At 34.1% G+C, this 121,896-nt stretch overlaps 1 protein-coding gene across 3 annotated transcripts; it reads right to left on the bottom strand.

Annotated features, from left to right (window-relative positions):
• Window positions 1–6,622: 6,622 nt before the first annotated feature.
• On the bottom strand, window positions 6,623–70,414 carry RNF32 (ring finger protein 32). Of its 3 annotated transcripts, none has more exons than XM_003771790.3 (9): window positions 70,315–70,414; window positions 59,317–59,420; window positions 58,389–58,647; window positions 48,246–48,388; window positions 41,613–41,645; window positions 40,928–41,052; window positions 40,464–40,572; window positions 9,285–9,452; window positions 6,623–6,927 (listed from the first exon to the last, which is right to left on the bottom strand). In XM_003771790.3, exons 2-9 carry the CDS (start codon window positions 59,335–59,337, stop codon window positions 6,685–6,687), a joined length of 1,101 nt encoding a protein of 366 aa, XP_003771838.1. In that variant the 5' UTR covers window positions 59,338–59,420; window positions 70,315–70,414; the 3' UTR covers window positions 6,623–6,684. The 3 variants fall into 3 exon arrangements, with proteins under 3 accessions (XP_003771838.1, XP_012406627.1, XP_012406626.1); XM_012551173.2 differs by having other exon boundaries at window positions 70,181–70,369; XM_012551172.2 differs by having other exon boundaries at window positions 70,121–70,362.
• Between the last annotated feature and the right edge of the window lie 51,482 nt (window positions 70,415–121,896).

The following is a 121,896-nucleotide window of genomic DNA, read 5'->3' as shown; positions in this document are numbered from 1 at the left end:
CAGCCACTTTTGATTTAAAAAATAAAGGCCTTCTACTGAAGTTTTTATAGAAAAAAATCCAGACAGACAAATCCCCAAAAGGATAAGGCATGAAGGGACTGGAATCTTTAGAATACCCATATTGATGAGATCAGGAATCCATCAAAACAAGCATGTAATTAGGTCAAGACCAGCAGGGTATAATATTGCCTCTAAAATTTGTATACCTTTAAAAAGTGTCTTTTTAAGATTTGGCTTATGCCTATAATGAATCCTGCCTAAAGACTATGAATTATGGCAGACATAATTTAGGAAGTGAGTTTTTTTTTTCCTTTTGCTAAAGGATCCACTTCTTTATATTGCTCACAACCTAACAACACAATTTAAGTATTAAAATATATTTGTTGAATGAATGAGTAAATGAATTAAGACATTCACTGCAGGATTTCTTATAATTTTCTTAACAGGTGAGAGGCATTGAGGAAATGGACAGACAGCATTTGACAATTAGAAGTACAATAATGATTTGTTTACAATGAGACTTTTAAAATCATTCAATCTTAACACCATAGCAACTTTCGACTTTAGTTGTCACAATCAAGGCTGCACTTTGGGGTTTTCTAGGGGCAGCATTTTGGGGCAGTTAGGTGGCCCTGTGGATAAGATAGCAGAACTTGTGAGTTCAAATTCTGCCCCATGCATTAGCTGTGTGATCAAGTCACTTAGCCCTTTTTGCCTCAAGTATCTTCATTTGTAAAAATAGCTGACAAACCACTTCAGAATCTTTGTCAAGAAAACTTCAAATAGGGTAATCTTTGTCAAGAAAACTTCAAATAGGGTCAACAAAGAATCGACAAGTGAAATGACTCAACAATAACTTTAGATTTTAGAAGAAAATGAATTGATCAGTTTTGGATTTAAAAAATCAATTTAGGTTTTTAAAAAAGTCTGCATTATTTGACATATTTCAAGAATCCATAATTTATTTGATGTGTATATTGCTTTACTAACCTCTTCCTCCATATGCATCATAATTTCTTTTGTCACTTTGTAACCACAAAGAGCACATTCAAACCTTGTCTGACAAATATCTAAGCTTTTCAGCTTTGTAGTGCCTCCTTGTCAGAATCTTAAGAGCCTATGGTTCATCTTGGCTCCATGATGAAACATCAAGATAAATCTATCTAGACAAAAATAGGTTAATCATATTTCTACCAATTGGTGGGCTGCTATGTGAGTACACATTCAAATAAAGATATCATTAATACCAGAAGTCCAATAAAGAAATTTCCCAGAGAGAAGGAAGGTTAAAAAAAATGGGGAATGGTTTGGATACTGACGATAAATTTGATCTAATTTGTGTGTTAAAGCAAAGAACACTGATCCTTGTTCAGAAAATCTGGGTTCAAGTTGTACTTTCCCCACTTACTATCTATGTGATTGTGGGAAAGTCAGTTTTTCCTTTTGGCCCCCATTTTTCTCATCTGAAAAATGACAAAATACTTATGCTACATTTTTCAGATATTGAAGGGGTGAAAACACTTGGTACGCTTTTTACCAATCATGATCACCATTATTTGGTGCCATCTACCAGACAATTATTTGTAGCCAGAATTTTGCTCCTGATATTTTTTGATGTTCACTCTCAAAAAAATTCTGTATTTTACTTTTTTGCCAATTTGATTTACATATTTGTAAGCTTCTGCTATTTTTGGCCACTGGTTTATAAACTGCTCTATGATGACCCCACACATTTCCATCCTGGTCAGCGTCTTTTTGCTATATGGAGGTGTTCCCTCTGGTGGCAAAAGAAGGTAATCGCAGACTATATAATATATATAGAATAAAAGTTATTTCCAGAAGTGTTCTGCTGTTAGTAGAGAGTGAAAACTTCCCACATTATGTAAGAGAGTCTGGATTTTTGGGGATTTCTCTTGAGAGTGAAAAAATTGTTTTTACCTGGAAAAGTGAGATAAACCAGAAAATACAGAGATCTCCAAAATGTATTTTTAATCCCACTTTCTCTCTAACCTAAAACAATTAGATTAGATCACTGTATAGTAATATTTTATTTAAAATATTTTCCATATATATGTTCATGAAAAGAGTTAGCATGGTATCACTCAGGATGGAGAATTGGGCTCCAAAGTCATAAAGCCCCGAGTTCAAATTCTGCCTCTTCAGGCTAACTATATGACCTTGGTCAAGTCACTTGATCTCTCTATATATCAGGAAACTTCCCAAGACTTATATACTAAGTCAGAAATACATTTATGGAGATGGAATCTCCAACAGGGGATTCCTTAGATTGACTAATCCTTTATTTGAACAGTCCCATATTTCTGACTTTACTACCTTCTAGAGTCATTAAAAAAATTATCCATTTACACCCAGATTTTCCATAATGTATTTCCTTGCAGAAAGCATGTTAAGCTTATTTTAATGTCCTAATCTATTCCTAGGCATAGATACATGTCATAGGCTCCTTTGATACTTGAGATTTGACTTTTTAAAAAGTATGTTATTTATTTGAAAACATTTAACTGTCAGTCATAAAACATGTATCTCAGAACTAGAAGAGATTTTTTTAAGAAACCATCTAGAAACCTTAATGCATGAATGCTCAACATTCTTGGTGAATTTAGCCTTTGCTGAAGCCTTTCCATCAACCATAACTTCATGTATTTATGTGTGTGTTTACCTATCTGTCCATTTTGAGTCTTCTGTCCTGGAAGTGTTGTGCTTACTCATGGGTGATCCCATTATTGGCACAGAACCTTTGACCTGCTCCATTTCTAGCCTGGGTGACTAGCCCTTCCATAGGCAATTCAGTTGCTGTTTTCCTCCCAGGGAACCACCATATTAATGCCAGACTTTGTGGGGATATCTGATTGGCATTAACACAATTAATACCTTACAACTCGAATTTAAGCAGTTTATAACTTTAGTCCCCTCAGCAGCAGGGACTGCAAGGTGTACCACCACACTGTGCTTCCTTCACATCAGCTAGCACCATTAGAGAGTTTTTATATTAAGTCAAATCTACTTTCACCCATTAGACCTGGTTTTGTTTTTTGGAGCTACATAGAATAAGTTCAATCCATCTTTCACATAACCCTTTGAATATTTGAATGCAGTCTTCCAAGTCCCTGATACCATCAAGTTTCATTTTTTTTCCCTCCAAGCTTTTAATCTACACTATAGGCTTAGTTTATTTATTAAGACATGATTTAAAGGTTTTCTTATTAATGTAGTTGTTTTTCTTTTGCTCCAGATTGTCCTTGAACATGAAACTTGAATGTCCTATTCTTAAATATGACCTAACTCAAAATACAAAGGAAAAAAAAAACATTCCTTTGTTCTAGATACTGGATTCCCTCCCTCCCTCCCCAACATTCTTAGTGACTCATCCCCATAAGGTTGGTTCTTTTTGTGCCTTGTCCTTATTCCTGTGTAAAGCTCCAGGTTATTCTCTGAAAAAAAAACAAAAAAAAATACAAACCTTACATATGGTTCAATGGTACAGCATACAAAATGGGGATCCACTATGGAACAGTTCATTTCCTCCAGTGCAGAAACTGTGCAGGATATAAGAGATTAAAAGGTGCATCTGCACAAAATGCAAAAATTCTAAAATTCATTATGTTCTTCCACTTTAACCCTCTACCCCAAAAGGTAAAGACCCTTTATGGGCCCACAGAGCAGGCAAACCTTCATTGACCAGTACTTTATCATGAAGGCTTGGCAAAGCCCAGACCTCTTGTTCCACTTTGAAATAGTTTTGGATGTTTAGCTTCAGGTTCTTTTGGTTGGTGGGCTTCTCCAAAGAGCATGTAGTTAGAAAACTCGATTCGGGAGCTCACAGATCTTGAATTCAGGGATTTCTTATGTGGCAGCTCCCAAGATTCATCATCCACTTCTTAAATGATTGATGCTCATGAGAAAAAAAAACAAAGGCAGAAGGCCTAGGAACTCATGTTTGCCTGGATAAGCATGCTGTCTTCCGCTGCCAGGCCCTACTCTAAATTATCTTCAGTGCTGGTGAAGGGAGAGGAGTACCCTCCCTTGCCCTTGCCATACCCCAATCTGAGGAAGAGCCAAGAGTCCATTTCTCTGGAGCCAATCTTGAGGCAACTGCAGTCCCCAGAGACCAACCAGAACTCCCCATGCCATCTCAGAAAGGGGCTAATGCATTTGTCTAGCTTCATAGGAAGTGTCTTCTTCCAACAAAGGTCAGTATCTCATAAATTCATTGGAGATTCTCCTACTAATCAACACATCATAATTCTATTAATATGAGCCAATTGAATCAGTTTTTAGGAGGGGAATTAGTAACATTACTATTATAATCAATCAAAATCCCAGTTTTTTTCCCCTTAACTGCTAAGATTAAGAACTGATATTGATATAGTATCTAGGTTATGAAGTCTGAGCCTGATCCAACCTGAATTGGTTTAAGTGGTTCTCAGAGGGATTCAGAGAAAAAGAGATGGAAGAGCAGGGTTTGTTAATCTTCACAACTTTTTTGGAAGTTACTTCTTTGGCCTTAGCTAGTACAATAATTGATTTTTTTTCTTCCCTAAGCAGTGAAGAGGCTATCCCTGGGTCCCTGAGTCTCTGTGTTAGGTCTACTCTTTTTATCTCTTGAGTAATCTCATGTATTCCCATGGATTCTATTACCATTTGTATGCAAATGATTCTCAAATGTATTTGTTAAGTTCTAAATTCAGTGGGTGGCTAGATCTCTAACTGGATCACTCCATAATCATCCCAAACTCCCTTTATCCTAAACATAATTCATGATGTACTCTTCCCTATCCCTGAACCACTCTCCTCTCTCCCTGTTGGTTCCTGCTGCAAACTTATTTCTGTCAAGAGCATTATCGTTTTAACCAATAGTGTTCTTTTATAACCTTAGTCACCTTCAATTCTTTTGTCTCAAACCCTACTACCTAATCAGTTGCCAGTGCTTATTCTACCACAGCTTTGCTCACATGATGAATGAATCCCCCTGCTCACAGGCTACCTCTCTTTTTGTATCACTGAGACTATTGTACTAATTAGATTTTTGGTTTTCAGTCCACCTATCTGCCAAAATAAGATTTCCTTTCATTGTTTCATTTCCCTGCTTCAGAAGGTTCAAGGACCATGGTGCCTGTATGATAAAATACAAAATCAGCTTGACATTTAAAACTTACAATCTGCCTTCAGTCTACTTTTCCAGGCTAATTTCATACCACTTTCCTTAACATCCTTCGGTTTCAGGCAAACTGGCCTGTTTTCTCAAGATTATCATCAGTTCCTGCTTCTTGGATTCAGTAATAAGAGTGCCAGCCTGGAGTCAGGAAGATCTGAGTTCAAATTTGGCCATAGACACTTCCTCTGTGTCCCTGGGCAAGTCAGTCTTGTTTGCCTCAATTTCCTTATCTGTAAAATGAGCTAGAGAAGGAAATCTTTGTTAAAGAAACCCCAAAAAGGGTCATGGAGAGTTGGAAACCAAAAATAACATTAGGAACGTTATAAATTTTTATTTCTGAAGAAGCAAATTTCTTACCACATAAATGGCAGCCAAATTTGTGGAAGTAGAAGTGATATCCAGCTGTCATCTGCTGTGGCTCAGTCATATTATTATATCTCTACCAGGCAAGTTGTTTCTATTCTGCTTCTGTTCTAAAGGTTTGGTGGGGGCTCTGGCCTTGAGGTCGGGTTCCTACATAGGCATGCTGGAGTTACCAAGGGCGAATTGCCCCCAGCAGTTATTGTGCAGCACATAAATTCTTGAGTTCTCACAGAATGTCCTTGGCTTCCAGTTGCTCATGCCTTCTTTACAGAATTCTCTTTGACCCCAAAGAATGTTTGGGAGGGGAATTAAAAACTCCTCAGATTGGGAGGAGCTTGTCTTTTGATAATTGCCACAACAAAACAAATGACAGAGGATTTTTTTCTCTAGGTTGTCATCTGGACTCAACCAGCTTCCTTAAATATACTGAGACCCTTAGGATTCTGTCCTGAGGTAAACTCTCTCCAAGATCAGGACTTTCAGTATGGAAGTCCTGGGACATGGATGCTCGTCCACCACAGGTTTTGGTCTGCTAAAAAGCAAAACATCCTGCTGGAGCCCTGTTTGATCCAAAACGTATTTTCCTTTCTCTCTTTATTTCTTTAGAACCAATCAATCAGAAAGAGGAAAAGGAAAAAAATTGAGTTTGTTTGTATCCTGTTGTTTCAATCACATTGGATTCCAAATGACCCCACTTGGGGTTTTCTTGGCAAAGATGCTGGAGTGGTTTGCCATTTTCTCCTTTAATTCATTTTACTGATGAGGAAACTAAGGCAAACTTGATAAAGTGACTTGCTCAGGATCACACATCTAGTGAGTATCTGAGGCAGGATTTGATCTGAGATTGTGATGGAAAGCCATCTTGTTGCCTCTGTAACAACTATCTGAAATCTAATTTCTGAAAGGATGTGAAAGGTTGCTGACAGTTTAATGACTGGAAATTTCCATTGTCTAACTACTGAACTGAGACTAAAATTGATTTGAATTTCTAAAACAATGAATGCAGCCTTTATTTCTCTGATGATGAACAGTGACTACAGCTCAATCTTAAAATCTCTGGTCATTCTTTTAAAATCAAGACAATTTTTTTTCCTCAAAATTATGTAACTTTATTCTTGAGAACCACCATGGAATTTTATGTAAATTTAACATTGAAGGATTCTTTTTTGATAATAGGAGCGGCAGAGGGGACAAGTATATATTTCTCCCAAGGCAAAATCCTCCAAAGCCAGAAGACAAGTATGATGAAACATGTGTGAACAAGACAAGAGAACAGTCTCCCGGGAATGTTGAGTATAAATTTTTTCTAAGGGTGGATATTGAAGATGATTGCTCAAAGAGAGGGGTGTAAGGCAAATGGAACAGTCAAATATCTCTTGATGAAATGCCTGCAACACAAGAAAGTTTTTAAAAGATTGTTATTTGGGCAAAGATTTAAATAGTAGTGAAATATATCAAGAAATATCCTACCTGATAAGATCCATAAAGCATACTTCTCCAATATACATTATTACATCCTTAACAGTTTACAAAATACTGTTCTCACAACAAAACTCTGAGGGTTAATATATAGTGATGATTACAACTGGAAATTTCCATTGGCTAGCTACTCCTTTTTTGAAGTAAGTGATCCATGCTTAAATTTGAATACAACTTTTAAGAGAACTGAGACTAATATCTGTGGGCATATCTAAAAAGATGAATACTACCTAACAGCAATGGACAATTTGTATGATACACACTTAAGCAAAATCTCTGGCCATTCTTTTAAAATCAAAATAAAGTTTTTTTTTGTTTTGTTTTGTTTTTCAAAATGATGTATATAATTTTGAGTGTGTGAGTATGATAATGATCAAAATGTGGTTGTAAGGGTGTAAAACTGATCACAGGCTCATGGAAGAAATCTTAAGAGTCCATCTCGTCCAACCTCCATCATTTTACAGATGAGGAAAACTGAGGATCAGAATGTTAAAGTCATGGTGATTCCAGGCCTATTGTTAATACTCTATTGCTACGTGGGTCAGTAGATCAAATGTTGTTGATTGATCTCAAGGACTTGGGATCAAATCCTGACATAAACACTTATCTGTATGATAAACATTTAGCCTCTCTTTCCTCAATTTCCCCATTTGTAACATGAAGATAAATAGTAACTGTCTCCCAGAATTGTTGAGGATCAAATGAGATATTTGACAAGTGCTATAAATGCAAACTATTGTATCTACAACAATAATAAGAAAAATAGACTTAATTGTGCTATCTGTTTTTTTTTTTTTAATGGGAGGCATAAATAATCTACCACAGAGTTGTGACAAGTTGCTATGAAAAAGCTGATTGGTTCATACATTCAGAAGATGGAAATCCAGAGACAGAGTTGAGGGAGGAGAGTATTCCATAAGCAATGGGGATAGGTCAAAGTGCTGGGGAGTTAGGAGGTGGAATTTCTTGTTCCAGGAAGAGTAAGGAGGCCAGTACCATGGGGTGAAGATGATCTGTGGGGCAGGAGACGTGAGAAAAGTATAGCCATTGGGGCTGGGGCTGGCACAAGTAGGAAGGACCTGCTAGTCCAAGGACATTTGTCCTTTGGATGTGTTGGGTGGGTATTCTGCTTCTAAGATGGTGGGACTCCTATGGGGTTGGATGGATCATTCCCAACCTTTCTGAGGATGGGAGATTTGAGGACTTGTTTGGGTGTGAGTAATCACAGTTAGGAAAGCAGCTTGAGGGAGGGACAATAGATTTATCTTAGGAGCACAGATTGTTTCTATACTTTTTCTCTCATTTGCATAGATAACAGGAGAAACAATTAAAAACAAAAACTAAAACATCCTAGAGTTGTCTAGATATTTGGTAAATGGCTATTGCTTTGTGGTAGCATAGTCTGCAGAGATGAATATTTGGAAAATGTACTAAATAATCACCATGAGTTAATATGGAGTCTCTCACCAGGAAGAACTATTAAAGGAAAAAAAAATATCCAAGCCAAAAAGGCATGAGGTCCCACAGGGAAGATTTCTGATCGTTCCTTAGAACTTAAGGTTCCTGATCTTTCTGAACAAGCACAGCAGAATCTCAGCTGAGAAATGAAGGTTATTCTAGAGGCACCTAAGGTGAGGGATCAAGAAAGTGGGTGGAACCTGGAGTGTGAAAGTTAGAGAAAGCTACCTGAAGTAGTGGGGCTGGCCTGGAAATGTAATATGATAGATAGTTCCATTTTCTCCTTGAACTTTTTAATGGCAGCCTGAAACCATTTTCCTTAAAATCTGGGAAAAGCTTGCTTACATTTCTTTGTGTAAGTTTATATTGTCTTTACAAAATTGTCCATAGGCATAATTGCTAATTTAGATTTTAGGCTAGAATGCCATTGAAGTTAAAAGAAGGTAAAAAGAGATTTTACAATAAGGTTAAGGGATTTGCCAGATGTTATATAGCTAATAAGTATCTGAGGCCAGATTTGAACTCAAAAGAGACAAATTTTCCCAACTTCAGACCCCGTACTCTATCCACAGAGCCACCTAGTAGCCTATAGCTTCCTGCAGAATTTTTATAACAGGAAGCCCATTTGGGAAAGGAGTTAGTAGAAGGTAAGGAGTACAAATATGAATGGCTTACCACCCTGCCTCACAACTATTAGAGAAAGCATATCTTCTTCTCCCCTACAAAACCATGTTACTTTCTAACTGGTGTTTGTATAGTTAGGCATTTACTTCAATAGAACAAAAGACCAGTAACTTTCCAAACCAACCTGCATTTGTATTTTCTCCCAGTCATCTTCTGTAATTTCCTGATAACACCTTTTTTCAAACTGCTGAAGAATGCTTCTGTTTGTAGCTATGCAGTAATCAATTTCTGAAAAGAGCCCTTCTATGTTTATATCATATGAAGACACTATTCTGTTGCTGATTTCTGTGAACTAGGAAAGGAGGAAATCTTTATTAATTTTGAAATTTCTGATTAGTTTAAAGCAAACACAATGTTGAATTTGGTTTTGGTCAAGAATCAAACAATTTTGTAAGCTTGGTTGTTCTAATGGCTGTGGGACTTTTTAGATAAGTCATTTATTAAGTGTTTATATTATGTACCAGGCAATGTGCCAATAAGCACTGGGGATACAAATATAATAACAACAATAAAAATTTCATCAAAGAAAATGACAATTTATAAGACAAAACTAAAGCGGTTCTAGGGGTAAATTTATAGTTCTAAATGCTTTCATCAACAATAGAGAAAAATAAATCAATGAATTGTATGCAATTAAAAAAGAAACTTCAACAACAAAAAATTTCCTAACAAGATAATAAACCAGTAGAAATGCTTAAAGTCAAAGAAGAGCATTAATAAAACAAAGCAAAAAAGACCATTAAATTGATCAGTAAACATAAAAGCTTCTTTTTCTTTTGAAGGGGGAAATGAAATAGATTAAGATTAAGAGTTAGAAAATCTGCTTTTAGAAAGTGAGAGAAAAATAAAATTGTTCATATAAAAAATTAAAAAGGAGTACAGTTGAAGAGGAAACAAAGGAAATTATTAGAAATTGTTTTGGTCATTTATATATTAACAAAACTGAATTGAACTGAACTTAAAAGAGTCAAAAATATGAAATAGCTAGATTAGCAAAGGAAAAAATATACTATTTAAATACTCCAATATCATAAAAAGAAAATGAACAAGTCATGAGTGAATTCTAAAAGAAAAAAACTCTAGGACCATATGGATTCATAGTGAAATATATCAAATATTTGAAGAGTAATTAATTCTACTGATAGTAAACTATACTAATAAGAGAAAGCATTTATTAATTCTCTTGCTTGATACAAACATGGTTTTCATATATAAACTAGGGAGAAAAAGCAGAGCAAGAAGATTATAGATCTCCCAGGAATATGGATACAGACATTTTAAATAAAATATGAGCAACTAGGTTATGGCAATATATTACAAAAATAATATTGGCTTGTGTTTATACCAATATTTCAGGACTGGTTCAATATAAAGAAGACTAACAATGTAATTAATTATGTTAATAAATCATAAAACTAATACGATATCAATAGATGCTGAAAAAGCTTTTGGCAAAATCCAAATTATTCTACATTTCTATTATAACCTCTAGAGGAAGGTCACAAATAAACCTTTCTTTAATGCAGTACATAGCATTTTATTTAAATCCAAGAGATTTAATGGAGAAATGCTCCATGGAGTATTTGGACTTTGGAGAAATGAATCTTCCAATAAGATCAGGGATAAAGCAAAGATGCCTGTTATCACTATTCTATTTTAACATAGTGCTAGAATGGCCAGTGATAACTGAAAGAAAATACATTGAAAGGACAGGCATAAGCAAAGAGGAAACAAAATTATTAATATGAGAACCATAATCACCTAAAACTGAAAATACTGCACTCATTGGTGTACACAATGAATGCTGTGAAGTGATTACTTATATTTGAATTGGATATATGTAATACATCCAATTCACTATGTAATATATCCAATCAATATGTAATATTGAATTGAATATATGTAAAATATAGCAACTAATTCTAGCCCAATGCTAACATGCATTGCAAATATGAACAATGCAAACACTGTGGGATTCATTATTTGCCCTAATTGGGATCTACCTGTATAACATTTCTCAGCCTAAAGAAATCAAAGAAAAAGGAAAAAGATCTATAATGTACAAAAATATTTATAGCAACTCTGCTCAGTAGCCCAAATGTAGAAACTAAGGGAGTGTCTTCCTGTTGGGAAACACAAAATACAAACTGTAGTATATGAATGCAATACAATATTATTGTGCCATTAAGAAATAATGAAATGCAAAATATGAGAGCAAACTGAGAAAACTTCTATGATGCAGTGTGAAGTAAAAACCAGAATTAATGGTAACATTATACAGAAAAATCAATTTTGAGAGACTTTAGAATTGGTATGAATGCAATCATAAATTATGTGTCCAAAAGAATGATAATGAAATATTCCATTCACTTCCTGCCAGAGAGGAAATAAAATGCAGAAAGGAAAATACATTTTCAGACATGGCTAATGTGGGAATTTATTTTTCAGGACTATGCAACTATATATTTAAGGATTTGTTTTTTATTTGCTTAATGGGGGAAGGATAGTGAGAGGGACAGATGAATGATATAAATACTTGTTACTTAAAAAGGAAATGAAATCAAAGTGTTCTTTCTTCCTTTCTTTCCTTTTCTCTTTTTTTCCTCCCTTTCTCCCTTCTTCTCTCCCTCCCTTTCTCTTCCTTCCTATATTCCCTCTTTGTTCCTTCCTTCTTCCTCTCTTCCAGGGTCACACAATAAGTGTCTGAGCTGGATTTGAACTCAGCAATTCTTGATTCTAGGCCAACACTGTGCCACCAGCAGCCTCCAAATAGGAGATGAGGTCATCAGGAGCATTAGGAGAAAGGGTACCATGAGAATCTAGAGAGAAGAAAAGATTTGGAACAAACACTGTGATGAATGGGAGAGCTTAGTGATGAAAGAGTAGGATTGTCTTCCTTCAGAGAGGGTCTAGTTGAGATTACACATTTGTAGTAAATTAGTTGATAGTTTTATGACTTCCAAATCTATTGAATTTTCCATAAATTCCTTAAATAGTGAAGGAAGGAGATGGTGGGAGTAGAGGGTTGGGGTTTGGCCAAGCTTGATCAACAATGTGACAAGGGAGAGCAAAACAGTCTAGATTGCACTGATGTGCTGAGAGGATAGCCAGAGTTTGCACAGGGAGTTGGGAAAGTCCTGAGGGATGAAGAAGGGAACTGGGATCGTAGGGGAAAAGAGTGTGTGTGTGGAGGATGATGGTGATGGCACAAGACAAAAAGATGGAATCCTAAATCATTTTGGTCAGATAAAAAAATCTTGGAGATGTCGAACATAGAATTTGAGGCAATGGCAAGATCAAAGGGTATCACTGTTCCTATGCGAAGTTGAGATGGTCACAGACATTGAGTGGCCTGAAGTTAGGATGTTTGACTGAACATCAGCAAAGGGATGGAAGTCTCCTACTGTAAGGACAGAACGTGGAGAGGAGGGGAGACTTGAATAAGTTCCTGGGCTCACTGAGGAAGGGAGGAAGAATGCTCTGGCAGTTGGTCAGTAACTATCACTGGAATCTGCCTTGGGTGATATGTTTGGATGGCACAAGTATCCAGAGAGGAGGCTTTGCTAAGGAATGGCAGTTTTACAAATGAGGAAATGGAGGATCAGAGAAATTAAATGAATTGTTCATAGTCACATAACTTGACTCTACATTGTGCTGCTTGTACATTGCCTCTTAGCAGATACCTGTTTTAAGATCTGTCTAGTAATTTTATTGCAAAATTAAACTTTCTAAATCTTTACTGGTGAATCACTATAAAGTGTGATGTATCGATGTAATGAGATACTACAGGGACAGGCTAAGTGATCACCATCACTTCTTTATGATCTCATCAGTTTGAGTGTTCCTCCCTTCCACAGATACAGCTACATAACTTCCCGTCTTTGTCCAAACATTCACCCAACTTGCTGAAGACCTTCCTCTAGGTGTTTTAATATTTCATAGATAACATTAACATCTAGTTCGGTTTCTCTAATAATGTACCAATTGAGTGATTGGTGGACAGATGACATGTATCCACAGTTAACTTAATGCTTATAGACGATGTAAAATTATGTGCTGCTTCTTTGCTACTTTTTTGGGTTATTGCTCAGGACTGAGGATCATTTAGAATTTTTATCTGTTTCAGGAGCTGACATGGGCAAATTGAAAATAACAGGAATATAAAGATTTTTAGAAAGATGTAAAATTGTGTTAGACAAAATAAAATGTGCAGAACTGTACATGTACTGACTGACTACATAAAAGGAAAAATGAAGCTCATCTGGGTAGACAAAAAATGATAAAGGAATAGAGAGGGAATAACTAATAAAATGTTTTGGATTTACCCATATAAAATTAATTTTTAAGTTTAAAAAGTTATAATTAGTTTGGTTCTTTAAAAATAAGTGCATAATAAATTAATATTTTTAAAGTTCCCTAAGAGGGAGGAAAAATACAGATAAATATAATAAATTTTTTTCCAATTCAGTTATCCATTATAATGATCTATGTTATGTCCTTGCATCTTGAATTTCCAGTAAAGCAGTTCTCCAAGGGGCTTTTAAAATCTCATCATTCTAGTAGGCATAATGTTAGAGAGAATTAACTAAGAAAGAGGAATTTTGAGAGGCAGTGTGTTGCAACCAGAAAATTGAGGTTCCAGTTGGTCTTTGTTATTTACCAGACCATAGTTAACATCACTAAATTTCAGTTTCCTTAATTGTTAAATGGCAGATACCTGTGACTGTGAATCTCCATTCAGATTACAAATGTAAAGAACTTTGTAACTCTAAAGTTTAGGATTTTATTAGGAATCAATGTGAAATAAACATCTTGGGTTTTGGTGCCAAATGATGTCTTTGGAGGAGGGGAGTTTTATACATGTCTTCTTTCTTTTTTTTTAAATCAAAGTTAAAAAAGCAAGAAAAAGGACTAGAATTTTTCTCAGAATCCTTAAATAGAAAGGAATAGCAATAGTAACAGTTACATGGATAGTGAGAAAAAAACCAAACCAACAGCTCTGTGATGTCTTAAGTTTGCTCAGAAATTATTAAATACAGTATTTAATTTTTTATGTTAAATTTTTTGTTTATATTTTTATGACTCATATTTCCCATTATCTTCTTATTCTTTCCTAGAGGCTATCTAATTTAACCATCTTATTTTATGAATGTCTCAGAATTCCATCCTTTATTTCAAGGTGGGGAAAAACCCACAAACCCGTTTAGCAAAAGCAGTTTACAAGGCTGACATTATAGACGGTGTTCAGTCCCCCACAATTCCCCACTTCTATAAAGAAGGGAGAAGGGGTGCATTCCTATATCTCTTACTTTGTGGTCAAGCTTCATCATTATAACTTCCTAACATTCAGTTTTAATTATTTTGTTATTGTTTTTTCATTTACATTGTTGTTGTCACTGTGTATATTGTTTTCCTGGTTTTCATTTTGCAAAGTCTTCCTGTACTTCTCTGTATTCATCATATCTTATCAAGAATATGACATTGTATTCATGTACCACAATTTATTAGCCATTCCCCAGTCTAAGGTTATCCACTTTGCTTTCTGATTCTTTGTTTTATACCATATAGAAGTATGGTGTATACGGGGATCTCTCTCTTTATCACTACACTCTTTGAGGTATGTTCCTAGCAATAGGATCTGCCCAACATGTTAAAAAGGCATCTTTCCCATGTATGTTTTAGGAGACATTTTTGATTCAAAAAAGACTTGGAAAAGCATATCAATCTCTTAAGTATTGTTTGAAGACTTACTCTTTGGAATATATAGAGTATTTGGAAGAACACAATACCTTAGCTTGGTGGCAGCATACCTAAAATTGCGGGGACAGCTTTTTAAGAGAAGTCAACATAGCTATGTAAGAAATAAAATTTTAAGAACTAGGTTTATGAAGTAACAATATTGTCACAAATTATTATGAAAATTTTAGAAAAGGAGATATCAGCATGGATTTGACAAAAGAGGTCCATCTTGAACTACCTCCTCCTTTGTCTAACTTCCTCTACCCGATGATTGTGTGGCATGTACCAAGTTCCCTTAAAACTGTGGCCCCCTTCCTCAGAAGGCACTCCATCCTTACTCAGTTTTGTCTCATTAAATTTATTCCATTGTTTTAGTTTAGAAATTTCTTTTGGGATTACAATTATGCCATATAATGTATTGGATACTTTTCTCAGTTTTGTGTCCTCTGCAAATGTGATAAGCACAGATGTGCCTTTTTTCTGTTATTAATAAAATGTTGAAAAGAAAAAGTCTAAGCCCAAATTGCTGGATCACTCTGCTTCAGATATTACTCCAGGCTAATTTTGCCCTGAATTCTATGCATGACTTCAGACAAACCACTTCAACTCTTTGAAGTGATCTGAACTAGGGGATCATTAAGATGCCTTCTAACTCTTAGGTTCCTGCCCTTATTTCTCCTTTCTGCCAGCCAAGTACCTACACATCCTTCAGAGCTCTGTTCAAATACTACCTCTTTTATGAAGATTTTCAAGACAGGAAGCACTCATACCCGAGTTAACAAGTATTTATTCTTTATTATGCACCAGGTCCTATGCTAAGTTATAGTTGTTTGTCCTTCATTCTCGAAGAGGATCACAGCATCAGGGAGGTAATGCCATGACATGCAAGTGAGTTGGGTTTAAGTGAGGGAAGGCTGTGCAGAGCCACCTGACTCACTTTCCCCTCCAGAGTCAACTGGGTCCAGTGGCAAGATCAGGGTGACTGGAGATGGCCCTGGATGCAATGGAAAACATTGGTCTTTTTTTCACAGGGCTAAGTGCTGAGTGTTTGGTGGATAAAAAGCCAAAATAATCCTTGCCCTTAAGGCAATTACATGGGAGAGACAACAGGTAAATAACTAGATGAAAGGTGATGTAAGGGGAAAGTACCAATGGGCTAATTTTTATTGTTGTTTTTTGGGAAAGGTCTCTCAGAAGACAAGATTTGAGCAGAAGGGAAGCTAAGAAATAGAGGTAAAGGGTAGAGTATTCTAAGTGTGGGAGGAAACCAATGGAAAGACAGAAAAGAGATATGTCATATTTAAGGAAAGTGTTGCTGAAAAGTTAAGAAGGGGTCAGGTTATGAAGAGCATTAACTTTATATTTGGTTTTGGGGATCAAGGAGCAGTTACCAGAACTCATTGGGAAAAAGCTGAAAGATAAGACTGAAATGGGGGGAGATTTGAGGCAGAGACCCCAATGAGAAGACTACTGCACTAAAATAGGCAAGAGGAATTGAGAGGCTGAATTAAGGTGATGCCTGTGTGAATAAAGAGAAGTGAATGTAAATAAGCATATTATGATGGCAAAAAAGACAAGATTTGGCAACTAATTGGCTATGTGGGATGATTACAAATGAGAGGTTAATGATGAGGATTATGGTGTAATCCTTAACTGTAAGGAGGAAAGTCAGAAAGCAAGAGGATTTGGTGGAAAGACAACAAGCTCTGTTTGGGATATGTGGAATTTAAGATGTTTATAGAGTATCCAGAACCAGATATTTATTTAAAAGACATGATTGAGAGAGAGATGGTGACTGGACATGTAAATCTGGGAATCATCTAATATGAAGAGTAATTGAACCCAAAGAAGGTAGGACGGAGGAAAGTAGGTGGCTTAGTATAGGACTCTAGAGTATACCCCACAATTAGTTGATTATGAATGAATTGTAGGAAGAACTAGCAAAGAAGTGAGACAGAGAAGTCAGAGAAACAGGAGGAGAAAGAACCAGCAAGAGCAGTGTCTAAAGTGCCTCCAGGAGGAAGAAGAGCAAAGAGCTGAGGAGGAGTATGGAGAAAGGACCACAGAACTTTTGTGGCATCCTGTATCTGGTATAGTTACTGTGTCCCGTCTTTGGCTCGTCTCCCCAAGCAGACAGTAAATAAGCAACTAAAGAGCTAGTCAGGTTTTCTGCACCACTCTACCCCCTTCAGAATTAGCATTACGCTTCACACATAGTAGGTGGTCAATAATTATTGATTTGATTTGAAGAGGGAACTGATTTAAATTGCAGAATAGTTCCTAGATATATAGTTGTAAGATTTTGGAAGATATCAAGATGAGGTCTGAATTTTCTTTTTTAATGTTTTAAAGAATAGGGTAGAATATGATAAAGTCCAAACAATCAAGATTTCAAGCAATCTAAAGGGTATTCAAAGACACATAGTGGATCTAAGTCAGTGTAGCATATTATTGACGATGACTTGTATGTAACTAAGGGCATAAAAATATCACATCTGATCAGAAAAATAATGTGGGCTAGTCATTTAGTAAAAATAAGATTTAATAAATAAGCAGCTGGAATACCATTGGTATCCATAGAAAGTTAGAAGTCTTAAAAGGAAATCTATAGAAAGCCTTTACTGAGGGCAGGGATTAATTTTATCTTTGTGGATACACATGTTTATTGAACCAATTGAAAAAATATATAACTAAATTATTTAAGCACATCTTCTAAGGAGAACTTATAGGTAGCAATGGACAATAATTACATAGGATAAGATGACATGAATGAAATTGAAAATTGCACCATTTGGGAAAAATAATCCTCAAGGATGAGATCATAGATTCAATGAAGTATTTAAAGAACAAGGTAAAAAGCTTTATTTTCATGATTCTCAAGGTCACTTCCAGAACTATGATTAAATGATAACATAATCTATTAAGTGGCTAAGTAACATTTTATAGTATATTACCTCTTTTACAAATTTTTACCACACATTACCTAAAATGTATAATATTTCCACTTGAAAAGTGAATTAACTTGTAAAGGATCAAATAATAATAAAGCCAGTATTTATTTATATAGTGTTTTAAGATTTTCAAAGCACTATATATCTGTTATCTCACTGGTCCTCACAAGGACATTTGGAGATGCTATTATCATACCCAGTTTATAGTTGAGGAAACTCTTTGACATGCCTAGGATCTCACAGCAAATCTCTGAGGATTTAAATTGAGGTGTTCTAGATTCCAGGTCCAGTGTTTTTGCCTAGTCCCTCTCTCACTCCAAGTTCTGTCTCAGTATATATTTATTTCTTCCTCATTAAGTGCACGATTTTAGGCATTATTGGGCGTCGGGAGGAATGTGGAATGTGTATGTGGTGGGGGTTTCTGGGGGGGAAGGGAAGAGTGCCCAGAGGAATCAGTCTGTCAAATCCTGTTGTTTAATTTTTTCCTTTTATTATTTCACTAAATAATTGTATTTAGATTATTTCTGGTAATTTGAGAAGCAGAATCACTTAAAAAATTCTACTTGATTTAGTAAAGAGTAATGCTTAAAATAATTTGATTCAACAGAAACATCTTAAAAGAAAGTAAGTTTAAAAAAAGAAAGTACTTGCTTTAAGTATGTGTTTTTCTTTGTGTACATTTGTGTATATATCTGAAATATATGATTTAGTTAAGCAATTAAGACATTGGACTATTAATATATGAAACAATTATCAATCATTTACAACTAACAGACCAGATACACATTAAAAAAAAAAAATTATCCTAACAAAAGCACCCAGGTGAACTTTGTCTACCAAGAAGACCTTTTAAAGTGATCCATCTTAATGTCAGCAAATTGCTTACTAATGTGTTGACTTATGGAAACTCTCAAACGTAAAATGAAAAGGCTGGAATTTAGAGCATATCAATGAATCAGTTGATAAGCTTTTACTGGTTTAATATCCTCCTAATCTTGCTGCTTGGAGCCACTTCAAGTTAGCAACAGAATGTTTGCCATCTCCCTGTGATAAAGGAAGTCAAAGGACTAAACAAACTTCAAGACCATTACTCTGTTTGGTGAGATTTAAATGAAAATTGTCGAAGAAATCACATGTGGGCCTTGTGGGGAAGAAAGGGGGAACCTAAAGTCAACCATAGCATCTTACAAATTACTCACCTAACTTCTTAAACAATGGTCAGCATTTTTAGCTAAGGTGGAGATAATGTAATGCATTTGAAAAGATTTAATTGCAGCAATAAAAGACCATACCTCAATCAAATGACAAATGCAAGCAAGGTTTCTAGATAAGGATCAAAGAAATTCAAGGACCAAACACACTACATTCTAGGCAACACTTAGAGCTTTTAGTACACATTGGTGATAGATATTAGTATAACATGGTTTCAGTGACCTTTCCAAACTGCTTTGATCTAAATTAGTAAGAACTTGAATGAATTAGTGTAGGAGAGACTACTGTATCAGACAACTTACTACTCTAGCAAGCATATTTCTGACTGGAATTCTATTAAGCATATTAAATCTCAACATGTGACCTCTGTGTTGCTACAATTTATTATTCATTCATATTCAAAATATCATTAGTGTTATTTTGCCACAAGATTTCAATATATTCTACAGGAATCAGCACTCTACTTTTTTGAATTGTATCACGAGTAGGTTTTGTTAAGACTATAATAGTGACATTTAAGAGCACAGCCAATTTTATACCACTAATTATGAAAAATGATTTTTTCACTATTATTCATATACTTCAAGGAGGTAAAAGGTCCCATATATATACCAAAATATTCATAGTCCCTTTAGTTGGTATCAGAAGATTGGAAACAAAGTGGGTGACCATTAATTAGGGCTGAAAAACTATGGTTTATTAACAGAATGGAATATTGTGTTAAAAGAAAGATAAAGATGAATTCAGAGAAACATTGGTAATACTTGAGTGGCTTGATGCAAAGTGAAGCAAGCAGAACCAGGAGAACAATAAATAATGATTATAATAACTTAAAGAAAAATAATACTAAAGGGCATTTTAAATGAGATTAGTTGCAATGATTAGGTCCCAGAGAATAGACAGAAAACATACATCTTTTCCTTTAATATTTCTTTCTATTAGAAAAAAAAAAAAATGACAGGTTTCCTTTACTGTTTTTTTCTGGTTGTAAGAAAAACTTTAATGAAGGAAGAATATATAAGGAAATCACTATGGTTGTAAAAGCCATCAGTAAAATAGAAGAACAAGAACAAAAACAAAACAACTCTCACTATCCAGGTCATTTCTATTTGTGGAAATATGATACATATATGAAAACTAAAAGTGAGGAAAAACTTAAAAGTACAGATAGGGATGAAATTAAGCCTTAGGAAGCTACATTTTGAACTAATCCACAGAACACACACAAACCTTTTGATCAAATCTTGAAACTTTAAACAGTTAAGGACTATTTCCTAAATGATTTAATATGCTTAAAAGGCTAATTCTCTGTCATTCATTACCTATCTCTTGGAATCACAAAATTTGAGAATTTCACTTGTTGGGAGATATGACCAAAGGGATTCTTCAGCAGGTTCAATTGGATAGCCCTCAGGGTCTATTCTAGTTCTTAATGAGTCTATGATAATCTCCTTGAAGGCAGGGACTATTTTACTTTTTTTTATGTTATCCCAGGGGTCCATCTTCAGTCATCCTGATCTCTATCTTGCCACTGGACTCAAATAGCTCTGGAGGAGAGAGTAAAATTGATGACTTTGCACACCTTTCCTTCTCTCAAGATCAATATAACATTGTCAAAGAAATCCCATGTGGGCCGTGTGGGGAAGAGAGGGGGAACCTTATGTCATGGGCAATGAGAATGAAGGACAAATTGTTAATATTTTGACTTTTCCCTGAAGTTCTGTTGGGCACATGACAAATGTTTTGCATTTCTTTTCTGTTTTCCATTTTTCTTATTCTCTTTTTAAAAATTAAATAAATTACATAAAAGAAGGGGGGGTGGGAAGAGAATGAATGACAAAGAAAAAACAATTGGATCCCAGTGCTTAGCATAGTGTTTGGCAAATATCAGGCTCTTAATAAATGCTTGTTAATGGAGTTAGTCCAATTGCATCAATTCACCTATAGTTCACTGAAGTCCTAGGGGGAAACACCCCAATGTTAAAGTAGTCAGGTTAGTGTTTGAATCTAGGTTCTTTGATTTCAGTTATAATGTTCTTTTTACTTTAAGATTCTGTCTTGGGACACTTAGATGGCGCAGTGGATAGAGCACCAACCCTGCAGTCAGGAGGCCTGGAGTTTCAACTCTGGCCTCAGATACTTAACACTTGCCAGCTGTCTGGGCAAGCCACCAACCCCAACTGCTTCACCAAATAAAAATGAATAGAAAGATTCAACCTCATTTACCTTTCCTTATGTGAGGGACCATATTTGATGTAAACTCCTATTATGTTGTTTTACTTGGATAACTATTAAGCTAACTATTGAAAAGCTCTAAAAACTCTCTAACGATTAGGTAATTTTAGTTGGGGAATGTAGTGGTGAATACATACTGTCAAAAGGCAAAATTGGAATGGGCAGGCCAATAAAGGAAAAAAAAAACCTGTTATATTTGGAATGTTAGTAATCACTCCATCACAATTGAAACAAATTAAAACTCTACAGCATGATGTTATTTTCCTTTTAGCTTTCAGCCTAGTTTTTAAAAGTGAATGGGCCATTGGGTAAGTAATTTCCTAAACCTAATTTTAATCTCAGGGGCTGTGCTCTATGCTTTACGTTCTAATTTTATACTTATATTTAGTGCAAATATTCATTTCAGAAAACCTTTTTGAAATGTATACTTTAAACTGAAATGAGCAACTGTATTCTGAGTTGGAATTGACTTTGTATATTTAATTCAACAAAAATTTATTAAGGTTTATTATAGGCAAGATGTGCTAAAGAGTGAGAGTAGAGGGTAAGGAATCCAGAAAAAGTAGGATCTCTTCCCCTTAGGAGTTAACAATGTAACTGAGGAGATGAGGGAGGTAAACTTAAAACTATAATGTAAAACAATCATCATCATTAATATCATAATTCACATAATACCTAATATATTCCAGGTACTATGTAAAGTACTTTACAAATATAATCTTATTTGATTTTCATAATATTGCTGGCAGGTAGGTGCTATTATACCCTTTTAGCAGTTGAGGAAACTGAGGCAAATAGGTTATTTAAAATTAAATTATTTAGTACAGTTGATTTTTAATACTTTTTCACTAGCCCTTCCTTTAATATAGTTTTTATTGCATTATGGTCATTGAAGGAAGTGTATAATTTTTTTCTGCATTTGTGTATGAGGTTTTAAAGTTTTTATAAAGGTACCATGTGCAGCTAGTATGGATTTTTTCCCATTTCTATTCAATAATTGCCAGCATAACTAATTTTTCTGAAATTCCATTCAGGCTCCTAACTTCTATCTTGTTTATTTTTGGTTAGATTTCTTTAGGACTGCCTCATGGTAGTAAATTGAGTTCTCCCACTATTGTAGTTTTACTATTTATTTTTTCTCATAATTTATTTAGTTTTTATGCAGATTTTTAGAAGTTGTTTCAAGTATGTTTTTCTTTTTTTTATAAGGCTTTTTATTTTCAAAACACATGCACAGATAGTTTTCAACATTAACCCTTGCAAAACCTTGTATTCCAATTTTTTTCTCCCTTCCTTTCCCCACCACCTTCTCTAGATGGCAAGTAATCTATGTTAAACATGTGCAATTCTTCTATACTTATTTCCACAATTATCATGCTGCACAAGAAAAATCAGATAAAAAAGGAAAAAAAATGAGAAATAAAACAAAATGCAAGCAAACAACAACAACAACAAATATTGAAAATACTATGTTGTGATCCACCTTCAATCTTCTGGGTAAGATGCCTCTCTCCATCACAAGCCCATTGGAACTGGCCTGAATCACCTTTCTGATAAAGAGAGCCACAACTGCCAGAATTGATCATCATACATCATATAATCTTGCTTTTGCTGTGTAGAATATTCTGGTTCTGCTCAGTCAGCATCAGTTCATTTAAGTCTCTCCAGGCCTCTCTGACATCATCCTGCTGGTCATTTCTTATAGAACAATAATACTCCATAGCATTCATATACAATAACTTATTTAGTCATTCTACAATTGATGGTTATCCACTCATATTCTAGTTCCTTGCCATTACCTTTTCCCTTTTTTATGATCTCAATAAAGACTTCAACTGTATTTCTTGTGAATAACATTTGATTAGAGCTTTCTTTAAGCTTTCTTTCTGTAATTCTGTAAATTCTTTCTGTAAATCTCTTCTGTTTATGGGTGAATTAATCCCATTCACATTCATAATTTTAATAGTTCCCATGCACTAGTATTTATTTTCCTCCATCCTATTTTCTTTCTTTTGTACTGTTTACTCCCTATTTATTTCAAGTTGTTACCATTGCTTTTCTCTTCCCCTCCAAACACCCCTCTTTTTAATTTCTTCACTATCCTTTCTACAAGTTTAAGATTTATTTTGCTTATATTTAATCATTTCCTGAAACTATCCTCCCTTTTATTGTCCCTTTTTCTCTCTTCTTATTCCTATCTCTTTGTTAAAATATTTTATGAAATTAAACTATAAGTGTATAGAGATACCTTTTTCTGGTCAATTTAGATGAAAGTAAAGTTCAAAGGAATCTTTGAAAAATGTTTTAAAAATGTTCTCGGGCAGCTAGGGGGCACAATGGATATAGCACTAGCCCTGAAGTCAGGAGGACCTGAGTTCAAATCTGGCCTCAGACAATTAATACTTCCTAATTGTGTGACCCTGTGCAAGTCACTTAATCCCAATTGTCTCACCAATTAAAAAAAAAAGTTCTCCCTACTCTTTCATTTTACATATAGTTACTTGCCATCAATAACTATAGTCCAATCCAATCATGTATGTTAACGAGTTTCTCCACCTTTTGTCTCATTCTTCCCTGACATAACTTTTTCCTTTCCCCTTCATTTCCTCTTTTATATATTTGTTGGTAGAGTCAATCAATGGATACAACCATTTTGGAAAGCAACTTGGAATCATACACAAAGTATTATTAAATAATAGATGTTCCTTTGAGTCAACTACACCACTGCCATGCCTAGAGCTCTCCTTCTCCCCAAAAGATGAAAGGAATAGAAAAAAGTACTAGATTTATAATAATATCTATAGCAATTATTTTTATGGCGACAAAATCTGGAAACTAAAGGGATGACCATCTTCTGAAGAATGGCTGAATAAATTGTGGTATATGAATGTCATAGACTAGTACTATAATATAAAAATGAGGAATAGATGATTTTCAAAAAGACATGGACTTAAGTAAATCGATTCAGAGTGAAGTAAACAGAAGAAACAAGAAAAATTAATACCAGAATCTCATTATTTTTTTTCAAAAAAAGGAATTTTGAAGACATATTGATGAAGAATGCAATAAAGAGCTAGAGCAATTTGTACAATAACAATATAAAGACAAATAACTTTGAAGGCTCTAAGAACTATGATGAATACAACCCACAATTATAAAGGACCGATGATAAAACATACTGCTTTCTGACAAAGAGTTGATTGATTGAGGATGCAGAAGGTAACATACATTTCTAGATACAATCAATGAAGAAATTTCAATTTGGTTGGAGAGTAGGAGAGAGTGAAAAAAGATTTCTGTTAATTTCTTTAATAGAGAGACAGAGGATGATATGGATATTGGATGTTGCATGTACTATTCTATGATGTCACCATATTATTAATTCTGCTTATCCCTTTCCACCTCCTCTTTAGGAATTCTCTCTCCTCCATCTTCCTCCCATCTCCCACCACAGAACATAAACTCTCAAGAGCAGAGATTGTCTTTCTTACTTCCTTGTATTATATTTGTGTGTCCTCTTAGCTCAATGCTTGACAGACTTTACCTGTCTGTCTACATTAGGAAGCCAAGCAGGACAGGGATATATGTATTTGAAATCATTTGTAAGCACAGAATAGAAATGTTCTATTATTATTATCTATTATTATTAGCAGGTGGAGAAATTAAGAGAAATTATGAAGGAATTTTTTTACTCAATAGATGTGGCTGATGAGAGAGAAGTTCAAAATAATTTTGAAATTATGGACTTGGGTAACTGGGGAGGATAATGCAGAAGGGCAGATTTTGAAGATAAGTTTAGCTAAATCCTATTTTGGGGCATATTGAGCTTTAATACCAAGGAGATCTTCATGTTGACATGTCAGGATTATCTTGATTATCAGATTTTTAAAAATTGCTGGAGTCTTAAATAAAAAAATCTATGTGTATCCATGTACATCTATATCTATAGATATCTAAAAGAAAACAGTTAATTTAAGCATGCTATTCATAGTGATCCTCACATAGATTTAGTTTGGTATCAGTGTTAAAATACTATAGCTTTCCTTAGAATAATTATCTTCTAAGTATTTTATAAACTTATAATCTAAAATATGATTTTAAACTAAATTAGAAAATTTAAGACTTTTATAGAAGTTCACATTTTTGAGTGATGACTAATTTCTTTATAGATCTAATCATAATACCTGATCATCCTTGCTATAAGGCAGCTAGTGGCAGCATGGGGCCTGGAGTCCAGAAGATCTCACTTGGTCCCAGACACTAGTTCTGTGACCTTGGGCAAGCTACTTTTTGTCTCACTTTCCTCATCAGCAAGATGGAAATAATCATAGCATTTACTTCCCCAGGGATCTTGTGAGGATCAAATAAGGTAATTGATTATAAAGTTCTTAGCACTATGCAATAAGCACAGTGCTATATGTAAATTATTATTTATAGCTGTTATGGTTTTTCTTATTATCATTAACTTATTCATTTTTGTTATTAAGTTGATCTAGTTTTAAAATATCGCTTGATATTTATTCTACTCCCTCTCAAGACTAAATTGAAGTAACTTTGTCTTTAAATCAAAAACACAAGAAAATATATCATCACAACATGAAAGTTTATTATCAAACATATTTGTTACTGGTTATTTTGAACAGGAATTAAGATACCCTTTTGTCTTGTCAACAAAGACAATATAAAATAACCTTTCTTTTTTCCCCTAAAAACTAGCCCTTTTAATTATACTGCAATCAAAACCATTAGGTAAGTCTTACACAATAGAGCTAGATCCTGATTATTATGAATAATCTGAAATGGTTGCTCACATTAGAATTCAAAGTATTTGAAGTTATTATTATGTAAAATATCATAATTGGAAATACCTCATGGAAATATGCAGTGCCAGTTGGAATAATGCAACCATTTTTCAGCAAATTTATCATTTGTACTAATCAAGACTTGCCTGTATTTTCGAGGTTTATTTAATAGGAAGTTTGAGCCAATGATAGCTTTCATAACTTTCTATTTAACTGAACCTGCTTCCTATTCTATATTTTGTATAATATTAAACATGAGTTATTTATTAGGCACAAAATGAATAGTACTACTGTACACACTCAAGGAGTACAAAGTAAAGATTAAAATGGCTCTCTGCTCTTAAAAGGTTATCTGACTAATGGGGGATGAAAACTACCACAAATATAGATCAAGAGTAGGTCAGAAATGTTATCCTGAGTGTGAAAATTGTGTTAATTGTTAATGATTAGAACTTCTGGAGGCAGTGGTCCTAAATTACAATTTAAAAGAAATGGGGGCTTGTTTGATGGATGGGAGAAAGAACATATTTTGTGAATATGGTTACAGCAAAGGCTTCAAGATATGGAAACTGACCACTTAAGCGTATTTATTAAAGCCTACTATGTACAAAGAATTGTGCTAGACACTGGGGAAACAAAGACAAAATTAAAAAAAAAATCCATCTCTGCTTAAGAAGCTCACTTTTCCTGTTGCTTATAACATGCAAACAAGTAAATATAAAGTATGCACAAAGTAAAAGCAATTTCTAGAAAAAGCTGGATAGGTTTTGAAGGAGCCAGGGAAATGAGGTGGCCATAGGGATTTTCTTTTGGTGTCAATGTTCACAATGTTTTTGAGGAGGGATTTAGGTGGGAAGTCTCTAAGAAGATAAGTAGTTCATTTATAAGATTACAGAAAAAACAAAAATGAAAGGGGCAACATCTTAGAGAATATTGCAGCTAGAACTTCTCAACTTTATCCCGAGGTTTTATTACTTATGGTGCGTGTCAATATGCAATCATAATGTCATGAGACTTTTGAGAGAACCAGGTTTATTACAAGAGAAATGAATAGGAAACGAAATGAACCCAAAGGGTTCCCAATCTTTACAAAAGTTTACATTTTTATAATATCAGGACAAAAAGGGGAGGGGATATCATGAAAGGTTGTGACATGAGAGGGAGACTGGGGCCACAAAGTTGTTGGGGAAAAAAAAGGAGACCCTATCTCTGGGGAGGAGCATGGTGAAGGCAAAAATCGTATTCTTTTCTCTGAAGAACTGCTAGACTAGGAAGATAGAGGGTCTGTTTATCTGCAAAGGACCCCAGCTGCATAAGCATTATCCTGGCCTGGCACAGACTGGCTGGCGCCTGGCCTTGCCTCCCAAGGACACCCTAGGAGTCCAGTGTGGGGTGCAACAACAAATTATGTCAGCTCAGAGGGATCTTTGTCCTTGACGTTCAGAGCCTCCCAATAAGACAGGTTCAGGGGAGTAGTGGAAAGTGCCAGTACTATGGAGGAGAGAGGACCCGGGTTTGAATCCTAGCTGGAACACTTCTTACTTGTGCAACCTCAAGTCGGTCTATAAAATGAGTAGCTTGGATTCCAGAACTCAAAGTCCTTCGCATCTCAAATTCCTTTGCTGGGAAGCTCAGTGAGATGGGAAATACCCACCATCATTTGAGTTTCATTTTTGCCATATTGGATTTAAGGGGACAGTTTGATAAGGAATTTCTAAATGCTGTGCCAGTTATCATGATTATCATGAGGAAGTATCTGTTTCTTCCATTTATTCCATAAACACAGGCACAATCTGTGCTTAAATAATGGCTCTATTGACACCTACTGGGCTTCAAGGGTCTTGCAATTTACTTTTAGCCAGAGGAGCAAGTTGGGATTTTTGGTCTTAAAGAAACAATAAGACTCATAGAATTATGTCTTAGCATATATTATTTGTCAAAAGAACTTTAAATCCTCAGTCATTATGTAATAATATAAACTTCAGAATGGCCTTTCAGAGAAATGTAGTTTTAAGGAAGACCCATTAATGTGCGTTACCTTTCTGCCACCTACCAGGTTTTCTAATGATATGTCTTCTTAATGGTACATATGGTCACTAAGGCGACTTCATCTTGGGCAGATCACTTAACCTCTCCAGACCTGAGTTTTGTCACCTGTAATGAGATCTCTTCCAGTCCTAAATCTATGATTCAATGTTTATTAACTTTGAAAAATCACACAGGACAGTCAATCTCCTTAAAAAAAATAAGTTTACAGCTGAGGCCTTTGGGTTACTTTTACTATATTGCCTGTATTGAATGTAAATAAATGTATTAAGAAAAAGCATTTGAACGTCCTCTTTTCACTGAAGGAAAAAAAGGGCAAGGGTTACCTTAAATTCAAATTGTGCCTTCACAACTAATCTTTTTTTTTTTTTTTAAATCCATACTGAAGTGTACATTCTCACTATGGGTCATATCACTGCAACTCAGAGGTTATGTAGCTTAGTCCCTTCCTTTATAGATAAGGAAAATGAGAGGGCTTGAGATGTTGAATAACTCAAGAGGCAGCTAGAGCTGAGGGCTCAGTGAAAGGAGTTCTGTGGGACCCTGGGCAAGGTTTTCATCGCTTCCTGCCTCGGTTTCTTCATCTGTAAAATAGATTTTCTTTACATCCTGTCACCCATCCCCTTCTATTTCTGTTTCCATTTGCAGCTTCTGTTATTGAGTCAGATTTTTGATCAAAAATTAGAATTGGGATTTCATAGAAACTTTCTCCAGATGCAAGATGATATCTGCTCTTCTTGGGGTGTTGGGAAGTTTTGTCATAAAGCTTTTCTCTAACAAAGGTTCAGACTTCGGGGCAGGCCTCTCTCTGTGACTCCAGCTTAAAAAGTCTAATAATGCCTCTTCTCTCAAAAGGAATTGTAAAGTGAAAAACATTCTAAAATATACTTATGTTTTACACTTCAAAACAAATGGTTTGGGTGGGCTGGCTGCCACTCAACTTCAAATTGTTCATGAGACTGATATTGTGAAATGTTATGGGGGAAAAAAGAGAGGAAAAAAACCCTAATTTTTATATATTTTAAAATTATTTTTCCAGACACTGATATTATAAAACATGGCATGGGGAAAAGTAGAGAGAGAATAAAATAAATATAAAAATACTTGGTTGTGACATTAAATGATTTGAATTCCTTGATTTTAACATTAGTACATTTCTTATAACCACCAAGAGATTTGGGGTGAATTATGTTTGAATATAAACTGATCAATCAGTTGCTATAGGTATACCAATGTTTACTTGTTTCTTGGAGTCTTTTGGAAGTCAGTTGATATGTGCAGTATATGAAGAAGTATATTGATATAAAATGAAATTATAAAAAAGCTGAAACTAGCTAAGGGAAGATTTTTTTTAATTACTAATTTTTTCTTTGTATTTATTTATAGAATGTGACATATTTGTAAAATTTTAGACCATTTCAAGAAGCACACTACAACTGTGCTGTGGATTGCAGCCACAACTGAAAATCAAATTGTTATGTATGAATATATCATATTCAGCACATGAGTTTTATTATATTGAGAAATTAAGATTTCATAAAACTGATGAGGTCCTGAATGGTATTTTGGACAGAGAGAAACTAAATAATTCCTGAGGCAAGCAGGGAGAAGGCACTTGATATAGATCAGTTTAGGTCCATGATCCTACTCTCTGGGAAGGTGTTCAGTTTGAAATCCAAATTATGTCAAACCCCTGAGGCCACCCTTTTTAGAGGTGTTGAGCAGTTTCATCTTGCCATTCCCTGTCAGAAATCCAAGCCATGTCTCTGAGGTTAAATTTTTCCTAGAAAATCTACTGATGGGCCATCCCATGACTGTTATCCTCCTTTGGGTCAATCCATCATGGCACTCTGCCCCATGGTGTCTTTCTCCTTACCACCTCCCATGTCACTTATATATTTCCCCTGACTCCACTATGCTTCCCAACTCCACTTCTCTTCCTTACAACTAACTCTTTTAAGGTGCTATGCTTTTGGGAGAACCCCTTTCTATGCTTTCCCAACTCTATTTCATATTTACCATTCCTGCTATCTATTGTATTCCTTTCATTTTGTCTAACCTCTCTCCTAAGTAAATCTACTTTTTGCCAAAGAGAATGGCCATTGTGAATTTTTCACATGACTGGAACCCAAGTTTTGGTGCCTGCCATAATCTGGTGTCTGCATCAACTACATCATGTTGGTCCTCAAACTATATATACTGTAGTTGTAAAATGACAATTACATTAAAAGCCTTTGCAAAAGAAAGCCATCAGGTACAAGGCTTTGAAATCCTATTAAAATGTATAATTACAACTGGATATATCAGTGAAAGTATTGTTCTCTATTACTACTTGTAAAATATAATAAATATGTAATTATCTTATTTGAATTTGTTTTAAGCTGGTGTATACACATATGTACATATACATATGTGTATATCTATGTATATACACACTATATAAATATAAATATTATAAATTTATGTATTCATGAGATAGATAGGAAGAGTAAGGGAGAAGAGAGTAGCAAACTACATACATGTCAGAAAAGCTTTAGGCAGCAGACATGGCCACTAAGACAGCTGATAGTTCCTGAAGCACAGAAACCACATAAATTCTAAAGGCTCTTTTAACTTAGAGATTCTAATGAACCTATGTGGAAAACCAAGGCAATTAGAAATATTTTATTTATATCACATGTAAATAAATATAATAAAACTTAATAGACTTAAATTGACTGCAGAAAACCCAATGTAAATGACAGGAAATATTTAAAAATGCAGTTGATTATTTTCAAATATAGCAAATCAAATGAGGCTAACACAAAGTGTTGCTTAGTACAAAACTTAAATTGTGGGTTGTGACTCTATATGGGGTCTCATAACTGAGAGTTGCAAAATTATGATTTATTGTCAGTAAATGTTTGATTTGTATTCCTATTTTACATATCTGTAGTACCTGGATTCATGTAAAAATTCCTTGGGTGAAAAGTTACCAATAGGAAAAGTTTAAGAAGCTCTGGTTTAGAAGAGGCATTTAAGAATGTGCTTTAGCAAATACATAGAAGTTATTTATTCAGAGGTGTTTCAGAAATAACGTGTTCTCTTAAGCCATTAAATATTCTTCCATTTGGGATATTATTTTACCATCCAGAAAATCTTGTCATTTTTGATCCCAAGAAGTTGGGAAAGATAACACATTTATGAAAATATGTACATATTTACAAAATAAATAAATACAATGTAAACAATCAGGAACAATCATATACAGGGTTTATGTCCTCTTTCCCCCCTCATTCTTTCCTGCTTCTCCTTTTGTATCTTTTCCTATTAGAATGTAAGCACCTGTGAGGGTAAGGAATGTTTCATTTGCTTATATCTGTATTCCCACACTTAGCACCAAAACTGGCTCCTAGTGGAGCTTTAAAAAGGTGCTCTGCCTCTTTCTCCCCTTAAAGGAAATCAGGGATTATAAGATACAGAGATGAGAAGGCACTGAAATCCAGACTAGAGGGAAAGTTTATACAAAGGCTTGAAGGATCCTGTTAAAATAGCCACATGAGCAAAATCAGGTTGTACAGCTTCCACAGAAATACTTCATACTTTTTATGAAGTTTGCATCGGACCAAATCATGATCAAAAAAATCCAATGAGAAATGACAGAAACTTACATCTTCCATTTCAGAACTACAAAAACGTTAGCCAGAAGCCCAAGAGCAGTTGGGAAGGGGCTCCTCCAACAAAGATAATCTAAAAATAATTTTTAAAATTCCAAACAAAATGTAGAGTGAAATAGTTTTTGAAACTTTATAAAAAATTAAATCTATACTGTGATTAAAAAAATTAAGTCTACAAAGAGTTAATCACAATTCTTAAACTTTTCAATTCATAATGTCTATTGCAGAGTAAACATTTTATACAATGATAGTGTTTTAAAAATATATATATTATTTGATTCTCAAAATAACCCAATTAAATAGAGATAACATATTCTTATTTCCATTTTCCATTTTTAGATAAGAAAACTGAGCAAATCACTCAGCCAATCTATGCTTTGAAATCACAGAGTTAGTAGTAGAGCCAAGACTAGAAGTCATACTCTTTGATTCTTAGTTTTCATATGCAAATAGAACATTATATGTAAGTTTTAACCTAAGTATCTTATTTTAAGAAGTTGCTATTAGATAACTTAATGCTCATTACTAAATGTAGCATAGATAAAATGTGGATTTAGACTCAGAAAGTAAAACTATTTTGAAAAAAGTAATAAATATATTTAAAAGCAAGAATAATGAATGAAATATATTTCTAATGTGAGAGTCAGCATAAGTAGAACTTTCTGAGGGTGGTTCAGAGGACAAGAGTGAATAACACAAGAGCATTTATCAAGAAACTCTAGAGAATATAAATATAGAAGTATGAAAAACTCTAGTCTCTTTAGTGGACAGTCATTTCTTGAAAACAGAATAAACTAACATGGATAGAGATTAACTACTTCCAGGGAAAAGTAAAAGATATTGTTAAGAAAGTGACAAATTATCCAAGAGAATTACAGATGTCTGGAGGAGTCAGTGTACAGCTATAGAGAGAGCATTATGGGTCATGCTGAAGCTGTTGTCTTTGGTAGGTGCTCCATAAAATTTCTTTTTATCAGAAAAATAAACTGAAAAGATTTGAGAACTAAAAATAGCATTTGAGATATAGTATGTTACTTTCTTTTCAATCAGGGAAGACTTAGAGATAATGAGAAAAACACCCAGTTGCTTTTTGTTTAGGGATATTAATGTGTATATTTGAAAACTGATTAGGAATGAACTACTTCTAGATACAGGCCATCTTCAAAATATGAACCCCTGATTCTGGATATGGAACTAGAGATGGATATAGATAAGAAGTTTAGGGGCATAATTAACCATATCAATAACAAAATTAACAGAAACCATATGATAATCTCAATAGATGCAGAAAAAGCTTTTGACAAAATGTGGCACCCATTCCTATTTGAAACACTAGAAAGTATAGGAATAGAGGAATTTTTCCTTAAAATGATAAGTAGCATTTATTTAAAACCATCAACAAGCATGATTTGTAATGGAGAGAAACTGGATGCATTCCTATTAAGTAGAACAAGGATGCCCATTATTATTTTTCAATTTGTACTATTTTTCAATATTGTACTAAGAAATGTTGGCTTCAGCAACAATTAAAAAAAATTAAAAGGAATTAGAATAGGCAATGAGGAGATAAAACTATCACTGTTTGCAGATTATATGTTAAATTTAGAGAATCCTAGAAAATCATCCAAAAACTTACTTGAAACAACAGCTTTAGCAAAGTTGCAGTATATAAAAGAAACTGACACAAATCATCATTTCTATTTATTACTGACAAAGCCCAGCAGCAAGAGATAAAAAGAGAAATTCCATTTAAAATAATTGTAGACAAACTAAAATATTTGGGTGTCTACTTGCCAAAACAAATCCAGGAATTATATGAACACAATTACAAAACACTTACCACACAAATAGTCAGATCTAAACAATTGGAAAAATATCAATTGCTCATGGATAAGCCAAGTTAATATAATAAAAATAACAATTTACCTAAATTGGTCTATTTTTCAGTGCCATATCAATCAAATTGCCAAAAATTATTTTATAAAGCTAGAAAAAATCATAACAAAATTCATCTGGAAAACAAAAGCTATATGAAGGGAATTAATAAAATTACAAAGGATGGTGGCCTAGCAGTAGGACACCTAAAACTATATTATAAGCAGCAGTCATTAAAACCATTTGGTATTAAGAAAAAGAGTAGTGGATTAGTGGAATAGATTAGATACACATGACACAATAATCAATGACTAGTAATCTAGTATTTGATAAACCCTCAAACTCCAGCTTCTGTGATAGAAACTCACTCTTTCACAAAAATTGTTAGGAAACGTAGAAAATAATGTCAGAAATTCATCAGAGATCTACATCTCACACCCCAAAATAAGATCAAAATGGGTACATGATTTAGGTTGTAAAGGGTGATACTATAAAGCAGATTAGGAGAACAAGGGATAGTTTACCTATCAGATCAGATTACAAAGAGAGGAATTTATGACTAAAGAAGGACTCTAGAGAACCTTACAAAATGCAAAATGGATAACTTTGATTACATGAAATTAAAAAAGTTTTTGCACAAACAAAACCAACACAAACAAAATTAAAAGGGGAAGTACAAAGCTGGGAAAAAAAGTTTTTACATCCAGTGTTTCTGATAAAGGCCTTACTTCTAAAATGTTTAAAGAACTGTATTAAATTTATAAGAATACAAATTATTCCCCAATTGAGAAATAGTCAAAGATTATGTACAATTTTCAGATGATGAAGTTCAAGTCATTTAGTGTCATATGAAAAAATGCTCTAAATCATTATTGATTAGAAAAATGCAAATTAAAACAACTCTCAGATTGGCTAAGATGACAGGAAAAGATGATAAATGTTGGAGCAGATGTGTGAAAACTGGATGCAGTTTGGTGGAGTTGTGAACTGATTCTACAATTCTGGAGAGCAATTTGAAATTAAGACTATAAAGGACTATAAAACTGTGCATACTCTTTGACCCATTACTGGGTCTGTGTTCCAAAGAAATCATAAAGGAGGAAAAAGGACCCATGTGTGCAAAAATGTTTGTAGCTGCTCTTTTTGTGGTAACAAAGAATTGGAAAAGGAGTGGATGCCCATCAGTTGGGAATGGCTGAATAAGTTATGATATATGAAGGTAATGGAATATTATTCTATAAAAACAACAAAGGGGTTGATTTTAGAAAGATCTGGAGAGGTTTATATGAACTGATGCTGAGTGAAACAAGTAGAACCAGTAATACATAATACATAATAATAGCAAGTATGTGCAATGATCAACTAAGAAAGACTTGGTGTTTCTCAGCAGTTCAGTGATCCAAGGCAATCCCACTAAACTTTGGATAGAAAATGGCATTTACATCCAAAGACAGAACTATGGAGAATGAATATAAATCAACATATGCTATGTTCACTTTTTTCTTCTTTTTTTTCTTATAGTCTTTCCCTTTTGTTCTGATTTTTATCTCCTAACATGATTCATAAGGAAATGTGTATTAAATTAATGTATATATAAAAATGTTTAGGCTCACTTTCCATGTACTCTTTATGCATCTTGTAGGTACATCTTCTTATATACTGTCTCCCTAATAGAAATGTGAACTCTCTGAGGGCAGGAACTGTTTTTGCACCATAACAATTAATATAATGCATGGCATACAATAAGCAACATTACATGAGTTGATTATTGCTTGAATATTTGACTTTCAGTACATCTCTTCACTACTTGTGTCATCTTGGGAAAGACACTCAACCTTTTAAGTCTCATTTCCTCAAATATGAAAAGATGGGCTTTTGACTAAATGACCAACACTTTCTGGCTCTAAGGCTTATGAACTTATGACTTAGTCTAACTCCCTCATCTCACAAACTAGGAAACTGTTTTAGAAAGAAAACTTGTTCAAATATTCACAGATGTAACAACAACATTGAGATAATCCTGGGAGAAGGAACTGGGTTCAAATTATGCTCTGCTGCTGGGAGGCCTCAGGCAAGGCATTTGGCTTCTTGGGATCTCCTTGTTAAGCTTCAATGACTTGCCAGCTCTAAATCTAAGGTCCCTTGTACCAGTGCTTCCCTTTTGCTAATTTCCTTCTCCTTTCCCAGAGTCCTGGAGCTTTCCTGGGGCTGATGTGCCTGTTAAGCAGTCACAATGACACTTTTAGAGGCTACTAAAAACCAGTTTTATGTTCCTGGTGTGAGGAGATAAACTATCCCTGTCTTTCGGGATGCCTAAAGCGAAGCCTTTAGGGGCTCCTGAGATCTTAATAGTTAGTTATGGCCTAAACCCGTAGAATTTACTCTTTGACAGAAACTCTTATCATAATCTAGAGGCTATTGTTAATTAGAGGTCCTATTCCTTATGGCAAGACCAAGTGGGACCAGTTTCCCACATTGTTCCTGCTTCGCATAGACTGGCAAAAAAGCCAATAAAAGGGTCTTCATTCTCCTGGGAACACACAAAACAAAGCTCCTTAGGGCCAATATGGAGGACACTGATTTCCTTATATCACTTAACCTGTAAAGCTTTTTTACTTGCAAAACCATAAAGCTGTTTGCAGTGAAGTAATTTGTGTCAGCTGAATTAAGGGGCTAAAGATCAGAATATTATAAGCAAATGTGTCTCTCCCAGTGGTTCTTACAATCTGACATTGTTTGTTACAGGGAGAGCAAAGGGCCCATCGGTCATGCTATCTGAGTAATTAATGTTACAAGTCTGATCACTTGACCTCATTCTGTGTCTTCACCCTCACCATGCTTTTCCCTACCTCCCCTTTTGGTGGATTTGAGCTTTTACTCACATCCCCATATCTATATCTTCGTAGTACAGAACTCAAACTATCGGTCATTACTTGGGCTAAGTGTGCCTCTAAAGCCCACTTGGTTCTAAATTAGACCCAAACCAACTTATTTGCCTCAGGGATTCAAAAGTATTTTTATCACTTCCCTATATGCTAATTTCACTATTAAGCATTTTGAGAATGTAGATTCTTGATTATAATTGAACTATAATATGATCATAGTAGACTAGGATTTTGATTATGTTCTGTACCTAACAAATACTTATGACACTTGGAAAGATTACTGATTACATGATCAAGATGAGCATTAGAGGCAAAAGAAAATGTGAAAATTTATCATTCATTTTGGTTATCTGTATACACATTTTATGTTTTCTAGCAATGTTAAGTTTCTTGAGGGCAGAGAACATGTAATGAAATATCCACTTCAGTGCCTAGCACAATGTTTTACACAAATGTGTGTTGAACTGAATTCACCTTAAAATCATTTAAATCTGACTTTGGATTTTCTTTGTGCAGATAATATTGTTCTTCTGCAAAATTTCATGTATCTTGTACAAATCATAGTTCATGTTTGCCTACCTTGAATTAAATGTCTGGTTGTGTATGACATATGACATATCTCAGGAAACAAATAACAGAGAAAGTGCAGTAAACAAAATTATTATACAATCATTCTAGAATGGAATTATGGAAATAAAGTGTGTAAAATCACTGAAGGAGCATTGCCTCAGGAAAACTGAAATCTGGGAAAAACCTTAGTTTTTAAAAAGGCCAAGGTCTCCCACTAAACATGGGGACCATCTCCACTCATCCTGATGTGTATCTTACCACTGGACCCTGATGGCTTTTTGAGAGAGAGACTAGTGACTCTTTGCAGAGCCTTTCCTTACTGAAATCCAACTCTGTTGCAAGTCATGACATCACTATCTTATGTTATTGTCCTCTCGAAGAACAAAGGACAAACAACAATAACAACAATCTATTCTCTTTGATTCTGATATACTCCTATTAAAATATGTTCCAAGGAGGTCATTGATAAAAAAACCAAAATACTTAGGGCCATTTGCCACAGCAAAAAAATATAAACAAGCAAATGGTTAAACAGATTGTGGTACGTGAATGTAAAGGAATATTACTATGCTATAAGAAAAAAAAAGATGAATAGAGAAAAGCATGGACTTGTATTAACTGATGTAGAATGAAGTAGGTAGAGCCAAGAAAACTGTGCACATTAACTATAACAACTAACAATCACAAAACTGTTGAAAACAAAAGCCGCAAAATTACAAAAATGAGCTTGGCCCCAAAGAAAAGGTATAAAAAGATCCCTCTCCCTACTCCTATCCAGAGGTGGGAGGATGGTCTAGGGGTGTGGAATATTGAATATATTGTCAAATTTTCTCGTTATATTTATTGATTTCACGAATTTTTTTCTCTTCTTACTCTTTAAAAAAATCCTTTTTGATATGGGATAATTTTCCGAGATGGTGCTGAAAGAGGTGCAGATTGAAACAAAAGACATCAATAAAATTTATTTCAAAAAAAGAATCAATTACCAAGACTAAAGAAAAAACCATTATATCAGGATAAACTATAAAGATTATTTAAGTAATGAATGCTGAAGTCAAACCTATAAAATTATTAAGGATATGATTAGGATGAACATAGGCTTGTTCATCAAATCATGGAATTAATTTCATTTTATGATGCCTACGAGATTAAATTTAAGACAAATAAAATAAATATTTTATATAATGGGAAACATTTATGGAACAATTTATTCTAAAAAGTTTTAAAAGCTGAAAAACTGAGTAGATTCAAAAAAGTTTAGATAGATAAATAAATGAGGGATATCACCCCAAATTTTTGAAATTGGTATCATGGAGGGCAGCTATTCAATTCCTTCATGCTATTTATTGTAAGAAACCAACATTATATACTCAAATAAACAATATGTTAATTATTATAGAAAAAGTAGGAGACATTTAATGTATTATTAGATTAAACTAGTCTAAATATAATAATAATTTAAGATAGAGAATAAGAACTAATTTTTTTTAAAAAGGTGAGAATGAAAATTATTTACTTGAGAAAACTAGATGGCACAGTGCAGAGACAGCTGGACAAAAGTCATGAAGACTTGAGTTCAAATTTGACCTCAGATACTTATTAACTGTGTGATGTGGGCAATGGCTATAACACAACTTAAGCTTGCCTCAGTTTTCTCATTTGTAAAATGGAGATAATAGTAATATCCAGTTCACTGGGCAAACAGTGAGGATCAGATGAGATATTTCTAAAGTAATCAGCATAGTGCCTGGCATATAGTAGACACTTAATGCATATCACATGGAAGTTGCTCTTTCTTTAATTCATTTTTATTAGGCTTATTTTTTTGTGTTTTCTTTCCCAGCATGTCTTACATGGAAATGTATTTTGTTTTGTTATACATGTATAATTTTAATAATGTATAACATTGCTTTTACATGTAATTTGGAAGCATGAAATATTAAAACAGAAAAAAATAAGTGATTTACGTTTTTTTTTCTTTCCTAATGTATTACTGTTGAATCAATTGCATATTAATGAGATCAAGAGCTACTAATACTGTATCCTATACATTTTCACCCTCAGTATTTGCTGTTCATGATGATGATGGTAAGAATCATGATTCTCTGCTTTCTCTTTCCATTTTTACCATATGACATACAAAACCCAGATCACTTATTTTTCCCCTAAAAGAATCTTGGTTGCCTAAAGAAATCATTGTGATGGAGCTGGAAATTTTCAGGGAAAATTCAGTTCAAAAGCCATTTATACAAAATAGTGTTCTAGGGATAGGCAAGCTAACCTGTATGTCTCCCTCAAGTCGTTTGTTGATACACAAAGCTAAATGAGACATAGGTTCTCAAGTAACCTATGATTTCATAGAGAAGATAAGAAATGCACAGTGGTAACTACAGCACAAAACAGGACATGATAACCATGATGTGTGCACTGAGGGTTGAGACTGCCTTAAGAGAAAGGAAGTACAGAAGATGTACAATGTCTCGATGTAGGCACTAGAGTAAGAAGAGACATAAGCAAAGGAGAGAGAGAAGCCATGGTTAGTTAGAAATATAAATGGAGGATGGGAAGCAGCCAAGGGAAGAGAGGAATAGTGTTCCATAATACTCAACTGCTGCAGAATATTGGAAGAATAGAATAAACTTAGGTTCTTTCAATACAGAATTATTGATTTAACTAGTTTAGATGAAATTGATCAATCAATTCAAACAACTAATTTCAATTTACTGAATCAACTGTAATTTATTTAAGTTGTCTTAGATATAATCTTATTTTAAGTGTTAAGAAAAATTTTAATGAAATGTCTTCTGAAAGGCTGTTATGAAAATGTAAAAAAATTAATTTTAATTAAACTTAATTTGCTTAACAATCATATAGCATCTTTCGGTGGGGCAAGGAGTGAAGTAAATATAAAGTATTTAAATCCAGAAACTTGAAGAGTCATTATTTTAATGTGCAATGAACTGGAAAATATTATAAAGAAAATGGGTAGGCTTTTAAGACTCAATGGTATGTAGCAGAAATGGAAACAAGTCAATAGGAAATATCTTTAATTTTGACCCTAATAACAACTTAATGAAGAAACCCAATAGGTTCTTCCACATTAGTTTGTTTTTCTGAAGAGAAAATAACTGGAAAACTTGCCTAAATTGAACAGAATTAAAAAAAAAATTAAACCTGGAATGAGATATGACTAATAATCTGAGTGTTTTATATAGGTTAAAAGACTCTATGGTACGGCATACGGTATGGCAATCCAGTATGGTACAGTTAATAATTCTAAAGATAAATCCCTAAGAGCACATAGAAACTATATTTAGAAAATTCATATCTACCTTTTCTTCAAAGAATTTCCTTCTTAATTTGGCATCTTTGGGAGGTATGGTTTGCCTCAATTTTCTGTACCACTTTCGAACAATATATCCTCTCCAATAGGCCTGTATCCTAAGAACATAGATCTTTGATTAAAGAAAGGTCCTATTACAGCATATACCTAAGTCATGAACCAGTGCAGGATAATACCGACTACAAACCCTTCTCATATTATATGAGCTTTCTGAGTAGATATAGAAGAAAAATTCATCCCCCTGTGGCCCAGGAGTGAGGCTTTCTCTGAAACATACAATCGCTTTTTCACCTCATGTTCCAAAGTCTTTCCAGATTGTTCAGACTATGCACATGTTTTAAAATTATTTCTAATTACAAAGATTTGATGTTTCATATTTGGATTTATGACAGATTTATTTTTAATTGGCTATGGGAATGATTCATGTTATTATTAATCTGAAATAGTTTCTACCTTGTTGCACATTTTATTTTAAAAAGCCGAGCTCCATCATGTATCACTCTCGTCTGATACTGCTTCTTTCTGCACAGAGGGCAAGTTTTTTTACCTGTGAACTGTTCGAAAGCCTGGAGACATGCCTGAGGAAAAAGTTCATTTAAGATTTTGTGAGTAATTACTTATAAACAACACGTTTACTTCTAATGTAATTACAGTGTTCTTTTCTCCCATAATTATGAGAATGTCTAATTTAGATTATGATGTGAAAAAGTTTCATCAGATATTAACACCTTCTTCATAAATCCTGTTCCAAAAATCGTATTTTACAGGAATAAACATGAAGACATCAAAAACTTCTGAAAATCAACTGCTGTAAAGGTATATTGTTGTGTGTAAGACTAACATGAAGTTAAATCATGTGAATTAAGCTATCATTCACTTTGATGTATGTTATTAATAACAATCTGTTATACAAACATTTGTGGTTCTTTTGTCACATAAAATTCAACATTTTAAAAACAGGATGAATTGTATTGTAGCCTTAAGTCATGTTTCCAACTATAAATGGTGATTAAGGATAAAATAAATGGCTTTTTTTTTTGGAAGACTTTAAATTGAGTAAGGCTAGGCTAGATTCTTTGAGTTACAGGAATGATATATTGCATACTTTATTGTAAGAGTTAAAACAGGATTTACTTACTTTGTGAAATACATGGGAACATGAAAGCAGCACCTGTTGTTCACAGGAAAACAAAAAATTGTTTGAAGTTTAAATTAGTTTAAAAGAGATGCACCACAAACATATTAATTAAAAGAAAGATTCTGAATGCACAAAGGTTAACAATGTTGTTGCTTCTTTTGGGGAAAAAGAATCTCTGCTTTCATAAGCATAAGAACTATAATGCTAAAAATATATAGAACAAAAGAGGAAAAGAAATAATCTGTGACAATTTAGTACCTCAAAATTGAATGTGTACATATGAAATCAGGATGAATAAGTTAAATTTGCTATCACTCACTAGTTTTAAACGGACTCATTCGGAATGTTTTTATCTGAAAGTAAAGCAATTAAGGAGTAAGTATATTTCCCAGACAGATAATAAGAGTGATTATATTGTGTGTAAAGGGTAGTGGTAGGAATAGGAATAGGGATGTGGGGGATGGTGAGGGAAGGAAGCAAAGACATGTTAAGTAAATACTTTTTTGGGGATGCTTTGTTCCACCAAATGACAGTCAAATTTAAGAAGCAATATATCATGAAGACATATGAATGACTATTTTTTTTCAGAAAAAAATGCAAAGAAAGTATGCTCACAAGCTACATGAAAACTTCACCTTTCTCTGACCCAAATTCCCACCAAATGGTGGCTATCTGTGCCATGACAAAAGATAAGAGCATTAGACCAAAAAAAAAAAAAAAAAAAAAAAAAAAAGGCAGTTGGTTATTAGTGGAAGAACTGGCAAAGGGGTGAAACTAGAACAACGAGTATGCACTATTGAGCTGGCAAACACAAAAGGATTAGTGGCTAACAGCCAGCTGAAGGGAAAGCTTTCAGATTCAGTGGCTTTTTTACCCCCTTCAGGGAAGAAAGTTAAGGAAACATGTGGGACACACACACACACACAAAAAAAAGCCAAAGGCATTTCCCTTTTTTTTTTTTTTTTTTTTGTGCGGAATCTGAAGTAACCTTTAATGAGCACATTCTTTAACACTCCCTGGTTTAGGCTTAAACCTCAGCATAGCCAGACAGACTAAATTTAGGAGCTGTCCTGTTTTCACAAGAATTAGCCTACCTGCCTTTGTGCAATTTACACTTTTCCTTAAAAAAGAAAAAGATGTGGAAAAATATAGCTCAGAATGTTCTAAGGTCCATTGAAATAATTTCTCCCTGTATGCACCCCACCAAAAGTTTGAAATGAATGAATTCATTCCTTTCTAAATAATTACCATTTAATCTAATAATGATCGTACATGTAGGCAATTACTCACTCATCCTTTATTAAAAGAATTTTTTAAAGTATTTCATCAACAGAAGCTCGAAGATATATTTTAATACACTTAGAATTCAATATATATATATATATATATATATATATATATATATATATCTAAGAACATGATAAAACATTGTGAGACCTTTATTAATACCTGCTACAGGGCAAATGTTCTCTCAGATAACTATAATAAATCAGTAAGTGGCAGTTAATGTGCCACACACACAAAAAAAAGTTGTAGCAACAGGATGCTAATGAGAAGTAAATTCTAATCTGCCTGTGCCATAACTTCTTGGGTGGCCTTAAGTGCATTACTTGAACTGTTTCCTCATCTGTAAAATGGGACTAACATTTCTCCATCTCATACACATGTATGGGGTTCATTTAATACCTTATTTGTCATGTGGGTGTGTCCAAAATTGAAAAAGAAACTAGATGTGCTAGATAAATGAGCCACATGCAATGATAACATTTAAGGAAATAAACATGTGTATATATACATATATATGTGTGTGTATGTATATATAAATGTACACATATACACACAAACATATATATACATATTTATGTATATATATATACACACACACATACATAAACATATATGCTTTCTCAATTCACTTACTGCTTATCAGACACTTCACCGTATACCTTCACCCTCTCCTCAGGATTTTCATGATGGTGGTCTATTTTCCCACCTATATGAACACTCCTCAGTATCTTTTGCTGGTTCATCAACCACTTCATGCCCCTTAATTATGGGTTTTCCCTAAGATTCTCTCCCAGGCTCTCTTCTTTTCTCTTTCTACACACTTTTTATTAATAATCTCACAAACTCCCATCCTTTTTACCTTTATACAGATGACTCCTGAATTTCAGAGCCAGGTGGAGTCTCTCCCAAGTTTCATTCCTGTATCACCAGTTGCCCATTGGAGATTTCCAACTGGATGTCTTGGAGACACCTCAGACTCAACATGTCTAAAACTGACCTTTTTATTCTTTCATCTAAACCCTTTCTCCTTTCAAACTTACCCATTTCAGGAGAAGATACTAATATTTTTCCAGTCTCCTACATTTGTGACCTCAGCATCACCTTGAATTTTTTCACTCTCCTACATCAGACATATCCAATCAGTTGGTGAGTCTTTATTGTTTCTCCTTTTATAATACCTCTCTCATCTTATTCCTTTATGCTGTTCACACAGCTACTACTTTAATTCAGGCCTTTATCACCTCTCAACTAGATCACTGCAATAGCATCCTCCTAATTGGGACTCCCTGTCTCAAGTCTTTCCCCACTTTTGTCCATCTCACACTGCCACTGGAGTTATTTTCCTTAAGCACAAATCTGATCATGTGACTCCCTTTCTCAACCAACTCCAGTGGCTTCCTATTGCCTCTAGAATACCATATAAACTTTTCAGTTCAGCTTTTAAAATCCTTTACAAGCTGTCCCTAACCTAGCTTTTCATTATAAAGACTTCCCCTTGTGCATTCTGAAGGCAGCTAAATTGGCCTTCTCTTTGTTCCTTATACAGCACCCTCTAAATCTCATCTTAGTGCCTGTTTTGGTCTACCCAACATTCTGGGAATGTTCTCCCTCCTTACTTTTGTGTCACAGACTTTCTCCTTCAAAATGAAGCTCAAGTACTTTCTTTTTCTTGGAGTCTTTCTTGATTCCCTATTACTAGTACTCTCCTTCCCCAAATACCTTGTATTTAGTTACTTAGTGTCTGTTTGTATTTAACTTTATCTTTCTACTGTATTTTTATATGTTCTTGTCTCCCTCTTAAAACTCCTTCTAAATAGAGATTGTTTCACTCTTTGTACTTGTATCACCAACACTTAGCACTGTGCCTGACACATAGTATATCCCTACTACGCTTGTTATTTGATTGAAACTGTAGAGAATGAAAAAAAATGAACAAACAAAATTCCATTCTTATACTGTCCTGGACACTTCTGCCCCATCCTCAATCAAGTCTTCCTTTCTTTTAAAGAACCAGACAGGTCAAATAATTAAGAAGTTCTTCCCCTATCTCATAGGAGAGCTGAATTAATTCTTGTCACTATAGCATGACTTATTCCAAAATTAGGTTTAGTATTCTAGTCCTAAAGGGTAATTTTTAAAATTTACCTTCCAAAGTATCTAACTTCTGAGCAACCAAGATCTGGTTTGGGCTTAAAAAATTTCATAAATAATAATAATTTGAAAACAACATGAAAATTTGAACCTGAAAAAATTCAATAGTTAATGATTGTGGACATATTCGTTAATTTAAATTCTTCTATGGCTCTCCCTACCATATATGAGAATTTGTATAAATAAGTGAAGTTTGAGGTTTAGGTAGCTACAGATTCTAGGCTTCCTTCTGACCCTGAAAATCTGTAAAAGAACACTTACTAAATACTTAATACCAGTCACTGTGCTAAACATTGAGAATGTAAGAAAGGCAAAACCAATTTCTCCCCTCAAGGAGCATTTATTCAAAGTAGAAAGAAAGCTTGTAAATACAAGATATATACAGTGCAAATGTTAGGTAATGTGAGAGAGGAAGAAATTAACACTTTATAGAAAGAAGGTGGGATAGAAACTGAGTCAAGAAGGTCAAGAAAACTAAGAAGCACCGAGGAGAGAGAGCAAAGCATTCCAAATGTGGGGGTCAGCCAGGGAGAAACCTCTGAGGAAAGAAATGGATGGCTAGGTTTGAGGGAACTGTAATTAGGGCAGTGTACACAAAATAATATTGTATGAAACAAGAAACACTCAGATCTGAATTTTTCATCATCCCCAAATGTCATCTGATCCAACATTACCTTGATAAGAATCCCATCTACCTCCCAAGAAGTAATTATTTGATAATGATAAAGTAATGATTTGATAATGTCACATGGAGGGAGAATCTGCTACCTTCCAAGGCAGGCCATTCCACTTTCAGAGAATTCTGATCACTATGAAGCTTTTCTTCCACATAGTGGAGATCTGCTTTTCTCAACCACCATCCTTTGTACCACTTCTCTGTTTTCTTTCCAAATCTAGAATCATAAGGCCAAAGATTCAGAAATGGAACATTTAGGGCCATTCAGAGGAAGTGAACCCAGTCCAGTTGGTTAATTAATTCACTAAATTAGCATGGAGCCTAAGGTTATAGTGTTTATGGGAGAATTCAGAGAAGTCTAAAATAGAGCCCTATTTCTCAGGATTAAATTGGATAAGGAATAAAATATGTAAAAAGTACACTACAAGGAAGTACATAATATCTATAATCACATTAGTATATCTATATCTATCACATATCTTATTGCAGTGATGGAAACAGTTTCTATTTAAAATTCAGAGAGATCATTAAATATATTTTCTTCTTGTCTGACCATGATTCATCAAGTTATTATTTTCTTTAAAAATTGAATCCCTTAAAACTGGGACTAATGCATTGTTGGTGTAGTTGTGAAATGATCCAACTATTCCAGAGAAAAATTTGGAACTATACCCACTGTGCATACTCTTTGATCCAGCAGTGTCTCTGTATCCCAGAAATGTGTAAAATGCTTGTAGTAGCCCTTTTTGGTAGGCAAGGAACTGGAAATTTTATCTCAATAGATTTTATCTCAATCTATAGCAAGGGAACTAGAACTAAGTTAATATCAAATATCATGAAGGACTGGGGATATTTAAGAGAAGACATGACATCTGTCCATAATTATGAGGGGAATAGCTAAATAAATTATGATATATGAATGTTATAGAATATCATTGTTCTATAAGAAATGAGCTGATTTCAGAAAAGCCTAGAAAGACTTACATGTACTAATGTCAATTAAATTGAGCAGAACCAAGAGAGCAATGTACATAGTAACAAGATTACGTGATGATCAACTATAAAGGACTTGCTTCATTTCAACAATGAGGTGATCCAAGACAATCCCATTAGATTTGGGATAGAAACTGCCATCCACATCCAGAGAGAGAACAATGTAGACTGAATGTGGATCCAAGTATAGTATATTCACCTTTTTGTTGTTGTTTGCTTGTTTCTTTTCTTTGTGCTTTTTCCACTTCTGGTTTAGATTTTTCTTGTGCAGTATGAATAATATGGAAAAATGTTTACAAGAACTGAACATGTTTAGCCTTGCTGTCTTGGAGAGGGGAGAGGGAGGGAAAGAGGAGAAAAATTTGGAATACAAGGTTTTGCAGAGGTGAATGTTAAAAACTATCTTTGCATGTATTTGGAAAAATAAAATATTAAAAAATAGGATGCCTTATGAGTAAATTCCATTAGATTATCAGCTTCTTGGGGGCATCTGTCTCATTCACCTATGAATCTCCTAAAGTACCTTACAGAGGAAGTAGGAAGTCAATTAAGTGTTTGTTGAATCCATTTCAGCTCTGGCTTGACAATACATTGTTTAACATTCTATTTCAGTAAATACATTTGGTTACTTTAATTGTTGAAGCCCCACAGAAACTTCAAGATCTCTTCAGAGGACAAACCCTAGGGAAGTCATGGACTCATCCTTCTGAATTAGGAAAGTGAACATTCAACAAGTCTTTCTCATCCTGCAAAATGTCTTTCAGCTTAATTTGGCCAATAACTGAAGTAAGGACAGACCCAGTTGGGAGCTAGAGTTCAAAATTCAACAGAAAATTGTTCTAGGTGAAAGAATCATGAATAAGGGGATAAACACCTAGTACCTGCTATAGAAGAGGTGACTACTATGAAAGACTCAAGTGATATGGCTTGGTAGAATTTACTTTGGGCTAGCCAGGAGAGAAATGGGGCCAAACAAGAGATGAAGCTGCTTCAAGGACCAGAGATTTTAAAAGACCAAAGTAACACCGAAGGCCACAATCCAGGGAAAGGTAGCTTTGGGGCCCCAAAATGGAAGAATTCTATTAATTGTAGGAAGGAAAGAATAGGAATACTTCCTGGCTAACTTAGCAGTCAGGTTGAAATATTCCAGAGAATTGAGGAACAATTCCCCAAAGATAAAATCTATGGCCAGGGAACTAGAAACAAGTTATTATCAAATATTATGAAGGACTAGGGATATTTAAGAGAAAATATGACACCTGTCCATAATTACGAAGCTATGCCAAAGGAAATTAGGTAGAAGGGAATATTGATGAGGAAGAGAAGTGAACTATAAGAACCCGTGTAACTTGGACAACCATTAATTTTTTCATCTGTTACTTGGCTATCTCCTCCCTTGTCTCCTAACATTGACGTATAATGTAGTGAAGAACCATGAGTATATGAATTAAATAACTTAAAGATGAAAAGTAGACTATATTAATTTTGGTAGAGAGATAGCTAAATTCACATGCACTTTATATTACTTGAGACTGAAGCTCAAATTCTTCTCTACATATTGGACATGGATGCATAGAATCCCCTTGTTTTATGGACCTTTCCTTTACTTTTGCCCATTCTTCAACTGAGAGAGGGGATGGAGGAGGTTCAATCAAACCCAGCTTCTGTGCTAAAGTTAAAAGAAAAACACAAAATCTCAATTTAAATTATGTTTTAGAACACTGAACTTACATATAATAATTGTTAATTCTCTAAAACAGTCATATTTATCTTATAATTACTTGTATGTTCTTATTTCACATTTATACTATTGGCCTTTTTCTCTAAGGAATGAGAAAGTAATATCATAGAAAGAAGAATATTAATTCTTATATTTTTATTGTAGGATAGTCAGTTAACCAACTAATTTAGTGAGTTCACACTATTTGCCTAGTACTAGAGGAGGCATCAATAAAGAAAGGAAATAAGTATAAGACAGCTGCTGTCATCAGGGGACTATCTGGAAAGCTAAGATTTAAAGAAGAAAACATTCTTTCATTCTTCATTAAACAGTTCATCTTTTCATTGTTAAGACTTAGGGGTGGGAAACAAAAAAAATAAAAATAGGTACCAATGTGAAAAAATCATTCATGGCATGAATTTTCCAATAAAAACAACCTAAACTGATCTCTAGATCTTTGGATATATAAACATACTATTTTTATGCCATCATTGGTTGCACCCAAATTATGGCACATTAAGAAGAACTTTGATATCCTTTGCCAAAAAAGAAACAAAGTTACATTATTTTATTATGGCTCTTTTCCCCATGATTAAAAATTATCCAAAATAAAATTTTGCAAATTCATTAATACATAAATATCCTCTATTAAAGCCATATTCTAAGGTTTCCTTAGAGGTTAGAGGTTAACCTGACTTAGAGGTTAACCTGAAATCTCAAGACTACTCCCAGTGGAGCAGTAACACGTTGTATCTGTCTTTCAAGAATCAGCCTATTTGAGAGGAGAGATGCTGGTTTTTTTTTTTTCCTTTTTCTCCTTAACTGTAATATAGATTTCTACGCAATTTTATACTCAGGAAATTAGTCATTATGTTATGAATTGTTTTGGCTCTAGTAACTCATGAAGATCATCTCCCGAGGAAATAATTATAATGATGAAATCAGTCTTTGAAATATCAAAATATGGTTAATATTCTAAAAAGCTTGCTACTGAAAGCATTCCTTCAGTGATCCAATCCCTTTAGATTCCTTTTTATAAAGAGTCTCTTTCTAAATTAAAAAAATCTGAATTCTCATATATCCAGTTAGCTTGAAGTGGAATTATGCCTCTATAAATATATTCACTAAAATATTAACAAAAATTAAAATTCTCTGGTTTGTGAATTGAATTTAAGAATAATCTTTCTCATCAATTTATTAATTCTTGTTCCTGTTTCTGTCTAGGTTAACACTTAAGAGACATAGATGAATTTGCTGGTTGGTAAAGAGCTTTGCATAGGAAAAGTTTTATGAAGACTATCTACTTGCAGTTGAACTCTTGATTCAGCCACGTCAGTTATATAAGACAAGGAAGCAAAAAAAAAAAAAGGCTTCAATACTAAAATAGAAGTTATAAATTCTAAGCATTTGAAGCACAAAAAAGACTCTAGCATTTATTCAAAAATTATTTATTCTTAGTTGGGCATACAATTCTAGGAGGAGGGTCTTTTAAAAAAAAAATCCTGTATCACTGCAGGATACAGATATAGTGTGAAACCTATAGACAGAAGTATTCTGATAGCCATAGGAAGTAACTAATAGCAGCAAAGATGGAGAAAGAAAAATTGTAAAAAGAAAACATGAATTTAAAAATCATATTAGTCTTGGTCATTACTTCAGCTGCCTTTGAGGACATAATTGTACCTTTCAGCATAACAGAGTAATGGATGTTTATAGTAAATATGCTAAAAAAGGTTAATATCTTTAGAATACTATGCTTAAGAAATTAAGACAATGTATAATAAGGTTTCTATTCAAAATTTAAAAAATCATGTGCATGAACTCCTGATTGTCTGGAAGATGTAGCTTTTAAAGACAACATTTTCTGAGAGTTCTATCCAGTCTTTTAAAATGTCCTAGAAATGAAGATTTAAAATTATTTAAAGCTGACCATAGATAATGCATACCTATAGATACTGATGTTAGTGGATTGTTTGAGTAGGGGAGAACTAAAATGCAGTAAAAACTAAAGCTTATTGGATGTTCATAGTAAGTCTGGAAACAATATTGTTGAGTCCAATCCAGGTAAGAAAAAGGGAGTGAGTTCAACCTATTCTTATCAATATTAATGATAAAGTTCTAGAGTAGACCTTGTGTTTCTAGTCTGAATGACATAATGAAATTGAATCTAATAACAACAACAACAAAGATTAAGATTTATGTTTAACTCATTATATCATAATGGATATCTCTTTAATAAGATTACCATACTGATCCAAATGGAGGCTATTTAGCCTAAAATGAAAGGAAACAATGAAGTCACATGCACTGAAAAATAATAAAATATTATACTAAAAACAAGACTAATGTATTTCAAAATAGAAATAAACTAAGTTTTTGCCGCACAAAAATGTTAGGCAACTTGGTAACTTAAAAGTAAAATTTAGAAAACCAGGTAAATACTGAAGTTTTTGAGAAGACTAATGGGTCACTTCTTACATGGTTGTTCCTCCCCCATTCCTCATCCCTCTTCCTTCACTCTTCCCTAAATTGCAAAGAATGGAACACCACTCTTCCTGGCTCCCCCATATTTCTCTACCGTGCCTTTGAGCTCCACTGACCTTTGCATCTACAATCAGCTTGGGTGTGGAGGAAAAGGGCCGATGGGACAAAATACAAACTCCTTGGAGAGATTCTTTTCCATGGCTCACTTCCCACCAGCCTCTCCTAGCATCTCCTCCAGCTTGAGGATGTTTGAGGAAGGAGGGGAAAGTTGATGAAGCTTTATAGTGAGATTTCTATCTTGAAAATACATAGACACTTGTGCTCAGACTTTACAAGCGGAAGAGATCTATACTAAGCATAATTATAGGCTGCATTCGAGTTTTATAAAAACAGATTTGGGGCAGGAAGAGGTGGGAGGAAAAACCATTCAAATCAATATGCTACTTTTCCTACTTTCTTAATAGTCTTGATCATTATGAAAATTAATTATTATTTTATGCTGTAAATTCAGGCACATAGGCCTAAATAGGAAATCCCAGAAACTTGGTTTCTTTAAAAAGTCACTGGTTTGAATTTTCTTCATAAAGGTGGGAGTGAATGATAAATAGTTGTATGACCTCAAGATTAATATAAAGGGTGTCCCAAAAACCCTGGTACAACTCTAAGATTTAATGGCTTAGAACAGAACCAAGACTTTTGGGACATACTCTGTTCCAAAATATGATTAGTTGAACCCTATTGAATCAAAGACCAATAGTTCCATCTTGTACATAATTTTTTTTTATCTCTGAGAAAATCTTCATGATTGACATCAGTTTCCTTTGACTTGAGAGCAACATTTAAAACATCTCATTCTAAATAATATAGCAGGCCATGAGGCAACCTTTAATTAATCTTTTTATTCAATAACTAAGTGAATATTTATTCAACTACTTTTTATAGGGGAGGCATTCTTTACTTATGTTTATTTTAAAGATATGATGGAATAGTCCTTGCCATTTTGAGAATTGTGCTATAGTATTTTGGGTGGACCATACAGTTTTCATTACCAGACTAAGATGATGACACCTTAGGCTACATTTTTTTCTGTCTGACTTTTAATTGCAGTCTATATATAAGTAACATTAACAATTGAATCTTTAAACTCATAAAGTTGGTTTAGTACTATATAATATCTCTACAAAAATGTTCTATAGCATGATGCTCGCTAGTCTTTTTTTCTTTTAATTTTTAAAATCAATTTTATCTCATTTTGAAATGTTAATTGTCACCTCCATCAGAAATAAACAGGGCTCATTCAACTATATTTCCTTATTGGAATATTTTGCCTTTTCAATTAATGTTAGTTCAGAAATTAAAATAGTTTGACTTTTGCCTAGCTTCCATCCTGTTGCTTGTGCATCCAGTATGATCCAGACTAGAGTGTGATGGTTTAACTTGCTAGTATAAAGTGATGGTCTCAGCCTTTACTGAAAGGAGTAGAATGTAACTTTTCCTTTCATAATATTGGTAGTAATTAGAAGAACCAAAATTCAGGTTCAAATTCAAATTTAGTTTCTTGATTCCAAATACTGACTTTTCTATATGTCATCTCTAGGGCACTTTTGAACTTGAATATTTTGAGACCTGAATGCAAGTCTCATTTATTTATAATTTATTATCAAATCTCTGTTAAAAGGCCCATTGACCAGCAGATTGAGATCAAGAAGTCAGCTTGACTCTCCATTCTAGTACAATGTGTTCTACTGCCTCCTTCCATCTTCTAAATATACACACACAATATCCTGGAAAACTCTCTTATAGCTTATGTATTTTTAGCTGGGTACAGTGAGCATTGAATGGGCTTCTGAAATCTGAATGCTTCCTACATAACTGGGGAGCTATCCCATGCCTGTAATGTGGCACTAACATAGCAAAGGATATTTAATTCCAAATGAAGGCTTCTAACCTTTTTTTTTTTTTTTTTTTTGTCACTGTACTTGTTATTTTTCCCCTTATGGGGTCATATAAAAGTTGGACATGAATGAACTACTGAATACTCTATTCAATATTAAAGGAAATAAATTCCAGAATTTTATCATGCAAATATTCATAAAACAGGTTTCAATGGCATGATAGTTATTCATCAAACGTTCTATACATTTCTGCACAAAAAGACCCCTGGCTTAAAATGTCTATTTGTTCCCTAAGACTGCAATCTAAAGCTTATTGTCATTATATCATCATCTAATTATTGCCTGGTTCTTATCTACATTTTGTGTGAGGCTTTCTAGTAACTTCAAACTTCCCCTTTTCTTTTACAATCTTTCCTTTTCACTTCTACATTTTCGCCTTTGTGAAAGCAATTGAGTTTTTACAGCTATTGCCAGCCAATGAGATTGTTCTTTTCCTTCAATCTAGTGAACCAACTGATGACATTGTAAACTCTGGATGTTGAGCTGTTCTCAGTGTTTTCATTATTCTTCATGGCTTTAACCTTATTTCATATTACAACCCAAGTAAATACATCCTGCATCCCAGGTATCTGGCTTCTTCATTGCTCTTCCAACTTGGTTGAATAATAGGTTATTTCACATGCCTACAATATTCTCTTTCCTCATCTTTGCCTCTTAAATTCCTCTAATTCAAGACCTCAGCTCATGGGCCATAATTTCCTGTGGGAAATATTGTCCAATCTTCCTAGTTGTTAATGTTCTCCCTTTCTTACATATTGTATTTACTTGTTTACATAGTGTAGCTCTGGATAAAATAAAAATTCTCTGAAGAACTGTTTTTCAAGTCTGTCTTTGTATTTCAATTATCTAACACTACTTGGCTTAGAAAAACTGCTTAATTTGGCCTGTTGAATTGACTCGTATTTATAACCTCATTCTTACTACTTTGTAAAAAGAATCTTTCATCAAAAGATTTATCTATCAGATGTCTTTTGAAATCATTTCATAAATAACGTAACATCTAGGCAACCTGTATCTTTTTTTCCCTTGGATTTTTCCTCTACCTTGTACTTCTCTCTAAAGTTCATTTTGCCTTCAAGGCCCAGTTTACTTTCAAAATCTTCTATGAGGCCTTTCCTAATTACTTAAAGTAACTTTAGTTTTTTTGTGACTCTATTTGGAGTTTTTTTTGGCAAAGATACTGAGTGCCAAGTATCTTTGAGTTTATTTTGACTATACAGCTCATTTTACATATCAGGAAACTGAGGCAAACAAGGTTAAGTGACTTGCCCAGGATCACTCAGCTAAGAAGTGTCTGTGAGGCCAGATTTGAATTCAACAAAATGTGTCTTCCTGAATCCAGGCCCGGTGCTCCCACCCACTGTATCACTTAGCTGCCCTATGTCAAGTAGCATCTTTTATTTATGTCATCTACCCAATACTTAAACGGTATTTCTTGGATTGTTGTACTCTTGGTAAATTCATATTATTATTTAACTTCTTATGTATGTCTATATTGCCTTTCTAACTAGAATGTAGATTTCCTGAATGGCAAGACCTACTTCTTTATATCTTCCTCCACCTTTGGAGAAAGTGACTCAAAGATATTTTCTTCAAAGTAATGAATGAAATACATATTTAAATAAATGAATTAGTTTTCAATGTAATCAGTCAATAAATATAGTAATCACTTCTGAAAAACTAATGTAAATTTTATATTCTTCTAAGTCTGACATTTACTAAGAAAATGCATGAAAATTTTGTACTTAATCTCATAAATTGTGTATTGCACAAAGTTGTATTTGACTCATTTGCCTGATAGTTCCAATTCTGTAGTTTATATCTAAGAAAAAGAGAATGATTCCACCTAGATCTAATCTAAGATTATTTTAGTATATGAAGTAAGTATCTTGTGATCAATACTCCAATGTTTTTCAGAATCATTCCTTGATCAATATACAATTAATTAAACTCTATTTATAAAATACATATTTGTAGAATTTTGAAGCTTTTGTGGTTAATTTTTGTGAAGTTTAGGGAAAAGATTTTATTTTTCTATGAAGCTGTTCTACTTAGCTAAAATCAGACACAATTTTGATTTTGTGCTTCTAAAAGGACTTCTTTGAAAGTGTGTTGACACTGTTTCTCTGATTATTCCAATGAATATTTATACTTAGGAAAGTGCTATATTAAATATATATATTTATATATATACATACAGACTTTGTATATTTTCTATAGCTTTGTATGGATTTAAATATGCACATATACAGATATATGTTTGAAAGTTCAACCAATATAACTATGCAAAGGAAAAGTTCACCAGAGATAAACTGTTCACTCAAAATTCTGAGGCATTTTATTTAATAACTGGGTTAACTATTAATTTTGAAACATAGCTAACCAGGTCTTGTATGACTCATAATTTGTGAACCTGGTTAACTAGAAGGATAGAATTGCTCTCAACAGAAAAGGGGAAACTTGTAGTGGGGGGGCAGGTTTAAAAGAGATTATGAATTCCATTTTGGAAATTTACAGAAAATCTTGGCAGTGGGGTGGGGATGGAAGTGAAAAGGCTAGAGCATAAGACAGACAGAGACTGAGAATGAGAAAGACAGAGACAGAGAGACAGAACCAATAACAGATACACAGAGGCAGAGGCAAATACAACATAAAAGCTGTGACAATCCTTAAAGATTTTAAAATTTATATAAACTGATTATTTTAAAACCAATGTCTGTAAAATTGAGTTTTATTTGTGCAGCAGTTTTAAGTAGAGCTAATTCCTCTTTAAAAAGACTCCAATAAAAATCTGACCATAAACTGGATCATAGATTTAGAGAATAGATCAACCTTCTAAATTTATAGCCAAGAAAATTGAACTTGAGATAGGTTAGGTGCCTTCTCCAAAGTCATATAGGTAAATGAACGAGTGATGGTCATAGGATTTTAACTTAGATTCTCTGATTCCAAAGTTAAATGTTTTTTTTTTTTTTATGCTATACCATGCTAACCCTGCCACTGTGATTTGATGCATTATAAAAGACTATCTTTATTTATTTATTTATTTTTACAAAAAAAGATGTTATAGTTCTCCTTTGACTTAAAGTTTCTATTAAATTTCAAATGTATTTTGATTTTAAAAATTAATTTATATAATTCAGCAGTGTGTAGCAAAATTTGAAAAGATCAGTGACTTTTTCAGAGCATATTTTCCCTCCTATTCACAGACCACATTTCCATGCCTCAATGACTTATAATACAATCAACAAAATTTATCACTTCTTTGCCAATCTTTTGATTAGGAGCCTTTCTGAACTCTCTGTAGCCTGTATGGTTCATATCTTGGGAGACAGAGAAGTCACTGATCAATAGGTCTGAACTCAAGCTAGTATTTCCCTGGGTATGCTAGAGTCACCTGTAGTCTGTGTCAAAGACTTTGGAATTGAATTGAAATAAGTATATGTTTTATATTATTTGTAAAAACAAAGATGGATCTTTCTTGCAGATAAGTAAAAAAAAACTTTTAAAAGGATTTAACTTAAAATTTACCTATAAATTTATCTCTGGTCTGCGGATCAGGAGATTCTCTTTTTTCCCCAAAGAAAATTCAAGAAAAGCCACTGTAATCGCAAGTTCAATGTTACTACTACAAATACTATTATTTTTAATAAGAGTACATTTTCTGAGAATGTTCTTGCAAGAAATATCTTTCTATGTTTCCACATCTCTGTCTTTTATGTTATTGTTGTATGTTTCTTTCTTCTGTTCAATTAGTTGTCCAAGTACAGGTGTTAATTTTTTATGGCTTTTGCCCCAGGATCCACCTGAGAACAAACCTTTTAAGTCTAAGTATGGGTAAATGTTATTGAAGTACAGATCTTTTTATGTCTAAGGTATGAGCTATCTTTTGCTAAAAAAAAAATTAAAGAAAAATTACATAATCCATTGTTATCTTCACTGTATTAAACTGAATTTTCTTTATAATCTTTCAGGGCTATTTAACATCATTATCACACAACTCACAGTCAGACTTCTATATTTTTCATATATGCCAAATATTACACTGTTAGACAATATATTTAAGTGACTTTGAAATGTATTTTCTGCTAAAATGAAACTTTTTTAAAAGAAATATCAAGACTGGCTGGGATCTGTAGAAGCCTTCTCTAGTTCCTTCCCTGTAGAATTATACATATTAGCCTCATACTGGCAACTATCAAGTTTAAGACATCCCAGAAAAATGTCTCTCTTACTTTGTAGCTGTTCCCACACTGTGTCACAAAGGATCAGCACATGGGCAGAGTATGCTGATATGCTTCACTGTTGCAATTCCCTGTGTGGAAAGACTGGGGAGCTGGCTATCAGGAGAGTTGGGATGGTCCATAACTACAATGTGGTGGAGAGGTTCAGGAGCACATAGAGATGTTTTGTAGCTGGTCTCAGGCTATTAGATGGCCAACACAGGGCAGCCTCTGATTGAATCTGTAGAAGACCTGGAGGCACCTTCCAAAGACCTTTATCATCAGTCTCTGGCTATTCTCTTGGTAGTACTTTGTTTTTGGTTTGACTCCTTTGCTCAATGTGTTTATTGAGGGACAATGCTATAAGTCTGAGATTAGCATCTGGCCCATGATTATGAACCTCAGTTCTTTGCCTGCCTTAGTGGGTTTGCCTAGTATTTTTTTAATTTTAGGTGAAAATAGTAGGAAGTTATGACTTTCTGAATTTCAAAAGGTCAGGAGAGAGAGAGAGCCACTTGATGTATAAACAACCAGGTTTCTGGAACTCTGGGAATCCAGGAGTACAAGCTAAGTTTTGTATCCAGTCCAGCATCAATGCCTTAAGAAAAAGGAATGACCTTGGGATCTTTCTATTTGGAATATAAAGCTGGAGGGACTAATACTTTGTAGAAACTGTGTTCAGTTTCAACCTATTCTTCCTAGAGATTGTAGTGGTATATTTATTTAGAATGCTCCTGAGATCTTAGTACTTTTGTTCTTGTTCTATCTTTAAAGTAGAAGTCCCTTTATAAATGAAACTAGTCACTGGAATCCAACAATGGGGAATACAACGAGTAGGAGCTTGAGCCGGCAGAACTCTGAGGGAAAGACATAGCTTGAATTCCCAAATATGCTTTCTCAGACCTGTTGGGATATATGTCACCAAGATTCTTCTGGAAGCAGGCTCCAAAGTTTCTTCTATATGGTGAATTGAATCAGCTGAATCCTTTCTTCTTATTACTTATGTAATTCTTAAAATTAGATTTTTTCCCTTATAACCTAAATGCTTCCTACAATTTATAAATAGAATATGATCAATAACAGTATAGAGCAAGCTTTATATAAAAGTATTCTAGGCTTCTAACTGGGATGTGAGCAAAGACAACTTATGCTAATGGATCCATAGATGGTAGGGAATTCTGTTGAAATAATTTATTAACTTTGATGTATACATATTTCTAATTGCATGTTATACTATACAAAGAATTAGATTAATTGGCACAAAAAACCCACACCAGCCCATCTTACCTAGAGTGAGTGGGGGAGGATGTGGATCAAGAACATATTCTTTCTCTGGCTCTTCTCCTCTAGGGATTTGTATAGTTCTCTTTTTCAGTCCAGTATCCACTATTGCATTTTTATTTTTGTTTGGATATTTGTATCCACTATCCTTATTCTGTTTCTTTATATTATAAAAATCTATCACTGAAAGAGGTTGGATTTGAAGATCATGTAAAATGTGATCTTGTAAAGCAACTGCAGTAATAGCTAAATTTTTAGGACGGTCCTAAAGAAATCGGAAAAACATGAAGAAAAATTCATATACATACTATACATAAATGATCAATTAACAGAAAATTAAGGTTTTGCCTGTCACTTTTGACAGTACTTGGTAAGTTTTAGGTCATTAGTTAAAATTAAAAATAAATGTACTAAATTGAAGAATGTTTGACCTGCTGTTACCTTAACTTTTAAAGTCATTACTTGGCTTCAGAATTTATATCAACTCAATAGTAGTAATTTTTCACTTAATTGCTAAAGCCATAATTATAATATGCAATAAACTCATTATGAATTATAAAACTTTTACATGCCTAAACATATGTTGCTGCACTATAATTAAATTAGCCCTTGGGCCAATCTTGCCTTCTAGTACACCAAAAAGAAATGTACATGTAAGTATGCACTATTAATTTTTGGTAAATTAAATAGGTTTCCTACAAAGACTAAAACTACCATCTAGCTAAGAGGCACCTGAAGCAAATGCTGGAGTAGTGGTTGCCCCCAGCACCCATGCCACACCCATGGACTGCTTAGCTACTTTCCATCCTGCTAACATCTTCTAGCTGGTATCTGGTGGACCAGATCTTTCCTTTTTTTTCCTGCCTATATAAATTAAAATACAAAATTACAAGCAATCTTACTATAGTTTTTTTTTTTTAAATAAAGGCTGTACCTTAGAATAATTTCTTATCATGTTGAATCAGAAGTTATCTTCTCTTTTCTAAAACACAATGTTGCTTCCTTGTAACAATAGTCATCACTTTATTCCTTAAATTCCTATACAGAAAAACATAATTATATTATTTACATCAAACTGATTAAAATAAAGTCTTATAGAAAACAGAAATTTGATTCTAAGTTTGCATTTCTGAAGAAAGCTGCATTAAGTTTTAAATAGATGTTTCAAATGAATCAACAAATACTTGTTGAATGCTTTACTAAATACTCTTAAAATACAAAAGAAATATAAGTTATGAACTTTGCTTTTAAGTAGCTTACAATATGACTTTAGGTGTAGAAGGATTTCATAAAAGGAAAAAATCAGAGAGTTCCAAAACTGAAGAGTTCAAAGAAAACTTCATGGAGGGCATGGGCTTAAAACTAAAACAACTACTCAGAGCTCTAGGTAACTCTCTAAGATCCTAAGCTATTGCAAAGGTGCCAGCTTGCACTGATGGCAGGAGCTTCCTCATCCAGGAGTTGCTTGCATCAATGAAATGGATGGGCCAGGCATAATCCTCCTCAGACTTGAATAAGGAAAGAGTACAAAGGGGGTAGGGTGGGGACTGTGAGGTGGGAGATAAGGTAGACAGAGTTAAGGCATAGAGGGTCTTAGGAAGTTAGTTAGAAGAGTTGGAAAGAATCAGAGGCAGCTACATGGCACAGTGAATTGAGTACTAAGCCTGGAGGCCGAAGGAGCTCAGTTTAAATCTGTCCTCAGACACCTGCTGTGTGATTCAGGAAAAGTCATTTAACTTTTTGCCTCAGTTTCTTCATCTATAAAGTAAGGATAATAGCAGCAGCTCCTTCCCTGGGCTGTTGTGAAGATCAAATGAGATAATATTTGTAAAAAACACAACAACACAGTGGCTGGTCCATATTAACTACTATACTAAATTGATGCTGTAGGCAACAGAGAAATACTATAGGTTCTTGAACATGCACTATCATGATAATGATATTTTAGAAAGTCTGACAATAGATTTCAGCATGGCTTATATATGAGAAGGAATGAGAGGCAGAAAAGAGATCTTGCCACTTGTAATAATCTAATTGTCAGATGATGAAACCTGAACTACAGCTGCTACAACAGCAGTTTGACACAAAAATTTCTTCATAAAAATCATAAATCTAATCTGAGACAATTATAAAATAGTTAGCTATTTTTAGTGTTATTTAAAAATTAGCTATTTCCAGTATATAAAACTATTATACGTGTGTGTGTGTGTGTGTGTGTGTGTGTGTGTGTGTGTGTGTACACAGTGATTTACTGTCAAATAAATAACTTCATAGGGCTTAGGGAAAGGATAGATATGCAGGTAATAGAAATATTGGAATCAAAATTCAATACAAGGTCTCTAAGGGTATAGGAGACTGAAGAATAGTAGTTGGTTTGCTGTTGAAGTGAACCAAAATGACATCACTATGTTGGGATCAAGGTACTCTGTCTTGACTATGGCTGATTGTTCCAAAGGCTCTAATAGGTTGGGCATAAATAGTTCGTATGAACATTTGTAGTGGAAATGTCTCTAAATTTGTGCATCTCCTGTTTCTTTCGAGCTACTGCAGCTCTGCTTTGCTTATAGAGCACAGGACCTGCTTTGATGTGGGCACACCATGCTGGACCATCCTGCCCTGTGGCTCCCATTTCTTATCATTGATTCTAAAGTTCAGAGAGACCTTGAAAATGTCCTTGCATTGCTTCTTCTCACTTCCACGTGAAGCTGGCCTTGTGTGAGTTCTCTGTGAAGTCTTTTGGGCAAATACACTTTTGGCCTTTGAACAACATGCCCAGTCCAGTGAGCTGCTCTCTGCTGTAGAGTTTGAATGCCAGGCAGTTCAGCTCAAAAAAGGACCTTATTGTCTTAGTATTTTTTCTTGACAGTTAATCTTAGAATCTTCCTAAGATAGTTCAAAAGGAAGTGATGCAGGTTCTTGGCATGAGCCTGTATAATGTCTAGGTTTCAGAGGTTAGCACAATGGCTCTGCAGACCTTCAGTTTGGTAGGCAGCCTAATATCTCCTCTCATACTTTTCTCTGGAGCTTCCCACACACGGGGCTAGCTCTGGAAATGCATGCATCATCTATGTGTATATCACTGGAAAGTAGACTGCCATAGTAAAGGAACTTATGCACAGCATTCAAAATTTCTCCACCTGCTGAAACCAATGGTTCCATGTCTGGATAATGAGGTGTTGGCTGGTAAAGAACTTTTATTTTCTTATTGTTAATTGTTAGGTCAAAATTGGCACAAAGTATAATAACTTCCACAAAATTACTACTTCAGTGTTTCATGATGGCACAGAGGTTTCCCATGGTTCTTTAAAATGACACCAATGGAGAATACATTCTACAGTACCAGAAAGGTTCAAATACAATTCTAGGGATAAGAATGGGTCTACTTTTTTAAATGGCAGGGGGCTACTAAGAATCACATAATTCTTAGACCATCTACATAAATTTAATGATTGGTACTTCTATTTTGAGTTTTATCCAACAATCAATGAATTGATAAGCTGCTAAAAGAATTGTAGCTCATTTATATTAACATTTTCACCATATATCAAGTAAGAAGACATAAAGTAGTCGCTACTAAATGTGAAGACATTTTTTTCTCAGACAGAAAATTAAGGAGTTAGTGTAGTTGGTTATATCATGGACCTAAATGTAATCTGAAATATAAGAACATTAATCTGGAATTGGAAGGGATCTTGGAGGCCATCAATTCTAACTGCCTTAATTTTACAGATGAGGAAATTGAGGCCCAGAGAAATTAAATGATTTGACCAGAGCCACAACACCAATAAATGTCAGAGGTGGGATATGAACTTTGTCTTTCTGACTCCAGGGCCATCTCTTTGTCCACTATTTTACATTATCTTTTTTCACGGGGCATCTGATGATTTCACCTGGAAATTCACACAATGAATATAAGCAAATAGATTACTATTAGTATAATTTATTATTATGGATGAATATCTGTTATAGAAGATGAGGCAGCAGAAAAAATTAAGAACTTTATATAGCTAGGTAATTTCAATATGATGATGAGTAAAAGGAAGAAAGAAAAATACATTGTAATATGTTTTTGCATAAATAAATGAGAGGTTGAAGCTTTCTAGATTATTCAGAAGCCCTACGTTCCTGAACACCATGAATACTTCAACACGTGTCAAAAGACACTAAAAATAATAAGGATCAAATGATAATAAAAAATGAAATTGACTATAAAAGGAGACCATCAAGGCAATGTGTAATTGGTTAAAAAAAGGTGTACTGGTACATAAAGGAGCAAGAGGGAGGAGTAACAAAGAGATAGTGCTAAAAGCTGTATCAGACTAGAGAAAGGCTTGATTACTTTTGGGGAACACAGTCATGAATCACTAACTATAAAGTGTGGAAAGATTGTGATCTGCAGTGATGGAAGGTACCCACATAGGTGAAGTCACATTTTCATTCAAGAACTGAAGTATTAGAAAAAGGAAATATCTTGACAATGATTATAGTTAGGTTTGCACTCTCTATTACTATAAATTCCCAAAAGTTAAATTCACACAAAGTATATGTATCACATGAAGAAGCACACACTAAAATTCATGTCAATTTTATGATCCTTTTCCAGACACATTTCATTTGTCAACCTTTATTCCCTTCCTGGCCCTGCTTTTCTACTGGGGCTCAGCTGTTTTTTCATCCTTCTCCATGCTTGAGGCCTTCTCACCCTGGAACATTTTTTTGCTATGCTGGCCCATTTCTCCAATTACTGAATTCTTTCTTTTGGGGGAGAGGCCCAGTCTAGCTTTCTGAACTTTAACACCATGCCTTACATGGCTATCTTTCCATTCCCTCCCCACCCCTTTTTCATCTTCTTTCTGGGTGCTATCTTTCCGGATAACCTCAATTGAGGGCAGGGGCTTTCTTTCTTCTTCTTCTTCTTCCTTTTTTTTTTTTTTTTTTTTTTTTTTTGGTTTTGTTTGTATTTGTTTTTGTATCTTCAGTGCTTAGCCCAGTGCCTGGTACATAGTGAGTATTTAATAAATATTCATTGCTTTGCCTTACTAGGACAAATTTTACTTAAATGTACCAAATCTGAATATGAAAATACAATTATCCACTTCTATACCCAGTTAGTTATTCCCAATAATCACTGCAGGTAATAGTTGCCATTGTGTTTTGATTTCTTTTTTTAAATAATAATTTTTTATTTTTCCATCTACATGCGTAGGCAGTTTTCAACATTCACTTTGCAAGATCTTGGGTTCCAAATTTTACTCCCTCTCCCTCTCTCTCCCCTGTCCTAGACAGCAAGCAATTCAATATAGGTTAAACATGGGCAATTCTTCTAAACATATTTCCAGATTTGTCATGCTGTGCAAGAAAAAGCAGAACAAAAGGGAAAAAAACCATGAGAAAGAAAAAACAAGCAAGCAAGCAAACAAGCAAATAACAAACAACAAAAGGAGAAAATCCTATGCTTTGATCCACAATCAACGTCCATGATATTCTTTTTGGATGTGGATAGTTTTTTCCATCACAAGTCTATTGGAATTGGCTTGAATCACCACATTGGTGAAAAAAGCCATATCCATCACAGTTGATCATCATATAATCTTGATGATGTATACAATTATTCTTTTGGTTCTTTTCACTTCACTCAGCATCAATTCATTTAAGTCTTTTCAGGCTTTTCTAAAATCAGTCTGCTTATCATTTCTTACAGAATAAAAATATTCCATAACATTCATATACCATAACTTATTCAGCCATTCTCCAACTGATGGGCATCCACTCAATTTCTAGTTTCTTGCCATTACAAAAAGGGCTGCCACAAACATTTTTGCACATGTGGGTCCTTTTCCTTCCTTTAAGATCTCTTTGGGATATAAGCCCAGTAGAAACACTGCTGGGTCAAAGGGTATGCAGAGTTTTATAGCCCTTTAGGCATAGTTCCAAATTGCTCTCCAGAATGGTTGGATCAGTTCACAACTCATCAAGAGTGCATTAGTGTCCTAGTTTTCTCACACCTCCTCCAACATTTAGTTGTTGGGTTTTTTTTTAATCATACTATGCAATCTGATGAATGTGAGGTGGCTTTTCAGACTTGTTTTAATTTGCATTTCTCTAGTCAATTGTGATTTAGTGTATTTTTCTTCCTTCCTTCCTTCCTTCCTTCCTTCCTTCCTTCCCTTCCTCCCTCCCTTCTTTCCTTCCTTTTCGTTTCCTTCCTTCCTTCCATGAGGTAATTGGGGTGAAGTGACTTGCCCAGGGTCACATAGCTAGGAAAGTGTCATGTGTCTGAGGTCATATTTGAACTCAGGTTTTCCTGAGTCCAGGGCTGATGTTTTAACCATTGTGGAACTTAGCTGCCCCAGAGCGTTTTTCATATGACTTTAGCTTTGGTTTCTTTGTTTGAAAATTGCCTGTTCCAGTACTGGTGGCTTCCAAACCTCTCACCTAGAGATCAAAACACACATTGACCTGGAAAACAGATCCAGGAGAAAAAATTTAAAATTTATTGGTCTACCTGAAAAAATATAATTATAAAAAAAGAGCCTGGACATCATCTTTCAAGAAATTATCAAGGAAAATTATTCTGATATTCTAGAAGCAGAGGGTAAAATAGAAATTGAAAGAATCTACTGATCACCTCCTGAAAGAGATTTGCAAATGAAAACTCCCAGGAATACTATATTCAAGGAGAAAATAATACAAAAAGAAAAAATTCAAGTATAAAAAGGAAAAAAAAATCAAGTATATAAATAGGAGTCACAGTCAGGGTAACACAAGATTTAACAGCTTCTACATTAAAGGACCAGAGAGCTTGAAATATGATATTTTGGAGAGCAATGGAAATTACAACCAAGAATCACCTACCCATAAAAACTGAGAATAATCCTTTATCCTCTGTAGGTAATCATTCAATGAAACAGAGAATTTTCAAACATTTGTGATGAAAAGACCAGAGCTGAATGGAAATTTTGATTATTAAATACAAGACTCTGGAGAAGAAGCATAAGAAGGTAATCAGAAAAGTGATATAAGAAGCATAAGGAGGTAATCTGGAAAGTGATATCATAATAAAGTTTATCTGTTTACATTCCTACATGGGAGGATGATACTTATAACTCATTAGAACTTTCTCATTATTATAGTAGTTAGGAGTAGTATATATAGACAGAGCGCACAGGTATGGGTTGAATATGAAGCATGGATATCTTTTTTTTTAATGACAAAATTAAGGGATGAGAAAGGAATATATTGGGAGAAAGGGAAAGGGAGAAGTAGAATGGTAAAAATTATCTGCCATAAAAAAAGAAGCAAGAAAAAGTTTTTACAATGGAGGGAAAGAAGGGGTGGAGAGGGTCAGTGAATGAATCTTACTCTCATCAAAACTGGCTCAAATAGGAAATAACATACATACTCAATAAGGGTATAGAAATCTATCTTAACCTGGCAGGGAAATAGGAGGGAAATGACATATAGGAAGTGGGGGGGGGAGGTAATAAAATAGAGAGCATATTGGGGGAGGGAAGGACAGCAAACACTTTTTAAGAAGGTACAGGGTAAAAGGAGAGAGAGAATAAATATTAGGAAATAGTTAGCAATAGTAATTGTATAAAGAATTTCAAAGCAAGTTTCTCTGACAAGGCCTCACTTCTCAAACATAGAGGGAACTGAGTCAAATTTATAAAAAATAAGAGCCATACCCCAAATGATAAATGATCAAAAGATATGATCTGTGCCCAAAGGGCTATAAATTTATGCATATTCTTTGACCTAATACTACCACTACTTGGCATAAATACCAAGAGACTTGGGGGAAAAATAGGAAAATGACCTATACGTACAAAAAAATGTTCATACGAGCAGGGCCAGGAGAGATCATTATATACTTCAACAACAATACTATATGATGACCAATTCTGATGGATCTGGCCATCCTCAGCAATGAGATGAACCAAATCAGTTCCAAGGGAGCAGTAATGAACTGAAGCAGCTATGCCCAGTGAAAGAACTCTGGGAGATGACTAAGAACCATTACATTGAATTCCCAGTCTCTATATTTTTGCCTGCCAGCATTTTGGATTTCCTTCACAGGCTAATTGTACAATATTTCAGAGTCCGATATAAAATAAATGGTTTGATCATGTATATTTATTGTGTATCTAATTTATACTTTAATATATTTAACATCTCCTGGTCATCCTGCCATCTAAGGGAGGGGTTCGGGGGAAGGAGGGGAAAAATTGCCAGAAAGGAGTCCCCAAAACTCCCTACCCTTGCACCAAATCCACAGGGATTCAGGGGAGCTCCATTTGACTCCCTGAACCCCGAACCTGCCACTAGACCTCATTTAACTCCCTGACCACCAGAAACCCTAATTTCATTTGGGGACCCCATATTTAAACCTCATCAAAGTCACCCAGAATTATAAGTGTTTCAATGGCATTTTTGTCTTAGGAAGATTACGAAGATCACCTGGCAGAATAAAATACCAACCCTTATTGCAGAGAGCACAACATCATTGGGCTGGCCACATTGTTTGAATACGAAACATATGTCAACAAAATTATTTTATGGAGCACTCACACAGGGCAAGTGCTCATAAGCTCAGAAAAAGCAATATAAGGACACTTTCAAGATCTTATAGACCTTTAGAATCGGTTGTATGACACGGGAGACACTGGCACAGGACCACCCCTAATGGCATGCTCTCATCAGAGAAAGCTGTGTGTGCTCTATGAGCAAAACAGAAGACCAAAGGAAACATGAGGTACACAAAAATAGAGAAGTCACCCCAAATGTTCATAGGGATTACTTGTATCTGACCTGTGGCAGAACGTTATGAGCTCATAATGGTCTGATCAGCCACAGTCTTGACTCTAACATAGTGATGTCATTTTGGTCTTAAGAGTATGAAGGACAAGTAGCATGATGAGAATAGATTGTTATAGCAAAAACAGCAATTTTTTTTTGGGGGGGTGCAATTTTGCTCTTATTATCTAAATCTCATTCTCCTGTTCGAAACCACATAGGGCCTAGCTAAAATTCAAATTATCTGCAATTTTTCCATTTGCAGATTGGAATTCTCTATCACTTTCCCTGACTCAAGGGCTTGGATGATACACGTCTATAAACATTATTTGGCATGCTCAGGCTAAAGTTTAGTTTCATTGCAAACTTCGATAGAAAGCCTTTTTCTTTTATCCTCTACAACTTTCCAGAATTTTGTGAAATGTACAGCTTCTAAATCTGTCTTCTTTTCTGTTTAGGAAATCAATATGAATATTAATCATCATTTTTAAGCCTCTCCATGGGCAAGGAGAGCAACTGTTCATCTAGTGCCTTCTAATTCTCAGGCATACTCAGGAGACTTTGGAATTATCTACAAGATTTTGACTTCTTCCATTTCTTGAATTTGAACTTATTTTCCAAAAGCTGCTTCTTTATTGATGTGTTTTACTCAACTTCATCAAATCAAATATTTAGAGCTGGAATTGACCTTAACTGTCCATTTAGATTAAATTCATTTTTACAAATGATGGAACATGTCAGGTTAAATGGCCTGCCATGCAGAAAATGATGGTGGGATTTGAACTCAGGTCTTCTGACTTTTAATCTACTGTTGTTTTCCTTGTACTGTGTATAGTTTTTCTTTTCTTTCCCCCTCTAAACAGCTGCTTGTTCATAAGCTATAATTATATCCATCTTTTTTGCTTATGTTTAACTAAAAAATTACATTTTTATTTCCTTTATGTTATACTGTAGATACTTAAATGCTCATTTAGTTGACTTGATAGTTATTGATCAACTTCAATCTGTTGAGAATTTTGAGCCTTCCTTCTAATTAACTGCTACTTCTTCATGTCTTTGGGTTTTATTTTAATGTTTTATTACAAACACTAAAAACTAATATATTGACTAAATTTGTTTAGGTGGCACAACTGATAGAGCAACTCCAGTCACTTATTAGGAGTTATTAGACACTTATTAGATGTGTGACCCTCGGCAAATCACTTTACCCTGTCTGTCTCAGTTTCTTCATCTATAAATGAGGTGGAGAAAGAAATGGCAAACATTCCAAAGTCTTTGTCAAGAAAACTTCAAATGGAGTTTTGAAGAGTTGGATATGACTGAAACAAAATGTACAACAAAAATATCCATATAGCAACTGTTTGCATTTAAATTAATTTCAATGCATAAAGCATAACTCAGTTTTTCTGGTTTCATTTATAGTAAGTGTCAATATTAATGTGGTTTAAGTTTTCTAGTTCATAAATTCATTGGTCACTAGACAAAGATTTTAGCATTTATACTTGGTCTAAGAAATGTCTATTATATAATGAATGAATGAAAAATATTTAAATACCTATTTTAGGTATTTAGGGATACAAATAGAGTAGTGACATAGTTCTCTGCCCTCAAGGAGCTTATATCCTCTTTCCTGGCTACAATATAGATAGAAGAATGGTAGGTAAGATAAGATGATTTTGGTTTGGGGAATCATAGGGATTACTGAATGGAATCATAGCACATTTGAATATCCTGCCCTCTCCAGTAGCAGTGGTAGTATTGCTTTGATTACTGTTTCCAGAGAAAGATAAGATTGTGAATTTCTGTGGTTGAAGAATTTACTTGCTATTGACAAGGTTTATTGTAAGAAGCTAGACTGATTTTCAGACTCCAGAGAGACTACCCTCAGAACTTTACAAACAAACAAAACAAAAAAACCTTTTTAGTTTGTCATTATTTAAACTCTACAACCATAACTTGAAAATTCAGGGTTTTCACTATAGGGAGAGATGCATCAGTGTGGGACTTTGGTGAAAGATTCAGAACAAAGATTCAAATGTTTCCCCAAGACCTACAGCCCCCAAATGTTTCAGAAATGAAGCAAATTAAAAACTAATCTGCACAGTTAAGACTCCACGTTGGACAAACTTGAAATCAATGAGGTGAAGAATATTAATATTTAAGTATTGATATCACCACAGGAAAGGCATGCTGTATTTCCTCAAATAAGAGTTACTGAAGAACAAGCTGGGTAACGGTGGGCAGGATACAACATCTAGGCTTTCTCTTTCCCCCAGGAATCAATAAATCATTCTTATTGTATCCGAACATTACTTACTAGAAGAAGCCAGAGACTAGGAAATCTTTGTCATACAGATTGTTTGTAGGAAAGGAATTTGACCTTTCCAAAGGAAATTTTGATCGTTTTTTTTTTTTTTTTGACAATTTGTAATTTGATAAAAATTCTGCATTTTTCTTTAGAAAAAAAAAAATCCTTAGCAGAAAATAAATAAATCTTTTAAAATACTAAAGTCCAAATTTGGTTCCAAATTGCTCTTTCAAGGAAATCAAGGCTCGGCAGGAAAGGAGCTTGATTCAATCCTTCTGTAACTATTTACTAAAATTCGTTGGACATGAGCTTTTCCATCGACGTAACCATTTAAAAAGGATATCCGAGAGGCACCTTGGCCCAACAGAGAGCGCGATGGACTTCTCCGACTCTGGTCCACAAGACTCGCCCGGATTCACGTACTTCCTGTTAGCTACAGCGCCGCCTCTGGCTGTCTCACTCACACCTCCCTTTCCTCATTCGTTAAGCGGGGATAATAAGAGCCACACACCGTGAGAGGGCATTGGGATAGCTATAAGACTTTTGGGACACCCTGCACGACTCCAGGAAGGGCTCAGCTGTTCCCCTCCCCCACTCCGGGCCGCTTTACCCCAGATCCTCCATCTCCTTTTACCTCTTCCCATGGAAACTTCTCTCTTCTCCCCTCCCCCAACGCTCCCGTCCCGACACTCATCTCCTCATCTTCCTCTCTCCGCCGCCTTTCCTTTCCCTTGTGTTTATCCAAGACCCAGCCAACAGTCCCCTCCTCAGAAACCCGGAGAATCCGGGCCAGAAGCAGAGGAATCCCTCGGACGTCGGCTTTCATACCAGTCTCCAGCTCCCAGTCCCCGCTTAGCAACGCGTCTTAGAACCGCTCCGCCGTTGCTGTGGCAACCCTTCCAGAAGGCGCCCCACCCCTTACGCACGCGCGTTCCTGCTGCTTGCCGCTTTTTGCCACGGGCGCGCGCGCGCGCAGGCGGGGCTCTCCTTCAGGCTGGCGGGAAGGGCCGCCGGGCGCTCGTGCGCGCATGCGCGTGGGCACGCGGTCTCTCTTCCCAGGGAACGCTGGCTGCGGGTGGCTGCCGGAACCCGCCAGTAACGCTGAGCTGGAGGATGGGGGGGGGGGCTGGGAGAGACTGCTGAGCGCTGGTCAATAAGTGAGAGTCAGTTACGCTTTTATACAGAGCGCTTTTAAGGTTCTCAAAGCACTCCGAGTTTACTCGCGTTAGAGCGCCGCAGGCTGACGGGCGCAGTGCAGGCTTCTCTCTCCCTCCTGCCCTTCCTGTGCCCTCCCCTCCCTCCCCTCTTTCCTTCCTTTCCTCCCTCCTTTTCCTTCCTTTTCCTTCCTTTCCTCCCTTCTTTTCCTTCCTTTTCCTTCCTTTCCTCCCTTCTTTCCTTCCTTTCCTCCCTCCTTTTCCTTCCTTTTCCTTCCTTTCCTCCCTTCTTTTCCTCCCTTCTTTCCTCCCTTCTTTTCCTCCCTTCTTTTCCTCCCTTCTTTTCCTCCCTTCTTTTCCTCCCTTTCCTCCCTTCTTTTCCTCCCTTTCCTCCCTTCTTTTCCTCCCTTTCCTCCCTTCTTTTCCTCCCTTTCCTCCCTTCTTTTCCTCCTTTCCTCCCTTCTTTTCCTTCCTTTCCTCCCTTCTTTTCCTTCCTTTCCTCCCTTCTTTTCCTTCCCTTTCCTCCCTTCTTTTCCTTCCTTTCCTCCCTCTTTTCCTTCCTTTCCTCCTTCTTTTCCTTCCTTTCCTCCCTTCTTTTCCTTCCTTTCCTCCCTTCTTTTCCTTCCTTTCCTCCCTTCTTTTCCTTCCTTTCCTCCCTTCTTTTCCTTCCTTTCCTCCCTTCTTTTCCTTCCTTTCCTCCCTTCTTTTCCTTCCTTTCCTCCTTCTTTTCCTTCCTTTCCTCCTTCTTTTCCTTCCTTTCCTCCCTTCTTTTCCTTCCTTTCCTCCCTCTTTTCCTCCCCTTTCCTTCCTTTCCTCCCTCCTTTTCCTTCCTTCCTTTCCCTCCCTTCTTTCCCTCCCTCCCTTCCTTCCTTCTCTTCTCCCCTCCCTTCCCTCCCTCTCCTCCCTTCCTTCCCCCACCTTCCCTTCCTTCCTTCCTTTCTTTCCTTCCTTCTGTGAGGGATGTGGAAGACCCTTACCCAAAATGACTACTCAGAAATCACTCAGCAGAAGGCAGAAAAGTTGTTTATTGAAAACCTCCAGAGGATGAGCTGTCCCATCTCGAGATGGGAAAGAAAAAGCTTGTGGTAGGAGGGCTAAAAAAGTAGTCAAGATACACAGCTTTTATACATGAAATTACATCACAAGAGAGCATTGAGAAGGGGAGGAGAAGGCATCTAATTGGTTGTTGCTATTTGGAGAGATTGGAATGGAAGGTTTCTGTTTCCCGAAATCTCCTGATTTCAAGGAAACAGAAGGTCAGGCCTTCAGGCTTAATCAAGCAGACAGTGGTCCAGCTAATAGACTAAATATCGATAAATGTCAAATACCAATAAATGTCATCAGCTCAGGTTAAGTAAATATGTTTCTAGCTGGCCAAGGCTCAAGTAGATATGAGCCTGCACATATTATTACAGGTCATAGGGGAAACACAGAAATAATAAAATAAAGAAAAATAATTCATACATTCCTGTAAGTTCTTCACCTTATCTATTCCCCACACTTCCCTCCTTCCTCTCCCTTCCCTTTCTTTCTTCCCTCCTTTCCTTCCCTCACCTTCCCTTCCTTCCTTCCTTTCCTTCCTTCCCTCCTTCCCCTCCCTTCTCTTCCTTTCCTCCCTCCCTTCCCTTTCTTTCTTCCCTCTTTTCCTTTCCTCACCTTCCCTCCCTTCCTTCTCTCCTCCCCTCCTCCCCTCCTTTCCTTCCTTCCCTCCTCTCCTTCCTCCCTCCCTTCCTCCTTCCTTTCCTCCCTCCCTCCATCCCATAATTCTATTGATATAGAACTAGCCACTAAGGAAACTTCCTGTACCTCCCAAGGTCAGCATGTGGTTTGCACGTTATAATCTTACATGGTTCCCTTGAGAATTGAGAAGTTAAGTTACTTACTGGGATCCATATCATCAGAAAGGAGAACTTCCTGACTTTGAGTTTTTATCCTCTTCTCATTCTCATTCCACTCATGCAGCCAATCACCAAATCTTGTATTCCTAGCTTGAGAGTTTTTCTCATCTGCTTCCCCGTTCTGGGTTCACATACCCACTGCTACCCCTCCTTCTGGTTCTTTAGCTGGGCTACTGCAATAGCTTTTTAAAGAGTCTACCCTAAACTTCAAAGAACAAACAAAACCCACCTGTCTCAAGTCTTTCCTCTTCAGTCCATTCTCAACTCTGCTGTTAAGGTGATTTTTCTAAAGCACACATCTATGTCACTTTCCCTCTTCTGTTCCAGTAATGCTTCAATGAGGTCCTGTGGCTCCATGTTATCCTCAGGATCAACTATTAAACTCTTCTAACATTGAAAGCCCTTCATAACCGGGTCCCTTACTACTCTTGTAGCCTTTCTGCCTTCCACAAATTCTATATTTGAGTTACTTTGCTCTATTTACCTGAATAAGATTTATTTATCATCTTTATACCTTTGTTCTCCTGCATTTCTGGAATGCACTTCTGTCTTCCTTCTTTCTCTTAATTTTTGCACTTTCCTTCAAGACTCAGCTCAAACCCTATCTTCTCTAATGGGCATTTTTGGTTCTCTCAATTATTAATGTTTTCCTTTCTCAGATTACCTTCCATTTATTCTGTATTATCTAAATGTGTAACTTCAATCCCAAAGACTTTTGGGTCTGAGGGTATGGGGCCCTCTCCTTATTGGTAGATTGTGATGACCCCGTTAAGCACCCAGATTATATTAAAATCAGCTGGAGTCAGAATAAGGGAAAATCCTTGAGCTTTATTCTTTGCCGAGGTGAAGGGGAATGGCAAAAAGAAGTGAGAGCAGTCCCAACACCATTCTGGCCAGCAGTGCCTCTGCCTCTCTTACTTCACCCACCAAATCCTCTCCAAGTCATTTCCTATATCAAAACTTGCACAGAGAGTGGATGGGGGCCATTCTTTCTCCAAGCATATATATTAATAGAGTATGGTCCAATTACTATTTAGCCTCACATACTTGGGACCTCAGTGCATCAACTTGAGCTTCAGCCCATTACAGTAGATCACTGTGGCCATGTCTACATGACAACTAGAAAGGAGTCTCCTAGGGCAGGAGAGGAGGTTCAAGCTTTTGAACCTGCTTCATATCTTTTTGAGTAGCTTCTAGCTTCCATTTGTGAGAGACATGGATAGTGCTAACCCCACTTCATGTTGATAAAGGAAAAGAATCTAGTGAGAATACTTGCCTCACAACACTTAACATCCCATGGGGGAAAAAACTCAACATATACACAAAAAAGTAAATATAACTTGTATACAAAATAAATACAAAGTGCTGGAGGCAATTGACTAAAGGGATAAGAACAGGTCTAGTGCAGGTGAGAGCACTTAGCTGTAAAGAAATTTGGTATTAGCTGTGTGAGCACTAACAAGACACTTAACCTCTCTGTACCTCAGTTTTCTTATTTGTTAAATGACACTTGCTACCTTGAAGTTCATCAACAAGTATTTATTGAACACCCTGTGCTAAGTTCTGGGCATACAGACAAAGGCAAAAAAAAAAAAAAAAATAGACCCTGTCTTTAAGAATTTATATTCTAATGAGGGATAGACATGTAAATATCTAGATACATAGACAAGTTCTCATCCAGTCTTCCTTGAATATGGCACATCTATATTTTTGTGAGTTACAAACCCTTTGAATGACCATAGACCTTATGGTTAGGAGCAATTTATTAATCAAAACATAAAGACTCTAATTTCCTACTTTCATATCATTAAATTCCTGTGAGCCAAGCAGATAATAGGTTTTTCCTCATTTTACCCACAAGCATGTTAAGGAGGGAGAAATTGTAGAGTATAAAGTGATTGTGTAATAGGATTATTTTTTTTTAACAGAATTGATGTTCTATTGCTGGAGAAACGAAATGTAACTCTAATCAGTATCCCTAAAAACAGTTAAGCTTTTGTTTAGTAGATGCTTTTCTTCTCGATACCCATTTAAAATCTCAAAATCAAAGTTTTACAATGAAAATACAAATGATCTATACTTAGTGATCTATATTTGATATTGCAGTATTTCGTGGCAAAATTATGTACAAAGAGATTCCCTTTACAATCCATTATCCCTAGAATATCCTTACTATACCCTTTTAGAAGTCTTCTTTCTGTCTGCCTACAAGGATTGTAGGATCTGGTTGGTATTGAACAGTGGTTATACTTTGGTTAATAATATATGTATAAACATAGATGACATAGTGAATAGAGTGAATACACAGCGTTGGGCATAGAGTCAAGGATAATTCCAATGAAGCCTCAGACTTAATTGCTGTGTTAACTCTGTTTGCATTACTTAACCTCTATTTGTCTCAATTTTGTCATCTGTAAAATGGAGATAATAATAGCAGCTACTTAACAGGGTTATTGTGAGGATAAAATGAGATAATATTTTGAAAGTGCTTTATAAACTTAAAAGTACTTTATAAAGAGTAGCTATTATTAAAAGGTGGGGTAGATTTGTGTGTATTTGATAACCACCTGTCACCCAAGTTTTCATAAATATAAATTTTACCAATATGATTAGCTGAGAATTTATTATTCTCAGTGCCCCAAGGCAAGTTTCTAAGACTATAATTGCACCAGAGCTGCTGATCAGTATCAGTATAGGGAAGGAAGTTTCAATACTGGGAATTTGTCACACCAATGTTACCTCTGCTCTTGTAGTTCATTTCTCCTTCCCATTCCCCTAGTATTGTGTTGTATTATCATCTAGAATATCAGCTTTTAAAATGCATAGCTCTTATACCTAAATTTTCTGTAACTTAATACTTTGCATATAAAAAAAATGTCAAACAGTAATAAATGATTTTGGCAAATTATGACAGCATAAAGGGGTAAGATAGTCTAATTTACAGATAGTGTTTAGTAAGAAACAAAATTAAATTATAAATCCTTCTAGAATCTCACTGTTTGCCATTCAGTCATCTTATAAAACAATGAAAAATAAAAATATTATAAAAATAATTGTTACTTTAAAATATATTTAAAATCTTAAAACATTTTTCTACCAAACTAAAAAAAAAGAAAAAGAAAAGAAAAAAAATCTACCTTGTGACAAGTTCCTTTAGCTGCAATGACTAAATTCAACTCGTGTGATGATCCTTATTTGTTTGAGATATTTTGATTTTATGAGACTTCTAGCTATAAAGTTTTCAGAAATAATTTCTTACAATAAATAGCAAAAACCATACAAGAACTATACAATCAAGTTGAGTGAACAATACAAGAACTCTACTGTCAAGCTGTATGGAATAGAGTTTCAAAAAACATCTACACCCTCACTTTTTAATAGTATAAAGTTTAAAGTGGCAGTAAGTTAGCTACATGAATTTATTAAATGTAGATCTTCTTTTGAGGCTAGCGTTTGAAAATAAAAATATACCTACATGAATCTCATCCATGGTGTACACAGAAAAAAAATTCATCATTCGTATTTTTAAAAATTGCCCTAATTCAATGGAACATAATTACAAAAATGCTACTGCCTTCAACTCATTTAACGTATTTCTCAAATGTTTTTCTGATCCATAAAATATCCCAATCTTGTCTATGCACATTTCCTTTCCTTCCTCTCATCTCCAACATGGATGCTGAGAATAAATCTATACCTGTTAATTAACTCTCAATTTTAGTATTCACTAAAACTTTCCCCACAATTTTCTGTTACCCTAACCTTCTCTATCTTAGTATATACAGAGTCATACTCATCCCCACCCCTAATCCTACTCTTAGTATAAAAGTCCTTGTATTTCAAAGAGTTCAATGTCCCTACCTGTATTTGGTCACAGCTGTGGGGCCCAGCAGCTGCTTGGAAACTTGCCAGTCTCTCCAGGGCTCTAGCAGCAGCAGTTTCTTTAAAAGTCTGGGGTAGGTACTCCAGTGAGAGCTTCCTAAACTGTTTTCTTTCTCACAGTTCTCTTGTAACTGTTTTTTAAGAAGATGACTTGGTAAATGATGGCTCGGCATAATTTCTAGCCCTTTGCCATAATACTTTTTTTTTTCTGGTAGAAATAGATATCAGTAAATTGTTTCCTTTTCCTTATGGAATAGAAGTAGAGTATCACCATAGAAGCTGCTCCAGTAGGAGCAGGAAGAGCAGTCTCAGCAAACTTTTTGTTATTCTTCTGTTTTAAAATCTTGAATATGAAGACAAGAGGTACTTTTAAAGTACTTTCTGAAGAAAAAAAGAATACACCTTTTGTTACTTCAGTTCAAGATGCTATGTAGTAAAATTGACTTTGGCATACTGTTCCATGATATATATTATATTCTGTGTGCCAGAACAATTTTACATTAAACCTGACTGCATTCACATTGCAAATCACCAAGTCTCCTATCACTTCTAAAAGGTTGCCAAAACTGATTATGTGTATATTCTTTGAATCCAATGAGTTTAATTTAGGTAACACGAACCTTATTGAGATATTTATGACCGCTGCAAATCCAGAGTTTTGGCAGCTATGTAAAAGAATTACAAGTGCCAGATTACCATGACATGCCCCAAATGACCTGGCAAATTCAGACCTGTCTATACTTATTATACAGTTGCAGCTGAATTCCTCTGAAAGTTGACTCATGTTGCTCTGATACCATTAGTAAGGGTATAGAGATTGGCTTTTGATTTTCCAACAGTCCCCTATGTGCTTCTAGGATAGTGATTAATTTTTTTCTTTGTTGTTTTTTTCCTTTCTTTCTCTTCCAAACTCAAAATACCTCCTTTTCCTTTTTTCCTACTAATCAGACTTTGGTTAATTCTCTTCAGGATCACTACCTTCCAATTTTCTCTTTCAGTTTTCATACCCCTAGGTTCTGTTCCTCTCCTAATATAATTTACTGCCAGATATTTAATTGATTAAAAGTGCATAAGCTGATTCCCCCTTTTCCCTTCTCCCTAATCTTTGTTAATTATTAGAAGTTATTGTAAATGAATAAATATGTATTGAGTACCCACCATATGCAAGATACTATAATAACCAAGAAAGGCAGCACAAAGAAAAATGAGACATAGTTCTAGCCCTGAAGGAGCTTATATTTGCAAGAATGAAATTCTGAAGACACAATGAGAAACAATTCCATTGAGGAGGAAATTTATATTTGTCTGAAGTCAGGCTAGGCTTAGAAGATGAATATAATAGCATGACACAGTGCAGTTAAAATAGTATCAGGAATTCTCAACATTAGAATTATCTGAAGTTGGCAAGGGAAGTTAAGGGCAACAAGAAAGTTTTTTTAAGCTATATGGGGGAAGAAGATCAAAGAAAGAACAGAACTTTAAGGCTGGATGAGATGATGGCAACAATTGAGAGAAGACAAAGCTGCTCAATTCTCATTTTGTTTCTACTTTCTTTATAAAAAGAATAACTTTTTCCTTAGAATAAAAGAATAAAAAAGATAATAAAGGCTTAACATTCAAGATAAAGGAGCACCTACTTGCCCTTGATGAATTTAAATCACCTGGCCTTGAAGACTTATCTCTTCAAATCTAGAAAGGACTCTGATTGCTGACCCCCTATTGGTAATACTTGTTTTAATTTAATTAAATTTAATTTTCAATTACTAGTTCTTTTTCTCTCCCTCCTTCTTCCCTCAGTGAGAAAGTAAGAAAAACAAAATCCATTACAAATATGTGTAGTTAAGTAAAACCACATTCATCTGGTCCAAAAAACAATATCTTTCAATCTGCATTGAGTCCCTCACCTTTTTATCTGGAGATGGATAGCATGTTTCAACATGACTCTTCTTGAATTGTGGTTGGTCATTGTGTTGTCAGCAATATTTGAAAGATCATGGAAAACAGGAGAGTCAATACAAGACAAATGTCCCATTTTTTTTTTTTTAAGTCAGGCCATCAATCCAAAATCATTTATTAATCACTTTCTATGTTCCAGTCACTGCATCAAGTGCTAGTGATACAAAGAAAGATAGAAACAGCTCTAATAATATTCTGGAGTTATTATTTGACTTTTACTTTCATTGACAGTTCCCAAGAGTATGCTTACTAACATATCCTCTCTGTACTCTATGGGTATTTCTGAATGTTTTTCCCACAATGGTGTAGCTCATAAGTTACCACTGAAGTGTTTCCCCAGTGATTGAGTTGATATCATTTAGCCAACAGAATTAATTAGTTTTTAGAAATAGTTGTTTACTCCAGTGATATAATTGGTATGAAATAATCATCCCAAAGGTTTATGGCATACTTTTCTGCCAGTATACACAGAGTATAGGGGAAAGTTGTTTCAAGCTTAGAACATATATATAACAAAGGAAAACTCACAGCCCTTAGCAATTCTTTGCCTGGACTCCTCAAGAGGGTCCCCTTAGGTGTTTATAGCTTTTCTTCTGGGATATTTACAGAGTTTTGGAGGTGACTTTCTTCTGGGTATCCAGCTTGTCTTCAGAAATGACCCCAGACAATTCATCAATTGTTCAGGGATATGGCTAAAAGTAGGACATAGATGGGAAGGTCTAAATTCTTGTGTCCTTAAATACTTGTCAGATCCTTCATCAGTCAAGGGGTGGGAAATGGGAATTAAGATCTGAGGCCAAGGTGTTCTACATACCAACTCCTTTTCAGGGATTTGACCATTGCTGCTTGTTTGTTGTTCACTTGCTTTTCAGTTGTGTCCAACTCTTTATGAGCTCATTTGGGATTTTCTTGGCAAAGATACAGAATTGAATGGCTATTTCCTTCTCCAGCTCATTTGACAGATGAGGAACTGAGGCAAACAGGCTTAATTGACTTGAAGGTCACACAGCTAGCTGATAAGTGGCTGAGGACAGCTTTGAAGTCAGGAAGATGATTCTTCCTGACTTCAGGCCTAGTATTCTATATCACCCACTAGCCCCTGGTTCTTAATGAGTCCGTCTCTAATTCTGTCTAGCTTGATGGTTTTATATAGGCCCTAGATGGCAGATTTAAATCCCTTAGTCAATCCAAACAGATTTCCTATTCCAAAAAGGGAGATGTACAAGCCTTGTTCATATTTAATGAGCAATTAAGATATGTATTTTCATTTGACACATGTCAGAGATAGATGAGAATTCTTGCACTTGGGCCCCCAAAATTAATTCACTAGTATAAAATGGCGATACATAGTTATAAAGCAGTTATTATGAAAATGATCTGGTAAAGGGGCAGGTGAGTGGTAAATGGATAGAGCACCAGTCCTAAAGTCAGGAGGACCTGAGTTCAAATGTGACTTTAGACACTTAACACTTCCTAGCTGTGTGACCCTGGGCAAGTTACTTAACCCCAATTGCCTCAGAAAAAAAAAAAAAAAAAAAAAAAAGCAATCTCAGAGTTTTGTGGTCGTCAAGCTCTATGTGAATCAGCAATGTGATGTGTTAGCCAGAAAAGCTAATGCAATCTTGGTTTGCATTAAAGGGGCATAGCTTCTACAAATGGAGAGAGGAGTATTTGAAAGGACTGTCACATAGAGAAGAGTAATCTCTTCTGACTTTATGTTTTGCCTCAGAGCTGAATTAGCAACACTGAGTATAAGTCATAAAGAGTAAAATTTTGGCTTCCTGTTAAAAAAAAACAAATTTCCTAACAATGAGCACTTTCTATATATGGAATGGCCTGCCTTGGGTGCATATTTCCTTCTCCTTGAAGGTCTTTAAACAGAGGCTGGGATGATCAATTCTTAGGCATGTTATACTGACGATTCCGTTTGTATATTGATTGATCAGATGGTCACTAAAGTCCCTTCCAATATTCAATTATGTGTTTATGTGAATTCTTAGATATATTATCTGATATAATTCATTTGGATCATTATTTGAAGATTAGGTGGCATTTGATAAGCAGAAAAGAATGGAGAATAGTGTAACTAAAGATTCAGAGTTGAAAAAAAAGGTAGCATGTCTAAAGAGCAGTCTGAGTCAATTTGATTAGCAGAAAATTCTGTTTAAGAACAGTGGCCATCTTGACTCCTCATTTTCAGGGGTCCATAAACTCTTTGTGAACATGAACTGCTTTTTATTTCCCCAGAATGATCTTCTTCTTGTGCCATGACATGCAAGCGAACTGGATTGAAGTGCGCAGGATCACTGCCTCACTCCCCCCCTCCAAAGTCATCTGGGCCAGTGGTAAGATATAAATCTGAGGCAGGAATAACAATATTTTGCATTTGTGTAGGTGTAGATAAGGGTAGAATATGGTGAGAAAGAAGTGTGAGAGGTATGTCAGTGCCAATCAGCTTAGAGAGTTACTAGATAAAAACTTAAGATCAATTATGGATCTCCATTTTAGTAGTTGGGGGGTCTCTGACTTTAAGATTACAGTGTAATGGTGGAAAATGTGCTTCGTTTATAGTCAGAGGACCTGGGTTCAAATTTTGCCAATGCTGCGTATTACTTTTGAACATGGACAAATCATTTAAACTCTGAGTCTCAATTTCCTATTCAGATAAGACTCCTCATTTCCCACCCCAATTTCCTCTACCACACCCCATACATGTACAATCCATTTTCAAATTTTTTCTTTTCTTTTTATAGTATCTTTTGTATGTGTCCTCTTTTCTCTGAGTATACAACCACCACCCTATTTTAGGCCTTCATCGGTGATAGACTGCTAATTTATCTCCCTAAATGAAGCTTTTTTCCACTCTAATCCATCTTCCACTTAGCTGCCAAAATGATTTTCTTAAAGTATAGATCTGATCATGTTACTTCCCTACTCAACCAACTCTGATGCCAATTATATGGGATTTCTGAGATGATCAACATTTTAGAGCTGGAAGAGACCTTGAAGTTATGAAATCCAAACTTGTATAAGTAATAGTACTAGGATCTAATTTATGGACTAAAAAAGTTTCTCCATATTTGTTCATTTCTATATCTAATTGTGCCTCTATGAATCATATTTTGTTTTTTATTTTTTAAATATAACATAACAATTCTCCTGCAATTAGTTGAATAGTGACGGGGGAATCACAGACAAAAAGGAAGTTTTGAATCATACTTGACTTTTTAGAAGAATTCTTAATTTTATCTGATTCCCCTTTTTTTGTTTCTTGTTTTTTCATTTTTTTATATAAAAGCTTTTTTATTTTTTCCAGATACATGCAAAGATAGTTTTCAGCATTCATCTTTGCAAAACCTTGTGTTCCAAATTTTTCTCCTCTCCCCCAATCCAGACATCAAGCAATCCAATATAGGTTAAACATGTGTAATTCCTTTAAACATATTTCCATATTCATCATGTTGTATAAGGAAAAATCAGATCAAAAAGGGAAAAAACGAGAAAGAAAAAATATAAGCAAGCAAACAACAACAAAGGTGAAAAATACTATACTTTGATCCACATTCATTCTCCATAATTCTCTCTGGATACAGATGGCTCTTTTCATCACAAGTCTGTTGGAATTGCTTTGTGGTTCCTCTCTTTTAACCTTGAAACCAAGAGGACCTGGGTTGAAGTTCTGCCTTATATATAATGCTCTGTGATACTAGGCAAATCACTTAACTTTTTCCTACTCTAGTTCAAAGACATTAAAACTTGGCTGCTTTGTGACTGGGAACACCTCCTAATTCATCAGGGACCAGATTAAAATGTAATTGAGAAATATATAGCAAAATAAATTAAAATATAATAGAACATAAGTAATGTTAACATATGGTTTTTCTAAGTCAATGAGAGTCCACAGAAATCTTTATGTATAGTTTAATGCTGTATTTCTATTTCTAATGCTCTATTTCTATCTACTATAGAATGTTACTTACTATTCCCTAAAACAAAAAGTTGCAGAGAAAGTGGCCCAGTGTGCAATAAAAGAATCCCTCACTTGCACACAAATTATATTTTAGAGACAAGTCTGAGTGAATCAGGTTATTATTTAGCTCTTTTCTCAGATGTCTGATGTGTCTTTACAATATAACAGGCATTGTTAGCTGCTGTAATTATGCTCAAATTTGTTACTTCCTTTCCTTGAAAGTATAATTATTTATGTACCTACATAATTGATGATAAATGACATCAATAAAATAAACATATTGCTGTAAAAAATAAAAGAATCTAGTGTAAAAATCTGGACACATTAATTTAACCAATTTGTAGAAAATCAAATATTTTTATGTATTTGGAAATTTGTAAAAGACCATAAGGCTGCCTTTTAACCCTAGAATCCAGGAAAGAGATATGATTTCTGTTAAACTTTTTTCATAAGAATGGTCTCTATCAGTGCCATCCTTCCTATCACTTCATAAGTCATGCTCAGTATGACATAATAATAGGATATTCACATATAGACACCATGTCACTTAAAAGAAACTTTTTTTAAACGAAAAAATTTCTTAATACTTCTCTGTTTTCTATAACAAATGTGACTAGGGAGGGGCAGAGATTATTAACCTTATTTTAGAGGTGTGGAAAGTAGAGGAATCTAGGGCTTTTTCCTCTTCTTCCAATGCTTTCTTCCCACTGTAACTGTATTGCTTCCTTCTCCATAAGGACTGCTTTCCCATTTTTTATTCCCCAGTCTAGGCTGTGACACTAAAAGACTAACCTGACATTTCTAATACCAGTGAATTTTAAAGTCATGTCTCTAAATCTAGAGGAGTCTACCCATCAACACTTAAAGATGTTAGATTCCAAACCTTTTAACTCTAACTTTTTAACTTATCTGAGCCATTGTTTTTAAAAGCAGAAATCGGGACATGAAGGAACAAAAGCAATCCAAGCAAACAATTAATTTATCTCACAACATAATCAACCAAGAAGCAATAAAAAGAATCTGAAACCAAATGTTCAAGTTAAGATTGTATGTCTTTGTTTTACATTCAGATTTTATTGAGTTTAAACAAGGATTTTATTAAAGCCTTGACTTTTAAAAGGTCATATTGTGAAACATTTTTCTAAACCTTTGTCTGGTCTCATAACAAGGTAAGTTTTCTTAAAACTACCACAAATCAGGTGAAAGGCATGCAAAGGTGAAAGTTAAATTGAAAAAAAAAACAGCCATTTCAAATAGCATTCTTTTTTTTTTTTTTTTTTTTTTTTAAAGACAAACATCAACCCTGGAAGTATTAAAAGCACGTTCTGAAATCCACTCTGATGACAGTTTAAAGAAAGCGGCTTTTATGTGTTATTGAGCCCAGCTCTGCAATGTCTTTTAAATGCAATTGTGTACCTAAAAATACAAGCAAGGGCCAGAATCTGGACTTGAAGAGGCACCTTTTGATTGCATACGTTGAACTCAATCTTTAACTAATAAATTGTTCCACACCTTTGTCTGAACTAAGAAAGGCAAAGGTCTGTGTTTTCTCACAAGAATGTACAAGCCTCCTCAAAAGCAATATGATTTTCTTCTCTAAGTCTCTGTATTTGTTGACTTAAAGAGTTTCTGTGAGTGACAATGTGCATCACTAGTTTTTTTTTTTTTTACTTCTGTCATCTGTGCTACTGAGTATACCTTCACTCAGATCAAAGTTGAAAGCTTCTAAAAAGATACACAAACCACAATGTGACAAATAGCATGCTTTGTTTGACACAGCAAACAAAAAATTACTTTCATCAACCCAGGTAAGGAATCCCATGTTTTCAATGCTTAATTCTGAGGTCTGAAATGATAGAACTTTACTTCATTCTCAAAGAATGAGTAGCTTTCAGTAACAAGGAAAAGGAATAAACAAAACCGGTGCATTAAAGATATGAAGGACTTTATTGGCCCCAGAACTGTTGTTTCCTTTTGCCCTTGTCTAAAATAATTTGGAAGCTTTAATAAAATGACCTATCATAAAACCTATCTTTATATATCAGTTGAAAATAATCATTGTTGTAACTGAGACAGAACTAGTGATTTTCCAAACAACCAGTGTTCACTTCACAAGTTCATGGTCAGATAGAAATTGAATGATACAATTTTTATTTATTTTAATATTTCAGAGATGCATGATTTCATCTGGTTTGGGGGCTTCTTTCACCTAGCAATAGATTACAACTGCTTTTTGCATCAGTAGATGATCCTTGTTATTTAGAGGGAGTGGAAAACATTCATCATCTGGTGGCTATCCTTCTGGTGATGAACCTCTCTGAACTTAGCTAAGCTACTCAGACATAAATAGCTATTTTAGTCAGACAACAGACATACAGTCTGTCACAGAACCCATACTCTAAGCCTTTCCAACTTGGTAAGAACCTGCCAAAGCTTGCACTCTGCCTGTATGGCCTTAGAGAACCCAAAGTCAGTTACTTTTACACTATCCTGAGATATTTATTGCATGCTATTTTTAAAATATATGAATTGAAATGCATTTTTTTTGCTTGGTTCTTGAAACAATAAAATTTAAATCTAAAAAAGTTACTAGGGTCAACCAAAATAAACATCTGCTGTTGTGCTTAACAGACAGTGAAAATTAAGTGTATTAATTTTGAAATAATAAAAGTGATAGGTCTGACTAATTATACTGACTTTCACATTTTTATTTGGCCCTTGATAATTTTGTTTACTGAGTATTTACTTATTTTAGATTAAAATACATATCTAGCAAAGTTAATAAAAAAACACAAAACCATTACAGATACTATCATTTTAAAATTTGTCTTTGAAAAATGCAGATATTTTAATTTCAATTAAAAGCCACTCAAATTTCCCTGTTAATTCGAGAACCTCATAAAAAGACCTACTATAAGGAAGGGGATTGTTTTTGTTAAATACCAATGGCATATAAGAGATAAGAGAAAATTCACATTGCTAATTCTATTCTTAATCAACTTCTTGTAAAATGTTTGACCAGTTATTAATGACAATATTTGTAATCCTTGAGTATTTAATTTGTGATTAATTATAATGTGATTTTGAGCAGTTACTCTAAAAAATAAATTAAAACTTTTCCATTCTAGATTGATTCTTGTATACAGCAATTTTATAACTTAGAATTTAACACTGAAAATTAAAGAGAAAATTCTCATCACACCACAGGATAAAAATCAGGTATCCACTTAGCTGCCATTTAAAACAAGGTACATGTTAATTTTGTCAATCTGTTCAAACTAGCTGTAGCTACCTATTGTATTTCCTGTGTAAGCTTTTACTACAAGGTGCCACTTTTAATAAGCAGTGACAATTAAAAAGTCATGTTACTTTATAGCTGAAGTTTGTAGCAGGAACATTAATTTCTTCCAGGTTGTATATTTTTTAATTTACACTTTTTGTTTAATATGGGAATTTAGTTCAATAGGTGAATCACTGTGGTAGTTAATATTTAGTTATTGTCAGTTTTTTACTTTAGGATGCTTTCATATTTAAAGTGAAAAATCCTCCTTATTTCACTTGAAGAATATCAGACCTATAAATAAGAAGTATATCTCCATGGGAAAATTCTGCAAGTTTTATGTTTTGAATGACATTTTCCATCCTGGTTTTGAAATTTTGTCAACCATAAATGCAAAGATATTGGTTTCATTTCTCTTAAATTGTCATGCTGAGTTAATCAGTTGTCACTTAATTTTTAAAACAAATAGACTGTTCTATATATCAATTCAACAAATTTGTTAAGTGCAGAGTATTGTGTTAGCTATTGAGAGAAATGCAAAGTTTGTATTAGGTATGATTCTTGCCCTTAAGGAATTTATCTTTTAATTAAGGGCTATGATACAAATATAACTACATATGAAACAACAAAATAAGCATACAAAAATCATATTTTATTTAAATTTTATATGTTCTTCAATGCCTAGCAGAAGTTTCTATATGTAATAGGCACTTGGTAAATGCTTTTTGAAATAAATTGAAATTAAATTAAAGGTGAGCAAAAATTTAATGGAAGCGTTTATAATAATCTATTCCAAATAATGAACGAGCACTATATAACTTTTCAAATTATATTTCTACTATCTCCTACTGCATTTTCAACTATAATAGGATCATCAACTTAATTATATTTGTTTTGCTGCAATGTTTTTCTTTTATTTAAAGAAATACTTTAAAGACTAAGAAAGCATGTGAGGACATTTATAATAGGATGCTATCACTTGGGGCAATTGACAGCATTCAATCCATAATATACACAAAGCCTGATGATAGTTTACAAAATGCACACATTTGTCATGAATTATTGTTTAAATCTACTTCAACTCTTTGTGGTTCATTTTAAGAACAGCGAGACAGTGATAATAATTATTATAGGATTTAATATTAATAGAAAGTATAACATAAGAAAAAGGCTTTACTACAAAAATTTTATAACTAAGAAATTATGAGCACTGAAGGAAAGCTGAGTTATCTATTTACTTCATCTTAGAAACTTAGAAAGGAGTTTGGATTAAGGTAGAAATATAAAATAATTGAAAAAAAAGTAAAAGTGACATGTGATATTCATAAAAGCATTTCTCCCCAATCTACTGTCTTGCTCTATTAAAGGCAGACATACACATATATTTTAAAGAAAACAAATTTATGACAGTTTAAACATTTACTATATTAATAATATGCTTTGTGGATTAATATCTCACTTTAAAATTAAAAATATTATTCTATTCTTTATGTATGAAGATCATAGTACAATTATAACTGTTTTCTCCATAGTGGTAATGAATTTGCACTGATCCATCCTTTTTTTTTTTTTTTTTCGCTTGGCTTTCCTGGTGAACAATGACATGCATTTGTAACATCATAGTTTAGGTTAAGCTAACTAGTTCATACAAGATTGAACACATAATTTTGACTGCTTTAATATCATGTTCTAGCTAACTGCATTAAAACAGAGGACATCAAAAGAGGCTATAAGAAAATGTGTGATTACCCAAATATTGAAAGAGTCAAATTTGGGAGATTATAAGAACTTTATTCTTTCTGTATTCCTTTGGAAATAAAGATCACTCTTTTGATTGATTACTTCCTGTGGGCTTTAGCAGAAATCAGGCATAATAATAAAGTACTATTATCTGTCTAGCGATTGTTTAATTTTTCTCAATTATCCTTCTAAAGAGATACATTTAAAAGTTTTTCTTAAGTTGACTAGAACTTTTAAAAAATTCCCTAAAATGAAGAAATGCCTTCTTAAAAAATTATGTATCAAATTTATAGAGAATTTTTGCCATTGTTATTTAAAATCCATACAAAATCATTTTGTCTCAAAAGAAATCATTCTTGTTCATTATTAATAAGATAATATACTTAGAGCTTAAAAAGAATATTTTGAGATGGATACTATTTTGACCCATCATTTTACCAATGAGGAAACTTATGACTACTGCATGAACATGTCACACACATATAGAGTATAGCAAATTTGAACCCAAGTCTCATGTACTTGTTTCACTATACTATATGCTTTGCAATTCTAGTGTCACAATAAAAGACAATTGTAAATGTCCCCTATACAATAAATTGAGATTATTTTTTATTAGCTTAGGTAACAAATATGGACAGATGTTATCTATGTCACATAACTAAGATTATCCATAGAAGATTTAATCTCTAGAAATTCAGTTCTGACTACTGTGCGTACTGAAGTTTTAAGGTAAAAAAATTCTCCAGATTTCAATGTTAATGGAAATATTAACTCAAATGTATAGCATTCTAAAGTTGCTTCAATATGTGCAAAGTGGCTATAAACTCCTTAATTTATTTGTTTTAGCATCCCTATAAATCAGAAAGCTATTCCTTTAGCCAAGAATTCAAAGCTATTTTGAAAGGATTATTGAACATTGCACCAAAAGTTAAGCCCTTTGAAATTTAGTAAAATATGACAAAGCTCAAAATATTCTTATGACTGTTCTATGTTTTATATGTTCTATGTTCTATACATATTCTTATGACTGACTCTTAAAGAAGAGAAAGCATCAGAATTTGAAACCAGGTCCTATAGCCTAGTATCAGAGATGGGATCTAACTCCAGGTCTTTCTTAAGTTTAGCCCTCTATAATTCTTAGGATCAGGTAAAAACTCCAGTTTGGCATTTGGAGCTATTCATACTTCACCCCCTTTCCTATTTTTCGAATCCTTCTGTATATGCTACAGTTCAGCCATATTGGCTTAACTGATGATCCTAATATACTGGATTCCATTTCTCCTTTCTGTGCCTCTGAACAAGCTATCCCCTATATCTGCATGCTCTGGCTCCTCAGCTCTGTCTCTTAGAATTCCTGGCTTCCTTCAAGACTCAGTTCACATCTCTTCTTCTACAGGAGACTTATCCCAGCCCCTTAGCTTCTATTGCTTTCCCCCATAATTTATCTTTCATCTAATTAGACTGTGAGCTCCTTGAGAGCCAGGACTGTTTTTTCCCCTCTTTTTGTATCTCTAGTACTTAGCAAGGCCTGTTACTTGGTAGGTACTTAATATATATTTGATTATTGCTGATATATGGTTTATGTATCCTTCGATATATATTGTTTCTCCTATTAGAATGTTAGCTCCTCGAAAGCACAGACTGTTCTTGTTTTATTATTTTTTTTCTTTGCACTTCAGCATTTATGATACTACCTGGAACATGGTAAGCATTTAATACATGCTTGTTGGTTGATTGATTGATTTGAAATTATAGAAGGACAGATTTCAGATCAATAAAAGGAGAAATTTCACAGTGGAACTCCCTCAAAAGGGCTGCCATGGGAAATATAGTAATTTAAGGATGTTTAAGCCAGTCATGTTTTAAGTAGGGTTAAGCTAGGTAATTCAAAACATGCCTTTCAACTCTGCTTTTCTATGACAGGAATAAAATCCTTTATAAATATATAGTGATTGTAGTGATTTGATTGTTAAGGAAAAGGTAGAGTAAAAGTTGTGAGATCTACCAATCCTTGTATCAGCAACTAAAAATCTGCTCCCTCTACAAATTACTCCTCAGATGCATTGTAAATTTCTCAACAACATTATAAGTTCCTAGAGGGCAAAGACTCTACCTTATATGACTTTGGAAACCTCTTATGGGTCTACTTAGCACAATACTAGCCACATAATAGGCCCTCAGTAAATATTTATTAGTTTAAAGTTAAATGATTAGAAATTAATTGAATCTAGTAAAATTAAAGCTGTATAGCATTAGGATAATTGGGGCCTTAGGAATGCATATTATAACATGCTGCCATAACTGTTTATAGGGGCACACACTAATGAAGGACATGGCAATTCTTTTCCTGAGAACTATTAAAAATAGGATAAATTCTCATCTGTTTGTGATAATTCAAATGTGGGCTTGCCTAGGGTTAAGGGGGATGGACTATGGAATTTCTTTTTAGTTTATGATTCTGTGTAGTATGACTAAAGATAAACCTTTCTCTAATAGAAACTTTAAACAAAATTCTGGGTTACCTTAATGAATTACTGGTGTTTATAATTTATTTGAACTTTAAAAAAAAAGCCCTCAATAAATTACTCCCAGTTGCAATTATTAAAGAAACTGGGGTAAGAGATAAAGTTGTGTCCTGTCATGGATTGAATACAGTTTGTAAATAAGACTGAAGAAAACAAAATGAAAATATATAAACAACACTATACTGAGAAGAGGTTAATAGTGAGCTAGTCAAGAAGTCACTATTGTTAAATCTTAATGCTGCTCAAATATATTAACAACTTGGTGGGGGGGGTGGGATAGGGAAAGGGAAGCATCACCAGAGAAATGGCAATAATTCCTACTGACATGCAACTAATTGTTAAATCAGTCTTACAGATAACTATGTTTCTTTCCATCCATTTGAGATAATCTAAAATTTTTTTGTCAATAGTATTTTATTTTTCCAAATACATGTCAGGATAGTTTTCAATATTCATTTTTGTAAGACTATGTTCCAGTATTTTTCTCCCTCCCTTTTTGACTTCTCCCTCCTCCCCAAGACAGCAAACAATCTGATATGAGTTAAACATGTGCAATCCTTTTAAACATATTTCCATATTTGTCGTGTTGACCAAGAAAAATCAGACCAAAAGGGGAAATAAATCACGAGAAAGAAAAAGCAAACAAAGGTGAAAATACTATGCTTCGATCCACATTCAGTCTCTATAGTTCTCTTTCTGAATGAGGATGGTTCTTTCCATCCTAAGTTTATTGGAATTATCTTGGATCACATCATTGTTGAAAAGAACCAAGGGCCATTACAGATTACCATATAATTTTGCTGTTATTGTGTACAATGTTCTTCTGGTTCTGCTTACTCCTCTCAGAATCAGTTCATGTAAGTAAGAGCACTGTTAGTGCTAATTAAGGGCTGGTGGTCTATCCATTGCACCAACTACTTGCCCAATATTATTCATATAACTTATTCAGCCATTCCCCAGCTGATGGGAATCAACTCAATTTCCATTTCCTTGCCACTACAAAAAGAGCTCCCTTTATCATTTTTGGACATGTGAGTCTTTTTCCTTCTTTTATGGTGTCTTTGGGATGTAGGAGGTGATTTAAAATTACCCATAACATGTTTGGTGCTTAGGTGAGTGCCATAACTGTTTGTAGGAGCACACACCAATAAAGGACATGGTGATTCTTTCTCTGAGAACTGAAGTGTTTCTATTATTTTGTTGTTGAGTTATTTTTTCAGTCATGTCCAACTCTTTGGCAGAAATATTGGACTGGTTTGCCATAAAGGATGGAGTAATTTGCCTGGGATCACACAGCCAATAAGTATCTGAGGCCAGATTTGAATCCAGGAATCTTTAGGCTTGGTACTCTATCCACTGTAAGCGCCTTAGACTCTTCTACCATCTGTACCTCCCATAATAAAAATAGAATAGATTTGACAGAGCCTATTCCCAAGGAAGTTTCAATGTAATACAAAAAGATATTCACAATTAAAAGATTGAAGTAAATATAAAGGAAATATTCAAGCAAAGTGCTGTGAGAACTCTGACAAGGAAGACAGCTATCTCTTTTATCTGAAGAAGTTCAGAGAAAGCTTCAAAGGGGAAATGTTAAGTTGGGCCTTGAAAGGAATTTAAAACTCTTCTTCACCTGACCCCTTCCATTTTATTTCTTCCAGTTTATAGTCTTTCCTTATGTTCCCTTTTAAGCACTGTAATCTAGTTAGACTGGCCTACTTGCCATGGTCAATGTATTCTTTGTAACCAACACTCCCATTTCCCATTCTTGCCTTTGTACTAGCTGCTCCCAGTGCCTGTAAGGTTCTTCCTTATCCTTGCCTTTTAGTTTCCCTGATTTTGTTCAAGACTCAGATCAAATCGAATATTCTGAGTGCCTTTTCTAGTCCACCAGCTGCTGGTGCCTTCACCTCAGAAGTCATGTTCAGTTAACTATATATATCTTGTAGGTACATATACATTTTGCCTTTTCTCAATAGAATGGGAGCTCCTTGAAAACAAACTCTTATTTTTGCCTTTCTTTGTTATTCCCAGGGATTGGCCCAGTATTTGAAACATAATAAATAATTAATTAATATGTGTTGTCTTACAATGGATTAGAATCTGTTCTATAAAATATGTGAACTCACTTTTTTTAGACTGATTAAGAAAGGAATGTTCAGTGTACTATGTATGTAAGAGGCAAAATGGAACAATGGGAAATGTGAGTTTTTTTTAAGTTCTGTCATATCTGTTATGTACTCCTGATTATGTTATGATCTAGTTTTCCTATCCAGAAAATGAAATTTTTAATGATTGTTTCTCTTCTTCTTTCCAGTTATTTGTACCTTTCAAAGGTTGTGATCTGCATGTTTGCTCCCAAAGTATTTTGATAAAGGTAGATTCCTTATCTCATCACGAGTCAGCCTATTTTGAAATTTAAAATAAAATAGGTGAAGATGATGGATTTATTCTGATTTTGTTCAAAGTCTCTTTCCTGCTTCTCTTTTTTTGAACATGGTGCATGTTTGTGGTATGGTTAGCTATGGTTAAGTATTGAATATGTGGCTATAGATTAGAGCAAAGCCTAATTGAACTCATATCCTTGGCCTTATTAGCACTATTCTCTAACCTTTGTGCATAATACAGTGCAATATTTATTGTGTGCACTCAGTAAATATTAATGGAGTATGCTACTACTGCTAATACAACATAAGCTAAAATTTTAAAAAGCATTCACAAGTATATGAAAATATATATGTATATATATATATATATATACATATATATATATGTGTGTGTATATATCTTTGAAAGTATTGTAGGGTTTGCTTGAAGCCCAGCAGCCATGCTTTCAGAAGGACATATAGTAAACTATTTATAAGATTTTCATTGATTTTAATGTTGTAATTCTCTGTCCACACATGTTAAAAATATACAGGCTAATCTTGACATAGTAGTACAACTTTTTATTAGATTTGATGGAAAATCTCTTGTTTTTAAATCCTTGTCTTATTGTTCTGTATGATAGGATTGGAGGTTTATTCTTTATAGACTGTGGAGGTAGGATGAATAGGATTAATTGTCACTTCCATTCTCTTTTTTACATGCTATTAGAGTTTCATGTTTTTCTCAGAATCAAGAACTCAGGTTGGGGAAAGAATATTATTAGTATCATTTAGTCAAAAATATATCTAGAGACAGGAATCCTTTTTATTGTATCTCTGAGAGGAGATTTTTTTCCTTAGCACAGTTCAAATGATTTTCATTAAAAGAAATCTTTTCAATAGAAATCAACTGTATATTTTAAAAATGTGTAAAGAGTTATATTTAATAGTAAATCTTTTTTTTTTTTAAGTTGATTAGCATCTTTAAAAAAAGAGGTAGGGAAACACTGGTAGTAGATACTTAGAAATTACTAATCACTTTCTTAATGGATGATGAATATATCCATTTGTCTATTAAATCTACTCTGTTAAAAACTGCAATTTTACTATTGTATTTTGAGATCCAAGACTTTGTTATGAAGTGAATTTATTCTAAAAGTAATTTTATTTCATAATATAATAAATATGAAGCAGAATTTTTCTCTCGGTTGGAAACACTATATCCAGCAGGGAGCAGTTCCAAGAGTTGAACAGTACCTCAAAGGCCTCAAACTCTCTATTTGATAGTAGGGGTCATTTTTAGGTGCCCCCAAGGCATAGGCAATCTTTCACAATGGCTAGACTCCCCTTCTAATTCAATTAGAGAGAGAATGCTTTCCTATGTTGGAAAGGGCTAACAAATATTTGTGCTTCTTTAGGACACTAGTGGGACAAGTAGGGCTGGACCTGGAGTCAGAAAGTCACATCTTCCTGAATTCAAATCTGGCTTTTGATGCTTCTAGCCTGGGTAAGTCACTGTATCCTTTCTGCCTCAGTTTCCTTATCTGTAAAATAATCTGGAGAAAGAAAAGGCAAACTACTCTAGTATCTTTGCCAAGAAAACCCTAAAAGGGGTCATAAAGAGTGGAACTCAACTCACGTGACTCAACAACAAAAGCACGTGAACCACTCATTACCAATTGCTATTTTCCCCTTTATTTTCTGTGATGTATCAATGGAAGAGAGACCAAATTATTATTTCTCCTATAGGAAATATTAAATTTAGAAAAACAAAATTTGTAAATGGAAACAATGTGAAAAAGTTATTTTGAAATGATGCCAACTATTTTTGTTTATGAATGCTGATAAAATGAAAAGCAAGTGTATGATAGCCAATTTTTATATAATATTTTTAAGATTTGTAAAGTGTCTTATTTAATTTCATTTAATTATCACAACAATAGGTGGGAGGGAGATGCTGTTATTAACCCCTTTTATACATGAGGAAACTGAGGCAGAAAAATTAAATGATTTGCCCATATTCTCATAGCTAGTATATTCTTGATTTTAAGTCTAATATTACCTAGCTGCCTAATATGTCTAATATACAGGATTGTAACCAGCAGTGTTTTCAAACTACATATAATGATAATTAAGATTTATGTACCATTTTAGGGTTTAGAAAACACTTACCATATGCTACTTCATTTTATCCTCACAACCCTATAAGTCAGGTGCTATTTTTATCCCCATTGCACAAGATAAAAAAACCAAATCTCAGAGAAGTGAAATGACTTGCCTAGCATTTATAATTAATAATCGTGTAAGGGTAGATTTGAACTCACATTTATGGCTCTTTGTATGGGGATTTAGAAGAAAAATAATGATAAAAATTTTTTAGATTGCAGTATAAGGAGATCTATCTATGTTTACTATTATTTTGCAATTATACCACGTTGCTAAAAGTGACATTCATTGTGTTTCAATAATATTATCTATGTTCTTTCTTTATAATCACTTAAATTCAGCTTGACTTTAGAAGTTATCTAGAAATCTTGCTAGTTATGTCATTTAAGCCAAAGGTCCAGTATGTAGTCACAACAATGGAATTGTATTGCTCGAAGTGTTTTTTCTTAATGGACTTTATTTCAGATTTAGACTCATTAAATTTTAAAAACACATGATTTACACAAAACAAAACACTAAAAAGGAAGAAGATATAATGAATAAAAAACATGAGTTCTGCTTTGGATATTTAAAATTTAGCAGGGAATATTAAAACAAAGCAAAATCAACTGCCCATTTGTTCAAATATAAACAGCCCCTATTCTACATTCCTTTTTGGAAAGAAGATATCTGTATATTAGAATATACTGAAAAATAATACTGATTGTAAACCTGTAAGTCAGATTTGGTGGGGTAGGAGTAGAGGGGATGGGAGTATGACCTATACGCTAACCAATATTTTGCAATACAAAAATTTAGATATTTGGAAACATTAAGAGCCAGGATATAGTGACTGGAAAATGTAGGATGTGTTTGAGAAATGGTAGTATAGTAGCCTAGTTTGACTATAAGAGATGAGGGGATAAGTATGAGATAAGCAGAAGAGTTAGGGTTGGAACTGATTTGAAAAACTTCCATGAGAAGTTTTTGAGCAGAAAAAATATGGGATAAGATCTCTGCATTAGAAAAATTAGTTAACTTGGTATTATTATGAATGGAATGAAAAGAAAGGGAATGGAGGCAGGTGATAGATAGTTCAATGACCCAGGTGAATATCGCTCTTTTTCCATGTCATTATCCTATTCAGGGTGTAATTCCCGTAGTGAGGCCTTTGGGTAAAAGTGTTAAACCAGTTAGTAACTTTCCTTGCACAATTCAAAATTGTTTGCCAGAAGTAGCAAGCCAGTTCTCTGAAGCTACTTATTATCATCTCAATTATTTTTGTTGTTGATTCTCTACATGGCTTTAAGGAGATCATGATTTTGTTTGTAAATAGAAATAATTTTGGCTCCTCTTTGCAGTGCTTATTTTCTTGATTTTTTTTGTACAAGAAGTATGTCTATCCCATTTCCTATAATGCCCCCAAATGTAATATATGCTCTTATCCTCAGATACCTTTATTAAGTCAGAATCACTCTTTGATTGGGTTATACAACCAGGCAATTAAAAGTGTAAGCTTGGCTTGAACCTTAAAAATTGGAGAAATGAAATTCTTTGAATGATTCAATAAAGTCAGATGATGCTACTTAGATAACATATTGGGAATTATGGAAAGAATTGGACAGTTTCTAAAATCTATAGAGAATTGACTCAAATTTATAAGAATTCAAGCCATTCTCCAATTGATAAATGGTCAAAGGATATGAATAGACAATTTTCAGATGAAGAAATTGAAATAATTTGTAGCCACATGAAAATAATTTGTAGCCAAATCACTATTGATGAGAGAAATACTAATTAAGACAACTCTGAGAAACCACTACATACCTTGCAGAGCAGCTGAGATAATAGGAAAAGACAATGATGAATGTTGGAGGGGATGTGGGAAAACTGGGACACTGATACATTGTTGGTGGAATTGTGAAATGATCCAGTCATTTTGGAGAACAATTTGGAACTATGCTCAAAAAATTATCAAACTGTGCATACCCTTTGACCTAGGAGTGTTTCTACTGGGCTTATATCCCAAAAAGATCTTAGAGGAGGGAAAGGAATTCACATGTGCAAAAAATGTTTATGGCAGTCCTTTTTTCTGGCAAGAAATTGGAAACTGAATGGATGCCCATCAATTGGAGAATGGCTGAATAAATTATGGTATATGAATGGTATGGAATATTATTATTCTATAAGTAATGACCAGCAGGATGATTTCAGATAGTCCTGGAGAGACTTATATTAACTGATGCTAAGTGAAATAAGCAGAACCAAGAGATCATTATGCATGGCAACAAGACTATATGATGATCAATTCTGATGGATGTGGCTTTCTTCAACATTGAGATTATTCAAACCAGTTCCAATTGTTCAGTGATGAAGAGAGCCATCTACAGAGAAAGGACTGTGGGAACAGAGTGTGGACCACAACATAGCATTCTCACTCTTTCTATTATGTTGTTTGCTTGCATTTTGTTTTCTTTCTCGGTTTTTTTTCCTTCTTGATCCGATTTTTCTTGTGCAGCAAGATAACTGTATAAATATGTATACATATATTGGATTTAACATATATTTTGGCATATTTAACATGTATTGGACTACCTGCCATTTAGGGGAGAGGGTAGGGATAAGGAGGGGATAATTTGGAACAGAAGGTTTTGCAAGGGTAAATGTTGAAAAATTACCCATGCACATGTTTTGTAAATAAAAAGCTTTAATAAAATAAAAAAAAGAAAGAATTGGACAGACTTTATGGCTTATGTATATCAGAGAAGCAGTGAGGAGTTGAGCTTTGGAAATTCTTTGAGAAGACAAAAACGTTGAAATGGGAAAGGATTAGCTAGAGGTGGTACAGCTTTAGATTCATCTTGAAAGAAGAAAAGTTAATGTGTTAGAAATGAGGAGAAAATTCATTTCAGTAATGGGAGATGGTTAATGCAAGGTACAAAGATGGGAGATGGAGTACTGTTATTGAGAAATAGAGAGAAATCCACTTTGTCTAGATTATTGATTGCAGGAAGGGAATTAATATTTAATAAGGAAAGAAAAATTTATAGGGGCTAGGTTGTAAATAATTATTTCATATACTCTTCAGACCTGTAGTTTCCTTCTTGTTTATTTTAGATTTGTCAAAGTCTAAAATGTACATATTAAAGTCACTTTGTAAGCTAAATCTTTCAACTACCACTGCACACCTCTCAGATTGGCTGACAGGAAAAGATAATGACAATTGTTGGAAGTGATATGACCTCCAACCATGGGATATGGGAAAACTGGTCCAATAATACACTGTTGGTGGAGTTGTGAACTGATCCAACCCTTCTGGAGAGCAATTTGGAACTCTGATCAAAGGACTATCAAACTGTGCATATCCTTTGATGCAGCAGTGTTTCTATTGGGCTTATATCCCAAAGAGATCATAAAGAAGGGAAAGGGACCCACATGTGCAAAAATGTTTGTGGCAGCCCTTTTTGTAGTGGCAAGAAACTGGAAACTGAATGGATGCCCATCAGTTGGAGAATGGCTGAATAAGATATGGTATCTGAATGTTATGGAATATTAGGTTCTGTAAGAAGCTATCAGCAAAATGATTTCAGAGAGACCTGGAGAGACTTACATGAGGTGATGCTAAATGAAGTAAGAGAACCAGAAGATCATTGTACACAGAAATAGCAAAATTATATGGCTCTTTTCAACAATGAAATGATTTAGGGCAGTTCCAATGTTCTTGTGATGAAGAGAGCCATCTACACCCAGAAAGAGGACTGAGGGAACTGAATGTGGGTCACAACATAGTATTTTCACTCCTTTTGTTGTCATTTGCTTGCATTTTGTTTTCTTCTTCACTTTTTTCCTTTTTTGATCTGATTTTTCTTGTGCAGCATGATAATTATAGAAATATGTATAGAAGAACTGAACTGCACATGTTTAACATATATTGTATTACTTGCCATCTAGGGGAGGGAGTGAGGGAAGGGAGGGAAAAATTATTTGGAATATCTAGGCACATGTTTTGAAAATAAAAAGCTTTAATAAAAAAGAAAAAAATAAGCTAAATCTTTTTGCAATTCTTTAAGTTTTTCCTCAATTACTAAGTTATATGCCATTTGGGGACTAATTTTCTTTTTCATTAAGAGGCAGCATATCATGGTCGGTAGTGCTGCGCTTAGAATAAGGAAAACCTTGTTACATATTTTTTCCCCCCCTGAGGTAATTGGGGTTAAGTGACTTGCCCAGGGTCACACAGCTAGGAAGCATTAAGTGTCTGAGACCAGATTTGAACTCAGGTCCTCCTGACTTCAGGGCTGGTCCTTTATCCACTTGCCACCTAGCTGCCCCTCCTTGTTTCATATTCTATGACATTTCCTTGAGGTATTCCTAGGCAAGTCACTGTGGACAACTCAATATGCTTCAAGGAATTCTCTAGAACCTATCAAAATTATAGAGAGGTTGACTTGAGGAATACCTTACATGGAAGAAATTGCAAATCCTTTATGTATCTGTATATACATATTAATGAAGAAAATTGTCCACAATTAAGGATTAAGTAAATCATAATTATATTGTAGTTTCTTTTTCTTGATTGTATTACTTTTCACTGTAAACTTATGCAAAATCATCATTCCCATTCCTGACTTTTTGGATTTAGCTGAAGTATAGACATTTTATAGATGATTTTAAAAATTTTTTATAGTTGTATTTCTAGTATGTAGCAAATGCTTGGAATGGGTTTCTTGAAGTATTTGTAACTTTCATTCCCAATTAATCTTCTGTTTTTTCTTTATTAATGAATATTTCCAGTCATATATTTACAGATGATATATAGAAGGTTGGTGCAACTAGGTAGTACAGTGGATAGAAAAATGGGCCTATGGTCAGAAAGATCTGAGTTCAAATTTGGTCTTTATTAGCTGTGTGACTCTGGGCAAGTCACTTAACTCTGTTTCAGTCTCAATTTTTTCATCTGTAAAATGACCTGGAGAAGGAAATGGCAAATCCTCCAGTATCTTTGCCAAGAAAACCCCAAATGAGGTTATTAAGAATTGGACATGACTGAAATGACTCAGTAACAACACAGAAGAGTAGCATGCTGTCTCCTGCAAAAAAAAAAAAAAATACGGTTGCTACTTAATACAGTGGGGATGATGGCTATTTATCATTGCTGTTGAGATACTAAAAGTATAGGCTAGATTTGTAATGTCCTTTTGAACAAATGATTTAGGAATGTGAAAATTTATATAATAGTCAAAAGATTATTAGGAATAGCATAAAGTCCAAGTTATATGTTCTTATTATAGATCTTTTTAATTTTTTTTATCATTAACATCCTGTTTATCAAATATCTGCTATAGTTTGGGAGGGACCTCCTGGGGTTATATATTCCTATTCTATTCCATTTGGAGACATATTTGATTTGTAGTTCTCTTGCCTTCTTTAGGTTATAATACATGTGTCAGTTTTATCCAACAAGTAGTATAAAATGGGAGAAAGAGCAAACAGCTGTTGCCCATTACTTTATTTAACTTCCTAAGTGGATTCTGCCTGTAGACTTAGACTTGCAGTATCTTCATGACCATTCCTGTTTTCACTTTCTCTTCTGGACATCGTTTGACCTGTGGTAATACTCAGACCACTCCTTCCTTGTTAGGCTCTTGGTTCTAATTTCACCTCACTAGTTTTCTACTTGCCATCATATATCCACAAATGACAATTTTGTTAGAACTAAACATTGACATTTTACACATTAGCTATTATTGGATGATTTTTCAACTTCTAAGTGTATTATATAGGATGTAAAGAAGAGATTAATGTTCTTAAGATGATTCAAGAATTCAAACAATCAGATCCAAGATCTAAGAATCTAGGTAAATTTTGATTGCAAAATGTGGAGTTATATTAATACTTATTCAATTGGCAATTCATGTTGAAATTGAGGTGGGGAAAAAAAGCCTTGCAGTAGTTAGGATTTCTAGGAGAATTGTACATACATAAATGATATAGGATTTTGTGATTTGTCCACATATCTTAAGAGAGCTGATAATATTTTGTCTCAGGATACTAAGTATCCTATATTGTTCTTTTATGGTATAAATTACTATAGTTTTTTTTTTTCAAATTTAGCATCTCTAAAATGGACACAGTTAAAATATTTTCAAGTAGTTTGAAATTACTGAAGGAAAAAATTAAAATCACTGGAGTCTTGTTCCTATTTCCTTTTAGGACGGATATTTCAAATAAGTGATGCTTCCCCTCACCAAATTTCTCTCTCCCTCTCTCTTTTGTTTTTGCTCTCTCTGTCTCTGTCTCTGCCTCTCATTCCATCTCATTTCTTGTATCTCAATTTAAGTTACACTTAAAATCAGCCAAATTGTCCTGTGTATTTGACCTTGTAGCACTCCACTATTCACCACCTCCTCATTCATGTCTATAAGGAGTTCTCAAGTCTTTGATACTGAAGATATTCAATAAAGAAGTGGGTCCCATGAACTATTGGTATTTACCTTTGAGATACTATCTCAAATTCCTATTTCCCCAAACCTAGGTAAATTATGTTTAAGGCACTTATGAACATTTTTTACTAGTTTTTCAGAAAGTACTACCTTCTTCAGTCAGTTTTTTTTCTGACTTTATACCTCTATTTCTAATGGATTTTTCTAGTAATTAAATTTCTAGAAATTTAATATCAGTATCATAATGGGTTATTTTTTATGCCTGAATTTATATTACATTCTCACTATTTCCTAAGTTTCTAGATTTTTCCTACATAATTCTCAAATGTTTCTTTCTATAGTAACTAACACAGCATTCTATTCTTTGAAGTTTAGTTCTACTTGCATGAGGAGGAAGGAAAGGTTATACAATGAGAAAGGAAAGTCTGATTGTCTACATTTCCCAGCAGTAAGTTAAGTTGAGGGAATTTTTTATTATTATTTATTATATTATTTATGATAGACAATTAATTATGATAGATGGACTGTTTACTTATACGTTACAATTCACAGGCTTTTGGAGATCGATGAGTGCTCTTTGAAGATAATTTGGGGAACTTTTCGGAGAACTTTCAACTTGGCTGACCTTGAAACATTGTCATGTCCACATAAATGTCATGTACACATAAAATGTCTTATTGCTAAATGAATGAATATATGAGTAAGATATCTGACTTAGCCAGAGCACAGTAGTTGAAATGGAAACAGGCAATTTCCTTTCTTTCTGGGAACTACTATAAAGACTTGAAGAATGCTCATCAAATAATATGAAAAATAATGTCAAAAATATGTCTTTATATTTTTCCCTTGTAATGTATTTATAGCCCCAAACATTTATCCTTTAGGGAGGGGTCATTTACATCTTTGAATTAATAGTTGAGGTCATGGATCATAGCCTATAGATCTAGATATCCTGAAACCTCTGGGAATACAGAAGTCAACATGTCTATTCCTCTTCCTAGCTAATATTCCCAAGGTCTGTCTGGATGGAGATCATAGATTCCGGACTCTTCAGGGAGATAGATGCCAGATGAATGATACCCCTTACTATGTGGAGACTCCTTTATTGTTCAATGTTGGCTTCCTATGCCCTGGGTTGTCAGTGGAGACTGTGTAAGAGTGAGTACCTCAGGCCCTGCAGTCTATTTAGTTGTCAGGTGTTCTAATTTCTTACTCACCTGTTCTGGCATTAGCCTTATTTCCCTACAGAAAAAGTCGGGAAGTTGTCTATGCTTGTGTATCTGGCAAATTGCCAGGAGCACAGTCCCTGAGCCTCTAGATTAGACCTCTTTAATTCAGAAGTGCCACGGAATTCATTTTATAAATTCATCGGAAAGCAGTGTTTGGTCCAAGATTTTGTTCCATCAATTTATTATCTGGATAAAGCAAATGACTCTCCTGGTGGTGAAGGCCCAGATTTGATGTTTTAGCATGACATACTTAGAGGTTATCAGGAGGGAAAGGGGAGTATGAGAATAATTAGAAAGAAATGAACAAAAGAAATGAAACAGGGTTAAAATGAAGAAGACTAAAATCCATTCTCTAGCTTGCTCTACTCAGATAAGTTTAAAATAAAAACAGCTTTCTTAATGAAGGAATAGTACCTAATTTGTTTCTTCTTTATATTAACTTAGACAATTTTTTCCAAGCCTTTCACTTGTTAGCCAATCAAAGAAAAGGAAAAGGAAAAAAAAAGTCCTATCCTTATTTTATTTCCTATTCATTACTGGCATCAAGAATTACACTTTTGTGATGCACACATCTTTCTGAATTTGAAAACTGAAGGATACTTGAAAACCTTTCAGAAAAAGAACAAACACTACAGTCCTTAGAAACTTCAAAAGACCTTAGGTTCAGTCTGTTGTATGCATGGTGCTCTTTATACAATAGAATACTGGATACAACAGATGCAAAATACTTCCTACAACTGGATAGTGGAGCTTTTAGACTTGGAAAGATTGATATAGAATCTTACGGATTTAGTTATGATTTGTAAATCACCAAAAGATCTGGTAGTAGGTTTGTTTCTTTTTTTGTCCTTCAACTCAAATACCACATTAGGGGTCGAGTAATATAATTTAGCTACCTATATTTTATCATTTGAGGTAATGAGAAAATTGATAAAACATTATTTTCTCTTTTAATTGGAGATTATGTTCAATATTTTTTGATGCATGTCATAGCTATATGCCTTTAATGTTATTAACCACATTGCTTCCTTTCATTTTGATGCTGTTATATGTAAAGTACTTTATAAACTCTAAAAAATAAACAAGATGCCTATTTAAAAATTAAAGATATCTTCAAAATTAGCCCAATCACTTTATTTTTGAGCAATGATACCATTAGGAAAATTGAAGCTTTAAAATTTCTTTTTGTACATTTCTTAATAATGTAATGGGATACAAATGGGTTGATTTGGGTTCATTTTTATGCCATACTTAGTAGTAAAAGTCTTTGGATTCTAAATGTAGTATCTATGCCAAGGAAAGTTTATTTCATAAATCTCTATTTATTTAGGACTTAACCAAAAGCAACATTTGCCAAACATAATCTATTTGTTTTTCTTGTATTAGTGGCTAAAAAAGAAACACACGCCCACATGCAGAGACATACATATTTTCAGTCATGCTGACATAGCAACATAGGATTAGTATTTTCCTTAAGTTCTTTTGGTGCAGAATTTGGCCTTAAATTGTGGCAATTGTCCTATTGAGAATGTTAGAAAAGCTTTACAAATTAGGGACTCGATTACCAAACTAGAGTGAATAATGCTTTTGTCAGATGAGTGATAAAGAATCCTGATGTCTTTCCCTTTCTTAAATGAATTTCTAAATGAAATGGTATGTGTGCATTTTGGGAGGGGATAGGCCGATAAATTTGCTACTTTCCAATTTCATTGACCTTCATCCCTGTCCCTCTTTCCTTTCCCTCTCCCCACTTGGAATATGCTGACTTAGAATTCTACTCAAGTGTATGGAAGGTCGGGGTAATAGAAACATTGATAAAATTAACAATAGCTAACATTTATATAACACTATGTGCTAGACACTGTGCTAATTACTTTTCAATAATTATCTCATTTCATCTCACAACAACCCTGAGAGATAGGTGCTATTATTCCTAATGCAAACAAAGGTCAAGTGACTTGTCAGCGTCACCCAGCTCTGCTTGAAGCCAGAATTGAACTGAGTTCTTGCAGCTTCCAGGCCCAGAACTCTATCCCTTGTGTCACTAAGCTACCCTTTGATATTAGTTGGATAGTAGCATAGATGGGTAGATTTGGAATTGCCTGAATAACCTCACCTAAAAGAAATCATTACATTGCCTTTATTTTTGTTTAACATTTATACTAATGATGTGAAGGTATACACAATGTATTCATCAAATTTGCAGATAGCACAAAATTAGTAGAAAGAGCTAATAGGCTAGACTCTATTATGATTAAAAAAGACTCTCCAAGGCTAAAATAATCAGTCAGATCAAGTAAGACAAAATTTTACAAAATTGTCTTTACAAGGACAAATATAAACTCCTATTCTTGGATCCAAAAATAACGTACAGAGACACAGCTGAGGAGATATAGCTAGACAACAGTTCATATGAAAATACCTTTTTATGTCCTGCAAGTTTGGTACAAGCCAACAGTATAATATGGAAGACAAAAAAAGGCTGGACATCACATTTTAGGAGGAACATTGATAAGCTGGAGCATGTTCAGAGGAGGACAAGCATGGAGGAAAACCAAATGAGATCTTTTGAAAGAAGTGAGAATATTTAGTCAGGAAAAGAGAAGATTTAGAATCATCATGGTTGCATGCCAGTATTTTAAAAAGGCTCTAGTATGAAAATGAGATTAAATTTGTTTTTAAATTGGTTTTTGAGTTTAAAACTAAGAATAATAATAGATGGAAGTTGTATAGAGATATAATTTGGACATGAGAAAAAGCTTCCTAATAATTAGGTTTATCTAAAAGTAGACCAAATTGCCACAAGAGTGGGATAATGCTTCATCCTTGTAGGTTTGTAGGTAGAGACTAGATGACTACTTGTCAGGGTTATTGTAGAGAAGTTCTTGACCAAGTATAAGGTGGACTAGATAATCTTGGATTCTGTGTGAGCAACTGAGCTAATAATACCAAGGATACCTTCAAGGGACTAGCTGTTGAGGAGACAAAATTATTATTTAAGTATTCTCTACTGAATTTTATTATGCAAGTCATGGTTATAGTGTACAATTAGTTTCATCTAAGCAATATTCAATCAATGAACAAGATATTATTAAGTGTCTACTGTGTACCGGGCACTATGCTAGTCCCTGGAGATTCAACAAAATCCAAGTAGTCCCAGTCTCAGTTTACTTTCAGTGAAGGGGTTATATTTATGTGTGTGTAATATATTCATATGAGAAGATACAAAATATATACAAAGTAAATTTAAGAATGGAAGAGTAGATAACAGCTAAATTGATCAGGAAAGGTTGAACTTTGAAAGAAGCTAGAGGTAGCTTTCATATTCATGAATTCAAATGCAGCCTCTAACATTGGCTAGCCAAGTGACCCTGGGCAAGTCATTTAACCATGTTTTCTTCGGTTTCCTCACCTGTAAAATGATCTGGAAAAGGAAATTGCAAACCACTCCAGTGTCTTTTTCAAGAAAATTCCAAACATGGTCACTAAGAGTTGGAAATGGCTGAAAAGGGACTGAACAACACCAAAAAGGACTTTTAAGAGGCATAGATGAAGAGAGCATTCCAGTCATGGGGAAAACCAGTGCAAAAGCCTGGAAGGAGGAATTAGAATCTTGGCTAAGGCACCAATTGGGTAAGTTAATTTATAATAAGCCTGGAAAAAAAGGTTAGAGCCAGGTTTTGAATAGCTTTAAATGCCATTAGGAAGAGTTTGTATTTGATCTTTGAGGCAATGTTAAAAATAGTATAAATGTAATGATGTTATATATCAGGGTTTTATTACCATACAGTGGGGTTTGGTGGGATTTGCTCCACTTTCCTCTATCCTCAGGACAGCAAACAATCTGATATAGGTTTTATATACATATATACACACATATATACGTATATGTGTGTATATCATGTATACACAATTTATTTAAACATATTTCCAATTTGTCATGTTGGGCAAGAAAAATCAAACCAAATGGGGGAAAAAATCACAAGAAAAACAAAACAAAACAAAAAAAAACAGGTAAAAATACTATGCTTCAATCCACATTCACCCTCCATAGTTTTTTCTCTAGATGTGGATGATATTTTCTATCCAAATCTATTGGAACTGTCTTGAATCTTGGTGATAATGTATTAACAACTTTATGCAAAATGGTATTAGGCAGGGCAATTTTAAGTGGAGGGCACTTGATTATGGGAAAATTAGATGATACTTAAATGCTGCTAACTATAAATATAATAGGCATGGACCTGGAATACTCAGAATATTGATTTTAGGATCAAAGGATTAGAAAAGACCACATAGCTCACCTAGTCCAACCTCTATCTGAAGCAGTAATTCCTTCCTGGTTAGCAATTATCAAGTTTCTACTTGAAGACTTCCAGGGATAGGAAATTTGCTACCTTACATGGTAAGTCTTCCCATTTTGGATCATAATTGTCAGGAATTTTTTCCTCCTATTAAACTCTTTGTGATTTTCCTTTGGTACATTGTTACCCATGAACTGCTATGTTTCATGATTTATATCTTTTGTTTAGTCACAAAATATGGAAGTTTTCAAATTTTTAAAAAAGACACTTGCCCAAAGCTGAAACTAGTATAAAAGCACGTTCTATGCTACAAAATTATGCTCTAGTCATTCTGCAAGTGTGGTTTTCATTATACAGTAATGAACATTTGTCTGATGTAGTAGCCTTGATTTGTCAATTACATTTGTTGGCATACCCACTAATTCATAAAAATCAGTAATTTAGCCTTATTCTGACATTTAAAATTACTCTGTGTGTGTGTGTGTGTGTGTGTGTGTGTGTGTGTGTGTGATTTTTGTGTGTGTGTAGATCTTTTTGGTAGCAAGGATATTGGCTGTTTAGTGCCGATTGGTCAATTTATTTATAGCATTGACAAACAGCAAGAGTTTTTACTTACATGAAGTTTCATATGATTCACAGATATTCATTCACTTTCTTGACAGTTTCTGGGCTAATTTTAAGTGGTATTTTCTATCTTTCCAAAAGGCTGACTATTATTGGTTTGGAAATGTCTCTAGAGATACTTTTATTTCTTTTGTCTCCTTTAGAGAAACCATCATATTTTTAAATAATGGTGTCTCTGAAGACTGTAAGTTAGTATGGCAGGAAAGAACACTGGCTTTGGATCCAGAGGCCCTTTTTGGTTTTGCTTTGTGCTGGCTTCCTGTCTCTCCTACTTATTACTTGTATAGTTTTGATTAAGGTACTTCATCTTTCCAGGACTTGGGTTTCTTTTACTGAAAATTAGAAGATTGGACTAGATAATCTTCAGAACAACTTCAAGGTCTAAATAAATAATCCTAATATATCTACTTGTAATGATGAGAATGGTGACCACAACAAAACATTAAATTATTGTCAGTGATAAATATTTTATTAAACTTCCTTATTTTTTTTTTTTTGATATGCAGTTTTCTACATTTCTTCCTACCTTCTGACTATATATTTGATAGATGTCATTTAGGATATTTGATAGCATAAAAACTGCCTTGCTATGGACATATGCTAGGATAAAGGGTTTTTACTAAATAGGATTTTATTTAATCTCATTAGATATCTATTTTTATTTATTTATTTTGCCTGATAATCTGTCTCTCACAACCAGAAAGCTCTATATGGGAGAAGTAACTTAGGATAGAGAAAATTTATTGTGAGAGGATAACCCTGTATTTTTAAAGACAAAATATTAACTCATTTAAATAATTATTTTAATAAATATTTTAGAAATAATGATTTTGAGGGTTTCAGATGGCTAAGAATTATACAAGTGTGTCACAAAGTAGAATGTGAAAAGGGTAAAGGAGAGGTCTGGAAAAAGTTCTACAAGAAGAGTAAGACTTTGGGCAGTGTGGTAGTCAAGAAGACCTGGGTTCTAGACCTGCCTTTGACATATATTAGCTGTATAATGAGGCAGCTAAGTGGTTTAATGGATAGAATGCTAGGCCTGGAGTCCAGAACACCTGAGTTCAAATCTGACCTCAGACTCTTTCTGTCTGTGTGACTTTGGGGAAGTCATTTAATGTCTACTGTATGCCTTAATCTACCAGAGAAAGAAATGGCATACTGCTCCAGTATCTTTTCCAAGAGTACTTCATGGAGTCATGAAGAATTGGACAAGAGTGAATGACTGAAGAGCCAAGACATAAATCGCTATTTCTATCCTTTAGGTGACTAAGACTATGATTTCCATACAAGCTGCTAATTTGCATTAATGGAAGGAGGTTACACATTAAAATCTGCTACACTCACTGGTGAAATCAAAGTCTATGACAAAATAAGAGGAATTTTCATATTATTCCAAAAAGTATTCTTTTTAATATTTTGATGGGTATAGTATTAAATCCTTAGACTGACTTGAGTAATAGTGTTATTGTTTATATATTTACATAGCTTATTTTTGAACACTGAATACTCCTCTGATTAGGGAAGATCATAGTTTTGTAACGTACTGCTTGTTTTAATGAGTAGTTTGATTTCTGGAAGGCCATTAAAAGAACTTTTGTCTAAGGAAAAAGAATAAAATTAATTAGTGAAGGATGCAATGGACTCCCCCTTTCTTCTGGGATTTTTTGCCCATTTTAGGCGAAAAAAAGAAACTATGCAGGAAAAATTGATAATCCATATATGATGAAACAATTTTCCTCTTCAAATATGAAGAGAGACCAGATTGTTAGGAGGATTGGATAAAGAATTATTTCAGATGAATAGATTAAGAGAATCCTTTTGAGAGCAAAGAAATAATTCCGGCTGCAGGGCATTGGATGTTTCCTTAGGTTATTTCTATGTGATTTTTTTTTTAGAATTTGAGAAACTAAAATTCACAAGATGATAAATCTATTGTTTGGAGACAAAGAGAATATTTAATAAAGACACTGGTTTCATAATTCAGAAAGTTGGTGTGTTTTATTTTAGAAGGGAAAGATTAGTTAGTGACCACTAGGAGGCTCTGATCTGTATCATTAAGGCAGTTAAACCAGGAGAGCTTTTGCTTATTACCTTGGAAGTTGATTGGAAGAGATTTGAACACTGCTGCTGTTTGAGCTATTGTCTCTTAGCACCATTTATAGTTTCAAAAAAAAATCTTTCAGAGGTGCCTCGTTATTTTCTATTGTTGCTTTTTGTTTGAGAGGGGAAAAAAAGAGAAAGAAGATATTTTTACATCTGCTTTGCTGTGACAATAGGCTGGGCTAGCAGAAAACATAGTAGACAATGCAGCCTTCCATTGAGTGAAGAGCTGGCTGGTCTGATCCATCTTGCATATTGCCCAGAAAGTCAATGGGAGGGAGGATCTTTGCAATACTCTGACTTTTAGAGAAATCAGGTAGCATAGTAAATTGAGTACTGGACTTGAAATAAGAGAGATCCGAGTTCCATTCCTGCCTTCAAGACCTTAGGTGACCGAGTAACTCAGCCTCTCCTTACTGTAATAAACCTCTTTTATAAAAGTATGGAAATGTTGAACTCAATGTCCTATCTATTTATAAATCTATGGTTCCTATGATCTATAATCACAAGGGAAATTGCCACCCTAAAATATAATACCCACGTTATCAGTCCCTTTATAAGGGATATAAGAAAACTTGCCATTGCTTCAAGAGCACAACCGAACTGGATGGTTGGCAAAGAGCAAAAAGGGATCAGCTAGGAGACAAGTAGTTTTGTATGGTGAAAAGACCAAAATCATTACAATCTATAATTAAAAAATGACTCAAGCTCATGGGTTTTCCTCAATTGTATTTCTCTGTTAAGTTTCTTTAAATGTATGCCCACTATTCTCCCACATACTATGCAAATTTGTGAGACAATGTTACTCAGATTTCTGTGTATACTGTGATATTGTGATTATTACTGATCATAATAAAAATGTAATATTTTATATTATAATGATGTTTTTTACCATTAGTTACATATAATCATAAATGACTATGTAGGGTAACGATGTAATATTTTATAGCACCAATGTGATTATTGAGTAACTGTGATATTATTTATAATAATGATAACATAAAATATGATTATTTTTGCTTTTTTGTCTTATCATTAAATAAATATCTTATGTTTAAAAGTTGGTTGTGTCATGGTGATGGGAAACACATCAATGAAAGTTCAGGAACTAAAATAGCAAGTAGTTGGAATGTTTTCCTCCACAAAAGACTAGTCCCAAGACTCTAAAAAAGTTTGAGCTATAACTCTATGGTGGTAGTCCATTTATGAGAACCCCAAACTTGTCAATGTGAAGATAAATTGGAGTGAGCATGCTGACTTAGAGAGAGAGGTAGAGATCATATCCCATACCTTGCTTATACTTTATTTCCATAAAAATTGTTTTATAATTATATTACAATGTGTATCTTGGCAATTAATTTCCAGATACCTAAAAATTTTGTTGTTCTCCAAATACTGTTTCTTTTTCTTTCTTGCTCTCATTTTTAGTATTTATGTATGGTGATTATTTTTGTGAATTTATTTTACATCTCCATCCTATTTCTTTGCCGAATCCATTTACAACTATCTGAACTTTTTGTTGTTTCTGAAAATTTCAAATTAAGCCATCATATTGTAAGAAAATTTTTGCTTCTTTGGAAATACTTATTCTCTTAATTTTCTTTGTCATGTTGATACAATTAGCGCTCTTATTATTATGTCAAGTAATAGTAGTCAAATAACAGTAAAAGCCTATGATTCAACCCTGATCTTAACTGAGAAAAATCATAATGTTTTCATTTCTATATTTTTTAGTATGTTTAAAAAAATAAATGAATGTTATATGTTATTAAATATTTTTCTGGCATCTATTGAAATTATCACAGTTTTTGTACTTTTTGTTATTAATTTATTTTATTATTTGTATTTAAACTCCAGATATTCAACTTTGTTATTTTTGATAAATTTTCATATTTTTCTTCACTAGCATTCATATTTTTGTATCAATAGTTTTATTGATATTATAGGTGCATAGTCAGTAAGGTCCTAGTAAATGTTTTAACAATTGGCTCTTCAAAAAAAAATGCATGATACATTTTTAAATTGAATCTACTTTATTAATTTCTTCTCCATTACTTTCATAAGTCTAGGCAATCAGTGACAAGTCAAGCTCTGATCTGTAGCATTTGCTAATTTCCAAAATTGAGCTAGTTCCAGCATATGCCTGCTTCCACCCCTTGAAAGACCAAAGAGCATTATATACATCAGAAAATAATAAAAAGCACTCTCTTACCTCTCTCCCCCAAAGGAAAAAAAAAAAAAACGGAGATCAAACCTCTACCCAAAACAATATTATGTGGAAGAGTGTTCAGTTGTTCTTCAAGGGGACCTTGGATTGTCTTCTACAATGTGGACCTTTAGATTGAGGCATCTGGTCGTAAAACACAGACAGTTAGTGACACAAGACATGAACTTAAAGGTTTATTATCTAAGGGTCATTTTGATTAGACTGGCTTCAGTAGCTGTACAATATCTTCCTGGACAAAGAATGGGAGTAAGGGTGTGAGGAGTGGTGAAATCTGAGCTGGAAATTATAGAAGAGAGGTTATCTGTGGTGGTTATTTGTACTTCCCTGTTTCAGATTTCATGCAAAGGAGTTTTAAAAGAGGATTATTTAAAGCAGAGCAGTCTTCTACTGGTACACATTTAGTATTGGTGGTGTTTCATTGCCTATGTTGCTTTTAAGCATACTATAGTTTTACCACTTGTATTTTGAGAGTGTATATATATATTTTTTTTGTTGATACCTGAAACATGATTGCAGTTGATGCTTTTTGGGTAGGACTAAAGCATGATAATTTTTCTCTAACTCATTACTTTAAATATACATGTGTTCCTATGTTGCTATGTATTTAGTGTATTTGCTGATACAGTATTGGATTGTGTTTCCTAATCAATTTTGCAATTTTTTTGTAGTTGAGTTCAATCCACTTAAGGTTATAATCATATTTATTTTTTAAGTTCATCATATCTTCTATATGTTAGCTGGAGTCAGAATGATCTCAGTTTAAATTCAAACTAAAATACTAACTGTATGATCCTGTGCAAATCACTTAACCCTGTCAGTTTCAATTTCCTCAACTGTAAAATGAGCTGGAGACAAATGGCAAACCACTCCAGTATTTTTTTCCAAGAAAATACAAAATTCACAAAGAATCAAACACAACTGAAATACAATTATGACAATTTTATATATCAATTTTTTTTTGTCAGCACAAAGTTCTGGATAGCTTCTTTCATTTATCAGTTTGTCTTTTTATACACACACATACACACACACACTATATATATATATATATATATATATATATATATATATATACACACACACACACACACACACACACACACAAAACCTTTCTCTGTCTATACTTTATATTGATCTCAGGATTCTATTCTTACTAATATAATTTTTAAAAAGAGAGATAGTATGGAGTAGTGCATAGAGAACTAGTCTTTGAATCAAGAAGACTGATTTCAAGTCCTACCTCTGTCACATACTAGTTGTATGACTATTCACCAGTTACTTAACTCCTCAGTGTCCAAAGCAACTATAATATGATATTATATGATATGGAGTAAATACTAGTCTTCTTTGACTTTTGGTTCCAAGAGAGTTTTCTCACTAGGAGTTCCTTTTATCAATAAAATTATAGGTCTAATCTTTAAAAAAAATATACTTTAAAAATTCCTTACTTTCTATTCCCTAAAATACCTTCCTTCATTAAAATTATCTTTAACTATATTGACCAAATTTAAGATACAATAATTCATTTTTGCTACCATATCACCCTATCCCTCTTTCATAGTACCTCCTTCCATATCTTACCCTTTGATGGAACTTTCAGTTCCTAGCCTTTGTTTCTATAACGTGGCTTCTTGAAAATATAATGTCTTTTCTTCTTATAACATCACGTCTTTGTTTCTTTGTTATTTCCTTTTGAAAGTTCTGCTCAGTGTTTGATTTGTATATTGAAAGCCTTGCCAGTTTTGGCTTTTCCTAAAGGAAGAAATAGAAGTCTCTGATTTTTTTTTTTTGGAAAAAATTTCTTGTAAAGGCATATAATCATTTTTTTTCACAACAGAAAATATGAGAATAAAGAGTTGTTCCTTTGCTTTGCAGTACTTTGCATTTTAGATTCTTCATTTCTCAACTTCTTTGAGTAATCCTGCATGATTCAAAGGTTTGCTTTTGGATATACATTTTACTTCTTCCTGTGAGAGTCTTATCAAGTTTCAAAGTTTATTGTTGTTATTATCCTATAGAGTCTATCTCTTGGCAATTTGCCTTTCATTTTCAATTCTTCTGGGTAATTGTCTTTTCTGTCTTTCTGGAATATAGTGGTCAGACTTGTTTTTCCTTATTTCTCTAGGAGACTAATAATTCTCAGACTAGCTTGCTAAGTTCTGATTTTCAGATACATTGCTTTGATTTTTAAAGGTTTTAAGTCTTTTTTCCAGTTTTTTCTTTTTTCTTTTTTTGATATTTGTTCTATTGTATCTTGGTTATTCATCAAGGGCATTCTGTTCCTCAGAGAATCCATGGCTTTATTAAGATTTTCAATTAATCAAAAAGGTGACATATAAGTCACATACAGATTGAATAAGGGAGTTGTGAGGAAGTGAGAAGTCTAGGATGGGACCTAGATTGTGGTGATATTTGGGTGAGTAGAAAAATATAGTGACTTAAAAAATTTCTCCCCTTAGTAAATAGTATTTTATTTTTTCTAAATACATATAAATACAATTTTAACATTATTTTTTTAAATAAAATTTTTAGTTCCAAATTTTTGCCCTCTTTTCCTTTCCTCCCCACCCAAGAGGATAAGCAATTTGATATAGATTATACATGCTCAATCATGTAAGACGTTTATCCATATGTCATGTTGTGAAAAAATAAATAGAACAAAAGGAAAAAAAACATGAAAAAATAGAGTGAAAATAATATGTTTAGATCTCCATTCAGACTCTATTAGTTCTTTCTTTAGATTCAGATAGCATTTTCCATCATGAGTCTTTTAGACTTGGCTTGGATGATTGTAGTTCTGAGAAGAACTAAGTCAATCATAGTTGATAAAATGGTGACTTTGATAGTCATAGGAAAATTTAGGAAGAGGGCATAATTTTGGGGAAAAGATCCTGAATTCAGTCTTGGATAAGCTGAGTTTAATCTATTTATTGCATATCCATTTTGAGATATCCAAAAAGCACTTGGAGATGTGAGACCAAAAGTTAAGCAAGAGGTTATGGTTGGATAAATATATCTGAGAATCAGTGGCATTGTGATAATTGAATCTATGGGATCTGATGAGATGTCCAAAGAAAGACTATAGATGGAGAAGAGAAGAGAACCCAGGACAGAACCCTGAGGGATATCTGGCATTAGCAAGAATGACCTGGATGAAGCTCAGTAAAGGAGACAGAGAACAAGGGACCAGACAAGCAGAAGAAGAACAAGGAAAGACTAGAAAGTGGAGACAATCAAGAAGTTGATTGACAAAGTCAGAAGCTGGACAAAGGAATAAGGCCCTTAGATTTGTAAATCAAGAGATTATTGGCAACTTTTGAGAGAACAATTTCAGTTTCATGATGAAATTGGAAGTCAGACAGAGGAGAGATAAGCAAAATAAGAGAAAAGGAGTGGAAGAACTGATTATAAATGGCTTTCAGACAGAAGGCAGTTGATGGTGCTGGGGATAGAACACTGGACAGAGCTATGGATAGAGCATATCTTTTGGAATCTAAATATAACCTCAGGCATTGACTCCCGGTATGATCCTTGGGTAAATCACTTAATCTCTATTTGCCTTAGTCTATTCAACTGCAAAATGGGGATATTAATAAGCATCTACTTCTCAGTGTTGTTGTAAGGAATAAATAAAATATTTATAAAAAGCATTTAGCACAAATAGTTTAACAAATAATCCCGTTTTACTTTAGTAAATTACATCAGAATTTACCTAAATATATGAATTAAGAATTATGTAAATCTTTTGCTTGTGTTTTCTTTAATTTTTTACACAATTTTTTGTCTTGTGTCTTTCTTTATTCAAGCATCTATCTTTAGATGCTTGACAGTTTACAGTGGCTTGTCTGCAACAAAAGCAATTCTGAAAATTGTTTAAAATGCCTTTTCATTTTATTGTTTAAATGCCTTTACAAAGAGTAGCAAAATCAAAACAAATAAACAAAAAGCACCTTTCTGTTTCCCATAATAAGATGTTTAAAAAACATGCTTAGCACAGTGTGTAGAACATAGCAAGTGCTACATAAATGCTTAATCCCTTCCTTTGTCAAGTTGCAAAAATAGAAAGATTCCAATGAAAAAAGAGAATTTGTTCTTTTCCTTAAAATTCTCTTCTCTTTAAAAAATAACAACACTTTCTTATTCCTTTTAAGGATACTACCATTTCCCAGACATATCATTTTGCAACCATAGGGTTATCTTCCACTCCCCACTATGACTCACTTAATGTATCTAATTCATTACCAATTTTTGTTTCTACTTTCACATCTCTTGTGTGTGTATGTGTGCATATATTTGTATGTGTGAATGTATATCCTTCCCTCCATTTGTAATGCCACAATCCTTGTTCAGATTCAATTGAAATAATTTCCTAATTCTTCTCTGACTGGACTCCCTATTCCAATCCATCCTCTACTCAATTACCAAAGTGATTTTCCTGAAGAGAATATCTGCAAATCTCTCCCCTTTAATAAGCTCTAGAAGCGTCTTGTCATTCCAGGATCAAGTATAAAAGAAAGTATTCTCAGTAGTGCCTAGGACAGTACAAAATGCATAAAAGACATTTAATAAAAATTAATTGAATCGATGAATCCATATGTGTTGATTGCCCTAATGGATTCAGAGTATAATCTCATTCCTTGGAAAGTATGGATTTAAGTCATTTTTTTTTTCAGTCATATCTAACTCTTCATGACCTCATTTGGGGTTTCTGTGGCAGAGATACTAGAATGGTTTGTCATTTTCTTCCCCAGTTCATTTTACAGATGAGAAACTAAGGCAAACAGGGCTACGTGACTTGCCCAGGGTCACAAAATGAGTAAGTGCCAGGCCAAATTAGAATTCAGGAAGTTGAGTCTTCCTTACTCCAGATTTAACACTCTATCCACTGTGCCACTTAGCTGCCAAAGTGTGGAAGAGAATCAAACCAACCCAACATGTGAACATCAAACAAGTTAGGATAAATGTAAAAACAACCATAAAGAAAGGGGGAGAGGGGAAAGCAATGATTAGCTAGACAAGAAGCTAGTAAAGGTTTAACTATGTGCTAAGTACTATTCCTAAGCAGTATATATATAAAAGCAAAAACAGTACTGAGAATACTAAGAAGTATAGTACATAGTCATTGCCTTCAGAATTTATAATCTAGTTGGGGAAATAAGACATACATAGAATCACAGATTCATAAAATTCCAGAGTTGGAATAAAGTTTACAAGATATCTAAGGTCAATCCCTTATCAACTATATGAATCTTCTGTACTATATGCTAAATCTATTGTGTTTAACTTTTCAACAATTTCAGTCACTTAGGAGTTTAATAATATAGTGAAAGATAATATAACAAACAATTTCAGGCAATATAAACTATCTCTTGTAATATGTATGGATTTTATGGATTAAATAGATTTTTGTGGTCTGTCTTTAGTGTTGATGTTTACTGGTTTTTTGGGTTTTCATAATAATTAAAAAGGGCATAGATTTCATAATATTAAAGATGCCATGTACCAATCAAGTGAGGTGTAAAATCTATGAATTGGCTGATAGATTTGGCATGATTTTGGGGAAATGAACTAACTGTGTTCAAACTTTTACATTGGTATCTGAGTTAAACAGGTGAAGAAATGTCAGGGAGTCTGGGCTAAAGGAGAGCTAAGGAAAAACTGCTAGATCACTGAATGAAAAGTCTCAAAGATAGCAAATAAATCAGAATGGATTCACTTTCAAAGATAGTTTTCAAAAATCATCAGATCTCTAAGAACTGACCCATAGAATTTACTCTCATTTTACTATTGATGCTCTTTCCCCCTTCTCTCATCTCCTATTGGTTCTGGTTTCTATCTCTCACTTAGTCAAACACAAATATCAGACAGCAACAAATACATTTAAAAGTCTTTCTCAGATGTTTCTTTTTTCTTTCCTAGTTCAGCCCTTACTACCCCACAATGGGATTATTATGGTCATCAAGTAACTTTGTTTTTAGTCTTTTCCCCTAATAGCCATTCTGCACTTCACAGCCAGATGAAACTTCCCAAGACACCATTTTTATCCTGTAATCTTTGATTAAAAAATTTAAATGACTCTTAATTATCTGTAGGGTAAAGTCCAAATTCCTCAGACCTCTTGAATATTCAAGGTTCTTTACCATTTGGTCCTGACCTATCTTTCTAACCTTATCTTGTCCTGCTTTCCAACATTCCAGCCATTGTCTTCCAAACATAGACTGTCTCCCTGCTTTATGTTTCCTGGAATGCCTTCACCAACCTACCTCCTCTAAACTTATCTAAATCTTTCAAACTCCCACCTAATTTGTGGAGCTTTTCTTTACCAGCACATAGGAAGATTTTCCTCCTTACAATTCTCATAGTTTTTATTGTTTGTTCTACCTCAGATAATTAGTGTGTGGTAATGGAAACAAAGCTAGCCTTGTAATCAAACAATCAGGGTTGATTTAAGTCTTGGCCATGACAAGGTTCAGATATGTGAATGAGGATAAAATCACTTTCCTTCTCTGAGACTTATTTCCTTACCTAGAAAATATGGATAATACTATTTGCACTACTTAAAGTTTTTGGGAAGGAAAACAATTTATAAAACATAAAATATAGTAGAAACATGAGCTATCTTTACTACTCACTATGGAATACCTTGAACATATTGTGCACTTGATAAAATGTTCACAAACTGCCTTGAATTGTGAACAACCTTTTAAATGTAGGCATAGTCTTTTCCCAATTAGATGGTGAGCTCTCTGAGGAAAGGGCAACCATCTTATCTTTCATGTGTCCTCTAGTGTGTGTTTTACACATGTTAGTACTTAAAAATATTGTCTAATTGTTTTGGTTCCTCTACAAACACAGATTCTCATGAAACTCAATCAGGATAGTCTTAGGAAAGGAAGGAATTTTTAGTAAAGCAGGTTTTCAGTTTGAATCTGATTGTTCTGATTTAAGACTTTTAACACTCATTTTTATAACTACTCAATCAACTAGATGTTGATATGTGTATTATATGTATGCCATATTTTGTGTTTCAGATGTAAGCTTTTTAGAATCAGGAATTTTGCTCAGGTAATTTTGAATAGGATTTGTCTGAATGATCACCTAAACATGTTGCAATGCAGTAAGATCAGATTAATTGAGTAAAAGTAGCTCCATACAATTCTAACCTCTTTTAATTAAAATACATTTTACATCTGCTATTGATAATGTAAGTTTGTATTTGTAGCAACTGTAGCTTTCATTTAAACCCCCAAGCACTTTAGAAATTCTATTTAAGTTTATGTCTCAATATTCCCTTTTTGCAATAGATAATATAAGAGTATCAATTGTAGAACTGAGAACAGAATTCATTAATCCTGACTTTCATTCTATTAAACTAGCCCATTATTTTCCTTTAATAACTTTTTATTAATGAAATTGTGCTTTCTTTGGAACAAGAGGTTTGGCAGTTGTTAATGCTGTAAAGTTACCCATACATATAACCTGTAAATAAAAGGCTATTAAATGAAAAAAAAAAAAAAAGAAATTGTGCTTTCTATAGAATTGACTAAACTGCCTTAAATTACCAATGTTGGTGTGTTGATATAAGACCTGAAGTTTCATTTTGCTGGCCAATTGCTAAACAATCATTTTACTCATTAAGATGAAAGGGGCATTGTATTATATTAGAAAAGAAGTCTAATGGAAGAAATTGTCAATTTAGTAGAAACAAGAGATAGTAATAGATGGCTTTTCAGCAATTGCTTCTCGTTCCATCTGTCTTCCAATTTTTCTAGCATTCCTTTTCAAATATGGGCAGCACAGAACTGGTCTAATATTGATTTGGTTGCAATGAAATACTTATGTATTATTCACAAATATATTAAAAAAAAAAACCATGGAAGAAGAAAGAAGAAAAAGAAAAAAAAGAAGAAAGAAGAAGAAGAACAACAACAACAACAAGAAATAGTATGCTTCAGTCAAAATTCAGACTCCATCAGTTCTCTCTTTGGAGACAATATTTTTCATCATGAGTTCTTTTGGATCATCTTGGATCATTGCAGAAACTTAAGTTATTCACATCTTCATTGTACAAAATTGTTGTTACTGTGTACAATTTCTCCTGATTCTGCTTATTCTATTCTGTATCAGTTCATTTTAAGTTTTTCCAGATTTTTCTAAAATCATCCTGCTTGTTATTTCTTATAGCACAATAATATTCCATTACAATCATTTACCTCAATTTATTGAGCCATTCCTCATTTGACGGGCATTCCCTCAGTTTCTAATTATTAGCTATCACAAAAAGAACTGCTATAAATATTTTTGTACAAATAAGTCCTTTCCCCCTGTTTTTGGATCTCTTTGAAATACAGACTTAGTATTTGTATTGCTGAATCAAAGGGTATTCAGTTGTACAGCTCATTGAACACAGTTCCAAAATGCTCCCCATAATGGTTAGATCAGTTCACAACATCACCAATATCATAATTTTTTCATATTTATTCCAATACTTACCATTTTCCCCCTTTCCTATTAGGCAATCTTATAGGTGTGAGGTGGTATCCTAGAGTTTTTTTTAATTTTATTTTCTCTAATCAATAGTAATTTAAGGCATTTTTATATGATTAGACATAACTTTGATTTCTTTGAAAACTGCTTGTTTGTATCCTTTGACCATTTATCAATTGGAGAATGACTTCTATTCTTTTAATTTTGACTTGGTTCTCTATATATTTGAGAAATGAGGCCTTTAATGAGAGATCTTTCCTGTAAAATCTTTCCTCTGGTTTTCTGCTTTCTTTCTAATTTTGGCTTTGTTAGTAGAAAAACTTTAAATTTAAGATAAACAAAATTATTCATTTTATATTTTGTAGTATTTTAGATGTTTTATTTAGTCCTAAATTCTTCCCTTATTCATAGGTCTGCCAGGTAAATTCTTTCATGTTCCTCTAATTTCTAATTTCTCTAATTTGCTTATCGTATCAGTTAGTATATCTAAATCATATACTCATTTTAATCTTACCTTAGAATATGATGTGAAATGTTGGTTTGTATCCAGTTTCTGTCATACTCTTCTCCAATTTTTTCAGCAGGTTTTGTCAAATAATGAGTTTTTGTTCTAAAATCCTGGTTCTTTGGGTTTATCAAACACTAAATTACTCTGATCATTTACTAATATGTACTGCGTTATCTAATCTATTCTACTGATCCACAGCTCTATTTTTTAGCCAGCACCAGATTGTTTTATTGATTTACCACGTTATAATACATTTTGAAATTTGGTACAGCTAAGCTACCTTCCTTCACATATTGTAAAAAAAAAAATTGATTCCCTTGATATTCTTGATTTTTTGTTTTTTTCAGGTGAATTTTAAAAATTCTTCTTAGCTCTATAAAATAATTTTTGGTAATTTTATTGGTATAGCATTAATAAATAGATTGATTTAGGTAAAATTTGTCATTTTTAGTATATTGGCTCAGTCTACCTATGAGCAATTAGTGTTTCTCCAGTTGCTTATATCTGACTTTATTTGTGTTAGAAGTGTTTTGTAATTGTGTTCATGTAGTTCCTGGGTTTTCTTGGCAAGTAAACTCCCAAATATTTTATATTGTCTTTATTTTGGTGTTTTCTTTTCTATGTATATTAACTTTTAAAATATTTCTTTTTTATTATAACTTTTTATTGACAGAACATATGCATGGGTAATTTTTTTTTTACAACATTATTATCCCTTGCACTCACTTTTGTTCTGACTTTTCCCTTCCCTCCCTCCACCTCCTTTCCTAGATGGCAGACAGCCTTCTACATGTTAAATATGTTATAGTATATCCTAGATACAATATATGTGTGCAGAACCATACAGTTCTTTTGTTGCACAAGAAGAATTGGATTCAGAAGGTAAAAATAACTTGGGAAGAAAAACAAAAATGTAAACAGTTCACACTCATTTCCCAGTATTCCTTCTCTGGGTGTAGCTGATTCTGTCCATCATTGATCAATTGGAACTGAATTAGATCTTCTCTTTCTGGAAGATATCCACTTCCATCAGAATATATCCTCATACAGTATTGTTGTTAAGGTATATAATGATCTCCTAGTTCTACTTATTTCACTCAGCATCAGTTCATGTAAGTCTTTCCAAGCCTCTCTGTATTCATTCTGCTGGTCATTTCTTACAGAACAATAATATTCCATAACATTCATATACCACAACCATTATATCATATACCCAACCATTCTCCAATTGATGGGCATCCATTCATTTTCCAGTTTCTAGCCACTACAAAAAGGGCTGCCACAAATATTTTAGCACATATAGGTCCCTTTCCCTTCTTTAGTATCTTTTTGTGATATAAGCCCAGTAGTAACACTGCTGGATCAAAGAGTATGCAGTTTGATAACTTTTGGGGCATAATTCCAGATTGCTCTCCAGAATGGTTGGATTCGTTCACAACTCCACCAACAAAGCATCAGTGTCCCAGTTTTCCCGCATCCCCTCCAACATTCATCATTATTTTTTCCTGTCATCTTAACCAATCTGACAGGTGTATAGTGGTATCTCAGAGTTGTCTTCATTTGCATTTCTCTGAT

The sequence above is a fragment of the Sarcophilus harrisii genome, chromosome 5 (assembly GCF_902635505.1).
Source record: "Sarcophilus harrisii chromosome 5, mSarHar1.11, whole genome shotgun sequence".
Lineage (NCBI taxonomy): Eukaryota > Metazoa > Chordata > Mammalia > Dasyuromorphia > Dasyuridae > Sarcophilus > Sarcophilus harrisii.
Note: the sequence above shows the minus strand (reverse complement) of the source record. Positions and strands in the feature narration are given on the sequence as shown.

Bases quoted from the DNA above. Each gene is read 5' to 3' on its own strand.
- RNF32 (XM_003771790.3), bottom strand. From the start codon at position 59,337: ATGATAAGAAATTATTCTAAG. The intron at 48,389-58,388 runs GTAAGATGGGCT...TTTTAACTTTAG, and splicing joins TCCTCCCCCACTCACTCTAG to CACAGAAGCTGGGTTTGATT. The intron at 40,573-40,927 runs GTAGAAACTATT...CTATGTTCTTAG, and splicing joins AAAATAAAATGTGCAACAAG to GATACAGGCCTATTGGAGAG.